General features: G+C 38.2%; 1 protein-coding gene and 1 non-coding gene across 2 annotated transcripts; both read left to right on the forward strand.

The window, feature by feature from the left end:
- The first annotated feature begins 17,544 nt into the window (after positions 1-17,544).
- ZYG11B (zyg-11 family member B, cell cycle regulator) lies at positions 17,545-94,990 on the forward strand. The gene is made up of 14 exons (XM_037158328.2): positions 17,545-17,741; positions 39,623-39,788; positions 48,619-49,373; positions 55,726-55,866; positions 58,611-58,787; positions 59,899-59,963; positions 69,735-69,834; positions 70,061-70,111; positions 74,014-74,175; positions 74,289-74,336; positions 76,674-76,871; positions 76,995-77,047; positions 78,819-78,916; positions 90,365-94,990. Exons 1-14 carry the CDS (start codon positions 17,712-17,714, stop codon positions 90,553-90,555), a joined length of 2,235 nt encoding a protein of 744 aa, XP_037014223.1. The 5' UTR covers positions 17,545-17,711; the 3' UTR covers positions 90,556-94,990.
- On the forward strand, positions 89,037-89,139 carry LOC119058866 (U6 spliceosomal RNA). The gene has a single exon (XR_005084332.1). It is a non-coding gene; the product is annotated as a U6 spliceosomal RNA (small nuclear RNA).
- Positions 94,991-105,689: the final 10,699 nt, after the last annotated feature.

The following is a 105,689-nucleotide window of genomic DNA, read 5'->3' on the forward strand; positions in this document are numbered from 1 at the left end:
AGAAGTATTCCAAGTCATGAAAACCAAAGACCTACAACCGAGATTACTCTATCCAGCAAAGCTTTCATTTAGAATGGAAGGGCAGATAAAGTGCTTCTCAGATAAGATCAAATTCAAGGAGTTCATCATCACCAAGCCCTTATTATATGAAATGTTAAAGGGACTTATCTAAGAAAAAGAAGATAAAAAAGATGAACAGTGAAAGGACAGCAAATGCACAGTTATTAACAATCACACCTAAAACAAAAGCAAACTAAGAGGACAGCTAGATCAGGAGTGAACCATAGAAATGAAGATCACATGGAGGGTTAGCAACGGGGAAGTGGGAGAAGGAGAAGGGGGAGAAGGTACAGAGAGTAAGTAGCATAGACGGTAGGTAGAAAATAGATAGGGGGGAGGGCAAGAATAGTATGGGAAATATAGAATTTAAAGAACTTGAGACACATGGGCATAAACTAAAGGGGGGAATGGTGGGGGAGGGGGTGTGCAGGGTGGAGGGGAATGAAGGGGGTAATAGAACAACTGTAATGGCATAATCAATAAAATATATTTAAATAAAATGTGTATATATATTTGGGAGGCAGTGGGAGAAAATATTTGTAAACCGTCCCTCTCACAGTGGGCTTGTATATAGAGAACTCCTACAACTCAACAATAAAAAGAAAATGTTTAAAAAATGGGCAAAACATTTGAGTAGACATTTTACTAAAGAAGATATATGAATAGGTAATAAGCTCACAAAAATACACCTAGCATGGTAAAACACAAATATGTTTCCACCACGACATACCAGTACACAGCTACTATAATGGCTATAGTCAGCAACAAATGACCCCAAGTGTTGATGAGGATGTAAAAAAACTGGAACTCATATATTTCTTGTTGGAATGCGAAATGCTGCAGCCATTTTGCATTTTTTAAAAATGATTTTATTTATTTACTTTTTAGAGAGGGGAAGGAAGAAGAAGAGTGAGAGAAACATCAATGTGTGGCCGCCCCTCGCGTACCCCCTACTGGGGATCTGGCCAGGAACCCAGGCATGTACCCTAATGTATCCTAATGGGGAATTGAACCAGTGTCCCTTTGGTTCGCAGGCCCATGCTCAATCCACTGAGCTACAAAAGGCAGGGCACCACTTGCATTTTTGTTTGTTTGATTTATTTTAGTGAGATCACTTAACATGTCTATCCTGATAACAGATTTTTAAGTGTACAATATATTATTGTTGAACATAGGTACAATGTACAGTGTTATACACTTCTAGAGTTTATTATACAGATTTCTAGAGTTTACTGAGCTTGCTTAACTGAAACTTATGCCCTTGATTGGTAACTCCCCATTTTCTCTGCTCCACCCAGGCCTAGCAACCGCCATTCCATTCTCTGAGTCTATGAATTTGGCTATTTTAGATACCTCATATAAATGGAGTTATGCAGTTTTTGTCATTCTGTGATAAGCTCATTTCATTTAGAATAATTTCATCAAGGTTCATCCAAGTTGTACCATACTGCAGAATTTGCTTCTTTTTTGAGGATGAACAGTATTCCAATGTATGCACGTATACCACATTTTCTTTATCCATTCACCTGTCAGTGGACATTTAGGTTTTTCCACATCTTGATTCCTGTGAATAGTGCTGCAGTGAACATGTGGATGCTAATATCTCTTCACAATGCTGATTTCAAGTCTTTTGGATAAATGTCTAGAGTGGGATTGGTGAACCATATGTTAACTCTATTTTTAATCTTTTGAGGAACATCCATACTGTTTTCCACAGCTATACCATTGTGCATTATTGTCAACAGGGTGTAAGGATTCCAATTTCTGCCATAGCCTCAACGACACCTGTCTTTCAGTTTTTTTTTTCAAAAGGCCAGCCTTCAATCCACTAAGCCACACCAGTTGAGGCTATCTTTATTTTTATAGTAATTATATATTACTTTTGTAAGTGTTTTTTAAAGACATGATATCAGCCCTGGCTGGTGTAGCTCAGTGGATTGAGCACGGGCCTGCGAACCAGACAGTCGAGGTTCGATTCCCAGTCAGGGCACATGCCTGGGTTGCAGACCAGTTCCCTGCAGGCCAGTTCCCAGCAGGGGACGTATGAAAGGCAACCATACATTGATGTTTCTCTCCCTCTCTCCTTCCGAAGATAAATAAGTAAAACATTAAAAAAAAAAAGACATGATATCTTCCCCAGACACATTCACTGTCTTATGGGTCATTTCAGGTATTAATATCTTCATTTTATAAACAAAGTTCAGAGAACTAAAGTGATTTCTTAAAGGTCACACAGCCCAGCAAGCCTCCAGGATTCCTCCGGTGGGGAAAAAGAAGACCAATCACATTTGCTGTGATGTCACTTTAAAGACCTGGGATTGGTACTTGTGTCTAAACTGAGCAAGGGATTCTCAGTGGCTGGTGCAGGCTGGTGCGGCTGCAGGTGGCCAAAGGCTCAGGATGCTTAGGCTTTCCCAGGGTTGCCCTGGAGGCACCAGTTCTTCATCCTTTGCAGGTACCCTGGGAACCCTCAACATTGGGTTTGTCAGTCATGGAAGTGCCCCGCCCTTCCTGCTGTGGCCAACCCCTAGCCCAAGCCTTCTTAGCCTCCAGCCCTGCCTCCCTGTATCTTTCTTCCCATGGAAACAGGGAAAGGCCATGACAGGTGCCAGCTCTGCTCAGACTCCCATTTCAGCAGCACAGTTGCACATCACGCAGTCTCCACACGACCTGCATGGCTTCCAGCCAGGGCAAAGCTATCAGAAACAGGATTCAATGCAACCTCTGCGTTCCTGCCTGTCTTTGAGGCTCCCAGGCTGTGCTTCAAGCTGGAAAGGCCCCTGCTTCACAGAGAAGAGGACCGAGGTCCAGATGGAGGAAAAGGCTTGACCCAGGGCACACAGAAAGTAAATGAGAGATCCGTGGAAGCCACGGACTCTTCCCTCAGGACGAAGTTGGATGGTAACTTTTTCAACTTTATCTTCACCTCCTTCTGACAAACACCCTCCCTCTTTTTTGTCTCTCATTTCCTCTTTGTCCCTTACCCATATATCATTAACTGAGGCAGCAAGGTTCATTCATTAAGAATAATAAGGCCTTTGGAATCACACTGACCTTGGAATCTCATACTTTCTGTGGGAGCTTCAACAAGTTGTGTTACTTTTCTGGCCTTATTGTCCTCATTCTCCATGGGATATTAATCTCTATTTACCTGATAGAAATAAGAAACTGGGAGGCAGGTTTGTATGGAGCAGTGGTTTTTGAAGTATGGTCCCTCGGCCAGCAGAATCAGAATATCTGGAAGCTCGTTAGAAATGAATGTTCTCTGCCCCCACCACAAATCACAAACTGAAGCTCTGGGGCTCAGCAATCTGTGTATAAATGAACTCTCTAGGTGACTGAGACACATGCTAAAGTTTGTGAATCACTGGTATACACTGGGTGAAGCCCACTGGGTTTGAAGTCAGACAATTCCAGGTTCTTCTAAAAGTGTCTTAGTTCTGACTTGTACTATTTGGGAAGCCTGAGGCAAAGCATTTTACCCACTTGCTCCTTAGTTTACTCATCTGTGAAATGGGGGTAGTAGTTGTACCTTCACAACAATTGTTTATTCATTCAACAATTTTTTTAGGGGCCTAGTATGTGACAGGCACTATTCTAGGTTCTAGGGACACATCAATGAACAAAAGAACAAAAACCTTTGCCATCAATTAGTATTTGCTCTAATGAGATTTTCGAGGATTCATTAAAATAATTATGATAATGATGTATAAAGCTTAGTGCAACACTGGCACATACCGAACACTCAGCAACTGGCAGCAGTTATTCATGATGGGGAAAGGACTTGTAAACAGTGAGATGCCACGTTCGATTAAGCTGTGAGCTCTCTGAGACTTGTCTGACTCATGCTTATGTCGCTCGAATCTAACACAGGGCCTGGTGCAGATTAGGGTACAGTAAATATTTGATGAATGTATGTGCAAAAGTCAGAAATTAATACTGATTGAGTTTACTTCATAATCCATCTTTAGAACTGACATCTCAAAAATAAGCCACACTCTCCAATAAGCCTTCCTCTCCCCCTGCGTTGGTCTATTTCACTCTTTCCAGCACTGAAAGGTAACTTTCTCCACATTTGTGAGTTGCCATGGGTCTGAAATGTAGTTGGTGCACGATAAATCTGTGTTTAGTGAATGGATCTCCGAAGGAGCGCAGATATATGCTGGAAACAGCAGTGGAATAGGGGTCAGAAAGCTTCCATTCTAATTCCTGTTCTGCTACTTCTATAGTATTTGGCCTTGGCTAAGTCCTTTTCTTTTCAGACCCTCAGTCTCCTAATCTGTGACACTGAACTCATAATCACTTGCCCACCACGATGCCAGGAGGAGACAGACCAAATTTAATACCTAACTTTTAAAGATGCTTCACACTACCACTGAACAATTCCTCTCAGGAAGAATTACTGAAAGCAGTAAAAAGGGATCTTGTAGGTAGACTTTTTTTGTAAATCTTCAAACACTGTGAAAGTTAAAATACTGCTTCTAAGCAAATAATTTACAACTTACAGAATTTACAGGTTGGAAACAACTCTAAATCCTTTGTACTGAAAGTGTGAGCTGCAACATCAGCATCATTTGAAATCTTGGTGGAAATGCAGACTCTAGGGCCCCACCCAGGCCTACTAAAGCAGAATATACATTTTAACAAGATCTTCCGGGGATTCAGGGGCACAACAGAGTTTGAGAAGCACTGCTTTAAATCAGACTCACAGGACACATTCACTGAAAATGTTTTAAAGATCCTCTTCAACTCCCTCATTTTACAGATGAGAACATGGAGCTCAGCAATGAAAGGGACTTGTTTTTCTAAAAGGCAGATCTAACTCTGTCGCCCCCATGTTGGAAGCCATTGGCTCTACCTTGCCCACATCCTTAGCTCAGCATTGACCCCTGCTGACCACTGCACTTGATATTGAATGCTTTCTTCACCTGTATGAGACAAGCCAATCCCTCTGACTCTCCTCTTCTCTGAACTCCTCAAGCTATTTTCTCTGTGTGGGCTGTCCTTCCCAGTTTTCTCTGACCTCAGCTCAGACTGTGACACCCTTGATACCAGCTCAGACATGACACCCCCAGTCTTTGTTTAGGATACTTGCCTAACTTTTACTGGTTGACAGTGGGCTGTGGTTAGCCAGCTGAAATTTCCTCCACCTCTTGAAGCGCTGTGATCACCTGTTTTTACAATACCTATTTTACCAGATCGTGTGCTCTTTAAGGGTGGAAATCCTGTCTCAGGTCCCTACACAGTCGAGGGCTTTGCAAGAACTCAAGTTATCCCGTGTGACTAAGGATTTCTAAGGTGTCTTCCAGGTATAACTTTCTGCATTTTGAGACTGTGAATTCCCAGAGAGCAGACACTTTATGTTCTCTCCCTTTGCTTGGGCTCAGGAGGCACTCCCACAGCACTCAGGCTGACTGGCTTAGTTGTTGTGATTGTGGTCATTCCTAAAATGTGCCCTGGCACCGCTTCAGTGCAGCATGCTCAGGGATGCCCAACTGACACAACCGGTAGCAACACCAAGGGTAATGAAGGGGTCTGGTTTCAGGGTCAGTCAGCTCAAGTCCGGGCTGAGATTTAGTGTCTTCTAAAAAGCTCACAAGATTTCAAATCGTGACCCTGAGGCTTCCAGTCCCTACATAAGAACCGATACAAGTAGGTGCTCAGTACATGTTGATAAGTGAATAAATGAATGGGTAAATTAATCTAGGCTTCTTCATAAACAAATGATGACTGTCAGTAAGAAGCAGTGGTGCAGGGAGAGAGTTGTGACCACATGTCATATAGTGTTAAGGATGAAGTATAAGTTCCTTACCTTTGCTGTGCTATAATCTGCCCCCACCTGCCTCTCCAGCTGTCTCTTCCGCTCCTCTACATACTCTTTGTGCATCATCCAAAACTATTTGTAGAGCCTGGTTTCACGCCTTCACACATATTGTTCCTTCTATCTAGAATACTCTTTCCTTCCTCTTAATTTAGGTAATTCTTATTTGTGTTTCAAAGCCCGGGTCAAGTGGTACCTCTTCTAGGAAGCTCTCTCTGAAGGCTCCACTAGGCTGGATGCCTCCTCTGTGCTCTGGTAGGTGCTATGCTTCTTTTTATAAAAGTACTGATTATCCCTGCCTGGTGTGGCTCAATGGGTTGGGCATTATCCCACAAAGGGAAAGATTGCTTCTTTGATTCCCAGTCAGGGCACATGCCTGTGCTGTGGGCCAGGTCCCCAGTTGGGGCACATGCAAGAGGCAACCAACTGATGCTTCTCTCATACATCGATGTTTCCCTCCCTCTCTTTCTCCCTTCCTTCCCCTTTCTCTATAAATAAACAAAAAAAAAATTTAAAGTACTGATCACATTGTTTTGCTGTTGTCTGTCTTTTCTCCCCCACAAGACTTGAGCACCTTGAAGGCAAAGGCTATGTCTCATTCGTTTCTGTATCCCTATAAAATCCAGCATATGGCATGACACAAAATAGAGGCACATGGTCCAGTGGGAGGATTGTTGAGTAGAAGAGTTATCATTAGTCAGGAAATTTGCCACCCATAGAGTTTCAGGTTTAAGAAGGGCTTTGTTACATCTGAAATTAACTCAAAATAATATTGAGTGTAAGCTGTAGTTTAAAAATTTTTTAAATTAAGAATAAGGGCTTTGGCCCTGGCTGGTATGGCTCAGTGGATTGAGTGCTGGCCTGCAAACCACAGGGTCACTGGTTTGATTCCTAGTCAGGGCACATGCCTGGGTTGTGGGTCAGGTCCCCAGTTGGGGGCAAGCAAGAAGCAACCAATTGATGTCTCTCTAGCACTTTGAAGTTTCTCTCCCTCTCTTTTTCCCTCCCCCTTTATTTATTTCTATCTATAAATAAAATATTAAAAAAAGAATATGGGCTTAGCCAAACCTCATTTAATATGTGCTGAAGAATAAATGATTTACAAGCATATGACTTCCTAGGAAAGGGCTGTGACACTGGAGAATAGTAGATGACAGGTAAGGATGCCTGGAGAAGTGGAATTTATACACACACACTGTCCATGGCAGATGTATCATTTCTAGCACGTGGAGAGATGACCCTCTGCAGAAAGGTACCCTGGAGACAAGGCCCCAATAGTCTGACTGGGATGACTGTTCCAAACTAGCTGCCACATCTTTCTTTCTCCAGCCCCACCCTGACAGAAAGCAACAGAAAGGTTAAAGACAAAGGAAAAAATGCACATACCAAGTATGAGATTTGGGTTAGTTACCAAACCTCATACCAAACCTGGGAGCCAAGTTAACTCTATAACCTGGAGCAAGTCACTTCTCTCCCTAAACTTCAGTTTCCTCATCTGTAAAATAGGAATAATAATACCTAGCCTGCAGGACTGGCAGGAGGATTTTGTAATAATAGTTAATACTTATATTACATTTATACCCTGCCAACTCCTATTCTAAGAGCTTTAAATATATTAGTAATTTAATTTTCACTAGAACTCTATAAGTAGAATTTTCATAGATATATTATAAATAAGGAAACTGAGACACAGAAATGTCACACAACTTTTCCAAGATCATGTAGCTAGTAAGTATGAGCTGGGAGTGAAACCCAGACAAATTGGCTTCGGTCTATGCTTTTAACAGGTACTATGTTACTCCTTTTAAAAGTGTTTTATCTTTCAACTGTTACATACTCCTGTGATTGAAAGAAGGTTTTTTGCCCTGTGTGGCTCAGTGGATTGAGTGCTGGCCTGGGAATGGAAAGGTCGCTGATTTGATTCCCAGTCAGGGCACATGCCTGGGTTGCAGACCAGGTCCCCAGTTGGAGGTGTGCAAGAGGCAGCTGATAGAATCGATGTGTCTCTTGCACATCTCTCTCGAATATCGATGCTTCTTAACCAATCTTTCTCCCTCCCTTCCCCTCTGTCTAAAAATAAGTAAGTAAATAATATCTTTTTTAAAAAACTAAAAGAAGGTTTCTATCTCTGTAGTCTGGGCTATTTTAAGATACTCTAAAGGTGATCTGGCTTTGGCTTCCCTTGAGGAACTGGGACAAGGTCTTAGCACTTCAGCCAGAGGACATTTAAGGGACATGCAGATTCTACAAAATCAATTCCTCCAGTCAGGCTATGTTCTGGTCCCTAAAGACAGCCTATTTGGGGAGACAACCCCAGTATAGTACTGCTATAGAGGGAAGCTCATAAGGGACATGTAACTTGTTTATGGAGGGATTGATCAGGAAAGGCCTTCCAAAGGAGGAGACACATAAGTAGTTAAGGCAAATGGAAGACATAACTGAAGAAAGCAAGAAGGGTTTCTTGGCAGATGGAATGCTACAAGCAAACATAAAGGGAATTCAAATGGTACTGTACATGCCAAGAATTACAACAGTTCAGTATGGCCATTGCAGAGCCAGGAGACATGAAATGGAAGTGTTGTTGCCCAGGGGGCACAGACACAAGCCAGATGGGAGGGTGCTGTAGTCATCAGATTAAAGGGTTTGAGCTTGTCCTGTAGGAGATCTAGAGCCACTGAAAAGTTCCAAACAAGAGTGTAATATAGATTAAAAAGATAATTTTTAATTTATTTTCCTTATTTATTTTTACAGAGAGGGGAAGGGAAGGAGAAAGAGTGGGAGAGAAACATCAATGTGTGGTTGCCTCTCATGTGTCCCCTACTGGGGACCTGGCCTGCAACCCAAGCATGTGCCCTGACTGGGAATCGAACCAGTGACCTTTTGCTTCACAGGCCCGTGCTCAATCCACTGAGCTACAAGAGTCAGGGTGGATTAAAAAGATAATTTTTATTTTAGTTTACATTTCCCTAATGACTAATGATGTTGAGCAACTTTCCAAGTGTTTGAAAGCTGTCTGCAGTTTTAAACCTCTAACTCAACCATCCTTTTGTTACCAAAATTATCTTTCTAATGTAAACTATGGATTATAGGTGATTGATTATGATGTATCAGTTTAGGTTCATCAATTGTAACAAATGTACCACTTTGTCATATGGTATGGGATTTCAATAATGGGAGAGGCTAGCCATGTGTGGAGGCAAGAGGTGTTTTGGAAATCTCTGTACTTCTCAATTTTGCTGTGATTCTAAAATTTCCTTTAAAAAGTTAAAAGTCTTAAAAAATGAAAACAAACTCCTGTTCCGGAGCCCCAGCTCAGTCTGGTTAAATTAGATTATTCAGGGGCCAAGGCTGTGTAATTTTGGAAGCTTCCTAGGTGATTCTGCCCTGGCTGATATAGCTCAGTGGATTGAGTGCCGGCCTGCAAACCAAAAGGTCATTGGTTCAGTTTCCAATCCAGGCACAGGCCTGGGTTGCAGGCCAGGTCCCCAATTAGGGGAGTGTGAGACAACCGATTAATGTATTTCTTGCTCACCCTCTCTTTTTCCCTCCATTCTCCTCTTTCTCTAAAGGCAAATAAACCAAATCTGTAAATGATTCTAATATGAGGTCAGTATTGAGAGCCGTTTAAACAAAGGCACTGTTGATAGGCTGTCAAGGGGGAAAATATTTGAGAAATAAATCACCCATAGAATTTCTGATCTGGTGCGGGCTTTGTAGACCTCAATATCTGTTGAAGAACAAGTTAATAACTTACACATGACCCCCCAGGAGGTAAAATTGGTAGAATTTGGGTGATTTCTTGGGTGAAGAATTTGGGTGATTTTAAAGGGTGAAGGAGAGGAAAATGTCAAAAATGACACCTGAGTCACCCTTACAAACTACGACCCTGTGTTTCTGAGATGGGGAGCACAACAAAGGGAAAAGGTTTGAGGAAAGATAGGGAGTTAATTTTTGGACGTCTTGCTATGAGATACCAGTGGGCTATCCAGATGAAGTTTGCATTTGGCATTGGATGCACAGGTCAGAAGCCTGGAAGAAAGATTTGGGAGAAAAGTTTTGGACTCATCAGGGTATAGGGCTGGCTCCTTCCTTTCTACAGGAAGTTATCAGAGAATTTACCACCATTCAAGGAAAGCACAGAGAGTACAGAGATAAAGAGACATAGGCATGTGTGTAGGATGTTTGCAAACTTCAGAGATGAATACATTTTGAGTTTGATGGGATTGGGACGTGGGAGTGGGTGGCTGAAATGGAAGGGAGAGTCATTAGAATTGAGAAGATCAAGAGTCATTAGAATTGAGAAGATCAAGGAGCAGAGAGGCCAGAATGCTAGATGGGTCACTGAGGTGAATATTGAAGTCACTCAAGTTGTAGGATTGCAGTAGCCTAATGGTTCTCCAGCCTTAGTATAGGATCAGTTGGAAGGCTTGTTACAGATTTCTGGGCCCCAGAATTTTCTCATTTTGTTGGTCTTGGTGGCTCAAGAATTTGCATTTCTACCCCCAAAGGTTTCACTATGTGTTGGGGAATGAAGAAAAGAAATGGAAGGGAATCCTAGTGCACTGTTGGTGGGAATGCAGACTGGTACAGCCACTGTGGAAAACGGTATGGAATTTCCTCAAAAAACTAAAAATGAAACTGCCTTTAACCTGGCAATTCCACTGCTGGGATTATACCCTAAGAACCCTAAAACGCCAATCCAAAAGAACCTATGCACCCCAACATTCATAGCAGCACAGTTTACAATAGCCAAGTGCTGGAAGCAACCTAAGTGCCCATCAATAAATGAATGGGTCAAAAAAGTGTGGTACATTTACATGATGGAATTCTACACAACAGAAAGAATGAAGGAACTCCTACCCTTTGCGATAGCATGGATGGAACTGTATAGCACTATGCTAAGTGAAATAAGCCAGGTGGTAAAAGACAAATACCGTATGATCTCACCTATAAGTGGAACCTAATCAGTGAAACAAACAAGCAAGCAAAATATAGCCAGAGACATTGAAATTAAGAACAAACTAACAGTAGGTAATGGGTGCGGGGTTTCAGGAACACCTGTAAAGGACACATGGACAAAACCAAGTGGGGTGGGATCAGGGGTGGGAGGTGGGGATGGCTGGGGTAAGGGGGTGTTGGGGGGGATGGAGACAATGGTACTCTTCTCCATTTCCAGCAACAACAACAAAAAAGTTTTAAAAAAAGAAAAGAAATGGAAAAGAAAACTTTAGAGAGGTCATTTATAGATTAAGCAAATAATAGCAGGCAGATTTTTCAAACTAATACTATTTCTCACAATAAATATGTTTTGTGCCTCTATGCAACTCTCTGAAAAAATTTTACAAGGTTTAGAAGTCAACCTTGTCTATTTACATTAAAAGGAAAATACAGGAAGAACTTGTAACTTATATTAAAAAGCAGAGCATGGTAGAATATAATCTTATTAGAGACCTCCACCTCAGCCTGATTAGTCATGTAAGAAGATTCATTTTATATCACTGTACTTATAGGTCCAAAGAGTTTATTTCCTTTCTGTACAAATACCTTTGTCTACTGTTCCTTTTTAATTAAGACAGGATGAGAAGATACTTAATTGATTTTTAATCTACATTTCTCCTCTCTGGAGACATAATGTCTGATTCTACAATCAGGAGTTTTCAGCAGCTCCAAAGGACATGAGGTCTTGGAGCTGTCGTATGAAGAGGATTTCCTAAACACGGTCTGATTTCTCCGAGTTCCTGTGGCCCATGTTTAATATTAGCTACTCTCTATATACCCTGGAGGCAAAGGTACCTAGAGAAATAAAGACTCTGGTTAGATGAGCACAGAGCCAGAATGTTAGAACTGGTAGAGACCTTGGAGTTTACCCCTCCTGACCACTCATCCCCTCAGACATTTTACAGATAATCAAACCCACCCTGCAGAGAGAAGAGGGATTTGCCCAAGGCCTCGGTATCTCAGGGGTCCAAGTAGCCTTAATTAAAGGCACAAATCCTGCCTCCCCTGAGTCAGAGCCAGAGAACTAGAATGCAGTCCTCTGACTCCTGGTACAGTGCTCCTCAGTCTCATCCTGAGACAGTACATTTCTGCTTTAGCAGCAGTCCAGGGAGGTATAAAACTCTTCTGTTTTGCTGCTCAAATCATCCTCACTTGTCTTCTGGCATCTGATAGAAGACACTAAGAAGGAAGAATAGAGTAGGGGAGTGGTTCTCCCAGTTCTTCCTGGACCAACATCATCAGCATCTTTTGGGAATGTGCTAGTAATGCAACATCTTGAGCCCCAATCCTGACCTAATGGATCAGAGACCCCAGAGGAAGGATCTAGAAGTGCTCCAGTTGATTCTGATAAACACTAGAAATTGATGATGAATTATAGTAGAAAATTATGCATTAGAAAGACCCTTTGTTCACCTGGTCCTTCCTATCTTAGAAATTCCAGTTCCCTCCAAGGCTGGGAGGTCATGGAATGAGATGAGCTCTGGGGTCCTATTTAACTCTTTCATAGCTGACTGGTGAGGTCTCCAATTGCTAAACTTGTGTTTTCTCATCTATCAAACATGATAATAATCCCTTCTACCCCAGGGGATTGTCCTGAAGATTAAATGTGAGGTTATCCAATAAACTGCTTTCTAAAAAACTGTGTGCTATGACCTTGTGAGGAATTGCTAGAGTCTGTATCTGGATTGCTACTTTTAGCTCCAAAAAAAATCTCTTTGATACTGTCTAGCTCTATATGGAGAGTAGTCAGCCCACCAACCAGGGTGAACTCTTAATAGATGATGCTTATTGGAAATGTCTGCCCTGAGTCAAGGATTCCGATGAATAGCTGGAATGGAACTCAGCACCTCATGCTCAGGAGTAGCCAGCTGAAATTTCACCATACTCAGTAAGTTTGTTTTCCCCTTATTCAATTGCTAAGGAGGAGCTTGTTTATTTTTAACTGGGAGTCTTTTTCATTATTCAACAAAGTACAAAAGACAGTAGAACTTTAGAATGGTTCCCTCCCTTAAAGATTCCGGGCACTGGATATTAAAAGTAACAGAAAATCCTGCCTCGGAAATAAGTGACTTGTATCGAAATTCCTTTCCTCTGCTTTTGCAATTAACTTTCTTGAACCACAGACTTTTAGAATTAGGAGGAATGTGAACAATCATTGATTCTATTTCTTTAAGTTCTGATAGAACTCCTGTCTATTGTATCAGCAACATTTTGTAAATAGGGCCCTTTTTGCCCTTCTCTGGTAACCAGGTGTTTACTATGAGTAGCCCATCCTATGTGGGACAGGTCTTGCTCCTAGAATGCTCTTCCCTTTGCTGAACTGAAATCTACCTTCCTATCTCTCCCCATCCCCTCTTTGCCTCTGGCTTTACATTCTAGAGCAAAATGGAATTGATATTCTCTTAATCATCGTCGTCATCATCATCAACATCATCAGCCATCATTAAAATTATGAAGAAAAATTTTCAATTTCTGTAAATAATTGAATTTTTGGAGAAATAAAGTATTATAAGCCCTGAAACCTCAGGTTCAGTTTGACTATAATTAGAGAACAAAGGCTCGAAGCTTTAATACCAGGAATTTTTAAAGGACACAGTGGTTTTGAGAGGGCAGAGCACTGAATTAACCATTAATTTCTGGTTACATAGATAAGAAGAAAGACTAGTGTATACTTACATACCATTTATTATTGAATTTAAGTTAAAGTTATACTTACTCTGAATCTTTGCTCATAAAGTTGAGTTTCTATGTTTATCAAAAGGAGCATAGCTTCCCAATAATATTTAAAGGTTTATTTTAGTAATTCCAAAGAATATCAATTTGTAATCTTGAAATTATAAATTGTTAGAGTGTTTGTTGCATAAAACAGTATTTGTACACATGAAGCTATAAACTCTGTTTGCCAAAGAAGGTTGATTATATTCAACAAAGTTATGATAACTACCTACTGATCTAGTTCTAATTAATTCAACAAGAATAAAATAGTGTACAGAATCTCTTAAAATTAGGAACATCAATAAAATTCTTCATTGTAAAACATTGTTTTACTTGTAAAATAAATAGATGGCTCTAAATGATTATCTTTTAAATTTTTATTTATTTACCTTTAGGATAGGTAATACATTTTCATGATTAAAAAATTGAAAGATACAAAATGTTATACTATGAAAAGTTTCCCTTCTACCTATTTCCTGCTGTACAGTTGTCCTTCCTTGCAGCAATCAGATAATCAATGATATCAGTTTCTGTTAAAATTTTCCAAGGATATTTTTGCACAGATAAAGCAATTATGAATATATTTTGCTACCATAATTTCTTACAAGAACAATAGCACATAATATACATTGTTGAGGACCTCATTTTTTTACTTAACAATAGACCTGAGAGATTCTATATCAGTATACAAAGAACTATCTCCCTTTTTTTATGGCTGCGGAGTATGCATTGTAGAATTACACTATTATTTGACAAGTTTATTGGTAACATGTTATTAATGTTTATTAATAAACATTTACATTGTTTTCAATCTTGTGCAACTACAAGGCTTGTACATATACTTGAGCATATGTATAGATTAAATTTTTAGTAGTAAAATTCTGAGTCAAAGGGAATGTCTATAAAAACTTGATAAATTGTCTTCCATAGAACATTTTACAATTTACAATCCCACCAACAAAATATGAAAGTACTTGTCAAATGTCCCCTCACCATAGAGTGTCTTATCAGTCTTTTTTAAAATTTAATTTATTGGGGTGACATGGGTTAATAAATTTTAGGTTTCAGACATACAGTTCTAAAATACACCAACCATTTATTGTATTGAGTGTTCACCGCCCCTTAATTCTTATAGATCTTTGTCAATCTGATAGGAGAAAAATAGTATTTCATAGAAATTGTAACTTGCATTTCTTATTATGAGTAAGAGCAAGCATTTAAGATCTATTTCTACTACTTTCTATGTGAACTACCAGTTCATATCTTTCATACATTTTTCACCTTGGGTTTTTGTTCCTATTCTTTTCAGTTCTATATATAAATATGAAAATTATCCATTTTCCTATGACATAAAATGCAAGCACACATAGTTATTTGTCATCTTACTCTTCTTTTTCTTAAGATTTCATTTATTTGAGAATAAGTAGCATAAATAATAAGTAGCATAGATGATAGGTAGAAAATAGACAGGGGGAAGGCAAGAATAGTATGGGAAATGTAGAAACTAAAGAACTTATGACACATGGACATGAATTAAAGGGGGGAATGTGGGTGGGAGAGGGTGTGCAGGGTGGAGGGGAGTGAAGGGGAAAATGGGATGACTGTAATAGCATAATCAATAAAATATATTTTAAAAGATTTCATTTATTTATTTTTAGAGAGAGGGAGGAAAAAGGAGAAAGGGAGAGAAAAAAATATCATTGTGTGATTGCCTCTTTGCATGCCCTCAAACAGGGTCCCAGCCTGCAAACCAGGCATGTACCCTGACTGGGAATGGAACAAGTGACCATTTGGTTTGTAGGCTGGCCCTCAATCAATCCACTGAGCCACACCAGCCAGGACCATCTTACTCTTCTAAGATAATTTTATGCCTCATAAACATCTTTCATTTTTATATAGTTGAATTCATCAGTCTTTTACAGCATCTAGGTTTTGTCTTATACCATTGCTCACTTTAACACAAAAGACATTGCTCACTTTAACACCAAAACTTTTACATTTTGGCTGGTGTGGCTCAGTGGATTGAGTGCTGGCCTGCAAACTGAAAAGTTGCATATTTGATTCCCAGTTAGGTCATGTGTCTAGGTTGCATGCCAGGTCCCCAGATGGGGGACATGTGAGAGGCAACTGATAGATGTATCTTTCACACATCAAAGTTTCTCTCTGTCCCTTTTTCTTTTCCTTCCCCTCTCTCTAAAAATAAAATAAAAATAAAGCCCTGGCTGGTGTTGCTCAGTGAATTGAGAGCCAGCCTGCGAACCAAAGGGTTGCTGGTTCAATTCCCAGTCAGGGTACATGCCTGGGTTACAGGCCAGGTCCCCAGTAGGGAGCGCATGGAAGGCAACCACACACTGATGTTTCTCCCTCTCACTTTCTCCTTCCCTTCCCCTCTCTCTAAAAATAAATAAATAAACAAATAAGTCTTTAAGCAGATACAAATAAAGTAAAACTTGTACACAAAACCTTCTATAATCCTTCAAGTATATATTCTTTACATGTAAGTCTTTGATATAATTGAGATTTATCTTGGTGAATAGTGTGAGGTGTAGATCCAAGTTAAAATTTTCTAGATAGGTATCCAGTTTTTCTAATGCCAAATATAATTCCACCTTCTTTTATACCAACTTGAAATTTTACCTTTACCATACTAAATTCCTAAGTATATTTGATTGTACTTTTGCACTTTCTATTCTTTCTCATTGATTATAGAGTAACTATGCCTCCATTCTTTCTGGGTGGCAGAACCATGTTTTGTTTTATGGTGATATCTTTTTACTACCACCAGGTCCTCAGGAAGTATGATTCCCAGATCAGACAGAGAGTAAATCATGGTTGGTCTAAGTTAATATCGGTGGTCTTATTCCATTTGCTGTTGGTTGGTTTATTCATGGCCAATAGATTTGAAACCAAAGTTTATTGGTGGCTACCAGGAATAATAGAAATCTACTCAACATACAAAGGAAGATGTTTAGTTGGCAGTTGAATATATAAATCTGAAATTCAGATGAGAGATCTGTAATGGAGGTGTCATTTAAAGTAATATGATGAGATAAGATTATCAAGGAGTGAGTATAAATGCAATGTCGCCCATTGATTGGGCAATATTGTGGAGAAAGCAATAGCAGCCAGTGAGACAGAAAAACTCGGGGAGGGGAGTATCATGTAGCCAAGGAAGAGGAAATAATCAGATGTGTCTAGGGCTCACTTCTTTTCCACTCCCCAAACACCCCTACTCCCACCCTATTTTGCTGCAGGTCCAGGATTAGAAGTTCTGTCAGGTGAGTACAAGGAAAGGAAAGCAGAACTGGAGAAAGGAAGACTAACCTGGGAATGATTTTCATGAGGGGCAGGAGAATCTAAGCTGTTCACGCATGGAAGTAAGGACATAGGGTTATGTAAGTAGTTGAAAAGGTAATAGTATCAGTGGGTTCCGAGTCTTGGTAGAGTTTTTGGACTTGAATTTTTGGACTCGGTTATTAGAGGAACAGAGCTAGGAAGGAAGGGGTTTGTAGTGGGAGAGTTGGATGGTTAAAGTTGAGATTTTAGAGTGGTTACAATTTGGTAATTGATCTAAGGTATGAGCGTGGAAATGAGAGGCTGAGGAAAGGAACGTGAGATGCCAGGGCATTGGAAGAATCATCTAAGAGAATTGAAATCCCCAAGAATTATGACACTACTAATGAATGACAACCAGAAGCACTGGGGGCCAAAGGTAACTGAAATGAGTCAGTGCTCTAGTGTCCCGTAATGATGTAATATTTAAAGTTCTTATTTTTAAGGGTAGGATAGGATTTGAGGGGATGTGAGTCCTTTAAGGCCATGGATGGGGAGAAGCCAAAAAGGGAGTACGGACTCCTCAGGCGAGTCTGCGCAACCATGGAGGGGCGGGGCCAAGTTTGAGCTCGTGAGCGAGGGCGGGGCCTCCAGGGGGCGGAGTCTGCGCCCCGGGTCTGGCTGCGGCTGGGAGTGCTGCACTTCTAGCTTCTGAGGGAGGGAGGCTGAGGCCTGGGCCGAGCCCGGAGCCGCCGCTCGCCGAAGCCTCCTGGAGCCCCCGCGCCGGCTCAACCTGGGGGCGGGCTCAGGCCCGGCCCGCCGCCGAGCCCAGGACAGAGGCTGCATGCCCGAGGACCAGGCCGGCACAGCCATGGTGAGGGAGCAAGGCCTGCCCGAATCGCAGCCGCCTTCCACCCCAGCTCCCACAGGCCTGCCCTTCCCCAGCTCTGGTGCCCTCTCTGCGCCCCGCCTTTCCGTCACCCGCTTGTTTCCGCCCCTTCGGCGGCCGGTCCTTTTTTCCCGGTGCTCCCCGGCCACCTGCTGGGGTGACATTCCCCCTTTTCTCTGCCCTTCCTGGTGACACCCTTTTTTAAAATCACTCCCAGTGACAGCGTCTTTCGCGTTCCCCTTTGCCGCCCCCTCTTCGTCCTTTAACCCGACCTTCCTTTCTTCTCTACCATTATGCCTTTATCTTTCTTTTGGGATCTCTGCTCCTTACCTCTTTTCCTCCTCATTTTTCGTTCCTGCTCTTTGATCTCTCTTCTTACCCCCTTTCACCATTTTATCTCCACTGCCCCCTCCTTTCCGAATCATTTCTCCCCTTCGACCTCTACCATCCACATTTCCTCTCCCCTTTATCTGCCATCCTCTCTCCTCCCGGCTCTCACAGCGGTCCCCATTTCCTTCTCCGGGTTTCAGGGGTCTAAGCAGGAGCAATTTGAGGGCGATTGCTTCCCGAGAGGCGCGGATGGCAATTCGTTGGCTTTCTTCTTCCTCTTGTTTTGTGGAGGGTAAAGGCGTTACTGCAGGTATTGGAGAGCCTCGGAGCCTTATCACCTAGTGTCACTGCAAAACCTGAGTGAAAGTATGTTTTGGAGTGATGGAATGAGGCCAGCATGCATACTAGGACCGTATGAGATATGTAGCCTTTTGACAGAAATAACTCAAATGTTTTGGAATGTATTTTTATCTTGAGGGCCTTTTAATGTGGATGTACAATTTGGAAATTTTTAAAATATTTATTTACAGGTTTGACTGTTACTCAGAACTAATTGTTTGTTGTTTGGAGGCAGAGGCCAGGGCTTCTAAAGACTGAAAATCAGCTTGGTAGTTAGATTGTGACATACTCTTTAGTACCTTTCATGCCTTCGTTGGTTTTGACCTTTCTGAATTTAGTTGAGTGGCCCTTACATTTGCAATTTTTCTCCTTCCTGTTTTGTAATAGGTTGAGGCTTCAGGTGGTTTTTCATTGAGTTGGGTCACTCAACACATTTCTCCATCACATGCAGCAATCTATATTTTGATCTCTGGGAGAAATAAGACATTCTAGTCAAATCTAAGTCCTGGTAATCATGTTCTCTTAGGAGGTTAGTTAATTTCTATTGTTTCCCCCATCTGTTTTTTAGGAAAGTGGTTTATAATGAAATACTTTAATTTGTGAACTTTCTCTAACTCACTGACTCTGTATCTTTGGGTTGTCATTCTCCTGCGTCTGCCTCCACAACAACCCCTCACATTCACAACCCATCACACTGTCAATTGTGTTAACCTGTTCTCCCCCTGAGACATGAGTTGTTTTAGGCAGCAACTGTGCCTTATTTATTCCTATTGTTACCAGTGCCCAGTTAAATAAAATGGGGATATGTTCTGAGAAATGCATCGGTACATGATTTTGCCATTGTTTGTACATCATAGAGTAAGTACACTTACACTAAACTAGGTGTAGCCTTCTACACACTTAGGCTTATGGTACACCACCATTGTATATGCAGTCCGTTATGGACCGAAATGTCATTATGCAATGCATGACTGCAGCTGAGATGTCTAAGACAGAGGTTCTCAGACTTTACCATGAACCAGAATCACCTGGAGAGCTTTCAGGCTGCCTCAGTCAGAGTTATTAGGTCTGGAGTAGGGCTTGAGAGTTTGTATTTCTAACCAGTAACCCATATCATGCTGATGTTCCTAGACTGAACCACACTTTGAGAATATATAATTCTTATTCTTTACTTATCTAATAATTTTTTAGTGCCATTGACTACTGTCATTGGGATATACAAATAAAACAGATATGGTCCCTGCCTTTTTGTATCTTATATGTGTGGACAATATAGACATCAAGTAGAAAGAGTGATTTTAAATGTGAAGAGTGCTAAAAATGGAAAAGTTGCAGGATCAAGGTATGGGATAATCAGGGATGGTTTCCTAGAGGATCTTACTTTGAGGAAGGAAATTGAAGTATTAAATTGTAGGAATTGTTTGTGGAACACCAGATAGAAGGAATAACACATGTGAATGACCACTGGTGCTATTCTCTCTGGCCATTTTAACTTTGCATATCCTGGAGGTTTCAGCTAAAGGAATTCATGGAAACCCCATCTGCCCTGCTTATCTCTCAAAAATAAAACAAAACAAGACAAAAAATACTAATCACATACCTGTATCATATAACCCTCTTTCATGGTATACATATCGACTCTAATTTTATCTTGATGTGATTATTTGGTTAATATCTATATCCAACCCCAGACCATATAAATCATTGATGTAGAGGTGGTTTTTTACCAGCTCTAAGTAAGGGCCATGTGATGTTCTAGATACTGGGGTTACAATGATTAAAAAAAAGACATGGTTCCTGTGGAGGGAGAAAGGTAGACAATAAATAAATAAGTAGTGAGAAATAATTATAAATGCTAAGAAGAACTAAATCAGGGAAAATTTGAGATCTTGCTTCTCAGTATACGTTGTCAGTTTAGCTCAAGTAAACTCATAAAAATCATAAATAATAAATAAATCAGGGTAAGATATAAAGTGATGTATGTGTGTATGTGGCAAAATATTTTAGATAGTATGGTTAGGCAGCAACACTAATAGCTAATGTGACTGTGTAGGCCTTGTTTTAATTGATTTACATACTTTTTCTCATTTAATCTTCATAGCAACCTAATGAAATAAGTACTAGCTCTATGAATATAGAAACCATATTTGTTTGGCTCACCATTGAATCTTTAACACCTAGTGCCTTGTGTATAAATGCTCAGTAAATATTTGTTGAATGAATGAATGCTTGGTTGAGGAGGGGACATTTGAACTGAGGGTCTTAACAAGGTGGGGGTTTATTGGGTATTTAGGAAGGGAAGCGTTTTTGTCAAAGGGACTAGCCTGAGTGTTGAAACTGAGACAGAAGCGGCTGTGATGTATTCTGGGAAATATGTGACTCTAGCATTGAGGATACAATAGAAAATGAGACTAGGTGAGCCTACAGTCAGATCGTCGAGGAACTTGAATCACAGACTTGGGAGTTTTGGTCTCACTGTAAAGACCCTGAGTACCTTGAAAGGTTTTTTTGTGTGTGAGGGGATGTCACAATTAAGAGATTTGGAGGATGCTCACTATAAATCAATATGAAACATGATTTGGAGTGGGAAGAGCTGTTGTACTAGTCTTAGTGAAAAAATAAGTACGTGAACTTTCTCCCTCACCTTGTTATGGTGGTGGTGATTTAATTGGAGAAAGGAGAATATAGGGAAATGGAATATGAAGATCTGGCATACCACTTTTGGTGAATTCTTCATAGAAACATTACTGTGGAGTTGTATAAGAAACAAAGAACCGATAACAGCTTTGCAGTTTTGCTCATAGGGCCTCAGTTTTCATATGTACTGCCTTTAGGGATGTATGAGAATATTAAAGTACATTTATTATACCAAACTCCTTTATTTACAAACAGTAGATCTCCCAAAGATCATGTATGAGGTCATGTAGAGAGAATCAGCACTTCCCAACCTTGTTTAATTTAAAAAATTTTTTTTATTAAATATTTTATTTATTTATTTTTTAGAGAAAGGGGAAAGAAGGGAGAAAAAGAGAGCGATAACATTGTATAGAAGAAAAAAATAGATTGATTGCCTCTCACATGCCCCAACTGGGGACCTAGGCTGCAACCCAGGCATGTGCCCTGATGGGAATTGAACCAGTGATCTTTCAGTTTGCAGGCCAGTGCTCAGTCAGTCCACTGAGCCATACCAGACAGTGCAAAATTTAAAAATTGTATGGTGTGATAAAGTAGTGATTTTAAGTAAAGTATATTTTATTTTAAATTACATATATAATTTATTTAATAATACTTTGAATAAAATACATTAAAACAAATTTCTTTTTCCTGTTTTACAAATTAACATGAGCTTAATCATTATCTATCATATTTGAAATGGACATATGTTACAATGTAGATTGAAGTTAATTACACTTATGGTATCAAAATAGATAAGAAATGACTTTATAAACTTAAATTTGCAATTATTGCATTTTTGTACTTAAAAAAATCAACAGGTTATTATAACTGTTCTGTTGTGTTTCTAAATGACGAAATTAAAGGATTAGTTCCAGGCTGCTGCTTGAAAGCTTATCTCCACAAATAAAACATTGGAAGTATTGGTAGTTTATTTCCAATAAATGAAAATCCTAATTGGAGATAACTATTACCACATTTCTTTTCTGTTTTCTTGTTTTTTAATGCTTAAAGATACTGCACTATCTTGATGTAGTACAATTTAAAAATCCTGATCAGCCCTGGCTGGTGTGGCTCAGTGGATTGAGCACTGGCCTGCAGAACTGAAAGGTCACTGGTTCCACTCCTGAGTTGCAGGCCAGGTCCCCAGTAGGGGGCACCTGAGAGGCAACCACGCAAAGACGTTTCTCTTCCTCTCTTTCTCCTTCCTTTTCCCTCTGTCTAAAAATAAATAAAATTTTAAAAAAGAATCCTGATCAAATAATGCATTCATTTATTTGTTTCATCATCAGTGTAGCCTATGTTTCTTGTCTTTAACCAACAGTTCATTATGAGTAAATATAATTTTAAACTACAGTGATGTTCAGTGTTCAGATGAAGTTATAATAATTGAGTGACTATAGCCCTGGCTGGTGTGGCTCTGTGAACTGAGTACTGGCCTGTGAACCAAAGGGTTGCCACTTTGATTCCCAGTCAAAGCACATGCCTGGGTTGCAGGCCAGGTACCCAGTGGGGGGCATGGAAGAGGCAACCACACGATGTTTCTCTCCCTCTCTTTCTCCTTCCCTTCCCCTCTAAAAATAAATAAAATCTTTTTTAAAAATTAAAATAATTGAGTGATTATCATGAGCCAGTCTCTTAATTTTCATTAATTGATTTATGTGCAGCAGATAAAATTTTGGATACCTTCAAACTATTCTGATTTTAAAGGGGAAAACTTTTAGTAAAATTATTTCATTAAATAGTTAAAAATATACAAATTTGAGATAGACATCAGTATTGAATTTAATGACTTGAGCAATTGGGAAATGCTGGCTAAAACACTACTTTTTTCATAGGTTCTAAAGCTAGTCCTTAAAAACACATTTAACCCATAAGTGGAAGAAATAGTCATTAGATACAATGTAATGAAAGACATTTTTAATGCAAGCAGTAGTTAAAATATAAAAATAATGTTAAAACATAATTCTTGAATACTGGGACATTATTATTTAGAGGAGAATGATCTCATACAATAGCTTTCATTTAGTGAGCACACAATGTGTCAGATGATGTACTAATTAATTTTCACAGTCCCATGAGGTTGATGATATTTTCTCACTGCACTCATAAGAATAGTGAGGCTTTGAGAAATCAAGTAATGTTCCTGAGGTTATATAGCTGATAAGTGACAGAGAAGGATTCAAGCACAGGATTGTCTGACCCCTAAGCTGGTGCTATTTCAAACACCTTTCTAGGGCTTTTATGAGGTTGTAGGAGTATTTGCATCATTGTTTCCATGATAAAACTAATTTATAGCCCTGGTTGGTATAGCTCAGTGGATTGAGCACTGGCTGCAGACCAAAGGGTTGCTGGTTCAATTCCCAATCAGGGCACATGCCTGGGTTGTGGGCCTGGTCCCCAGTGGGGGCCACATGAGAGGCAACCACACATTGATGTTTCTCTCCCTCTCTTTCTCCCTCTTCCCCTCTCTCTAAAATTAAATAAATATAATCTTTAAAAAAACTAATTTATATTTATTGAAAGAAAATTGGTCAAAGGGTATGTACAATTTTATGGTTCTTGATCCATATTGCCTTGTATAAAGCACTTGAATATCAGATGTAGATGCCATTCTGTCTTTAGTATTTAAATTTTTTTAACATCAAAAGCTTGGGAGGTATGATGGGAATACACTTTCAGAATACACTAATGGGGGGGTGAAAAAAAGGATGGTAGGAATTAAGTATCATTTTTAAATGATACTGCTCTTAATTCTAACAGCATCTATCATGCATTGAAAGCTGTATATTTCAAGATATTATTATACTGAGAGCATACTTGGTGCAAATGTGAATTTGTGGACTTTTTATGAGACTTAAGGAGCCTGCAGGTTAGGCCCGGCTAGTTTACAGTGTTCTTACAGGGCTGTTCTGACAGCAGTGGGTCTGCAAAGACCTGGCCTGGGTACTTGTCAGTGTCTAGCACATAGTGGGGCCCTTCATAGTGGGTAGGGGCTCAGCAAACAGTTGTTGAATGCAAGTGTTTTGAATAGTATATTGGGACCCTTATGACCTAATCATTCAACAACCTAATCACTTAATGATCTAATCATTTTATGAGGTAAAGTCTTTGCATTTTGTGCATTTTGTGCCTCAAGAGGCACACTGGCAAGAATTTTTAAAACGTGGAATACCTGACTATTTAGTCAGGGACACTGACCTGTTTTCCCTTAGTTTGTCAAGTTAAAAAATGACAACAGCCAACACAACAATAGCTGTCCAGTGTGAATTAATCAAAATTATTACATTTTTTGTTGTGCCACAGAATTTTATTATAATAAGTAGTTTATATGTGCCATGAAATGAAAAAGGTTGAAAATCACTGCCTTAAACGTTACCTCCTTTTTGAAGCCTTCATTACCTCCAGGTAGCCTTGTGTTGCTTTTTTACATTTGCCTTTCCGGACTTTGTATTTGTCTTGGTTACAACAGTTATTCTGTGCTGGTGGTATTGTTTGTTAACAAGGCTGTCTCTCCAGTTTGTGAGCTTCCTGAAGGCAAGGACAGTACTGTGTTTTATCAACTTCACATCTCAAGCATTTAGCATAATGCCGGAGGCATAGTAAGAAGATAGTTGTTCAGTGAAAGAATGTGTGTATTCTTTAGAGAATTGAATAAGGTGGTGTTAACTGAGATGTGAGTTACAAAAGAGGGCAAAAAAGGTGAACACTCCCCTTGGCCTATGTGGCTCAGTTGTTGGAATGTCATCCCATAACCAAAGTGTCACGGGTTAGATTCCCGGTCAGAGCACGTACTGTGGTTATGGGCTCAATCCCTGGTTGGGGCGTGTGCAGAAGGTGGCTGATCCGTGTTTCTCATATCTATGTGTCTCTCTCTTCCTCTCCCTTCCTTTCTCTATTGAATAAGAATAAAATAAACCTTAAAAAAAAAAAAAAAAAGATGAACACTCTGTACTGGTCTCCTGAAGGGGAAAAAGAGATTTTATGGGTAAGAAATGTTTGATCAGATAGTTTCTCTTACTACCCTAAATGGTGCTTTTGACCTAGGATAGATGTTTCTGTCCAGAAGAGTTGAGCTGGAGGAGTTAAGAAAGAAGCCAAGTGATTTCAAGATGAATTGCAAAACAATATCCCTTTGTATAAATACTTGTAAATTACTTGTTTATAATATGTGGAGGTATCCTTCCAGAGAATAGAATATTTAAGCACAGATAGTAAAGAATCAATTACAGGTAAATCTAGTGGTTAATCATTTAAACATTTTGTTAATTCTATATGAAGATCTTTTGTTTTTATTTTTTTCCTATCTCCACTTCTCTTCTGTAAAAACATTTTCTTAGCTCTCCAGTATCTTAATGCCTGTTCAATGTCATAGTCTCCTTTCCTAAACACATTTTTTAAATGCCTTTAGCCCTGACTGGTATGGCTCAGTGGATTGAGTACTGGCCTGCAAACCAAAAGGTTTCTGGTTTGATTCCTGGGTTGCAGGCCAGGTGTCCCTGGTGTCTCTCTCCTTTCCCCTCTCTCTAAAAATAAATAAGTAAAAATTTTAATAAAAAAATAAAAATAAAAAGCCTTTTAAAAATTTGAATGTTCTTGGCCCTGGCCTGGTAGCTCAGTTGGTTGGAGTCTTGTCCTGATACATCAAGGTTATGGGTTTGATTTCTGATCAGGGCACATAACAGAATCAACCCATGAATACATCAACAAGTGGAACAACAAATCGATATTTCTCTCTCTGTGTATCCCTCTCTCTTCCTTCTCTCTCTCTAAAAATCAGTAAAAACAATATATATTTAAAAAACAAGATATGCAAAGTGATAGAAAAACACAACTCAAAATAAGGAGAATGATCAGTCACTTGAAACTGAGAACTAACAGATCTTTTTTTTTATAAAGATTTTTAAAAAGATTTTATTTATTTATTTTTAAGGAGAGGGGAAAGGAAAAAGAGAGAGAAAAATATCAATGTGTGGTTGCCTCTTGCATGCCCACTACTGGCATGTTCTCTGACTAGGAATTGAACCCGGGATGCTTTGGTCCTCAGGCCAGCACTCAGTCTACTGAGCCACACCATCCAGGACCTGACCCAGATGTTAAAATTAGCAGAGAACAGTAAAAACAATTATTACAAATACATTTATATGTTCAAAAAGTTTAGTAGAAACACAGAAGATATATATAAAAGACCACCCCCGGCCAGGAAGCTCAGTTGGTTAGAGCATTGTCCTGATACGCCAAGATTGCAGGTTCAGACCCTGGTTGGGACACATACAGGAATCAGTCAGTGAATGCATGAATAGGTGGAGCAGCAGATCGATTTCCTTCTGTCAAAAAAAATCCATAAATTTAAAAAAATTAAAAGTTTGAATGTTCTTGGTTATGTAATACCAATTTCATTTCATGGGCTTTGTGAACTTGGGCAAATAATTTGACCTCTCTATGCTTCCATTTTTAAATCTACAAAGTGAAAAGTTATTTTATATCCTCTGTGTGATCCCTTCCACCTCTCAAAAAAGTGTAATAGTTGTCTGGGCTGGTGTGAATTGAGTGCAGGCCTGAAAACCAAAGCATCAGCAGTTCGATTCCCACTCAGGGCACATGCCTGGGTTGCAGGCCAGCCAGGTCCCTAGTAAGGGGGCGTGTGAAAGGCAACCATACATTGATGTTTCTTCCCCTCTCTCTAAAAATAAGTAAATAACATCTTTAAAAAAAGCGTAGTAAAATTTTGGTAAGTTAAAGGTAAGTATTATAGTAGAATAGGTATATCCTACTAGCTATGGTACTGTGGGATTATGGCAAGCTGCTTTTATAGCTTTAAATTTTTTGAGCTCTTACATTCTTGAATATATTACCCAAGTTTTTGTACCAGAAACTGTTCATTCAATTGTGTTAATATTTGTGTAGTACTTTAGTATTTTAAAGGCATTTTCATAGTCATCCCATTCATTCTTCACTACCATATTGTGTGGTTGTCTAGATAGAGGGTTAGCATCAATTTTACAGATAAGAAAACTGGAAGGTAATTTATTTTCCTAAGGTCACACAGCTAGTAAGTAGCAGAGCCAGGACTGACTACAAGCCCAGTGCTCTTTCCATTATTAACCTGGCTTCTCTGATTACCATATTCTATTTCAAAACTCATGCTGGTAAGTGAAGAGGAAAATGATGCTAAAATATCTCTGAGTTAGTGATTCCTTTGATATGCTCATCAGCTCAGTGGTTACTGACTTGAATTTTAGTTTTGTTTCTTGGACTAGTTATGTGGGCTAAGATAGAAGGCAAGGGGGTTTATTTACCCTTCTAGGCCTCGATCTCTCATAGGTGGAACTGTAGCCTCTTAAGCTTTAGCACATAGTGGTGTTTGCCACACTGGCTAGGCCTCGTAGTAAAGTATGCAAGAAGCTTGCCTTACTTGGATTATTTGACATCTAGGGATCTCTGAAGGTAGTTGGTAGTTTTTAAAAAAGAAAAGTACTTTATCATTGTCCATGCCAAATAGTTCATTATATCTGTACACTTGAACACGATATATCTGTGCCTTTGGTACTATCTTCTTGATCTTCCTCCTCATTTGTGAAGTGATTGTGTTTGGGGAAGGAAAAGATTAGGTATATCTAAGGTTATGTTAGTATTTATTCCTGGAAGTCTGACTTGATTGAATTAGTAGTAGAAAATATAAGGGGAAAACACCCATAAACAAAGGAGAGATTTCCCATGGGGTACTATAGAAATGAAGAGTGAAAAATTGTCAATAGCTGAAGTTTTCTATACCCATGAACTCAAATGACACTTGTCTGACATTCAGTTCCATTCTTTAGTATATGTGCTCTGAAGCAAGCACATCAATTCTATTCTTTAATTTCAGGGCTGGACTTGGGGCTTATATTTCTCTCTGTACATACAGTCTGTTTCTCTAAGAGGAAATAATTATTTTACTTTACTTTATTATTTTTTAAAAAACAATGAGTGAGATAGTTTTTATTTTATTTTATTTATTTATCTTTAAAGGGGAAGGGAAGGAGAGAGGGAGAGAAATATCAATATATGGTTGCCTCTCATGCGTCCCCTGCTGGGAATTGGCCTGTAACCCAGGCATGTGCTCTGACTGGGAATTGAACAGCAGTTGTTTGGTTTGTAGGCCCACGCTCAATCCACTGAGCTACACCAGTCAGGGCTGGGAAATAATTATTTTAAATACATCTAACAATAAAATTGTGCTTGCTTGTTCATTTATTCATTCAATAAACATTTAGTGTCCACTGTGTATAGGCATTGTTTTAGGTTCTAGCAGTAACAAAACGTAGTGTTTGTTTTATGGAGTTTATATTTTGTAATAATAGCCAACATTTCTTTAGCAGTTAATATATGCCAGTCATTGTTCTATGTGTCTTTCACTTAGAATTTCCTTAATCCTGATAACAATCTTATGATATAGTTGTTATTGTTTGAATTTTACAGATCTTGCAACTGAGGTTTGGGGAGATTAAGTACTTTGCCTAAGGTTACATAGTTTTGTAAGTGGTAGAGCTGGCATTTTAACCTAGGGGGGTCTGAATCCCAACCTCACACTTTTCACCCACAGTGTTATACAGTCTTGCTGAGAGAGGTCAATAAAAAATTTATTTCTAATCATAAAATTGTCAAGTTGTAATCTTTGTAGTCACCTGGTTTCTGGCCCAATCTTTGGAAAAAAATCATCCACAGGTACAGAAAAATAAAGCGCTATCAGAGCCATTATTTTTTTTTTCTATTGGAGGATTTGTCAGTCTTAGGAAACTTTCAGATAGGAGATGAGATTTTAAGCCTGATTCATGAGTTGGAATGAGACAGCTACATAAAATCAGGATTTTTAAATGCGTCTACCTTAGTGATGCATTTAAAAATGCATCACTAAGTGAAAGGGTACCTTTCACTACCCTTAGACTGAAAAATATCTGCCTGATGGTGGGGGGAGACAAAAAGGCTATTTTTGTCCGGATATGAACTCTGGATGGGAAAAGTCTCTCTTGAGGATTTAGAACCATGAACTTGCTGTCTTCTCTGTCTAAAACATACATTTATATTACTTGTGCAACGTCATGTCTAGTAGGTAGGAAGGGAACATTTATTGAGTAATTACTCTATCAGGCATTGCGCTGAGGGCTTTACACATATGTCTGCTTCATCTTACAATAACATCATGAGATAAGTACTAGTACCATATTATTCCCATTCTACAAAAGACAGAACTTAGGGTCAGAAAAGCTAGGTGTCTGCAGTGTAACACCAGTAGAGTTCAAATCCAGGTGTAATATTCTTGCTAACCACAATGCCTCTGGCCAAGTCTCTTCATTTTTGTACCTCAGCTTCCTTATCTATAAAATTAAAGTCATAATGTTTTTCCTTTCCCTTCATAAGGTTATTTTGAGTATCAAATGAAATAAAAGATATGAATATGCTTTGTTTACTCTAAGGCATTGTTACCAGCATCATCCATAAAGTGTGTTTTTTCTTATAATTAACCAAAAGAGAGACCTCCTTACTCAGTGATTGTAAAGTCTCCAAAGTCATGGTCTGTCTTGAGGAGTTAAGACAATTTTAATACTTTTTATATCAGATGTAATAGTGTTACAAAGAGAAGTAAAATGAGTTTTTACTATCAGAAAGTTTTATTATCTAGTTTCTATTTTTGCTGAAAATATTTAATATGTAATTTTCAGCTTATTTAGAATAGAATGTTAGAAAAGTAGGTGACATTCCCTCATGACTTCAATGATGTAATTATGGATTACTTAGAATGCTTTTGCTCCAAGTAATTGAGGACTCTGATAGCAGTTGCTTAAACAAAAAATTATTTTGCACACCAGACTGTTATAAGCACCAGAATTTGAATGATTAATTAGAAGCACCAAAAACCTTATTGAAATTTGTAGTTTTGAACTTTTATTTACTGTCATAGATTGTTCCCTACACTGTTACAAGATAATAACACTTGCCAAAGAAGTCTAAAAGCCAAAAGAAAAAACTCTATGGTATGTCCTTATAAAGTACAAAGGAAATAAAATGAGTTTTGAGGCAGGTTACCATTTGGTGACTCACTAATTCATTGAACAAATAATTTATTGGGTACATTTTATGGGACTCTGGGAATAAATGATGCCTGATTTGTGAGGATTCTTTTCATTTTTGTCATATCAACAGCAGTAGATATGTCCCCTCTAACAGTAGAATACAATTATAATATGTAGTCAATTCCCAGTGTTCCCCACCCTCCCTACTTGGTAGAAAGGAGTTGGCCGAGCTCAGAATGTTAAAATGCGTCTTCGATATGATCCTAGCAATACAGTAACAGAATGAAGTTTTTAAACATGTGAAAGAAACCAACTAACAAAATAGATATCCAAATTATGGGGAAATGACTGAGAATGCCTGTAGCTGAGTGTTGCAGATGACTAAATACTTCAAGGAAGGAGAATATATGAAAGCAAAAAAAAAAATGTCAAGGGAGATTAAAAGAAAGCCATGAGAAGGTTTAGATAGGACTAATGAATGTCGATATGAGAATCCTCAAAGACACACCCTGTGGCCTTTAGAATCTGAGCAATGAAGTCTCTCTTGGCTAATTATAAGGAAAATTAATTGATGGGTGATCCTGGTAACAGTATCTTACAGTAAACAAAACATTTTCCCACTGGCTGGTGTGGCTGAGTGGTTTGAGCTCAGGCTTCCAACCAAAGGGTCGCCGGGTCAATCCCCAGTCAGGGTGCATGCCAGGGTTTCTGGCTAGTCATTCGGCCAGTAGGGGGTGCACGATAGGCAGCCACACACTGATGTTTCTGTCCCTCTCTTTCTCCCTCTCTTCCCCTCTCTCTAAAAATAAATAAATAAAATCTTTAAAAAATGTTCATGTCCTATATTTCATGTGATACAATAACCTTAAGAAGTGAAAGGAAAAGTATTAACAAATTTCACTTTATGCATAAGGCAGCTGAGGCACAAAACAAAGCGGCTTTGCCAGAGGCGTTTTTAGTAAATGGAGGAATACTGGACCTGGATTAATAACTAACAGTAGATAAGTAGTAATCCTCTTTGTTGTCAGGGAGATAAGGAGCTGGATTCTGAAGACCTGGAAGGCCAATGGAAAGATACGGTACTGTTGTAAGTGCAAGTGCGCCATTTCCGTAGTGTGTGGGGAGGATTGATCTCTGAGTCCGACCTTTTCTTGCTCAGAAATTAGAACCTGCCACAAAAAGTAGTCAAGTGGAAAAGCTGTTTGGGGAGCTCTTCTACTGTTTTCTGGGAACCCTGTCTTTATTGCCCCAGGCCCCCAGGTATGTTGCTGTATTTTTATAAGAGGCAGTGGTTCAAAAGCAGGGAATCTGCTTATAGGTAGTTCATTTATTCACTTCTCAACAGATACTGAGCATTTGCTGTGTTTGGAGTAGGAAATACGGAAGAATGTAAGGCATGGGTCCTAACCCTAGTGGTTTTCAATGTCTGGGACACAGACTTCCTCCTGATGCATGATGAACTGTCCTAAAAATCCTTTCCTTAACTCAGGGGTGTCCTTAACTTCAAAGGGCCTAATGTAATTTTAGGACTGTATAAGTGTAACTACTCCTTAATAGTTAAGCAAGAGCTTGGCGCTGCCACCGGGTAGAAACAAGGTGCCAGGCTAGATAAAACAAGGTGGAGGGCCAGAATTGGCCCATGGGCCTTGTGTTGGCCACCTGTGCCTTAATTCCTACGGGCTGGTTAATGATGCTGTTCCCCAGACTTTTCATTTTTATCTTCTATAAGGGCTCCATCTACAGAACTACTTAGCGAGTTACTAAGAATTATTGTCACTTAGTAATCATAAAGGTAAAGTTAGCAGACTACTGGAGTTTACTGAGGAGGACTCGCCTTTTCTAAAGTCTGACATTGGGAAATGTTGTAAAGCTCCTGTTATATATGTACAAATGTAACTTGTTGGAATGTCTCTTAATTTCTTGGAAGAGAGCTTTGTAATCAGTACATCAGCCATGTTGTTTTGAGTTGGTAATTTTTTATTATTGTTAGTTTTGTATCTTAATGATGAATTATCATTAATTTAACTTTATTTGATGTCATTTGTTGTGATTTATTTGGTTTATTTAGTGTGGGTGATGTATGTTTGCCTCAATAATACTTTTGACATAAAAACATCCAAATTTAGATTTTGACAATGTATGTGTTGGTTTTCAAATAGAAAACATTCATTTTCTTGTCAGAGCAGATATCTATAAGGTTTCCTTGCAGTGGTACTTCATTGTTAACAATGTTTTCCACTATAACTTGCGAACTGAGAGGGGTGAGTAAGCTAAAAGGTTTTTTTGCCCCACTAAATGGGACCAAAAAACCCCATTTAGGAACTACTAACTTTCTTTGAACTCAGTCTAGAGGAGGGGATGGTCATCTAAACAAATAAGAGTTATACGGTGGGTAACTAATAGGACTATATACAAAGTGTAGTGTGATTATGTCTGCCTGTGTTTTGGCAGATATATAAGGGACAGTTTCCTCAAACTTGAAAAAACCATCGTGACCTAGTAGGGGAGATAGATACAGTCATAAATAACGGTGGTGTAGCATGGAATTTAAAAAAAAAACTGGCTTTGGAGTCAGACATAAAGGGCAGCTTATATAGTATTGGTAAAAGCACAGATTTAACTCAAAAGTCAGATTGCCTGGGGTCTAATCCTGACTCTGCCATTTATTAACTGTATCAATTTTGGACAAATAACTCAGCTCCTCGAAGCTTCAGTGTCCCCATCTTTGTAGAATAGGCACACTGATAGACCTTAACTTAGCAGAGTTTATAGTATATAGAACAGCATATATTAACAAAAAGTATGAGGTCAATAATGATTATGATGTTATAGTATAGTGGCTAAGAGGTTAAAAATACAGATTTTGGTCTCATTCTTGAGTCGGAGTACTAGTTTAGCAATAAGCTGGCCATGTGAGTACGGGGAAGATATTTAACCTAAACCCATTTCCTCATCTTTAAAATGCGTATTGGACTCTGACTGATGTGGTTCAATGCATTGAGTGCTGGCCTGCAACCCCAAAGATTGCTGGTTCAATTCCCAGTCAGGACACATTCCTGGTTGCAAGCCAGGTCCCTAGTCTGGCATGTGAGAGGCAACTGATTGATGTATCACACATCATTGATTTATCTTTCACACATCGATGTTTCTCTCCCTCTCTTTATCCCTTCCTTCCCTTTTCTCTAAAAATAAAAATAAATAAATAAAATGCACATTGGAACAGTTCTTAACTCACAAGATGTAGAGATTGGAAGAGTTCATGTTTCTTAAGAACTCTGAACCAAGACCAGAGACATAGTGTTTCATGAAAGATAGTAGTTGTCATTTTTATTCTTGCTCTGCTATCTGCTGGCTGTTTTTATCTTTGCTGTGTAAATTAATCTTCTGAGCCTTAGTTTACCTACTTTGTTCAAAACAAAGTTGTTTTGAAGACTGCAAGTTCACCACTGAAGAACATGGGGTTAGGGGTGCCAACCCCTCATGCAGTTGAAAATCCATATATAATTTTTGATGCCCCAAAGACTTAACAACTAACTGCCTACTGTTGACTGGAAGCCTTACCAATAAAATTAAGTCAATTAACACTTATATTATGTGTTATATGTATTATATACTGTATTCTTACAATAAAGTAAAAGAATTTGTTATTAAGAGAATTGTAAGGAAAATACATTTACAGTATTTATTTTTTTAAAAATGTGTAAGTGTAGTTCAAACCCATGTTGTTCAGGTCACCTGTATACACATATAAAGTGGCTGAATTACTCCCTGGCATCACACAGCTGTGATTCAGTATGTAATAGCTGTTTCAGTGGGCAATTTAATTTCTCAGGTGCTGAGAGTAAAATTAGGGAAGTCATGGCAGAGCTAGTGAGGTTTGACTGAATTTTGAAGGATGTGTGTGATTTTGCCACATAGAAGGACTAATTGGGAAAAAAAGGCTCAGGTGTGAAAATGCCTGTTACAGTGCTTGTGGAACAGGTTACATTAAGGAACACTCAGTGGGTATAGTAAGTAGCACATTTGCAGGGAGAATGTGGAAAATGAGGCTAGAAAGGAAGGTTGCGGCCAATTAACAAAACAGTTTGAATACCCTGCTAAAGTATTTACACTTATTCTTTAGATTCCTGGTTTTCCACTTTCTAACAGCAAAAATCTCAGATAACCTGAGTACATTTCTAGTGCTGTCATTTGCTTGATACATACCTGTCTGTTCTTTATCTTTAAATGGGAATCATTATTGTTGTTCACATCATAGACCTGCTTTGTGTATCAGGTGATATAATAATATATTCGGAGGTAGTAAAGTTGCAACGTAGTATATTGCAATGGATAAGGACACAGGCTCTGGAGCCATTTTTTCTGATTTGAATCCTGGCTCTATCCCATACAAGCCATGTGCTTCCTGTTTTATCTCATTTAATCCTCAAAACAACTTCATGAGGTAGGTATTACTATTATCTTTATCATAAAATGAGAAAATTGAGATTAGGTAACTTGGATACTGTCACACAGTTAGCAAGCGAAGTCTGGATTTACACTCTAGCTTCAAAGCCCAGGTTATTAACTATTACGAAGATGCACCTCCCAAAAGAAGAAAAGTCTTATGCTTCCTAATAGAAATCAGCAGAGATAAGGGAGAGTTTCTTTGAAAAGGAAAAGTTTGTGCAGTCCCAAAACCTGCCTTTGTTCCTTGCTGAACATACATTTTTTTAATTGTTTTTAATTTATTTTTTAAATTTTATTGATTATGCCATTATATTTGTTCTATTTCCCCCCTTCATTCCCCTCCACCCTGCACACCCCTCCCCCACCATTCCCCCCCTTTAGCTCATGAACACGTGTCTCAGGTTCTTTAGATTCTGTATTTCCCCTACTATTCTTACCCTCCCCCTATCTATTTTCTATCTACTGTCTGTGCTACTTATTTTCTGTACCTTCTCCCCCCTTCTCCTTCTCCCACTCCCCTATTGCTAACCCTCCATGTGATCTTCATTTCTATGGTTCACTCCTGATCTAGCTGTCCTCTTAGTTTGCTTTTGTTTTAGGTGTGGTTGTTAATAACTGTGCATTTGCTGTCCTTTCACTGTTCATCTTTTTTATCTTCTTTTTCTTAGATAAGTCCCTTTAACATTTCATAAAATAAGGGCTTGGTGATGATGAACTCCTTGAATTTGATCTTATCTGAGAAGTACTTAATCTGTCCTTCCATTCTAAATGAAAGCTTTGCTGGATAGAGCAATCTAGGTTGTAGGTCTTTGGTTTTCATGACTTGGAATACCTCTTTCCAGCCCCTTCTTGCCTGTAAGGTCTCTTTTGAGAAATCCACTGACAGTCTGATGGGAACTCCTTTGTAGGTGACTGTCCCCTTAGCTCTTGCTGCTTCTAGGATTCTCTCCTTCATTTTAATCTTGGCTAATGTAATGATGATGTGCCTTGGTGTGTTCCTTCTTGGGTCCAACTTCTTTGGGACTCTCTGAGCTTCCTGGATTTCCTGGAAGTCTATTTCCTTTGCCAGATTGGGGAAATTCTCCTTTATTATTTGTTGAAATAAGTTTTCCACTGGTGGCTGTTCCTCTTCCCCTTCTGGTACCCCTATAATTCAGATGTTGGAACGTTTAAAGATGTCCTGGAGGTTCCTAAGCCTCTCCTCATTTTTTTGAGTTTTTGTTTCTTCATCCTTTTCTGTTTGGTTATTTTTTTCTTCCTTCTGGTCTGCTCCCTTGATTTGAGTCCCAGTTTCTTTTCCATTACTATTGGTTTCCTGTGCATTTCCATTCATTTCAATTAGTTTAGCCTTCATATGTTCCTCTAATTTGTGACTAAAATCAACCAGTTCTGTGAGCATTCTGATCACCGGTATTTTGAACTGTGCATTTGAAAGTTTGGCAATTTCTTGGTCGCTTAGAGTTATGGGCTCTGGGGCTTTGAGTTCTTCTTGAGCCATGTTTTGATCTGTTCGTGCCTATTACGTATGAGGAGAGGCGCCTTAGGTGTTCACCAGGGCAGGGTCACCCAGGTCGCTGGTTTGTGACGCTGTATGTGGGGGCGTGGTCAGAGAGGGAGCAATGGCGGTCCTCTCCGCTTGTCCTGTCTGCCTCACCGCTTGCCCCCGCCTGTTTATCTGAGCGCAAATGTGCGAGCCCTGCGGTGGGGCCTTGGAGGTCTGTCTCAATGCACGTCTCTTCTCTGGTTTATCTTCTCACAAATGCGTGACCTCAGACAGCCAGCTGCGTTGTGCCTTCCCGTAGCTACCCTGAGCCTGGGAATCATGCCGTGGGCTGCTTGCGCACTGCCCAGGTTGGGGAAATTGTTTTTGCCCCACCCACTCCACTGCTGGCTTCGCTCCTCTCACCGGTTTAGCTGAGCGGTTCATTGTTTTCGGACTTCTTATTGTTCGATTTTCTGTGATTTGGTTGCGTTTATTGTTGTTAAAACTTTGTTGTTTTTAGATTTGGTTGTGCGAGGAAGCAAAGTGTTTCCACCTACGCCTCCATCTTGGCAGAAGTCCCCATTTTTTAAATTGTTTTTAAGATTTCACTTATTATTTATTTATAGAGAGAGGGGAAGGGAGAGAGAAAGAGAGGGAGAGAAACATAGAAGTACGAGAGAAACATCCATCGGTTGCCTCTCACACGTCCCTAGCTGAGGATCTGGTCGGCAAACCAGGTGTGTCCCCAGACCAGGAATTGAACTGGCGACCTTTTGGTTTGCAGGCCAGCACTCAGTCCATTGAGCCACACCTTCCAGGGCTTGCTGAACAAACTTAACAATTGGAAAAAAGTTTTTAGAATGATTAATTAAATATTAATTAATTATTACAGGACATAAATATTCTAAGTGTTCATATATTACTGCCTGGTTTTATTCTACTAAAATGACTTTTAAAGGTTGTGTGCTTAGAAGGCTTATACACTTTCCTTTCCTCTGATAGTTACCCAACTTTTATTTTCTACAAAATAAGTAGATTTCTTTGAAATTTGAGGTAAAAGGGCAGCTTGTTTCATCTGAGTGATACATTTTAAACATTTAGGAACATGGTACATTTTCTAGATTAAAAAAAGCAAAGTGAATTAATTGTTACAACTTAGGCAATAAGGATAGGCAAAGTTCTGTGATGCAGAAGTTGAATTTGATCATTTCCTGTGAACTTTTCTTTTTTGTCTCAGCTACATTTAGCTGTAGAGGAGACAGGTATATATAGTCTTTATTGCAGGTGGTTTTGTGCTCAGGTAAAAATAAAAGGTTTTATTAATGTGGAAGAAGAGAAGAACAGAATTAGAGCCAATAGTTAACAGTCTTTACCACACTGGGGCCAACCATTTAACTTTTATGAATTCTTTCCCCATCTATAATGTCTTTGTTACCTACCTTAGTCATTACAATATTAAGTATATCAATAAGAAAGTACTTTGTAAACTGTAAAATATGTAAATATTTTACTTTTTGATTATAGAAATAACTTGCTACATAGAAAGTGTGATTTATTCAGAGAAGAAAATTAATAGCACATTACCCCAAATTAACTATTGTTAACATTTTGTTGTATTTATTTGTCTTATATTTACAGTTTTATAAACTATTTTTATGACATTCTTATTGAACTCTAATTTGCATATCATAAAATTCCCCCCAAAGAACTCCTGTACTCATTAGTATTCACTTTCCATTTTCCTCCAACCCTCCTTTCCTCCAGCTTTAGGCATCCACTCGTATACTTTCTTCTTTTCTTTTTAAGATTTTATATATTTATTTTTAGAGGGGAAAGGAGGGAGAAATTGAGGGAGAAAAACATTAATCAGTTGCTCTTGTAGGTCCCTAACTGGGGATCTGGCCTGCAACCCAGGCAAGTGCCCTGACAGGGAATCAAACTGGAGACTTTTGGTTTGCAGGCCAGCACTCAATCCACTGAGTCACACCAGCCAGGGCCCACAAATATACTTTCTATAGATTTGCCTATTATAGACATTTCATATTAATGAAATCACATAATATGTAGTCTTTTGTGACTGGCCTCTTTCACTTGGCGTAATCTTTTCAAGACCCATCCATATTATGTGGTGTGTTGGAATTCCCTTTTTTTTTTTATGACTAACACTCCATGGTATAGATATACTATATTTGTTTATCCATTCATCAATTGATAGACATTTGGGTTGTTACTACTTTTTAGCTATCATGAATAATGCTTCTGTAAACATTCATGTAAAAGTTTTTATGTGACATGTTTTAATTTCTCTTAGGCATATACTTAGGAGTGGAATTACTTTGGGATGGGGAATAAGTGAAATAATAAATAATTCATGTAAAACACTCAACACAGTCATATTGAAAGCCCTTAATGGGCCCTGGCTCATGGGTTGAGTGTCAGCCTCCAGCTGAGGGTGAAACTCAGGGTTGCTGGTTCCATTCCCAGTCAGGGTACGTGCCTGGGTTGTGGGCCAGGTTCCTGGTAGCGGGTGTACAAGAGGCAACCACACATTGATGTTTCTGTCCCGCACTTTCTCTCTCCCTTCCCTTTTCTAAAAATAAATAAAATCTAAAAAAAGAAAACACTTAATGGATGGTAGCTACCATAATTATATTATAATTAATTGTTGTTGGGGACATTTAGAGTGTTTATAAATAAAAGTTTTATACTTACATTTTTGTGCTTATTTGATTAGGTCTTTATTTCTCAAACTGGAATAACTGGGTTAACTTTTCTCCTTTTTTAAAATTGATTTTGGAGAGAGAGAGGAAAAGAGAAAGAAACACCAATTTGTTATTTATGTTACTTAATAAATCGATTGGTTGATTCTTGTGTGTGCCCTGACCAGGGATTGAGCCTGTAACCTTGGGATATTGGGACTATGCTGTAACCAACAGAGCTACCCGGCCAGGGCCAGGTTAACTTTCTGTTTTTTTGAGAATACTAACACCTATAATGAATTTTCTTTTACCCAAATAAATTGATCATATTTGAACTATAGGTAGAGATATGGATTTTGTAGGAAATCAAGTTGGAAAGTAAATTGAAGCTAGATTTTCAAACTCAAGCATCAATCTAACAATCTAAGGGCTTTTCTTTTTGTTGCTGGTTGTTTTTTTTTTTTGGTCATCAGACCCACAGAAGGCCACTGAAGGTTTCAGCAGTGGAGAGGTCATAGGTGGTAATTTAGGAAAATCAATCTGCTGTGATCTCTGAGGTCTTTCCTGACCATCCTTGACCTATTAGGGTACTGTGCTATATGCTTACGTACTACCCAATATGCTCTAGTATTAATAGGCTTTATGTAAATATTCGTTTCTGTTTGCCTACTTCTTGAAAACATGGATCATGTGATGTATTACCTAACACAGTATCTAGCATATGGTACACACTGAATAAAAATACTTGTTGAATATGGGAATGAATATTTTGTTCTCTACTTTTCAGGAAGCTAACTGTTGGCTTTTGTGTTCCCTTTGTGTTTCTTCCTGGGCTGCAAGGAGGAGGCATCTCCCTATTCCTTACTTGATATCTGCTTGAATTTCCTGACTACGCACCTTGAGAAGTTCTGTTCAGCAAGACAAGATGGAACATTGTGTCTGCAAGAACCTGGAGTATTCCCACAGGAAGTGGCTGACCGACTGCTTCAGACCATGGCCTTTCATGGTAAAAAAGTTTGTGCTGTTAATTGATATTGGATTTTGAAGTGCTACTCTGGTCATTTGATTATTTTCTTAGCAATAACAGAAAAGGCCAGGTGAGCCTGAGTACAGGAAAAGAAATTTATTTATCTTTGCCTACCCTGCCACTTTTGTGTATTTTGAAATAAGCATTTTTTTCCCTAATCTGGGCAAATTACTTTTTTTTAAATCCTCGCTCAGTATTTTTAATGATTTTAGAAAGTGAGAGAGAAATATCTATTGGTTGGCTCCTGCATATGCCCTGACTGGGGATAGAACCTTCAATCTAGGTATGTGCCCTGACCAGGGATTAGAATCTGCAACCTTTTGGTGTACAGGATAATGCTCCTACTAACTGAGCTACGTGGCCAAGCCTCGGCAAATTATTTTTTCATTCTTCTTTTTTTTTTTTTGCTTTGAGAAGCCATTCTCATGGCAAAAATAACTTCTCTTTCAAAATATCGTTTAGAAATCAGTTGGTGTAAAAAAAATACCTTATATGTTTATTTAGCAGCAGGAAAATCAGTAATACTCTTATAGCAAAAATAGTTTCTGTTTTTAACTTCTGAAATGGGAAATCATAGCTAATTTAGTACTTCTGTTTTCAAAAACAAATTCTAAAAATATATTGGGAGTGTTTCATCGGTGAAATTCTGGTATGTACATTAAGGATTCTTTTTACTTCTGTTCAAGTTGAAAGAGATATAATACCTTTATAGATAGGGTTTATAAATTCTTTTTTTTTTAGATTTTATTCATTTATTTTTAGAGAGGGGAAGGGAGGGAGAAAGAGAGGAAGAGAAAAATCAGTGTGTGGTTGCCTATTACATGCCCCCCTACCAGGGACCTGTCCCACAACCCAGGCATGTGCCCTGACTAGGAATCGAACCAGTGACCCTTTGGTTCACAGACTGGCACTCAATTCACTGAGCCACACCAGCTAGGGCAAAGTAGGAAAACTTTTCTTACAGTAGGAAAAAATAATTTGTCTAAAACCATAAAGTAGAATGAAAATGTGGCAATAATAATATCATTTGTTGATTGCCTGTTATATTCCAGGCATTTTATATGTTTTCCTTGAATTTTCTCAAAAAGGAAGCTATTATTATTCCATTTACATTACAGATAAGAAAACTGAGGTTTCTAGTCTCAATTTAATGATTATGCTAACATATTCTATTTAAATATATATGAACATATACATTGAACATATTCAATTTATTTATTTTTAACTTTTTTTATTGATTATGCCATTACATTTGCTCTATTCTCTCCCTCCATTCCCCTCCACCCTGCACACCCCTCCCCCACCATTTCCCCCTTTAGTTCATGAACACATGTCTCAAATTCTTTTGATTCTGTATTTCCCCTGCTATTCTTACCCTCCCCCCTATCTATTTTCTATCTACTGTCTATGCTACTTATTTTCTGTACCTTCTCCCCCCTTCCCCTCCTCCCACTCCCCTGTTGCTAACCCTCCATGAGATCTTCATTTCTATGGTTCTGCTCCTGATCTAGCTGTCCTCTTAGTTTGCTTTTGTTTTAGGTATGGTTCTTAATAACTGTGAGTTTGCTGTCCTTTCACTGTTCATCTTTTTTATCTTCTTTTTCTTAGGTAAGTCCCTCTAACATTTCGTATAATAAGGGCTTGGTGATGATGAACTCCTTGAATTTGATTTTATCTGAGAAGCACTTTATCTGTCCTTCCATTCTAAATGAAAACTTTGCTGGGTAGAGCAATCTTGGTTGTAGATCTTTGGTTTTCATGACTTGAAATACCTCTTTCCAGCCCCTTCTTGCCTGTAAGGTCTCTTTTGAGAAATCAGCTGACAGTCTGATGGGAACTCCTTTGTAGGTGACTGTCCCCTTAGCTCTTGCTGCTTCTAGGATTCTCTCCTTCATTTTAATCTTGGCTAATGTAATGATGATGTGCCTTGGTGTGTTCCTTCTTGGGTCCAACTTCTTTGGGACTCTCTGAGCTTCCTGGATTTCCTGGAAGTCTATTTCCTTTGCCAGTTTGGGGAAATTCTCCTTTATTATTTGTTCAAATAAGTTTTCCACTGGTGGCTGTGCCTTTCCCCCTTCTGGTACCCCTATAATTCGGATGTTGGGACGTTTAAAGATGTCCTGGAGGTTCCTAAGCTTCTCTTCATTTTTCTGAAATCTTATTTCTTCATTCTTTTGTGTTTGATCATTTTTTTCTTCCTTCTGGTCCACTCCCTTGGTTTGAGTCCGAATTTTCTTTCCATTACTATTGGTTTCCTGTGTATTTCCCTTCATTTCAATTAGTTTAGCTTCCATATGTTTCTCTAATTTGTGACTAAAATCAACCAGTTCTGTAAGGATCCTGATAACCAGTGTTTTGAACTGTGCATCTGAAAGACTGGCTATTTCTTCATCGCTTAGATTGATCGGTTCTGGTGCTCTGAGTTGTCCTAGAGCCATTTTTGGTCTATTCGTGCTGTTAAGTAGCAGAGCGAAGCCTTAGTTGTTTACCAGGACGGGGAGACCCAGGTCGCTGGTTTGTGACGCTGTGTGTGGGGGCGTGGTCAGAGAGGGAGCAATGGCGGTCCTCTCCGCTAGCCCAGCCCGTCCAGTCACACCTCACGCCTCCGGCTTGTTTCTCTGATCGGAATTGTGCGAGCCTGCTGCCCCGAGCAGGCTTCCCTTCTCACTGGTTTCTCCGCACGCAGATGCGCCACCAACCCCAGACAGCCCTCCGCGCCTCTTCCCTGTGCACTCCCATAGCTAGCTCGCTCTCGATCAGCGCTTGCTCTCGATCAGCGCTTTCGGCTGCTTGCATGCTCACCGCGCACCACCCGGGAATTTTTTCTCGCTAACCTGTCCCGCTGCTGGCTTCACTCCTCCTACCGGTCCAGCTGAGTATCTAGTTGTCCTTTGGACTCCGTATTGTCGATTTTCCTTGTGGCTTGGTTGTGACTGCTGTTAAAAATAGTTGTTCTTAGATTTGGTTGTGCACAGAGGCAAGGTGGTTCCTCCACCTACGTCTCCATCTTGGCGGAAGTCCTGAACATATTCAATTTAAATTTAGGCCTTGGCCAGGTAGAGCTCAGTTGGTTAGTGTCATTCACATATACCTTGTGGGTGTGATCTCCAGTCAGGGCGCATATAAGAGTCAACCAGCGAATGCATAAATAAGTGGAACAACAAACCAATGTTTCTCTTCTTTTTTTCCTCTATAAAATCAATGAGTAAAATTTTTAAAAACTTAAATATATATATACATATAACTAGTCTTGTAAATCAAGAGTAAATGTTAAAGTTTTAACTGTGCGAGATGCCTTTTGAAAGACAACTATTATTAGCTAATGATAGCCACTAACCTGTATTGGATGCTTATTATTTTATAATAAAGTACAGTGGCAACTGCCTAAATGGATAAAATAATGGAAGTACAATAGTTCGTAAGTCAGTCTAACCAAGTAATTTTTCTCAAGACTAGTGTCTTAGGCTATAGGTTTGATTAAAATGTATTTTCTACTTCTTTTGAAACTACCTTCAGATAAGGAAACTGAGGGTCAGAGAAATAACGTGCCACCCCTATTCGTATTACCCCAATGTGATTACCTGCCGTATTCACCAAAAAGTGTTCCAGATTATTTAATCTCTTTGTAAAAATTATATCTGTCCTAGCCATTGTGGCTCAGTTGGAGTGTTGTCCCATAACCAAAGGATTACCAGTTCGATTCTCAGTCAGGGCACATACCTAGGTTGTGGGTACGATCTCCAGTCTGGGTACATATGATCCCTGGTCTGGGTGCATATGGAAGGCAACCAATCAATACTTCTCTCTCACATTGATGTTTCTCTCTCTCAAAGCAATAAAAAAACGTTCCCAGGTGAAGATAAAAAAATTAATTGAAAAAAATTATATTCATCTTCAAATAATCAAGAGTGGATACTACTGATTCTGTGCAAAAGAACATATTGCCACCCAGGAAGGTGTGGCTCAGTTGTTCAGAGCATCATCTGGTATACCAAAAGGTTGTGGGTTCAATTCCTGGTCAGGGAATATACCAAGGCTGCAGATTTGATCCCTGATTGGGGCAATGTTTCTCTCGCACATTGACATTTCTCTGTCTCTCAAATCAATGAACATACTTTTAAAAAAAGAACATATTGCCAATTCTTGTCACAATTTTAAAAAGTTGTTTCATAACTTTTTCTCTGTGTTTGAAAATTATCTCAACAAATGGGGAAAAAGTTCCAAGAATTCTTTTAAAATTAGTGATATTGTATTTTTCTCATAGCGTCATGATTTTAGAAAATATTATTTACACTTAAAATTTTTTACTTATTTACCCAATTCAAAGGATTACTGATATTAGTAATAGTCTTTATTAAAATAAACCTGATGTGAAAGTTTTACTTATTGGGATCTATAATTCTCATACTGTAATCTTTGGTCATTCTATCAATTCGTGCCTCAGTGCTCAAAACTTTCTAGGAACTGTGCATTTACAAGCTAGGAATCAGAATAAGGATGTTGCCATCTAATGATAATGTGTGTGTCTACCCTAAACTGATGCACCTTGACATATTCGGGTTTGAGATTAAATTGGAACATGGATTACATCCTTGTATAGCCACTTTCTAAGTGATTGAGGGTTTATGCCTCCAGTCTAGGGGGGTCACTTACCTGGAGGTCATAACATTCCTGGTCACCTCAGCTGTCTGTAGCCCAAACCAGGAAGAAATTTAAAAAATGCTTTGGGGCAAAATCCTCACATTAAGACTTCTGTACTTTACTCCTTGAAAAAAACCCTTGAGGAACCTTCATTTAGAATATTGATTCTTAAATATACACAGTTCTGATTACCTTTGTTCTTTGACCACAGCAAATTAAGAATTGGTAATCTGAAGTCTGCCTATGGCAACCCAAGTAGATCAAATGAACAGCAAAGGAAGATTTAGCTTAAATACATTGTAGCAAGTACAATGATTGGCCATAGAAAAAGATAGATGACTCTTAAGTATGTTTATTTTTGAAAGAAGGAAAAGATGTAGAAAGATTTCTTTCATGTAATATAGTTAATGACATTTGTGTAGTGCTTTCTGTTTGCAAAATGCTTTTTATGTATATCTTTATAGCATTCCCTGTGAGGAAGCTATAACTATTCACGTTTTACAGATAAGGAATCTTAGACTTGTGGACTAATTTGTCTAGTGTCAAGTAACAAATAAATATTGGAACCAGAACTCAAACACAGGTCTATTTTTGTCTTTTTTAATTTTAATTTCTTTGCTCTTTTAATTCCATTACTTTCAAATATAGACACTTAAACTTAGTTATTAGAAAAATTCACTTGATGTGGACTGACCCAAATAGACCAGGAGTAACCCATTTTATTAAATATATGTATACAATGTCAAAATTTAAGAGCAAAATTTGTAAGGCACTGCAATAGTCACTAAGATTAAAATCAATCTTTTTTTTTTTTAAGATTTTATTTATTTATCTTTAGAGGGGAAGGGAAGGAGAGAGGGAGAGAAACATCAACGTATGGTTGCCTTTCGTGCATCCCCTGCTGGGAACTGGCCTGCAGGGAACCTGCCTGCAACCCTGGCATGTGCCCTGACTGGGAATCGAACCGCGATTGTCTGGTTCGCAGGCCCGCACTCAAGCCACTGAGCTACACCAGCCAGGGCTAAAATCAATCTTAATTAACTGAAGAATCTGAAGTTTCAGCTGTAAAAAATAAAATTAGCATTTAGAAACATGGTTTAGCCCTGGCTGGTGTAGCTCAGTGGATTGAGCATGGGCCTGCAAACCAAAGGATCACGGTTCAATCCCCAGTGGGGGCACATGCCTGGGCTGTAGGCCAGTTTCCAGCAGGGGACACATGAGAGGCAACCATACATTGATGTTTCTCTCCCTCTTTCTTTACCTTCCCCTCTAAAGATAAATAAGTAAAACCTTTTAAAAATAATAAAAAAATAAAAACGTGGTTTAGCATTAAAAAATTAGCATTTAAAAGATTTATTTTGTGGCATAAACTAGGAAAACAGTGATCTTAACTTAAGGTCTATTACCATTTTTGTTTTTTTTCACAAGCATCCTTAACAGAAGATCCTTAACATGTGTGTGAAAGGAGTTACTAGTAAGTGCAGAAGAGGTTCAGTATAAGTAAAATGTATAAGAAGGAAGTTCCAGAGGAGAAGAAGATTATTGACCACTATGTCAGGTGCTGAGTGTACAGTGTTGACTACAACGTAAATGTTGCTCTCATGAAGTGTATAGTCCGGTGGGAGGCATAACTAAGAAGCAAACAAATGTGGAATTACAAATTGTGATAGACCCTCTGAGGGAGAAAGAACATAGTTCTCAGGGAAGGTAGAAAAGGAAGGCATCTACTTTAGCCTGGATGGTGAAAGAAAGTTTCTCCAAGGAGGTGGTAATTAGGCTGAGACCTGAATGATGAGAAGCAGGCAGGTGAGTAATATAGCGATAAGGCCCTTCAGCATTGCCCAGGAATTCCTGAGCATTTCTCTGACCATCATTAGTGCTCCTAACAAGTTGTTTCAGATGTTCTTTGCTCTTCTTGGACTTCCTATCATTTACTCTTAGCAAGAAAATTGAAGCCATCAGATGGAATTTCCTTAATTCCGTGTCAACGCATCTTTAAATTTTCTGTAGTGATCACTTTTTTAAAAATTAAACTTCATAGTTTAGAGACGGTTGTTGATTCACATAGAGTGGTAATAAGTCATACAGATGATGATATCCTCTTTTTTCAGGGGTAGTGTCTTGTAAAACCATTATCACAGCCAGGTTATTGAGACTGATGTGGTCAAGATTTCCATCTCCTTAAGGATCCCTCATGTTGCTCTTTTATAGCCACAGTCATTTCTCTTCTGCCCCTTCCTCCTCTGTAAGCCCTGGCAACCATTTCTGTTCTCATTTCTGTAATTTTCTCATTTCAAGAATGTTATATAAATGTGATCATTCAGTATATAACCGTTTGGGATTGGCTTTTTATACTCAGTTTAATTTGTTCTGGAGATTCCTCCAGATTATTGTGTATATCAATTCATTCCTTTTTATATCTGAGTAGTAGTCCATGTCATGAAGTACATCAGTTTGTGTAGCCATTCATCCACTGGGGTAAATACCCAGCAGTGCTCTTGCTGGTTGCATGGTAGTTGCATGTTTAGGTTTTAAGACTGCCAAACTGTTTTCAGAGTGGTAGTACCATTTTACACTCCTGCCAGCAATATGTGACTGATCCATTTTCTACACGCACTTGCCAGCCTTTGGTGTTATTACTGGTCTTTATTTGAGCTATTCTAGTAGGTTTATAGCCATTATTTATTTAAGCCCCTTTTTAGCCCTGCCCTTGCTGTCCTCCCTTCCTGGGAGTTCAGTGACACAAATAGCTCTGTTCAATTTTTTCCAGTGTATTATTTTTTTCCATTGTATAGATTCGAGTGATTTTTATTGTTTTATCTTTTAGTTTACTAATTCTTTCCTCTGTTCCTTCCCATCTAGTTGAACCCGATTATTGTATTTTTTCAGTTCTAAAATTCCATTTGGTTTATCTTTACATCTTTTATTTTTTTCTGAGTCTTTCATTTGTTTCAAGCATGTTTGTAATTGTTCACTTAAGCATTCTTATGATGGCGCTTTTGAAATATTTGTCAAATAATTTTTAAAAGATTTTATTTATTTATTTTTAGAGAGAGGGGAAGGGAGGGAGAAAGGGTGAGAAACATCAGTGTGAGAGAGAAACATCAATTGGTTGCCTTTCATATGCACCCTGACTGGGGACCAAACCTGCAACCCAGGCATATGCCCTGAATGACATCGAACTGGTGACCTTTTGCTTTGGGGGATGACACCCATCATCCAACTGAGCCACAGCAGTCAGGGCTGTCAAATAATTTTAACATTTTTGTTATCTCATGTTGACATCTGTAAATTGTCTTTTATTCAGTTTGAGACCTTACTGGTCCTTGGTATGAGTGATTTTTTTTTTAAGATGTTGCTGTGTTCACTGACAGGGAAAGAATTCATCTGACAGGAAGGTGCTATAATCTCTAGATCCTTTTAATAAGATTTTAGATCTAAATATTTATTAGCTAGTGGTTTAATAATAAACTATGGACATTTATGCTAACTATACTTGTATGTAGATATGTGTTTGTGTTGTATAATAATGTGTTACAGTGAATTTAAAGTATAGGCTAGAAAGGCATTAGTAATAAATTAACTCCCAGATCTAGTAGCATAACACAAAGTTTACACCTCACTCATGGTGCATAAACGTTGCAAGTCCATGGAGAGTTCTTCTCCATGGTCTTCCTAGAACCTAGGCTGATGAAAGCTCCACTGTCATAGAGCTACACTGTCTAGAACTTGAAGGCTCCTCATTTGCCAAACCAGGAAAAGATAGTATGGAAAATCATGCTCTCAGGTGCTTCAGCTTACAGCCTATTGGCCAGAACCAGGGACATGACCCCATCTGACTCGTAGGGTAGACTGGGAAATGTAGTTGTCTATGTGTTCTGGGAGACAAGAAGAACCAGATGTTAGTATCAGTAATGTCTACCTCAGTCCTGATTCGGCCACTTGCTAGCTCTGTGGTCTTGAAGGCCACTTTTCCCAGCCCCAGTTTACTCATCTATAAATTGTTGATAATATTTTTACCTAAGTCAATTGTTATATATATTAAATGAGATATTGTTACATGGGAGTGCTTTGGAAATGTAAAGTATGCTGGAAAGTTTAGCTTTTCTTTAACCTTTTTTTTTTTTTAGAAGTTAAGGTGCTGCTTGTTTTCTTTTGTTTTTTTCAGGTCTACTGAATGATGGAACTGTAGGTATTTTTAGGGGCAACCAGATGCGCTTAAAGAGAGCTTGCATTCGCAAAGCCAAGATCTCTGCTGTTGCTTTTCGGAAAGCATTCTGCCACCACAAGTTAGTGGAACTTGATGCAACAGGTGTGAATGCTGACATCACAATTACCGACATCATCAGCGGGCTTGGCAGTAATAAATGGATCCAGCAGAATCTGCAGTGCCTGGTGCTGAACTCATTAACTCTGTCCCTTGAAGATCCTTATGAGCGGTGTTTCAGCCGGCTTTCTGGCCTTCGAGCATTAAGCATCACTAATGTTCTCTTTTACAATGAAGACCTGGCCGAAGTTGCCTCATTGCCAAGATTAGAGAGCCTGGATATTTCTAACACCTCGATCACAGACATCACAGCTCTGCTTGCCTGCAAAGACCGACTCAAGTCTCTTACCATGCACCACTTGAAATGTTTAAAAATGACAACTACCCAGATACTGGATGTTGTTCGAGAACTAAAACATCTGAACCATCTTGATATTTCAGATGATAAACAGTTTACATCAGACATAGCTCTTCGTTTACTTGAACAAAAGGACATCCTTCCTAACCTCGTCTCCCTGGATGTTTCCGGGAGAAAGCACGTGACAGATAAAGCTGTTGAAGCTTTTATACAACAACGGCCCAGCATGCAGTTTGTAGGTTTGCTGGCCACTGATGCTGGTTACTCTGAATTCCTCACAGGCGGAGGGCATTTGAAGGTTAGATTTTAAAAATGTGTTATTTTGTCAGGCTGGCCAGTGTCTTGTGTAAGACTACATTAAGGTGAATGTGTAATGATAATTGGAACATATTCATGAAACAGAGCATTGTGTAGAGAAAAGATCTTGCTTTAGAGTCAAAATCCTAATTATAAGTCCTAAGGACTTGTTTACTTTATGACACAGAGCAAGCTATGATGTAACTTTTTGAGTTTCCATTTCTTTATTTATAAGTAGGTATCATTCTTTTTTTTCTTTTAAGATTTTATTTATTTATCTTTAGAGGGGAAGGGAGGGAGAGAAACATCAATGTATGGTTGCCTTTCGTGCGTCCCCTGCTGGGAACTGGCCTGCAGGGAACTGGGCTGCAACCCAGGCATGTGCCCTGACTGGGAATCGAACCTCGATTGTCTGATTCGCAGGCCCGCACTCAATCCACTGAGCCACACCAGCCAGGGCATAAGTAGGTATCGTTCTTATTTGCAGAATTCTTCTGAAGATTAATAGTTATACATGTAAAGTGCAAGTCACATAGTAAGCCCTGGATAAATGATGGTTTTCATGATGATGTTTAGATATTTTGAACCACTTAAACCTACCATTCCTAATGAATCACTTAAAAAAAAACTAGGGATACTCCTTGTTGATTTGAACATCTGGTGGGAGACCAAGTTCTCCAAGGAGATCTCTATTGCAGAAATGGTCAGTTTTTGCTTTGTTAGGTTTCCTATGCCTACTGTTTTAATTCAGTTTAGCAAACATCTGTTGAGCTGTGATACCATTGGGCATTCAAAGATGTAAGAGATGCAGGATCTGCCTCCTAGGAGCTTGGTCTAATAGGAGTGGTAATGATATGATCACCAAAACAAAGAATAGAAACAGTAAAAAAACTGTAAAGCTAAGAATAGGTACAATTGCTGTAGTAGAGCAGGAGAAATTTCTTCCAGCTGGAGAATTTGGAGTTTCATGGAGAAGATGGTATCTGAGTCAGACCTGAAGGGTAGAATGTGGCGAATTTAAGGAATACAAATATTTTCTAACATATATTATATCCCCTAGATGCTTTATATTCATAGGTATTAACCCCATATTATAGATGCTGAACATAGGCTCAGAAATTATATGATTCACTGTTAGTTAGAACTAACATTTGGATCTACATCTCTAGTTCCAGAGCCCCATTTCCCCCCCTTGTTACCTACACAACTTAAACAGAAGTGTTCTTTGATTTTACCCGGAGCAGAGTCAGGGATGGCCTAGAAGTGAATGTTGTGGCTAAATGGCAAGGTGGCAAGACACCTTTTTTGAGCAACTATCATTGACCTCAATAAAGGAGAAGGAAGGTTAATTATAAATGTCTTATAAACATTCAACTCCTAGGTTATTTGTAAATTTAGATTTTAAAAAACAGAATGTAGAAAATGGTTTTGAGTTACTCTTTTTTATTCACTCAATAAAGTTTTGTCAGATGCCTCTGTACACTTATTACTGTGCTAGACATGAGGATTTGATAGTGAGGCCAGAGAGACAAGATCTTGCTCTCGTGGAGCTTGTAATTTAGCAAGGGAGTCAATCAAATATCATATGTGTGTGTGCACTTGAAACGTGTACATTATATGCAAATATATTTATATGTTATATATACACACACATATATACCTTAAACTGTTTGGGGGTGCTAAGAATCTGGAAGATACACAATACTGTATATGAGAATGTTTAAGAGAGAGACTACTTAATTTAAGCCTTCTCTGAGTAACTAATAAATGAGTGAAGACCTTAAGGGTGAGAAGCTTGGTAGGAAACTTATTCTCTTTTCACAGAGAGAATAATATATGCAATAGATGTGTGGTAGGAAGGAACATAGTACATCCAAGGGACTGAAGGAAGGCGACTGGCTAGAGCTCAACGGTAAAAAGTCAGAGAGTGAAGTAGGTGCCAGGGCCAGGCTTGGAAGCAGCACATCAGCAAGGTGCAGGGCAATAAGAAGTAGGAGGAACTTGAAAACTTGTTACGGAACAAGCTGAATTTCTAGTGTATGGCTTGTTGATGAAAGAATCACAAAAATGTAAATTACTACTTTAATATTGTACTTAACTGCCTAACAGTAGGTCAGATAGTTAAGAATTGTACAAATTAAAGGGATGAAGTCCCTGGATCAAATAATAAAGAACTGTAAAACATTAAAGGGGAAGAAAGCCCTGGCTGCTGGGAATTGAGGAAGGATTTCACCTAAGAGATAAGCCAGACCTGCATCCTGAAGGATGAAAGGAATGTGTCCCTGGTACATTAAGCTAAATAATCTCAAGATAAAGATCCTAAAAAGATGTTATCCAAGAGCAGTGAATTAGCCTAAATTTTAAAATTGAGGCTATTAGGACATCTATATTCCATGATGCCGATGTGAAATAAGTTTGATTTCACAAGTACAACTGAAATTACTTTGAAATCTTGAACCTAGCAAACTTTGTTATCATTATCTAATTTCCTCCTCTGTACATTTTGAAGCAGTGATCCTCAACCTTGACTACAATTAAAATTAGCTGGAGTGTAATTATGTGAGATGATGGCTGTGTTAACTAACCTTACAATTGTAATCATTTCATAGTATATACGTGCATCAAACCATGTGGTACAGCTTAAACTTACACAGTGTTGTATTTCAGTCATCCTTACTAAAGCTGGAAAAAAGTTTTTAATTAAAAAGAAATAACCTGGGAAGCTTGAAAAAATTAAACCAGAATCACAGAGAGCAAGAACTTAGGCTTCAGTATTTTTTAAAGCTGCGTAGGTGTTGTAATATGCAGCTGGAAGTGAGAATCATTGTTTTAAAATATTAAAAAAAATAAAGATCATTGGATCTTTGCCCTTTATTCAACCATGTACAAAAATTGATGTTCCTTTTAAATTATTTGACTACTGAAAAATGAAAGGTCATGTCAAGAGAGGAGAGCTGAGATTGCCATGTTACCTTTTTTAGAATTGTCCAACTGAGCAAAGTTGAAAAACTTGTCTGAAGTGATTATCATAGTATTGTGATGCTTTAAATTAGTTCATATTGGCTTTTTTGTCTTTACATTCCTGAGTTTTGTAGGCCACACTAAAAGATGCAAGAAATAGACAGTGTGACTCCCTAATGTACATATATGATACTCTGAGTGGAGTAGTTATAAGAATTTTCTGCATTTATGTGTGTGTGTATTATATATATATATATGTATTATATATATATAATATATATATATTATATATACATTTATGTGTGTATATATGTGTACATATATATATATATATAAACATATATACACACATAAATGTATATATAATATATATTATATATTACTTATTTACTTACATATATATATATATATATATTATGTATTTTTATCTCTTGGCTCAATGAGAAGGAATGGTTTTGTTAAGGGTCACTACCAGGTAACAGTAGAGCCTGCTCTGTACCCTGGGACTATTTGATTCCAGAGTGTGTGTCCTTTCTGCTACATCTCATTGCTTCTAATTGAGTATTTTTGTTTTTTCCTTTTTTCTCAGTTTCTAGTTCCAGCACCGAGGGCTTTCTTACCATAGAATTTTCAACTCTGTCATCACTGTTTCCCCACCAAGTTTGCTCTTTTGTCACCATCTGGTTCCTGAACCTTCTACTTGTCTACAACTAGGACTCCTAGGTTTGTGGGCCACCTCATTCCCAGACTCTGGGGTTGTCTACCAAGCCGTGGTTCCCGTGAGAATCACTGGAAGTGTGTTAAACCCAGTATCAATTCTCAGTCTTCATCTTATTTTACCTAAAATGGTGTTTGACACAGTTGATCTTGTCTTCCCTCCTTAAAATCCTTTTTTGACTGAGCTTCCAGGATATCATACTCGTCTTATTTTTTTTCCCTACCTTTCTGACTACTCAGTCTCAATTTTCTCTGCTGGTTCCTCCTCATGTGTCAGGCCTCTAAATATTGGAGGCCTTGTCCTTAACCTGTCTGCTAATGACTCCCAAATGTAATCTCTAGCCTAGACTTCTCTCTTGAACTAATACTCCTATATCAAGTTGGAGTAATTAACATCAAGTGAAGTTGAGCCATTCTAAGACAACACCTGCCAAGTACTTTTTAATGATGTCTGAATTAGCCCTGGCTGGTGTGGCTCAGTGGATTGAGCACTGGCCTGCAAATTGAAAGGCCTCCAGTTCGATTCCCAGTCAGGTCACATGCCTGGGTTGTAGACCAGGTCCCCACTTAGGGGAGTGTGAGAGGCAATCATTTGATGTATCTTTCACATATCCATGTTTCTCTCCCTCTCTTTCTCCTTCCCTTCCCCCTCTCTAAAAATAAATAAATTAAAATTTAAAAACCCCAACAAATAACATTGTTATTTGTACAGTCTTACAAATGCTCAATATGTGCCCATGTGTCACTTGGCACACATTTGTACTCCAGTTCATATGAGACCTTGTAGCTTATATCAGTGGTTGAAATGTCAGTCATGGTGCAGCCCTTCATTTCCTGAAAGCTGCGTATTCCCACCTGAATAATGTATGTTCATATAAAACCTAGTTGCTGAGTGTTATTTTTTAAATATTTGTTTTTGTGTCACTCAGTACAATGGTTCTGCCAAAAAAGACTCAGTCTTCCAACTTAATGAGATTATATCTCTCCAAATGACAGTTTTTTACATGTTTTTAAACCTTATAATAAAATAACACATGGCCCTGGCTGGTGTAGCTCAGTGGGGTTGAGCACTGGCCTACGAACCAAAATTGAACCACTGGTTTGATTTCCAATTAGGGCACATTCCTGGGTTGCAGGACAAGAGGCAACGCATTGATGTTTCTCTCATATATCAATGTTTCTCTATCTCTCTTTCTCCCTCCCACTTTTTCTAAAAATAAATAAATATATCTTTAAAAATTTTTTTTTAAAGATAATAAATAACAAATATATAGCTTAGTGAGTGAAAATAAGGTGAACACATTTGAGACCATCACTCAGATTAGTAGAACTTTGTCAGCTACCCCGAACAGGATCGGACACGACTACCACATGTCCCATCCTGATTACAGCTCTCTTCTTCCCCACAAAAGTAACCTTGATCCTGGCTCTGATAATAATCACGTCCTTGCTTTTCTGTATAGTTTTATGACCCACCTATTTATCTCTAGGCAATTATCTTACCCATTTTACAAAACTATTATCTTTTGAGTATCTTTATTTGTAGGTTCCCTCTCTATTTCTTCCTTTTCCTTATGTTTTATCTATTAAAGAATCTAGCCGTTTTGACTTGTAGAGTTTCCCTCAATCTGGATTTTCTGGATTGTTTTCTCTTGGTGCATATTTTTCAGTCGTTGAATTTTCCGCAAATTGGTAGCTGGATTTGAAGGCTTAATCACACTCATGTTTGATATCTTTGGCAGGACTCTTCATTAGGGAAATACATAATGTCTGGTTGTTTTCTTTCTGTAATGGTACAGTTGTTGATACTTAATAGCTAGTTCCATTAATTAGTTGGAGATCATGGTGCTATTCTAATAATTTCTTTTCATTTACTGGATTACTTTTATAAAGAGCTAGTTCTTGTTATATGCATTTGAGTACCCAGTGGTACATGCACTGTAGTTTAAGTGTATTGCCTTGTAAAAGTGGGAAATTCCTAGATGGACTTAATTTTGATGCTGAATGGGAGCTTGATAGGTCTGGGGAAATTAATTAATACATTTATGTGATGAGTATTTACTGAATGCTTATTGTGGGGCACACATAGTGCTAGTTGTTGGGATAATGGCTTTGAAGGAGATGTTTCAGAGGGTCCTGATTTAGATTGGTGGTTCAGAGAAAACCTCTCTAAAGAGGTATTATTTTTACTTGAATTGGGAAAGGTCCGTGGAAATTAGTCAAAGAAAGAGAGTAAGAGTTTAGTCAGAAGATATTATATATAAAATGGCCTTTTGCTGGGAAAGAGCTTGGCTTATTGAAAAATCAGGGAAAAAAACCAATGTGGCTATTACATTGTATCTTGTGGGGGTGGGTTACCTTAAGAAGCAGGTAAAAGCCTGATCTTAAGGCAAGACCTTATAGATAGTGTTAGGTAACTTGAGGTTTATTCTAGGTGGAGTGTAGAAAATTTTACCCATAGGCTTAGAGTGGGTTCTGAGCCTATCTGAAATATATCTTTTTAACATATGTACACATCTGTAGGATGACTATTCTGGGTAGGTTGGAAAGTTATCCTTCTTGGTTTAAGCCTTACCTAGCTGTTCTGGATGCCATTTATACAAATGATGTTTGGATAGAGAAAGTTAGAGGGTTGCAAGGAATCCTGAAAGCTAATTTTCTGGGTATGTTCAAAGGTGTCTGGAGAAGCCAATGAAACTCAGATTGCAGAAGCATTGAAGCGGTACAGTGAACGGGCATTCTTTGTCCGAGAAGCTCTGTTTCACCTTTTTAGCTTGACACATGTGATGGAAAAAACAAAGCCAGAAATTTTAAAGGTAAGAATAAGAAACTGGATATGAAAATTTTGAAATTATCTGCCTGATGGTTTTGTAAAGAAAACTGGTGAAAGTTTGCCTTTAGTCTTTGACTTTTTTTGGTAATAGGATTGATGATGTGTAATTTCAGTTATTAGCAGTAAATGACAAAGAAGATACTTGTGTAATGTTACTGAAGTTTTATAGTGGTCTCATTAAACAATATAAATGCCTTCCAGATTATATTGAACTACCTAAAACCAGTGGCCAGTGTAATATTTTTTTTATCAGTTGTAGTAAAAAATGGAAGTATGTGACTGGAATCAGGACTCTGCAATTTGTATCAGTCCTGCATTGCTTCCATAAAGGCTCTTTTAAGAAGTACGGTATTGAATTCTGTAAGGCACTTTACCATGCCATTTACCTGTGCTTTCATAACTAATCCATATTATTTTAACCAAGATAGCTTTTAAAGGGCAAGAAAGGAAGATTCTTAATTTTGTTGATTGCTTAGGGTAGTGTGTCAGAATGTGGTCTTTGTCCACCAGAAGTCTGGAATATTGCTTATTTTAATAAGCATATTTGTGAACCCCACCCCAAGAAATGTAGATTCAATAAGACTAGATTAGATATAGGAATCTGCATTAATAACCCCCCAAGATAATCTTTATGTACATTTATATTTGAAGCCAGTGAGCATAGGACTATATCATATTTGGTACCTCATTTAGTGGGCACAACAATCCCAACTGCTGTATCTTCTATTTTATAAATTTTGTAACTGAGAGTCTATGAGATTAAGTAATGATAAATTAGTGGCACAACCAGAAATGACTTAACTTTTAGGTATCTTAAATTTTGAGAATGGAGTGCTTGGATAGGAATAAGTACACTTCAGTCCCTAGGATGTTAACCCCAACACCTGTCACCCCTCCATATACACCAGAGGATGTTGGCACTTAGCAAGTATATGCATTATCTTTTCTTTTTTCTTTTTTTTTGTTTGTTTTCTGGAGCAACAAAGGACTAGATCTTTAGTCCTGATCTGAAATATTTAGTCACTCATTCATTCAGAGAATGATACACAGATAAATGTAATAATATAAGTAATTATTTTAAGGAGAAATTTGTTGCAAAGGGAAGGAAAAAGGTAATATTTGGCTGAGGAAGTGGGTTTGTTTGTTTGTTTTTAAGATGGGAGACAAAATAGCTTGTTTTGGGAAAAGATAGGGCCATCTGCAATAGTGTCAACAATAAAAATAACAAAATTCTCATACATACACATGAAAGATAAATTTAAAAAGTAGTTTGTTTATATGGTGATATGAGCAACCTAGTACAGAATTTTGAAGTGATGTAAAAGTGAGAGAGGGGAATAGCTGAAACAACATTAAATTGACAGGAAAGGTAGGATCTATCACATACTAGAGGGATTACTTTTAGCAGGAACCCACAAAAATCATTTATGTTAACAGGCAGGAAGGTAGCATGTGTATGTGCTGGTAAGAGGGTGCATGTGGCAGTGAGAATCTGGTTCTTTTCTGATTGCTTCAGTTTTAGTTGCAAGCAAGGTTTTCAGCTGATAGTGAGGAATGGGGAAGATTTGTTGGGGGTTAGATTAGAGTGCAAAAGGTGAAAAATAATTATCTAGGCTAGAGTGAAGTGAATGGATTTTATCGTACTCTACCTGTAGCAGTGTTCTCAAGGAACTGAATATTGGGATTTGAAAGTAAAGTTTAACTCTTCCCCTGAGTGGTTTGAAGTGACTTCTGAAAATGTTTGCTATCACTTGACCCAGAGAGCCCCACAAAATGATGCAAATCAAGAAATTCAAATCCTTGAGTTCACTTTAAGGACACTGGTGAAATTGCCCAGGCTATCAAGGGTATGCGTATCTGAAAAGCCACCAAGTATCTGAAGGATGTCACTTTACAGAAGCAATGTGTGCCATTCTGTCATTAGAGTGGTGGAGTTGGCAAGTTTGCTCATGCCAGACAGTGGGAGAAAACAGGACACTGGGTCAGTCACCCAAAAAGAGTGCTGAATGTTTGCTGCACATGCTTAAAACTGCAGAATAGCATTGAACTTAAGGGTTTAGATGTAGATTCTCTGGTCATTGAGCACATCCAGGTAAACAGAGCTCTGAAGATGTGGTGCAGAATTTATGGAGCTCATGGGTGGATTAACCTATGCAAAAGCTCACCCTGCCACATTGAGATGATCCTATTGAAAAAGAGCAGATTTTTCCTAAGCCAGAAAAGGAAGTTGCACAGAAGAAAAATACATCCCAGGAGAAAGTGAAGAAAAAAACAAGCTATGGCTCAGGAGTAAGTTTGGCATAAAATAAATGCTAATAAATGTAAAAGTAGAAAAAAAAAGTGTAGTTTAGTCTACTGCCATATCAGATGAATGTGCCCAATCTTGTCTGAAAGTGAAGTTTGCATCTGTTTTACTCTATTCAAGTCAGTAAGAATTTATCTAGTGTTAAGCATATGACAGGCACTGTATTAGGTCTTGGAAATGACCTGACTGGAAAAGATTCATTAGCCTTACAGAAAAATCTCTGGATATGAACAGCTTGATGCCTACCTCCAGCAGGAACTAAGCATTAGCCAGTAACTGCTATGTCCTAGGCTCTTTGCACATGTAGTTAAAAAAGATACTTAAGATATATTAGAAATTATTATACATCAACAAAATAATGCCATTGCATGAAGAGGGCCTGGCTTTATAAGGTGGATTAAGAGAACTAATTTTTTTTCCAGCTTGTGGTCACTGGGATGAGAAACCACCCCATGAATTTGCCAGTGCAACTTGCTGCAAGCGCCTGTGTATTTAACTTAACTAAGCAGGATCTTGCTGCAGGAATGCCTGTCCGACTCCTGGCTGATGTGACTCATTTACTGCTCAAAGCCATGGAACATTTTCCTAATCATCAGCAGGTAAGCATATGGAAATCTCCATTCAAATTGTCCTTTTACTGTCTGCTATCCATCTCCTTCCTCCACATAATTTAATTTAGTAGACCAAGGCTGGAAATTCAAATGACTTTGGAAGCTGTAAAGTAATAAGTTTGTGGCATGACTGAGTATAGGGCAATAGAGAAGTAGGAAACAGGATTTAAATCCAAACATTGAGGGAAATAGTGCAAGCCATATAAAACTCATCTTCAGTCTAGATCTTGAGTTTGTGATAATTTCAATAAACAGGCATTGAGAATCTGTTCTGGACCAGACACTATCAAGTACCAGGATACAGAAATGAAGAAGACATGGGTTTTGTCTTTCTAGCATATGATAGGCTATATAACCTAGCCCACAGGTGGCAAACAGAAGGCCCATGGGCCAACTCTGACCCTCCACCTTGTTTTATCCGGTTGGCACCTTGTTTCCACCTAGCAACAGCGCTGAGTTCTCGCTTAACTGTTAAGGAGTAGTTACATTTATACAGCTCTAAAATTACATTTGGCTCTTAGAAGGCAACCGCGAGGCCAGTGTGGCCCCTGGTGAAAATGAGTTTGACACCCTTAGGTCCTAGCCTATCCTCTGGATAAAAACTCAAAATACTGCTTAAATGATGTTTTTAACTTTTAAAATTTAGCAGTGAGTTGACAAGTTTATAAGAAATACTTGCAAGGTCCAAAACCAAGTAAAAATGTCCAACTTGGATTTGTGAATAGATTATTAAAGCCAGCTTCTCTCAAACTAGATGAACCTCCAACTTTCTTTTTTATGGCCTCTGGAAGCAAGGTGGATGGACAGAAGACAAAGCAGGACCTGCCCAAAGTCTACCAGAACAGAGGAAATTACCTGGAATTATTCTATTACCCTATTTCTCACCTAATAGAAATAAAAATATTAAAAATAGGTGCCAGTAAACTTAAATGGGTTTGGTGGAAGTAGGTGTATTCTTACAACCAGAATAAAGGTTGTAAGAAATAAGTGGCATTTCCTCAGTCTTTCTCCTTTTTTTTTTTAATAGAGACTACCCCTGTTTAAAAAAATAACAAAGTAATATTTTATTCAGTATTTTTTTCTCCCTTTCATTCTTTAGTTACAGAAGAATTGCCTCCTTTCACTTTGCAGTGACCGGATCCTTCAAGATGTCCCATTTAACAGGCAAGTAATAGTCCTATAACTTAAAGTGAGACTAAAAAGAATTTATAGAAATTTGTCTTGGGTCATTTCTTACCAGTTAGGATATCCCTGGTGTATGATTAATACAGTGGATGGTATTATGTGTTGCCGTATAGAATGCCAAATCTACTTTCTCTGTGTTAGCACCTTGACATTCATGATAGCAGAATGGCTCCTGTTTTCATAGCTTTTTGCTTAAGAATTTTATTGATTATAGTTTTTAAAATATCCACACAATAATGTGGGCTAAAAGCCTGAAGCATACAGAGAGTCAGTGTCTTGCCCATGGTCTTGTGACTAGTGACTGCCAGGCTAGAAGTCTCCTAGTTCTAGGTCCAGTGTTCTTTTCTTTGTATTGTACCTCTTTTTGATACTGAATTATAGAAGAAATTTTTAAGGAGAAACTTTTAAGCAGAGGTTAAAGGAAGACTGGATTTCAGTAAGTATAAAGGGTTCTTTTGCTTTCTATGATGTTATAATTTGGGAGCTAAAAAGGTGATTTTTTAATTTTACTGTTTTAAAATATAATTTTTTTATGATGCTATTTTAAAACAGAAATTTATACTCTATTATTTAATGAAAAGTATATTTCTCAGCAGAAATTTTACTGTGATTTATTTTTATTTTGTTAACAGTAGACTGTTGTCTGGCCTGGCTGAGAAATGAGGTGTCCCATTTACCATTTTAAATAAATAGTTTGGATAAACTATAACTGTATATATCTCATGTAGATTACTAATTTTATTTTATAGCCAATGCACTCTACTAGAAGTGAGTCTCTTCGTGGTCAGAGATTGTGATTGCTTAATCTCTTTGTTTCTAGTGATTAAGTGAGTGTTTAAAGGATGGAAGGATGATTGAGTGAATGACTATAATAGAAGACAGAATTTTTCCTAGAAGAGAATGACGGAACACACTGGGCCCCCCAAATAAGGAGAGAAAGAAATCTTTAGTGGTGATCACTAAAGATTTCATATTGGTGATGGCATTTCAGATAATAAAGAGAACTAACATGTATGAAACTGAAACACTAATATCTCCAAGGCATTGTGCTGTGTTTTACATATGCTTATTCATTCCTTCCAACAGTCTTGTGAAATTGTTTCTCTCATAATTTTCTCTTTTTTTTCCAAGATTTTATTTATTTATTTATTTATTTATTTATTTATTTATTTATTTATTTATTTATTTATTTATCTTTAGAGGGGAAGGAGAAAGGGAGAGAAACATCAGTGTACGGTTACCTTTTGTGCGTCCCCTGCTAGGAACTGGCCTGCAGGGAAGCAGCCTGCAACCCAGGCATGTGCCCTGGCTGGGAATTGAATTGTGATCCTCTGGTTCGAAGGCCTGTGCTCAATCCACTGAGCTACACCAGCCAGGTGCCATAATTTTCATTTTATAGATGAGCAAACAGAAGCACAAAGAGGTTTAGTAACTTGCTCAAGATGATAAGGTAGTAAGTAGCAGAATTTAGATTTAAATCCAGAGTGACTCAGAGCCTCTACCTTTTATACCATGCTGTACTGCTTTAAAAGTGAAGCTGGTTGAGTTGACTGTTTTATGTTTTGAAAACTGCACAAATAAAGGCACAGAGGAAGTTAATAGTAATGTTAGTAAAAAATAGCCTTTATCAAAAGCTTTGGGTGTACCAACTTCTTAAGTCTTAATCATGATATGTGGTATTATTTAATCCTCACAACAATCCTATGGAGATCTTAGTATTTTACAGATGAGAATATTGAAATTCAGAGAGATTAAGGAATTTGCCTAGGGTCTCAAAGTTAGTAAGTAGTAGAAGGTGATATTTGAATTCAGTCTGACTCCAAAGTTTATGATGTTTTGATTTTTTTTAAAGATTTTATTTATTTATTTTTAGAGAGAGGGGAAGGGAAGGAGAAAGAGAGGTTGAGAAACATCAGTGTGTGGTTGCCTTTTACACACCCCCTGCTGGGGACCTGGCCCACAACCCAGGCATGTGACCTGACTAGGAATTGAACCGGTGACCCCTTGGTCCACACTCAGTCCACTGAGCCACACCAGTCAGAGCAAGTTTATGTTTTTAATGACTTGACTACATTGCCTCACATGATAAAATAATTTATTTTATTATTATCATTGATGCTGGGTATAACTAGAATTTAAACCCCAAAATCCAAATAACTTCAGAATCTGTGTTCTTAAATACCAGCCATATTACCTCATAGTTGTGGGTATATCTGGGGACTAATGAGCACTCCACTTTGCAGTAAGCATAGGATACGCAGGAAAAAAGATTTGAGTGTATGGGCCCATTGCTAGAGTCCTAAAATAATGTTAGTATATGGAGTGACATCATTCCTAAATCCACTGACAGATTTCTTGCCAATGTGTAGGCACAAATTGAAGGGAAAGCAATGGATGCAGAGACCCATTAGGAATCTACTATAGGAGAATGCCAGTTTATATGAAGAAAACAAAAACACTAATTCAAAAAGATATACACACCTCTGTGTTTATTGCAACATTACTAGTAAAGCCAAGATGTGGAAGCAACCACATGTCTGTGAATAGATGAATAGACAAAGAAGATGTGGTCCATCTATGTATCTATATCATGAAATAGTATTCAGAAATAAAAGGGATGAAGCCTTGCAATTTGTGACGACATGGATGGACCTAGGGGATATTATACTAAGTGAGACAGAGAAAGGCAAATACCATATGATTTCACTTATATGTGGAATCAAAGAACAAAATAAATGAACAAACACAACAGAAATTTACTCTAGATACAGAAAACAAACTGAGGGTTGTCAGGTGGGAGGGTGGTTGGGGGGCTAGGTGAAAAAGGTGAAGGGATTAAGAAATACAAATTGGGCCCTGGCTGGCATAGCTCAGTGGATTGAGCGTGGGCCTGCGAATCCCACGATCACAGTTCAATTCCCAGTCGGGGCACATGCCTGGGTTGCAGGCCAGTTCCTGGCAGGGGACTCATGAGAGGCAGCCACACATTGATGTTTCTCTCCTTCTCTCCTTCCTTTCCCCTCTAAAAGATAAATAAATAATAAAAATCTTAAAAAAAAAAAAGAAATACAAATTGGTAGTTACAGAATAAACACTGGGATGTAAAGTGCAGCATAATGAATACAGTCAATAATATTGTAAATAACTATGTATGATACCAGGTGGGTACTAGAATTATCCGAGGGATCACTTTGTAAATTATATAAATGTTTAATCACTATGCTGTACACCTGAAACTAATATAAAATAATATTGAATCAACTGTCATTGAAAACTAAAATAATTTTTTTAAAAGGAAGTAATTTTATTTTTTAATTTTATAGAATTTTTTATTTTTATTTTTCTATTTTTTATTTTTAATATATTTTATTGACTATGCCATTACAGTTCTATTTCCCCCCTTCATTCCCCTCCACCCTGCACACCCCTCCCCCACCATTCCCCCCCTTTAGTTTATGACCACGTGTCTCAAGTTCTTTAGATTCTATATTTCCCCTACTATTCTTACCCTCCCCCCATCTATTTTCTATCTACAGTCTATGCTACTTATTTTCTGTACCTTCTCCCCCCTTCTCCTTCTCCCACTCCCCTGTTGCTAACGCTTCATGTGATCTTCATTTCTATGGTTCTGCTCCTGATCTAGCTGTCCTCTTAGTTTGCTTTTAAGGTGTGGTTCTTAATAACTGTGAGTTTGCTGTCCTTTCACTATTCATCTTTTTTATCTTGTTTTTCTTAGATAAGTCCCTTTAACATTTCATAAAATAAGGGCTTGGTGATGATGAACTCCTTGAATTTGATCTTATCTGAGAAGCACTTTATCTGTCCTTCCATTCTAAATGAAAGCTTTGCTGGATAGAGCAATCTTGGTTGTAGGTCTTTGGTTTTCATGACTTGGAATACTTCTTTCCAGCCCCTTCTTGCCTGTAAGGTCTCTTTTGAGAAATCCACTGACAGTCTGATGGGCACTCCTTTGTAGGTGACTGTCTTCTTATCTCTTGTTGCTTCTCCTTCATTTTAATCTTGGCTAATGTAATGATGATGTGCCTTGGTGTGTTCCTTCTTGGGTTCAACTTCTTTGGGACTCTCTGAGCTTCCTGGATTTCCTGGAAGTCTATTTCCTTTGCCAGCTTGGGGAAGTCCTCCTTTATTATTTGTTCAAATAAGGTTTCCACTGGTGGCTGTTCCTCTTCCCCTTCCGGTACCCCTATAATTCAGATGTTGGAGCGTTTAAAGATGTCCCGGAGGTTCCTTAGCCTCTCCTCATTTTTTTTGAATTCTTGTTTCTTCATATTTTTCTGTTTGGTCATTTTTTCCTTCCTTCTGGTCTGCTCCCTTGATTTGAGTCCCAGTTTCCTTTCCATCACTATTGGTTTCCTGTGCATTTCCCCTCATTTCAGTTAGTTTAGCCTTCATATGTTCCTCTAACTTGTGACTAAAATCAACCAGTTCTGTGAGCATCCTGATCATCAGTGTTTTGAACTGTTCCTCTGATAGGTTGGCAATTTCTTGGTCGCTTAGAGTTATGGGCTCTGGGGCTTTGAGTTCTTCTTGAGCCATATTTTGATCTGTTCGTGCCTATTATGTATGAGGAGAGGCGCCTTAGGTGTTCACCAGGGCGGGGCCACCCAAGTCGCTGGTTTGTGGCGCTGTATGTGGGGGCAGGGTCAGAGAGGGAGCAATAGTGGTCCCCTCTGCTCCTTCCAGTCGCTGGGGCCTGCTTGGTCTGTCTCACTGCTCGCTCCTTCGCTGGTTTATCTGCACACAAATGTATGACCTTGGTCAGCCAGCCACCTTGTGCCTTCACTGGGTTCGCCCGTCGGTACCCCACACCTGGGATTCGCCCTTGGCTGCCTGCGCACCTGGGTCAGGGGATCTTTCTTGCCCCACCCACTCCGCTGCTGGCTCCGCCCCTCTTATCGGGCTAGCTGAGTGGTTTGTTGTTGTCGGACTCCATATTGTTCAATTTTCTGTGATTTGGCTGCGTTTATTGTTGCTAAAACTTTGTTGTTTTTAGATTTCGTTGTGCAAGAAGGTAAAGTCCACCTATGCCTCCATCTTGGCGGAAGTCCTAAAAGAAAATAATTTTATTTTTAAAAAAGAATGAACCCTGGCTGGTGTGGCTCTGTGGAGTGAGTGCTGGCCTGTGAACCAAAGGGTTGTTTTGATTCCCAGGCAGGGCACATGCCTATGGGGGATGCGTGAGAGGCAACAACACACTGATGTTTCTCTCTCTCTCTCTTCCTCCCTTCCCCTCTCTCTAAAAATAAATAAATAAAATCTTTAAAAATAAAAAATAAAAAAAGAATGAAATCTTGCCATTGTGACAACATGGATGGACCTAGAGGATATTATGCTTATAAGTCAGCCATTGAAAGACAATGTCATGTAATCTCACTTATGTGTGAAATCTAAAAAACACAATATAAATTAATAAACAAAAAAATAGAGAAACAGACCCATAGAATAAGCTGATGGTTGCCAAAGGAGAGGGAGCAAGGAGTGGGAATTAAAATAATTGTTTTTGAAATGTTGGTGGACTGATTCTATCAAGGTCTACCTCATTTTCTGCCTCTGCAGCTGCCTTTCCCCATAGCTGGGGTTCTGAAAGCTTAGCCCTATGGTGTTCCGCAGCACCAACCCTAATCATAGTAAAGTACAGGTATTTAAGGAGTCCTAGGTATTTAAGCAGCTTTCTGGGATGCCTCAGTTTGAAATTCCCTGGCATAAGCTATACAAAACCCCAAAACACCCACAACAATTGGTCATCATTAAAGGATTATAGTAAACCACTCATTATTTTGAAAACTGGCAAATAAAGGGAAAGAATCAAACATTTATCCTCTTTCCTATATGAACTCTGTTATTAGATAATCAAATAGTAGATGTATTCAATTATTTATATTTTAACTAATAGATGAAGAAAGAATGGTAGGATAAGAACATCACTATTTTATAATTCCTAATCAACTAGTGGATATAAGTAATAAATACCAATGACTGCTAAAACCACAAAAAGAGAGATAATTTAGACATTATGTGCCTTCTGACAAGAGAGCACAACACAATCTATGAAGTAGTTTTGCCTCCCAAAATCAAGCATAAATCTGATTAAATGTCTAAATTCAACTACCAATTTATAGGAAATACTGATGGTAGAAGAACACATTAAGTAACTCCATAGAAATTACTTGGACAATAATTTTTTTAAATGGCATTAAAAAATAACAAACAGCACTGGCTGGTGTAGCTCAGTGGATTGAGCGTGGACCTGTGAACCAAACAACTGCAGTTCTATTCCTGGTCAGGGCACATGCCTGGGTTGCAGGCCAGTTCCCAGCAGGGGATGCATGAGAGGTAACCATACATTGATATTTCTCTCCCTCTCTCCTTCCCTTCCCCTCTAAAGATAAATAAATAAAATATTTTTAAAAAATAACAAAGCAAAAAATAGTTCCACAGGGCTACAAGCTGTAAAATCCAGACTAGGAATTTCTATAAGGCAAAGAACCCAATTTCTTTATCAAATAATTGGCAAAGAGATGGAGGGGAGGAGGGAGTTGTAAAAGAAACCTGTTGATTAAAAGGCACTTGTAAGACATGTCAATGTACTGTGATGTTGGCCAGGGCAGGGTAGGGAAAGAATGCCAGTAATGGGCTTGATCAGAGACGGCCTTGAAAGTAGAAACAGGTAACAGGAAATTGGAAGAAGTTACAGAGGAGTTATTTACTCACTCTAACCATTCAGCCAAAATGTATTAATGTTTATGTGTAAAGCTCTGTATTGGATTCTTGGTATAAAGGGATAAATAGGATATGGTCCTTTCAGTCTCATGCAGCAGTCCTGGCCGATTTGGCTCAGTTGGTTAGAGTGTCAGCCCATGGGATATGGGTTGGAGTGCACCCAAAAGATTGTGGGTTTGATTCCCGGTCAGGTCATATACCTAGGTTGCCAGTTCAATCCCTGGTGCCAGCATGTATAGGAGGCAACCAATTGATGCCTTTCTCTTGCATCAGTGTTTCTCTCCTTTCCTCTCTCCTTTCTTCTCTCTCTAAAAGTCCTCGGGTAGGGGATTAAAAAAATTGTTTTTAAAGAATTCACATGCTAATGGGGGATTCACGTGAATCTACAGATAATCACAACTACCTGACAGAGTTATGAATAAGTGCTAAGGAGTAGTGAGAAGACAATGATAAACCTTCTCAAAGAAGGTTTCTCAAAGGATGTGACACTATTTGACCTGAGTCTTGAAAGATAAAATTATGGGTATGATAATCAGATATATTACTTGTCGTCATCCTTGATTTCTCTTCTTATTTGACACCCTACATCCAGTCCTTTGACAAAACCAGCTCTATCTTCAAAATATATTCAAAATCTGGCCATTTGTCTTCACTTCCATTTCTATCACTTGAATTAAATTGAAAGTGACTTTTCTCCTGAATTACTGTAGTCACCTCCAAACTGATATCCATGTTTCTGTCCTTGCCCTTGTGAAGTGTTCTAAATATTACCAATAGAATAATCTCATTAAAAACATAAGTGAGTTCCTATCATATCTCTCCTCAGAATTCTGCCATGGCTTTTCATCTCATTCAAAGTAAAAGTTAATTTGGTCTATATGATCTGGCCTGGCTGGGGGATTCAGTTGCTTGGAGCGTCATTCTATGCACCAAAAAACTTGTGGGTTCAATCCCTGGTTGGGACGCATATAGGAGACAGTGGATCAGTGTTTCTCTCTCACATGGATGTTTTTATCTCTCTCTCTCAAATCAATAAACATATCCTCAGGTGAGGATTTGAAAAAAAATACTGTATGATATGGTCCATTATCTCTGACTTCATTTCTTTTTTCTTCTTTTTTAAATTACCATATTTAAAAGTGTAATGTGCGCTTTTTGCCCAGATTTTTGAGGGAAAAATAACAATGCACTTTATACAAATACATTGTGTTTGTTCTTCTGTTTTGTAATTGTTAAATAAAATTCTTTGTACTATAATATGTTAAAAAATAAATGCTAAATTTCTTTATAATACAAAAAACAAGTATCTCAAGATAAATAAATAATTCAATTAAAAAATTGAAACGAAAGACTTTTTTTCTGAAAGTTTGGGCCAGAAACACGGGTACACACTATTGACAGGGGTGCGTTATACATGGCAAAATACGGTACATTTTATCAATTATTCTATTCTATTGTCCCAATTTTTCCCCCTTTGCCACCCTCTACCCAGCACCCTCCACTCCCTTAGACAGTGGTTTCTTTAATTCTATGGTTGTCAGACTTCCACTCAACTCTATTTCTGTCAGCTCTGAATGATGGTTCTGCTATATTTTTTATGTAATTTTGATGTGGTTGTGTGAGGAGGTGAGCCATGTTACCTATGTTGCCATCTTGACCAGAAGTTTCTGACTTAATCTCTTAGTACTGCTCTGTCCTTTGTTCTATTTGTCCTGGCCTCACTGGCCTCCATACTATTTCTCAAAACCTCCAGGCATACTCTCACTGCGGGTTTATTGAGTTTCTTGGTTTCTCTGCCTGGAATACTTTTCCCTTAGATTTCTACATGTCTAGCTCTTTGTTGAAAGTTTCAGTGAGACCTTCCCTAGCCACCCTATTTAAAATTCCAACATTTCATGTCTTCTCTTTCCCTGCTTTTTTCCCTCTGCAGCATGTCGGAACTTAATCATACCACATACTTTACTTATTATCTGATTTATTATCTATTTTCACATCTAGAGTTTAAGCCCTGAGAGTAGAGATATTTTTATTTTATTCACTATCTCTAACACCAAGAACAACGTCTGGCATAAAGCAGGAGCTCAGTAAATGTTTATGAATGAATGAATTCCCACTGTGCTAAGTACTGTGGGGAACCCAGAAAATACTTAACTTACTACTATAGTGTGGGGGACCCAGTCCCGCAGTGTTCCTCAAAGTCATGGATGAAATGAGACTACCAACACAAGAATTGCTTGGGGAGAAAAGGCTGGCTAGTCTCTCAGAGGAGAAGAGCCCCAAAGTCCTTTCTCCTGGGGCTTTTATTGAGAATGATATATGCAGGGGTATACAGCATGCATGCAAAGCGCATCAATCAATGTCTAAAGGCCATAGTTACAGAAAACAGATATTATCTATAGATAACAGTTGAGGAAACACAGAGATCTGCCTCTAGTCCAAGTTCTGTTAGATATGCTGACAGTAGAGGGTCCTTCCAGCATGGATCGTGAGATTAGGAGTTCATCCTTCTGTTTCGGATTTAGATAATAGATTCTCAGCAACTGGACTATTCAAAGCAAAGCGAGCCTCAAGGAGTGTAATGCATTCTTTAGGCCTGATTTCCAGAGGGAACTGTAGTCATTCCTGCCTCCCAGCATTCCTAGTGTTCTAGTCGAGACTTACAGGCCCTTCCTTATTCCAGGCCTGGCTTGCTCGGGGCTACAATTCCGGATGCCACACAAAGTGGTCCCCAACACTATCGTATGGAAATCACTATATAATAGAAATATGTTATAATTTTAGAAGATGAATGCCAAATAGTTTTGACACTTGTTTCTTTACCAAGTGTTGTCAGTTAATAATGATGTACCATCTCCAGAACTCTAATTATAATTATTATTCTCTATTATTTAACAGTAATTTTTTTTTCCCTCTCACCCACTTAAATTGTAGTGTCAGTTTCCAGTCTGGGCTCTGAAACTGTGCTTGGGCCTCTAGGATTAATTCATGAACCCCTCTGTGTATTTTCAGGTTTGAAGCAGCCAAGCTTGTCATGCAGTGGCTCTGCAACCATGAGGATCAAAACATGCAAAGGATGGCAGTTGCTATCATTTCCATCCTGGCTGCCAAGGTACCTGAATTCATGTGTCCCCTTATAGTTACTATTTTCCCAAAATCTGTGAGCCACAAAGATTAGTAAGTCTCTCTGTCATCCTGCTTATTTAAGCTGCATTCAGTATTGCAGAATTCCAGGTTGATCAGAGATTTTAGTACTACCTTTGGAGTCTGTTACAGTGAATGACAGTAAAATCACACTTGTAGGTTCTTAGACATTTACCGTCTCTGCTTGTTTGCAGCTTTCTACAGAACAAACCGCACAACTTGGTGCTGAGCTCTTCATTGTCAGGGTAAGTGTTATCTCCTCTATGAAGACCACTAACAGTTTTCATTTTCATTGTTTTCAGGCAGTGTTGTGTATCTTCTGATGTTTTATATTTAAAAAATGTTTTGTTACTTCTGAGTGAGTGTATTCATTTCTTTTCATAGAGGCAGATATACTCCTAAACAGAGATGCAAAAAAGCCCTAAACTAGGAGACGGATGACCTAGGATTTAATTTGTATATCATTTTGTAAATTTAGACAAATTACCTGAACTTTTGGGGTGAACATAAGCCTTAAGATTCTGTTTAATTCTAAAATTTTGTGATTTTTGTTAAATTTATGGAAAAAATGGAAAGACTATTATTAGGTATAAGATTGTGCTAGATGCTTTGGGAAAGAAGATAATTTAAATAGTTTGATATATTATTTTGCTTGCCTACACAGTTGAGGAAATAACATAGTAAACAATGAAAAGTCAGAAAGTTTTAAAGAGAATAAACATGAACAGTGTCTTAGGGAGGATTGGAGGCAAAAAGTCCACATAGGGACTTCCTGTTATAATCCTGGCATGAAGTGTTTGAACAACCATAATAGATAGAAAAGTCAAGTGAGATGCCTTGAATGTGTGGCTCAGATGGCTGGGCATTGTCCCGCAAAGCAAAAGGTCACCAGTTTGATTCCTGGTCAGGCCACATGCCCGGGTCCCTGGCCAGGCTCCCTGCAAGAAGCAGTTGATCAGTGTTTCTCTCTCAATCGATGTTTCTCTCCCTTTCTCTCTCTCTCTGTTCCCCTCTCTAGAAATAAATAACATTCTTTAAAATGATCAAAACTATTCTGAAGTCTTTAGAAAAATAGATGTTAAAAAAAAGTCAAGTAAGAGGCTCCCTTTTTCTCTGACTTACAAATTATGTATGTAATGACAAAGTAAGTCATTATTTGATAATTATATAATACTCACCACTTACCACCTTAAAATGTTAGGGATTCACACTGAATTATGTCTTTAATAACCTCCCATAAGAAACACATAGTACAGTAAACAGCTATGTAGACATAGTTGTAATATAATATAATAAGTATGATAATAAAGATATGAATGCAAAAAATAATATAAAGAGAAGGCTGTAAGTGGAAAGAGCTGAATTTCTGTTTCAATTTGTTGATTTTCAAGAGAGAGAGAGAGAGAGAAACATAAATTTGTTGTTCCACTTATTTATATATTCATTAGTTGATTCTTATATCCTGACCAGGAATCAAACCTGCAACCCTGGCATCTCAAGATGCCAACTGAGCTATCCAGCCAGGGCTAGGGTTGGAATTTGTAAGTTGACATATTTAGGTTTATTCCTAATTAATTATGTTACTAGTGGTGAGATTTAGGACAAGTCACATAAATTTTCTTAAGAGTGATAAGAAATACTTTATGTAGTTACTATGAAAATTAAATGAGAAGGGGCTGGAAAGAAGTATTTAAAGTCATGGAAGGCAAGAACCTACATCCAAGATTATTCTATCCAGCAAAGCTTTCATTTAGAATGGAAGGGCAGATAAAGTGCTTCTCAGATAAGGTCAAGTTAAAGGAGTTCATCATCACCAAGCCATTATTATATGAAATGTTATATGAGATCGGGTACATTCAGGGTGGTATGGCCATAAACTATTATATGAAATGTTAAAGGGACTTACCTAAGAAAAAGATAAAAAATATGAACAGTAAAAATACAACAAACTCATAACTATCAGCAAATGAACGTAAAAGAAAAGAAAAATAATGAAAATAAAAACTAAGTAAACAACCAGAACATGAACAGAACAGAATCAGAGAAATGGATATCACATGGAGGGGTTTCGGTGGGGAGAGGGGAGGAGGGAATAGGGGGGAAAAGTTACAGGGAAGAAGAAGCATGGTTGGTAGGCATACGGTAGACAGGGAAAGATAAAAATGGTATGGGAAACAGAGGACTCTAAGAACTTAAATGTACAACCCATGGACATGAACTAAGTGGGGGAATGCAGGAGGGTTGTGGGGCCAGGGTGGAGGGAAATAGAGGGGGAAAAGTTGGGAAAACTGTAATAGCATAATCAATAACAGTATTTAAGAAAAAGAAAATTAAATGAAAAGGAAAAAAGTAATTGAAGGAATATATATGCTAAGTGTCTAGCATAAAATGCAGTATATATTAGATGAATAGAATAGAATAGTGATTTTATTTATTTTCACTATTCTCATGGATGACATTGAGTTGTATTTTTTTTTATTGCTATATGTGTGTTTCAGTAATTTTGGCCAGAGATATATTCAAAGATTTTGAGGAAATAGTCCTCTCATATGCTTTGGAGAAAATTAGGCTTAGTTTAAGCTGGAATTAACAGAAATAGTAGTAGTAGTAGCTAGTAGTAATCATGATGGTAGATAGTTTTTTTTTTAGCTTTTAATTATCACCTGTAATTTACAGTTGAGGAAACAAACTAGTGAACAAGTTTACACAATAAATCCGATGCAGAGATTATATTTAAGTTCAGGTAACCTGATTTTAATGCCACACTCTTAGCCATTTTGCTATTAAGTTAAATAATTGTGCCTCAGTGTTTGTGTTTCTTTTTTTAAATCACCTATTACTTTCATATTTATTTATTTTATCTTATTTTTAAAAATATTTTGTTTATTTATTTTTAGAGAGGGGGAAGGGAGACAGAAAGAGAGGGAGAGAAGCATCAGTGAGCAAGAGAAAGATATATCGACCTGTTACCTCTTACATTTCTCCCCAGCCCCCTCACCCCCAAGGACCTGGCCTGCAACCCAGGCATGTGCCCTGACTGGGAATCAAACTAGTGATCTTTTGATTGGCAGACTGGTATTCAGTCCACTGAGCCACACCAGCCAGGGCAGTGTTTGTATTTCTTAAAAAAGTTTTTTTGAATTGTATGTAACTTTAAATGTTCATTAATGTTTTCTCATATCTATTTTAGCAGAACTCCCTCTTACCCCCCAAACTATAACCTAAAAATGGAATTGTGGATGCATTATGTAGGTTTTAAAACATTTATTTTTCAGACTTTAAATTTCTTAGGTTAAAGCTCTAATGGAGATCATTTACAAATGGAATTTCAAAGATATCTTATTTGAATCCAATATAAATTTTAATTCTCTTACTGTTATATTTTGTTCATTCTTTTTTTCTTAAGGAAAACTTGAAGTTAGAATTAGATTTTCTAATTCTTAAATTCTCTCAGTAAGGTGACTATGATCAAATTACTTAATATGCCCTGGCTGGTGTAGCTCCGGTGATTGAGCTCGAGCTGCAAACCAAAGGGGTACCAGTTCGATTCCCAATTGGGGCACATGCCTGGGTTGCAGGCCCGGTCCCCAGTGGGGGCCACATGAGAGGCAACCACACACTGATATTTCTCTCTTTTTCTCCCTCCCTTCCCCTCTCTCTAAAAATAAATAAATAAAATCTTTTTAAAAAATTACTTAATACTTTTCAAGTCAACTCTTCTAAAAAATGAGGGTAGCACCACTGCAATTTAGGATATAATTTGCTGCTGCTAAGTAACTGTTTGCTTTGTTTTCCCTTTCTCCCCCTTCACCTTTTTATTCCAGAATTTGAAATGAGTATATGTTGGATCAATTGGTAAGGTAGTTGATTCTAAGCTTTAATCATTTTGCTTTTCATTTTATTTACAGGTGATTAGACCATAGGTACCATCAAAATAATATAGAAGTATTTATGAAGTCCCTGTGCTTTTTTCTTCTTGAAGGAAAAGTCTGATCCAGGAGGTTGTTTGTTGTACTTACAAAAACTTAATAGGAAATGTTTTAAGCCATGAGACGACACCTCATAGACTTGTGGTTATTACCGCTAATAATTGCAATAGCAATAACAATTCACTCATGAGAAATTAATTCACTTTTTCTTCTTTCAGCAACTTCTTCAAATAGTGAAGCAGAAAACCAATCAAAATTCGGTGGACACTACTTTGAAATTTACCTTGAGTGCACTTTGGAACCTCACAGATGAATCTCCAACCACTTGCAGACACTTTATTGAAAACCAAGGGTTAGAACTCTTCATGAGGGTTCTAGAGGTTAGAATGGGAATTTAACCTACAGTTTTGACATTGATTGATTGATTGATTGATTTAAGAACTTATTTATTTTATTTGGTTCTTTGCTTACAGTTTTCTCTTTCTTTTTACAGTCTTTTCCAACTGAGTCATCCATTCAACAGAAAGTCCTAGGACTTTTGGTAAGATATAAGCATTTCTGGCTACATTTAAAGCTGTAATTGTTCTCAGTCTGAGTAATGCAGTGAAGTTGCTACTCTATTTATATACAATGACATTAGAAAATACATACATTATAATTGAGTGAAAAAAGCAATATACTTTTTGTACATATGTATACTTTTGTACAAACTATATGTACATACCAAGATTTTTACCACATTAAAAGGAAAATATGAGTTACATACTTTATAATTTTTGGTGTAATATAAAGCATCCCCATGAGCATGTTTTACTTTTATAATCAGAACAATCTCATTAAAAAATGTCATTAACCAGAAAACTGTACTTGAAAAATAACTAAATAAAATTAAAAAAAAACAAAAAATGTCATTAACCTAAAAGTATTCTTAGATGCTATGTTTGGTAATTAATAATTGCTACTTAAAAAAAGACTGCTTAACAAATCACATATTCTTTAAATATATTGGATGTAGGTAAAACTGAACCCTCTAGCATTTTGAGGCAAGGATGAAGGATCAAATGTTTTAATCATTGAAACAGGCAAAGTGCATGTGGTAAAAGCCATTTTGGAGCCAATTTCTGTTCTTGAGGAATTAGGTTGTAAGAGGCATAGATTAGTGAGTTAAAAAAAAATGTAGGTTTGATTGTTTTATTCGAGGTTCATAGGATTGTTAGGTACAGAAATTGACTTAAGTCATTATGAGAGGAAAAGCGGATCTCAGAGGGCTTAAAAATGCTTTCTAAAAAAATTTGTGAAGAATACATGCTTATTATAACTGGTGAACCAGTGAAAAAATGTACGTAGAAGTTTAAGACTCTGTCCCAACCTTCTATTATTTTTTAATTTGACCTACTTTGTTTGATTTGAGTTCTTTTAAATTTATTGAGACTTGTGTATGGCCTAGAACATGCTCTATCTTGGTAAATGTCCCGTGGGTGCTTGAGAATAATGTGTGTGCTGCTGCTGTTGCTGGATAGAACATTCTATAAATGTCAGTCAGGTCTTGTTAGCTGATATTACTCAAGCCTACCACATTTCCACCTGTTTTAGCAATTATTGACAGGAGTGTCAGAAGCTTCAACTGATCGTGGATTTGTCTATTTTTTTCTTATAGTTGTATCAATTTTTGCATCATGCATTTTGAAACTCCATTGTTACGCTCATAAACTGTTACCCTCGTTTGATTACATTGGTCCCTTTGTCATATAAAATAACCTCCTTTAACTCTGGTAATATATATTTTTCTTTATTGTACTTTTTTCATCACCATTTAGTCCCTTTATGTACCGCTCCCCCCCAGCAATCACCACACTGTTGTCCATGTCCATGATTCCTTTTTCCTTTTTGTTCAATCCCTCTACCCCTGCCCCCCACAACTAGCTATAATCCTGTTCTCCATCTATGAGTCTATCCCCATTTTTCTTGTTAGTTCAGTTTACTCATTAGATTCCACATATAAGTGAGATCATACGGTACTTGTCTTTCTCTGACTGGCTTATTTCACTTAACATAATGTTCTCCAGGTCCATCCATTCTGTTGCCAAGGGTAAAAATTCTTTTTCACTGCCAGGTAGTATTCCGTTGTATAAATGTCCCATAGTCGTTTTATCCACTCATCTACTGATGGACACTTGGGCTACTTCCATATCCTGGGTGACTGTAAATAACACTGTAGTGAACATAGGGATGCTTATGTTCTTTCCTTTGAAATGTCCTTTGTCTCATATTAATATAGCCATTCCAGCTTTCTTTTGACTTAACATTGTTTATTTTTTCCATTCATTTACTTTTAACCTATATGTGTCTTTTTTAGGGTTTTTTTCTCATGTATCTATGTCATTCTAATCTTTTATTGAGGTGTAACACCTAGAAAGTTCTTCCTTTGTATGTGAAGTCTTAGTTCTAATTTTTAGCCCTTACCTTCTGCACTTTCATGGCTATTAAAACCCAGTCCTCTGCTCCTGCAGGTTGGTGATGGGCTGTTCTCCGTGTGCTTTTTTACCCCAACAAGTGAAGTTACATATTTAAAGGTTGTCAGCTATTTTTTACCCAGCATTTCTAGATATTTTATGTTAGGAAAATTTTAGGTTATCTAATTTGCCATTTTGCCTGAAAAGGAACTCTCTACTGTTTATTTATTATTTTGTTTGGAGAGGAGAGAAAAAAAATCACCTATAATCCCACAGTGCTAAGAGAGCAACAGTCTTCACTTACTGTCCATATGTAGATGCATGTTTAAATCATTGCAATCTCTGTTCTTTCTTAGGACATAAAGGGTCATTAGGCATTTACTATACATATTACTTTAAGTTTTTTTGTTTCTTTTTTCTTCCAGAACAATATAGCTGAAGTACAAGAATTGCATTCTGAATTAATGTGGAAGGATTTTATAGACCACATCAGTAGCCTCCTACATAGTGTTGAAGTGGAAGTCAGTTACTTTGCAGCAGGAATTATTGCCCATTTAATATCTAGAGGTGAACAAGCTTGGACATTGAGCCGTAGCCAGAGGAATTCTCTTCTGGATGATCTGGTAGGATCGTTTGGTGTTTTCTGGAAGTATACAAAAAATATTCAGAGTAGTTAAATTGTCAAAGCCTTATAATGCCATACTGCAATGCTAATAAATACTGTAATCCTTTCTTGTGTCTTACAGCATTCAGCTATTTTGAAATGGCCAACCCCAGAGTGTGAGATGGTAGCATACAGGTAATTAGCAAGATAATATAAGACAGTAACGTAGTCATTTTGCTTGCTTAGAAAGGTCATTTCTACTAGATTTATAATTTTTCACTCAGGCATCTCTCTTTATCCTGGCTTTAAATGAAGAAAAGTGTTTATACTTTTGTTACCCCTCATTCATCAGTCCTTCCCGCATTCCACATTTATTGAAGATGAGCGCCAGGGATTTGTTCTATGCTGCTGAAATACACAGAGAAATAAGGTGTGGTGCTTGCACACAAGAACCTTACAGCCCAGTGAGGGAGACTAAATATGAATCAGATATAATTCACTGTTATTCCAGTTTGTTCATAGAATGCTATAAAATTAAAGATGAGAGTACATAAATATGCAGTGGAAAATGGTTAAAAGCTTCCAGAGAAAGAAAATAGTGAGCTGAGTTTTGAGAGATAATTTAGTCATGATGGAAGATTTTAGGAACAGGAAACAACATATTAATGCAAGGACATCCAAAACAAGATGACACATTAAGAGAACTACAAATAGCACCAGATTAGTTTAGGGAAAGCTTGTAATAATTTATTAAAGTGCATACTGGATGCCTAACTCTGTTTATATGAGAATTAGGTGACTTGATAGCTAATTACTGATTACCTGAAGTATTTCAGATTGTTGCATAAATAATATTACAACTTAATTTTGTCGTCTGCTTCATAAATGCTGATGCTGCCAACATTTTTGATTCCCCAAATTATGTTCTAGCCATTTTGGGACAAAAGACCAATAGAAATAGAAAGGCTAATTCTAGTTTTCCTTCATGGTGTTCTATCAGTTAGTTATCAACTAATTTCTAAGTTTTCCAACCAAGATCTGCTATTCTTTAAATGTGTATCTTCAAGACAAAAAATTTTTTTCTAAGCCCTGGCTGGTGTAGCTCAGTGGATTGAGCACGGGCCTGCGAACCAGACCGTCGTGGTTCGATTCCCGGTCAGGGCACATTCCTGGGTTGCAGGCCAGTTCCCTGCAGGCCAATTCCCAGCAGGGGACGCACAAAAGGCCACCATACATTGATGTTTCTCTCCCTCTCTCCTTCCCTTTCCCTCTAAAGATAAATAAATAAAATCTTTAAAAAAATTTTTTTTCTAAGGTTTTGTGTATCTATTTTTAGAGAGGAGTGAGGGAGAAAAAGAGGGAGATAGACATTGACTGGTTGCCTCTTGTAGGGCCCTAGCTGGCTACTTGGCCCACAACCCAGGCATGTGCCCTGTCCAGGAATTGAAGCAGCGACCTTTTGGTTCATAGGCCAACACTCAATCCACTGAGCCACACCTGCCAGGGCCAAAATAATACTTTTGAAAAAAATTAATTTCTATGTTAGTATCTTGTCCTAGTCACCTTCCATCTTCTCAACCAATACTTGTCAGAATATGGTCCTTTTTCAAATGGCTAAGACAAAGAAAAGATATACTATAACTCATTCATAGTAGTTTAAAAATAGCTGGATGAAATTTCTAAAATTAAAAGCTCAGGAATCATTGCTTTAGAAAATGACACTAAGGCCCTGGCTGGAGTGGCTCAGTGGACTGAATGAGGGCCTGCAAAACAAAGGGTCACCAGTTCAGTTCCCAGTCAGGGCACATGCCTGGGTTGTGGGCCAGATCCCCATTGTGGGGGGTTGTGAGAGGCAACCACACATTGATGTTTTCTCCCTCTCTCTAAATATAAATAAAATCTTGAAGAAAAGAAGATGACGCTAAGGGTAGGGTGTAACTTTTATTATTTTCTTTTGAACTTTTAGGTCCTTCAATCCGTTTTTCCCACTGCTTGGCTGTTTCACAACACCAGGAGTGCAGCTGTGGGCAGTTTGGGCCATGCAGCATGTCTGCAGCAAGAATCGTATGTACCAGAAAGAAACTGTGGTTTTCTTTTTCATGGGATATTCTCCTTACAGAGGGAAGCCATTTCTAAATTGTGTATTAAAGTGATTTTTAAGGATACAGACTTTAAAAAATATAATGTAAGAGAATCTGAGGTTATAAACTAAATTTATTCTTTCAGAATGAGCTTGTAATAGTACATACTGAATGACACTGGTGAATGAGACTTATATTCTTCTAATATCATGGACTATAAAGGTTAGGAGCCTACAGTGAGTTCATTTGTTGAGCAAAAGGTCTTAAGGTAATCCACTGTTCATGGTACATTCTAGTACCCAATCCTCACTACATAAAACTGTCTTGTTCAAGATGTTGCTGTCTGTACCCATGGGCTGTGGAGAAGTGAAACATTTAGATCAGGTTCTATATCACTCTTTTTTGAAGGTTGTGATGCAACTCTTTGTCAGTTATTTATTAATATAAGCTCCTTCATAAATGATTTGAAACATTGCACAAGAAACACATAGAACCACTCATAATGAAGTATAAATTAAAGGTTTTAAAATTAAAAATTAGGACCAAGGAAAAATAATTTGGAAAAGAAAATAAAGGATAGAATGGAGGGAAAATAGAATATAGATACATATGTAGTGTTTCCTATAGTTTTTGTGGCTGGGCTGCAGATAATCAGCTACATGGTTCTTTTCTCATGTTAGAGGAAAAAAACATTCTGTATCCTGAGAATGAAATAAAGCTTTTCTAAGCAATTAGCTACAGATTAAATTTCTTTCATAGGACATTAATAGTGGCCGTATTATAAATAGCCTTATACAGGAAATGTGGGAGTTGCTTTCAACAGTAATCTTACAGCAGATAGCAGTAACGTTTTGTCAGAGTCTTTCTCTTTGCATTCAGTAGTGAAAACTCAGCGTGTACCACAGAAAGGCAACTCAGTGAAAACTCTTCTGTGTTAGATGGACAGAGGAGGGCGGTTTAGGAAATGGGATGGGACAGAGAGAAACTGCTTTGTGTCCACCTAAACATCCACCAGGAGCTTTTCTTACCGCTCCTGCTACATTCCCTAGAATCAGACTTGTTCATTCATAAACATAAGACTGTCTTTTTTTTTTTTTTAGAGGGAGGGGAAGGAAAGGGAAGAGAAGGAGAAAGAGTGGGAGAGAAACATCAATGTGTGGTTGCCTCTCATGGGGCCCTAGACCGCAACCGAGGCATGTGCCCTGACTTGGAATCGAACCGGCAACCCTTTGCTTCACAGGCCCGCACTCAATCCACTGAGCTACACCAGCCAGGGCAAGACTGTCTTATTGGCTCTATTAAACAGCCTCTGCTGTAAACATTTTCTTCTCTTAACTGTACACACAGGCTCTGAGAACTCCCTAGCTTCTGAACAGTCTATCCCATCTTATACTCAGCCTCTAACCTCTAGACTGCTTTCCTTATTATTCAAGAAATGCAATTTTCAAAGTTCCATAGGAGCAAATAAAACCTAATAAGTAAATAATAGTTCATTTTCCTATAAGTGTTTGTTTTTGTGACTACTTTTAGATGTCAGTTTTTTTTTAAGTTCATGCTATGGAATGACAACTCTGAAGAATTTATTTTAAAATGAACAGTAATTTGGGGAATGTTAGAGTATTTTATTTCCAACTCAGGTAGTTTAGGTACCCACCTTCTTGCTTTCCTGGCGTATTTTGTTTATATTTAAGTAGAATTTACAAAAAGTTTTAATGCTGCTTATAGCTTTTAACAGTTAAGAGATAGTATAGCATATTGGTTATGAGCACACAGGAATCTACCCGGATCAAATCATGTTTTACCATTTCTCTGTATGCCATCTTGAGCAAATTAAATTATTAAGGCTGGGCCTCAGTGTCAAGATTTATTAAATGGCAATAATAATACTACCTATTTCATACATTGTAATGAACATTTTCTATATTTAAAAATATTTTATTATTTTTTAAAGATTTTATTTACTTATTTTTAGACACAGGGGAAAGAAGGGACAGAGAGGGAGAGAAACATCAGTGTGTGGTTGCCTCTTGCGTGCCCCTCACCAGGGACCTGGCCTGCAATCCAGGAATGTGCCCCAACTGGGAATCAAACCAGTGACCCTTTGGTTTGCAGGTCGGCACTCAATCCACTGAGCTATACTAGCCAGAGCTTATATATTTATTTTTAAACAGAGTAGAAGCTGGGGAGAAAGAATGGGGCAGAAATGATGTGAGAGAGAAATAGATCTGTTGCCTCTCATACATGTAAACCTGCAACCCAGGCATGTGATGTTCCCTGACCACGAATCCACATGGCAACCTTTCCCTTTGCAGGATGAAACCCAACCAACTGAGCCACACCAGTCAGGGCTGCATTGTTTCATATTTTAGAAAGTTTTTGACAACATGATTTATAATAATCACATAATCTCTCTTATATAATACATCAGTTTCCTAGGGCTACCATAACAAAGAACCACAAATGGGTTGTTCAAAACACAGGACTATTTTGTCTCTCAGTAGTAAGTATCTTCCAAGAACTTAAAGGAACAACCCTGGCTGGTGAGGCTCAGTGGATTGAGTGCAGGCTGCGAACCAAAGGATCGCTGGTTCAATTCCCAGTCAGGGCACATGCCTGGGTTGCAGGCTAGGTCCCCAGTTGGTACACAAGAGGCAACCACACATTGATGTTTCTCTCCCTCTCTTTTTCCCTCCCTTTTCCTTTCTCTAAAAATAAATAAATAAAACCTTTTTTAAAAAAAAAAGAAAGAAATCTCATCATCTCAATAAATGCAGAAAAAGCATTTTGACAAAATTCAAGATACAGTCCATAAAAAGGGCATCTAAGGGATTCTTGTAGCTCGATTAAGTAAAAAATTAAATGGGAATGTTTTCTCCCTAAGATCAGGAACAAGGCAAGAATGTCCAGTCTTACCATTATTAAACATTGCAGTGGAGGTTCTGTCCAGTGTGATCAAAAAAGGAACAAAAGGCATCAGAATGCAAAGAATGAAGTAAAACTTTCCATTCACAGATGATATGGTTATCTATGTAGAAAACTCCCATGAAATCTAAAGGGGCAATAGATCTAATAAGTGAGTTTAGCAAGGTTCCAGGATATACAAGATTAATATATGTATTAATCATTCTGTGTATTAGCAACTACCATTATACACAGAAAAAAATGACATTTACAAGTGCATCAAAAACTCTGAAATACTTAGGGATATATCTGACCAAGTCGTGCAAGACTGTGCATGGAAAAAAACAACAGGAAAGCTTTACTCAGAGACATTAATTATATTTCATTGTCACAGGTGGTAAGAATGGTGTAGTATAAACAGTATCTCTGGTTTCCCACAAGAATATGAGACTCATATGTCACAGAACTGCTTATTTTTGACACTAGACAGGTACTGTTGGAATGGGAATTTTTTAGCACCAGTGAGATAGCAAGGGTTGCCCTGGCTGGTGTGGCTCAGTTGGTTGGAACATTGTCCCATATACCAAAAGCTTGTGGATTTGATTCTCAATCAGGGCACATACCTAGGTTGTGGGTTTGATTCCCAGTCAAGATGTACACCAGAGGCAAATGATCAATGTTTCTCTCTCACATTGATGTTTTTCTCTCCCTTTCCCTCTCTCTAAATAAAAAGATTAATAACCATGTCCTCTGATGAATTTTTTTTTTAAAAAAAGAGAGCGAGTGGAGCTTGAGACAACAAAGGCTCCTCATGGCCCAGGACCCCTTACAACAAACTCCCTTGAGACCTGGCACATTCAGTCAAAGGGCTTATTGGAGCCACAGCCTATTATTTGTCCATCAAGTATACACTGGTATCTATCTGATTAGCAGAGACCAGAGAGAATATTTTCATAAAAGGTCATAAAGCCAAGTTCTCATGACACAGAACAAGACAGAGACAAAAGCAAACAATGTCCATGCCCTGGCTAGGTAGCTCAGTTGGTTAGAATGTCATCCTGATATGCCAAGCTTGTGGGCTTGATCCGCCCCCCCTCCCCCGGTCAGGGTCAGTTCTTATGCAAGAATCACCCAATGAGTGCATAAATAAGTGGAACAATGAATTGATGTTTCCCTCTCTCTCCCTCTTTCTCCCTCTAAAAAATAAAAATCAGCCCTGGCTGGTGTAGACCAGAAGATTGCAGTTCAATTCCAGGTGGGGGCACATGCCTGGGTTGCAGGCCAGTTCCCAGCAAGAGGACTCATGAGAGGCAACCATACATTGATGTTTCTCTCCCTCTCTCCTTTCCTTCCCCTCTAAAGATAAATAAGTAAAATATTTTTAAGAAAAATCAAAATCAGCACTGGGTGCTGTAGATAAATGGATTGAGCGCAGGCCTGTGAAGTGAAAGGTCACCATTTCGATTCTGGGTCAGGGGACATGCCTAGGTGGTGGTCCGGGTGCCCAGTTGGTGGGCATGCGAGAAGCAACTAACCAACTGAGTGTCGTTTCTCTCACACATTGATGTTTCTCTCCCTCTCTTCCTCCTGTCCCCTCTCTAAAAATAAATAAATAAAATATTTAAAAAATAAAAATCAATTTTTAAAAGAATGAACATTTCTGGGAGGAAAGGGATCAGTAGATAACAAAAGTACTCATAACTAATTTTTACCAAAGTCATTGTACTCAAGGAACACAAATATTTATTACACAGTTCACACAAATGTTTTCTTCTAATCTAAATTTTGTAAAAGAAAAGAACTCTCACCAGCCAGATTCCATCAGATCCTGCAAGCAGAGGCCTGGCAGACTGACGGGGTGAGAATTCTTACTGTATGCAGTCTTCTCTCGGAGTTCCCAGGATCTCTCAATTTCAGCAGCCCTGGAGTGAACAGTGTCTGGTTAGAGAGGGTTCTTTGTAGTTGCCAAAACTGTTGCAGGGAAAAAATTTTTCTTCTACCATTACAGGTTCTTTAGCTGGTATAATAATCAAATTGATATAATACAGATTAACAGGAGAAAAATATATTTAATTTCTTACATACCAGAGCCCCATAAAAATATGAGACTCAAGGCCAAGTTTTGCATGAGGCTTATATGCTGTTCTAAGCTAAGGAATAGGAAGGGGCCTGGGCTTCAAAGGAGAGGAGAGTGTTCAGGAGGTTTGTTATTAAGATGTTTGCCCTTTTCAGATACGTTGTTTGGATAAAAGTTGTCTCTGGTAATAGTTTCTCCTCTTTCTGGGCCAGACCCCCTATCTAACCTCCTTCTGGTAGTTATAGGACAGGTAAAAGTTTTTCTTTTCTTTTTTTAAAATATTTTATTTCTTTATTTTTAGAGAGAGGGAAAGGGAAGGAGAAAGAGTGGGAGAGAAATATCAATGTGTGGTTGCCTCTCATGTGTCCCCTTCTGGGGACCTGGCCTGCAACCCAGGCATGTGCCCTGACTGGGAAGTGAACCAGTAACCCTTTGCTTCACAGGCCCCCATGCTCAATCCACTGAGCTACACCAGCCAGGGTAAAGTTTTTCTTGATTGGATCTTGATTACCTTCAGCTCAAAATAATCCACATGCCAAAATGGCACATTTTGGAGTGGTCTGTTCTGCTCTTCTTCAGTATCATCACTGTTTTCAGCATTTGTAGTTGCAACTCTGGTCCTGTGACCACTGCATCAGGTAGGGGGATTTTCCAAAATTGAAGTGATACGGTGATAAGGAAGAAAACAAAAAAGTCATTACCAATATTCTCCCATGGCAAGAATTACATAGTAATACCCACATCCTTTCCCACTCCCTCTTCACCACATCTACCATAAAAACAGAAAAATATTTAGTGGGGCCACTCCTTGGTCCTGCTCATACTGAGTTGTGAGCATATGCTCAGGATGGTGTATAAGCCAGCCTTTCAGGTGTATATCTCCCCCCTACCTGCCCCCTCCCATTTTTATTTACTGAATTTGTTTTTAGAGTGTGGGAGAGAGAAAGAGAAACGTCAGCCTGTCCTTCTACTCATTTATACATTCATTGATTGACTCATGTGTGCCCTGACTGGGGATTAAACCCATATTCTTGGCAAATCAGGTCATCACGCTAAGCAACTAAGCTACTCAGCTAGGTGTCCACTCCCCTTTTAGACAACCAATATTTCAGTTACCAATTCCAGTTCTTTATCAAACTGTTACTCTTACAAGAATACCACCTTACCCGTTATAAGGGAGGAAAAAGTTCTCCTTGACTCTCTAGCACTTTGTGCCTCAGAGGGTGCAAGGGGAGTAAGTCCAGATCTAGTCTCTCTCCAGTGGTGCAGCATCCCCTTATCCACTTATTTTATGGACCCAGGTGGCCATCTCAAGTGAATACACAGGTCTGAAAATGAAACTAACAAACGTGGATTTATAAGAGAAAATCACACAAATTTTATTGAATGTTTACAAGTCCATGGGAACTTGCTCAAGAGGATGAAGACCTCAAAAAGTGGCCAAAGCAGGAATCTTTTATACCTTTTAGATGAAGAAACACTAAATTTGTAAAGAATTGAAGAGACGAAAGTGTAGCTAGAGGTAGTAAATGGTGCAGAAAAAAATTGCTAAATTGTTCTTCATCAAACTTAAGGACTTCTACTTTTTACTTTTTTATTTTTTTACTTTTTAAAAATATATTTTATTGGTTATACTATTACAGTTGTCCCAGTTTTCCCCCCTTTGTCTTTTTTAACCCAGTACACCCCTTCCCTCCTGCAATCCCCCCTCCTTAGTTGTGTCCATGGGTCATGCATGTAAGTTCTTTGACTTCTTCATTTTTTATGCTATTCTTAACACCCCCCTGTCTAATTTATACCTACCAATTAATGCTTCGTAATCCCTGCAACTTTCCCCCATCCCCCCTTACCCCACCCAGCCGATAACCCCCCAAATAATCTCCATATCTATGATTCTGTTCCTATTCTGGTTGTTTGCTTAGTTTGTTTTTTCAGGCTCAGTTGTTGATAGCTGTGAATTTGTTGCCCTTTTAATGGTTATAGTTTTGATCATCATCTTTTCCTTAAATAAGTCCCTTTAACATTTCCTGTATTAACAGCTTGGCAATGTTGAACCACTTTAGCTATACCTCATCTGGTAAGCACTTTATCTGCCTTTCCATTCTGAATGATACCTTTGCTGGATAGAATAATCTTGGTTGTAGGTCCATGCTTTTCATGACTTTGAATACTTCTTTCCACTCCCTTGCCTGCAAGGTTTCTTTTGAGAAATCAGTTGGTAGTGTAATGGAAACTTCTTTGTAGGTAACTCTCTTCCTTACTCTTGCTGCTTTTAAGATTCTCTATCTTTAATCTTTGGCATTTTAATTATGATGTGTCTTGGTGTGGCCTTCTTTGGGTCCAACTTGTTTGGGACTCTCTTTGCTTCCTAGACTTACATGTCTACTTCCTTCACCAAATTAGGGATGTTTTCTTTCATTATTTTTTCAAATAAGTTTTCAATTTCTTTCTCTTCCTCTTCTCCTGGTATCCCTATGATTCGGATGTTGGTATGTTTGGAGATGTCCCAGAAGCTCCTTATTCTATCTTTGGGGTTTTTTTTGTTTGTTTTTTTGTTTTGTTTTTTAATTCTTTTCTCTTCTTGCTATTCTGGTTGAATGCTTATTTGTTCCTTAGGATCCAAATTATTAATTTGAATCCTGGCTTCCTCTCCTCCACTGATGGTTCCCTGTACATTTTTCTTTATTTTACTTAGTGTTGCTTTCATTTCTTCCTTTATGTTGTCATACTCAGTGAGTTCTTTGAGCTTACTGATAACCAGTGTTTTGAACTCTGCATCTAATAGGTTGGTTATCTCCATTTTGTTTAGGTTTTTTTTCCTGAGATTTTGTTCTTTCATTTGGGCCATATTTCTTTGTCTTCTCAATTTGGCAGTTTCCTTGTGTTTGTTTCTGTGTATTAGGTAGAGCTTCTTTGACTCCCTGTCTCAGTAGCATGGCCTGTTGTAGAAAAGGCACCTGTAAATTGTGTGGGGTGGAGCCTTAGGTCCACCAGGGCAGGGCAACCTGCTTCACCACTTTGTGGCTCTCTGTGGGACGAGGGCTTGGAGAGGGGACAGTGCCAGTGCCTAGCATCTCAAGGTTTTCCCACACTCACCCTGTTTCCAATCATTTCATCCACTTCCCATATGCAACTGGCACACTTCCATCTGTTGCCCTGGTGATGAGTCCCAGAGTGGGTGGGTTTGTGTATGTGTGTTCTAAGTCTGTGCAGACCTTTTAAATGGAGTCCCTTGAAAATCTAGCAGTTTCTTCCATTGCCCAAACCCCCTCTGTGTTTTATAACCAAGAGTTAAGGGATTTATCTCCCCTGTGCAGGAGCCATGGGCTGTGTGGTCTGGCCTGGAGCTGAGATCCCTCGCTCCGAGGTATCCCTCCTGATTTGCATCCACCATACGTGAATGTGGCACTGTGTGTGCTGCCACCACCAGCTGTGCACCCATTGCATCTCCACGCCTCTCCAACCATCTCTCTGACTCCACCCGTCCAACCCATCTGGATGAATGTGGCTTTTTTAAATTCTTGGTTGTCAGACTTCCATGCAGCTTGCTTTTCTGGGCGCTTTTTGTTCTGAGAACTAGTTAGAATTCTTTCTATGGTTGCTCAAGGAGGTGAAGCCTGTCTACCTATTCCTCCATCTTGACTGGAAATCCAAGGCTTGGGGTTTCTGCTTTTTAAGAGACATTGTTAAGAGAATGAAAAGCCAATATACTCACTGGGTCAAAATATTGGTGAATTACATTTCTGATTAAGCACTTGTATTCAAAATATATAGACAACTCCCAAAGCTTAGTAATAAGAAAGCAATAGAAGTTTATAAAAATGGGTAAAAGAGTTGAACAGATCCTTCATGGATGGTGAATAAGCACATGAAAAGTGTTCAGCATCATTAGAGTAAATATATAGATTAATGCATTAGAATTGAGAATACAGTCATGGCCTGGTAGCTCAGTTGGTTAGAGCATTGTCCTGATATGCCAAGGTTGCAGGTTCAATCCTCAGTCAAGGCACATTCAAGAAGCAAGCAATGAATGTATAAGTAAGTAAAACAACAAATCAATGTCTGTCTCCCTTCTCTTTCTAAAAATCAATAAATAAAAAAACCTTTTTAAATAATTGGGAATGCAGAGATAAATTCATATATCTATGGTCAGTTGATTTCTGACAGGGTGCCAACACAATTCAGTGAGGAAAGAATATGTTTTTCAAAATGGTGCTGGGAAAACTGAATAGACACATGTAAAAGAAGTAACTGGAACCCCTACCTCATACCATACATAAAAATCAAAATGGGTTATAGGCCTAAAAGTAAGAGCTACTTTTATATAAACGTGAACATATAAAACTTTTAGAAGTAAACAGGTATAAATTGTTATGACCTTGAATTAAGCAGTTGTTTCTTAGAAAAAAACCAAAAGAGTGACAAAAAAAGTAATTTAATTGGATGTAATAAAAAGATTTTTAAACTTTTGTACTTCAAAGGACACCATCAAGAAAGTGAAAAAAACTTAAAAAAAAAAAAGCAGCCCTGACCAGTGTAGTAGGTCAGTTGGTTGGCCATCATTCTGCAAAGTGAAAGGTTGCCAGTTTGATTCCTAGTCAGGCACATGCCTGGGTTGCCAGTTTGGTCCCCTGTCGGGGAGCATGCAAGAGGCAACCAATTAATGTTTCTCTCTTACACCAATGTTTCTCTCCCTCTCTTTCTTCTTCCCTCCCCCTCTTTCTAAAAAATAAATAAATAAACACTTTTTAAAACAGAAGAAAGTAAAAGAAATCCCACAAAATGATTGAAATATTTGCAAATTATATATTTGATGGGGGACTTGTTTTTAAAATATACTCATGTAAAGAGCTTTTACAAGTTGCCCTGGAAGGTGTAGCTCAGTGGATTGAGTGCAGGCTGTGAATGAATCAAAGGGTCACCAGTTTGATTCCCAATCAGAGCATATGTCTGGGTTGCAGGCCAGGTCCCCAGTGGGGTCCACATGAGAGGCAACCACACACTGACATTTCTCTCCTTCTCTGTCTCTGTCCCTTCCCCTCTCTCTAAAAATAAATAAATAAAAGAGTCCTTACAACTTAATAATAAAAAGAAAAATAATCCTGTTTAAAAATGGGTAAAGTGCTTGTTTCGGCAACATATATATAAAAATTGCAAGGATACAGAGAAGATTAATGTGGCCTCTGCACAAGGATGACATGCACATTTGTGAAGCGTTCTGTATACAATAAATAAGTAAATTTTTAAAAAGTTGGCAAAGGATCTCAATAAACATTTTTCTAAAGAAAATATACAAATAGCCAATAAGCATATGAAAAGAAGCTCAACATTATCAGTTTTTAGAGAAAAATAAATTAAAACAACAAGAGCACTTGCCAGTGTGGCTCTCTGTTTGATCATCATCCCTTAACCCAAAAGTCACATATGGGAGGCAACGGATCAATGTTTGTTTTTCACCTCGATGTTTCTCTCTGTCTCTTTCTTGCTCTCTCTCTCCCTCCCTCCTGCTCCCCCTCTCTTCCTCCCCTCCTGCTCCCCCTCTCTCCCCTCACTCCCACCCCTCTTCCTCTCTGTGTCTGGAGTAAAGAAGAAAAGTAAAAAGAGAAAAGCAATGAGGTACCACCTCACACTTACTAGGAAGGCTATCTGTAATCAACACGATGGACAAGGACAGGTGTTGGCAAGGGTGCAAACAACTTATATAAGCATTGGTCATGGGGTGGGAAAATTACATAATCACTTTAGAATATAGTTTGATGATTTCTTATAAAGTTAAACATGTATTTAGCATTTGCTCAGCATTCCAGGTATTTCCTCAAGATATATAAATAAAAAGGCCACCAAAAAACTTGAACAAGTATGATTACAGCATTTTAGTCACTATGACAAAACATTGGGGGAAAATAATCCAACGAATTCCATCAGTATGATAACATTAAAAATATGTGGGTTATTAAATGCAGTGGACTACTTCCTAGTTTAAAACAAAAAAACTAGCCCTGGCTGGTATAGCTCAGTGGTTTGAGTGCTGGCCTGCAAACCAAGGGTCACTGGTTTGATTCCTAGTCAGGGCACATGCCTGGGTTGCGGGCCAGGTCCCCAGTTGCAGATGCAGGGGAGGCAACCACACACTGATGTTTCTCTCCCCCTCTGTCTCCTTCCCTTCCCCTCTCTCTAAAAATAAATAAAATCTTTAAAAACATTTTTTCCAGATTATCTATGTCTTAAGGTTATGATTAAAATACAAATGTAAATATATACATGGTATGTATGTTAGTTACCTATGGAACCTTGCAGTGTAGACATAACATCATTGCAGAGGTATTTACCAAGCTGTAGCATATGTTAGTAGTCTATAACAAAACAGCTAAAGTTTAAGTGAAAAAAGAACTCTTTTTTGTGGAATAATATTTAAGTAATTTAAGAAAAGTTTTTTTTCTCAATTTCTTTCAGCCTCAAGGTATTGCAGCATGCTGATTGAGGAAGGAGGATTGCAGCATTTATACAACATCAAAGAACATGAACAGACTGATCCCCACGTCCAACAGATTGCTGTGGCCATTCTGGACAGCTTAGAAAAACACATTGTACGCCATGGGAGACCCCCTCCCTGTAAAAAGCAGCCCCAGGCCAGACTAAATTGATAGCCATAGGCAATTGGATAATTGAACCACAAGAATCCTTTTTGTGATAGGTTCATTTGGAATCTCTTTACCCTCTGGTGTTTTAGGGTTTCTATGACAAGAATCTTAGATCAGTTTGAGACTGATGATGTACAGTACTGCCCATGTGAACAGTCTCTAATTTGTTTTGTGATTTTTAACTTATGAGGTAAGAAGGGTCTTTTCCTTCATCATTGCTTTTTAGGAGAATTTCCACATCTTTCAGTGTTTGCACTTACCTGTGCTTGAAATTCTACAGTTTTATGATAAAATTTGCACGAACCCTTAGGCCAGAAACTCCTGATCTTAAAGACCCTTCCAATCAGTTTGCAGCTTCAGATAAGCTGTTGACCTGATTTCTGGCATTGCTTCAGTTGTAAATTTTTTATTGCTTCTGTATAAAATGCCTTTCTTCTCTATCTGTGTATGTTTTATAAGATGCCCTTCTTAGTGTGAAAGAATGGAAATCTGAATCCTCTCCTTGGGGAAGCTACTCACTGGCTGGAGCCTGGATGGCTGGAAGAAAAATTTATTAAAAAGAAAAACTATTAAGGGAGACCAGAGTTTAAGAATTGGGAAAAGGTCTGATCTTATGGTATAGTTTTTAAACTGGAGCAGGCTGTCCTTCTGGAGTTCACCTGTCCTAGGGTGTGAACAGTAGCTGCTTCTTCATATTTATTCCTGGAAGCATGGGCTTCTGCTTCCTACACAGACTGCTGGTTACTCTCTGGAACTATTTCCCTGATCATCACAGTGTAAAATATTACAGCATTCTGTGTTAAAGATTGACTGTCTGAATCTATCTGTCACATTGTTGTGAAAATGTGAATCTTTAAACTATCTCGTTAAAACTGACCATTCTTGTCTCTCTATTTCAAAGTCATTTTGTTCAGTGGAATAGAGACTACACATGATGTTACCTGCTCAGTTAAACACAATTAACAGCAGTACATTTTGCCACAAGAAGTTATGTGTATCTTAATATTTTCATGCTGGGAAAAGGTGTCCACATCTCACTGCCAAAAATTATTAATGAGAATTAGACTGTTGTTAAATGTAGTGATTCCAGGTGCAGTGCATGAAAGAAAACACTTTTTGATGGTTTTATTTTTTAGACAGTTGCCTTTCCATTAATATACCTATTACAGTATAGTAAAGAGTCAGCTATCATTGTATCAATAATGGCAATTAGGAGGCAGCAAGTCACCAAGAAACTTAATTCCTATTTCAAATTCTAGTTTGTGAATAAGATTAATCACAGTCTCATATGACTGCATTTCTTTTCATAGTGACCAAAATTTTTTCAATAGGGATTTTAAATGGTATGTTTAAATTATTATGGTAATTCAGAGACAATTTAGAAAGGAGCTGGTTTATTAGTATGTTGAAAACATTTTTGGTGTACACATTTTATACTACTATTGCAATAATCACACTTGAATTATTTGCTACTCCTCCACAGGGATGAAAACTTAAACTATAAAAAGTATTGAATAGCTTTTTAGAACCATCAAAAGTCAAATTAAATTGTGGGTTAATTTTGACTTAATTGGTTTAAGAAAATGTTACAGGTCCAGCATAAATTTTTACAGATTAAGTCTGTTTCAGAGGAAATGGAAAATTCTTTAAAATTTCCTTCCCCCCTTTTATTTTGAATTTTAATGTTTAAGGCAAAATGTAGAAAGTGACAGCCTACAGTAGCTTGGAAGTTGCTAGTAGCTGTGTTGACCATTCCCAGGCCTCCTAGCTTATGTGATTAAAGGAAAGCCTATTTGAAAAGTTTGGCTTCAAGCTTTTCTTATATCCTGTTCAAGACTAAAGTGCATGTTTCTTATGGGCTAATCCTAGATTTTTGTCCTAACAAATTGTTTTTAGAAATGGCTACAAATGTACAGAAAATAATAAATCTCTTCATTATGCAGACTAGCTTGTTGATACATGAAGATTCAAAAATATTTTAATTTACTACTTTGAACACTGGTGATGGCCAGATAGCTCTGATTCTTAAAAGCAAGATAATTGATCACATCCCAAATATATAAAAATTGTAGTGCCTTTATTGTTGGGATGGTTCTTTAAATTGTATAGCTAATTAAGGCTCAGAATTGTTTCTAAGGTCTTGAATCTGGCTAAAATATAATAGATGTGTATATCAAAATCAGGCATAACTGGCCTGTCTCTACAGTTAGCATCTATTAGGCCTCCCTTTTACATCTAGATAATAGAATTTAACAGTACTTGGTGCCTTCAAGGGTTACCTCTTCAATGGCTTAAAGGTACTGTTTCAAGCACAATTTAGACTAGGGTTGAACCACTCATTGCTCAAATTGTAGGTGCACTCAGATATTGTAAAATACCACTACATCAGTCCACAGTAACAGCAAGAGTTAGAGCTAAAGGAAATTGAATTAGGGTTTTTAGAGTATAATGATGCATGTTGATGTCAGTGAGCAAAACAAGAACATTCTGAAATTAAAGCAAAAATATTTAAGCCATTTTATTGTTTCCATCAAGTTTTGCTGTGATCTTTGTACTCTAAAAAACCACTTTTCTTCCTTTTGCATTTGAAAAGAAACATAAACCAAGTAGTGATAAGGGATCAGTTTACCCTCTGGCCAAGAACTCAGTGGCTACTGATCTTAATTGAAGATTTAAAAAATCATATCAGACCCACAATTCCAGGAATTGACTTTAATATTGCTGCTCCTCCTGGGTAGAAATGCTGTTCAGTGGCACCAGTCAATTAAAGTGAATTACCCAAGGTGGTGGTGAATCACCATAGGCTGCTGTGAGAATTTAATTTTATCTTTTGATGGTGAACATCCAAAAAAAGACCTATATTAAAAAACATTAATCTTACATATCCAGCCTAGGAAGTTGCTTTCACTAGTGGGATCATTGGAGTTGGTCCTTTTTCTCCCCACTCACTTGCATTTGGCTGACTTTTTTATTATGCCATGCGTTAAGATAGCATTGGGTCGTCTTCTAGCCCTTTGAACCACATTTTAATGAAAACATGTTTTATGTGCTAAACGGGGGTAGTAGGTTAGATGAATGGATCGTGGTTTTGGCTTAATGTTTCAAAAGGCATGGATGACATCCATCCACCACCATCCCCCACCCCTTCCCTGCCATGGAACGGTCCTGATGTGCAGCAGGACGACCAGATTTGAAAAGAGGTCTTGAGTAGCAGGGAAAACAAACTTATTTTTTGGTTATTGTGCAACTTTTATTTTGGGATAAGCAGTATTATTAAACTAAAGGTGTAAATTCAAGGCACTATCACATTGTCAGCTGCTGTGGGCAGTTTCATCTGTATGTTTTTGAATACTTATTTGGGGACTTTGTGGCTAGGGCTTCAGAGCAGTATTCTAAGCTTACAGAGAGATTTGCAAACTTATGGTTTCTCTCTCGAATTCATTGTAGCAGTTTCAAATGATTGTGTGGATATTGGATGTTTAATCTTGACTGTTTGCTTTGTATTGACACATTTTTAATTTTCAGTGTTAACTCATGAACTGTTTATTTTAGCAATAACACATATCCAGCCTTCATCCAGTGATGAGAGTAGCAGTATGATAAGAAAATTTGCTGAGTGTGCTTTAAATGAGTAATCGCTTTATCTATTTTAGTATTACATAGTCTTTGCATGACATGGTACACTCCTAATTATGCATTCTTTAGTTTCTGAATCTTAACGTAAGACATTCTATGTTAACTGATCGGTAGCCTAAGAAAGAGCTTTTCTTTGCCTGTTTCTTCCATTCCCCAGTTTTTTGGGGTAATCTCTGAGAAAATCGATGCTGTTTCTTATTTCTCTGGATGAAGCAGCGCTCTTTTGGACAGCACAATCTAACTTTATAGCTAGACAGAGTGACTATTAAGAATATCTAGAAAATCCAAATTTATCAAAATTATTTTGTGGGAAATTGTAAATCTAGTTCATTAATAGTGTGTGCTCAGTTTGGGACTCACTTTTGGAAAAACTGTTCAAATTGGGTTCAGAGTGGTTTCTTCCTTTAACAATGAGAAGCTGTTATATCAAGATTAGTATTCTCAGATAACCTGCAAGAATAAAATTTTTAAAATCCCTTACTTTTGTAGAAACCCCACTGTCAAATTCTGACTTGTTTGTGCGAGAAAAGCTATCTTTAGCTTGAATTCTAATGGAAGGGTTTAGTTTAACTCCTTTCAAAGGATTTGAAAAATTTATTGGAAAGTATAATGTGTATACATTTCAAAGGTTCTTAGTTATCTGGACTGCTGGCACTGTTCTCACAGTGGCCAGATGAATGGCAGTGTTCTGTACATGAATCATGCTATATTTTAAATCAGGACATCACTTAGGTTTTAATGTTGTGTGTACAGATTTTTGTTTTGGGAATTTTTTTTGCCTAAATAAATGTTATAAATTTTATGTTAAGTATGTCCTGTCTACTTTGATTTGAGACATTTACTTTAAAATGTAATACTAATGAAAGATTGTGATTTCTTAGTTATCCTTTTATAATAATTACTTTCTGAAAAAGACCAGTGATTTTGTTACTGGCATTGTCAACTCTTGGTTCTTGAGTTCATCAAAGAAAGACTTCAGAGCCAAAAAGTCTAACGTAAGAGGAAGTATATTTAACACGCAAAGCAGAAGTACACTTGAAGAGAAGCCTCGAGCAGGCTGCTCAGAGAGCTGCCAGAGAGCTGCCTTGGCCTTTTAGAAAGAAAGTCAGAGGCAGAGGAAGTAAAGCACCTGTTCTGCATGGACTCAGGAAACAAGTTACAGAGGCAAAAAAAAAAGGGACCTTTGGAGACAGACAGGTTCAAGAGGTCAGCCCAGGAAAGTTGCTGCTGCCTCCTGCTCCCCTGGTTGCAAGTCTCATGGGGCCCCTTAGAGCTTGGGAGAAAGAAAAGCAAATATACATGCCTGAAGAAAGAAGGAAGGGTCTCGCTTTAGACACAGGGGTGTCCAACATTTTGATGTTTCTGGGCCACACATTAAATACACAAACATGAAAATTGATGAAGGAAAAAAAAGGTTTTAAGTAAATTCATGATCTTGTGTTGGGCTGCAGGTTGGACATCCCTGAGAGAGAGAGAGAGAGTGAGTGAGCAAGTGCACTTGATTGTGAACACATTGGGTCTTAAAGGTTTTTATCTGTTTTCTAAAGGCAGGAATTTTAGGGGAGGATCTCAACACAATATTTTTTAGCTTTTCAGGTACGTATGTAGTCAGGGTCATGGTCTCTACTCATTGGTCATAGAGATTTATTGGTCATTGCATCTGGTCCTGATGCAGTCATGGCATTGTTTCCTCTGGTTTTGCTGCTTTTCTGAGCCTGGAGCTGAAACACAAATGAAACCTAGATGTTATCTCTAGTTTGACCAAAACTATCTCTATGGTAAATAGACCCCAGGTTTTGTTCCTAAAGATTATTTGATGCTGATCATTGTCCCGAGGGCTTAATGCTTAAGAGAGTGGTCTTGCAAGAAGGAAGGAGGTGAGCCAGTCAGGGGGTTGGATATGAGGCCTGATGGATGAATCAGCTCTCTGTCTCAGTTTCCCCATTCCACTTGCCAAGGAACTTTCCTGGCTGCTGCTTATTCTGCTTCAGTTTTTTAAGATGATTTATTTTCCTTTTATAAAATAAAAATTATTTACTGATTTGAGAGAGAGGGTGGGGAGAGAAAGAGAAGCAACAATTTGTTGCTCTACCTATCTATGCACTCATTGGTTGACTTGCATGTGCCCTGACCAGGAACAAACCCACAACCTTGATGTATCAGGGAAACCCTCTAAGCAACTGAGCCAGTAGGCCAGTAGGCTAGGGCTTGCCTCAGTTTTATTGCAAAAGGTTTCCAGCACTGGAGCTCCATTTATTCATTTCATTAAATACCTATGCTAGGTACTATTTCAGTGTTGGAACTTATATCATTTATAAATCCCTCAGGGAAATTAAAGATTTGTGAAGAAGAAATGTTAAATAAGTAGATAAATATTATTTAACATCGTATTACAAACCAGTCCACAGTGCTTGTTACAGAGGCACAGAGACTACACCTACATGAAATGGGACGGCCGTTACACAGCCCTAGAAGACTTACTAGAAAACATAATGTCTGGATTGACATTAATTCACAAAACTATTGAGATAATTAACTGATATAATGTATGTCTTTAAAGTACATTTAGTCAGTGAGATTACTGAAAAACAAAGTATAGTATTATAGAAGAACCCCATGACCTAGAAGAATTCTTAGTGATTTTAGTTTCAGAAACTTCATTTTACATTTGAAGAAACTAAGTCTTAGGTAAAATGAACTTGTCCAAGTCTCACAGCAAGTCAGTGACAAACTCCACCACAATTCTTATTTCCCAACCTCCAATACAAAGGATTCCACCCCCATACACCATACTGTTGCATAATAGCTTGAGATTTCTTAGATTTAGGCAGTACAGTTGACCCCTGGAATGGCAGGTTCTGCCTCTGTGGATTCAACCAATACTGGGTGGAAAATATTTGGAAAAAAATGACTGTTGATGTTGTGTACTGTGTAATCAGGCCTATGATGATCTTGTCTGTACCGAGCATGTACAGATTTATTTTTCCTGTTATTACTCCCTAAGCAATAGAGTATAACAACTATTTACATAGGTAGCATTGGTACAGAAAAGAACGTGCACCACATTGTCAGAGATGAACTTTCCTTTGAGGATGGTGTTATTGGGCAGCATTTAGATGCTATAGAATTGTCAACGAATGGCCAGTACAAGTACTACTACTTTACAACAGAAACGTCGGATTAAATGTATTGGAGTAATAGTGGTTTTAAAAAGAGTTTATTGGTTTTTCTTAACTGTACATTGTCCAATAATTCACTCAAAAGTTACATAATATTATACGGATCATACATACCAACGAAGACAACAAATATCTTTGGTTAATATTTAAACCAACCAGTTGTTGAGCTGTGTTGTTGATAGCCAACATTTCAAAAATTAAAAAAGTAAAAGCCTTCCTCCATTCTTTACCCTTCCCCACCCTTCCTCCTATTTTTATTGTATAGATAGACCCACTCTGTCTTGGCTAATTTTTTCTTTCCTTCTGCTTAACCTGCCCTCTCCAATTCCCCATTCTTAATCTGCATCATGATATTCTAATAAACTAGTCTAACTAACTGCATAGCTCCTCAAATTGAGAGGAGGAGGTGAAAAGGCAGTAATCTTGAGGACTCACATTAGTCATTTTTGTCTCATAAACTTTTTAAAAAATACTTGAGAAAATGTTCATTGACTTTTAAAGAGAAGGAGGGCTAAGAGAAACATCAATTGGTTGCCTCAGACATGCACCCCTGGGGATCAAAACTGCAACCCAAGCATGTGTCTGGACTGGGGATCAAACCTGCAACCTCTCGATGTACAGAAGATGCTCCATCCAACTGAGCCATCTGGCCAGGGCTATGATTTTATTATAATGCAGTCTCAAAATTCAGCCTTTATGGAGGCTCCAATCTATGAAAGAGTAAGTCATAGAGTGGGAGTACCCACACTGAGCTCTCGGCTTCCAGAAGCCAGCCTTTGGAGCAGGTTTGGGGAAACAGCCCCAGTGACTAGAAGTTGCAGATAAATGGCTTTCTTCCATGCATTGAATAAGACAGTTGTTTAAAATCATCTTGCAATGACTCAGTCAAAGACTATCTCTAATAAGTGTTTCTCTTAGAATGGGATGCAAGTATAAGAACTAAAAAAAACCTCTGCTTTCCTATCAGCTTACATTAATACACACAAAAGGAACCGTTTTTCAGAGAAATCAAATTGACAGTTGTCAGATGGGAGGGGGTTTGGGAGATTGAGTGAAAAAGATGAAAGGATTAAGAAGTACAAATTGCCAGTTATAAAATAATCACAGGGATCTAAGTACAGGATAGGGAATAGAGTCGATTATATTGTAATAACTATGTATGGTATCAGATGAGGTACTAAACTTATGGGGGTGATCACTTTGTAAGTTATATAAATGTCTAATAACTGCCCTGGCTGGTGTAGCTCAGTGGATTAAGCACAGGTCTGTGAACCATAGGATAGCAGTTCGATTCCCAGTCAGGGCACATGCCTGGGTTGCAGGCTGGTTCCCTGCAGGGGATGCATGAAAGGGAACCATACATTGATGTTTCTCTCCCTCTCTCCTCCTCTAAAGATAAATAAGTAAAATCTTAAAAAAAAACTTTAAAAAAAGTCTAATAACTATCTTGTATACTTAAAACTAATATTATATTGTATATCAACTGTAATAAAAAAAATCCTCATGCCAGAATATTTTTTTCATTGCCGAGAGGAAAAACATCTATTGGCTCTCTGTATGTACCCCAACCAAGGACTGAACCTGCAACCTAGGTATGTGCCCTGACTGAGGATCAAACTTGCAACCTTTTGGTTTACGGGATGATGCTCCACCAAATTGAGCCACACAGGCCAGGGTGAAATTTTTTAAAATTTTTAAAGGTTTTATTTATTTATTTTTAGATGGAGGGGAAGGGAAGGAAGAAGAGAGGGAGAGAAACATTAATGGGTGGCTGCCTCTTGTGTACCCCCTACTGGGAACCTGGCCTGCAACCTAGACATGTGCCCTGACTGGGAATCGAACTGGTGACTCTTTGGTTCACAGGCCAGTACTCAATCCATTGAGCTACACCAGCCAGGGCAATTAAAAAAAAATTTTTTTAAAGGAACCATTTCAAACACATATTTAGAATGTGATTATCATATGTGAATACGGAGATTGAGTTACCAAATAAATTTTCTACCTAATTCTTGATCTCATCGATTCAAAACTGCAAATATGAATAATGAACCAAGTACTGCATTCAGTCTAACCCTCCATATCTTATAAGGGGAAATAATTACCTTCTATTTTACAGATAAGGGGAAGCCTATTGTCAAATGACTTGCAACAATTCACATACTTATTAAGTAGAGGAGCCCGTATGTTAAAACCTAGACACTGTTTTAATACCAGAATCCCCGCTCTTTGTAGAACCTTTCACTGCTTTTTATAATCTCAGTAATGATGTCTTTGTATGTGAAGACAAAAGTGTAATCAAGAGCCCTCTGAAACTGGTTCATGAAACAATCACATTATTGACTGTTGATTTAAAGAGTCTTCCCCTTTAAAAACCTATGGGGCCCTGACTGATATGGTTCAGTGGGTTGGGCATCCTCCCCCAAACCAAAAGCCACAAGAGCCCTCGTCACAGAAAAGGGCCCTGACTGATATGGTTCAGTGGGTTGGGCATCCTCCCCCAAACCAAAAGGCCATCGATTTCATTCCACGTTAGGGCACACGACTGGGTTGCAGCCCCGCCCCGTTTGGGAGTGTGCAAGAGGAAATCTATACGTTTCTCTTCCTCTCTTCCTCCCTCCCTTTCCCTCTCTGTAAAAAGAAATATTTTTAAAAATCTTTTAAAAAAACTTATAGGAATAGATCAATGATAGTTTAGAATTAAGGGTGGTTAAAGAACAAAATTCAACAGAGTAAATTTGAAAATCTAATTGGCTTTATTCAGTGATTTGTGAATCAGGCAGTATCCTATCTAACAATTAGAAGGACACTCCATGAGGGTTGTGCAAAATGTAAAGGTTTTATGGGAAGAAGGGTGAAGCAAGGGAGTTATTAACAAAGCTAAGAAAGGATTATATATATTTAGACCTGGTCACATTCTTTTGGGTTTTTATCATGCATATTATCTTGTCTTCCTTTGGGGAGGGTCAGGAAATGGAGAGGGTCTACCTGACAGATTACCTCATTGGTGTTGACCAGAAAACTCCAGACTGGTTGATTAGGATTATGCTTCTGGGAGAAGCTGAAACAGCAGTTAGGTCAGATATTAAATCTGTTTGGTATCAGGAGTTTTAACACAAGTGATCTTGTGCCTCTGGATTTTCTTTAACAGGATCAATCAGTTAGCACTATGAACCAGGTACTATTGCAAAGAGTCTATAAATTCAGATACCACTAGATAGTAAGTCAATTCTAATAGCTGATTTGGAGTTCCAATGTAGCCAAAAAGTGTAATATATCAAGGTAAGCACTAGGCTAAGCCTTTTTAATGTGCACAGGTGTATATTTTCTTACTTAAGCCTTGCAACAGCCCTGTAAAGAAGATAATTATTCTCTTTTGTGGATAAGGAAATTGTGAGTTATTAAATAACTTTGCCACAGTTATAAGCTAGGAGGTGTCAAGAGTCACACAGAAGACTCAGGTCTGTCACACTCTGAAGTCTACCCTCTTTTTGAAAAAAAACCTCTTTTATTTATTGATTTGAGAGAGAGAAACATCAATTTGTTGTTCCACTTATTTATGCACTTGTTGATTCTTTTTTAAAAAAGATTTTATAGAAATCTCAATGTTTGGTTGCCTCTCGTGCATTCCCTGCTGGGAACTGGCCTGCAACCCAGGCATGTGCCCTGACTGGGAATTGAACAAGGATCCTTTGGTTCACAGGCCTGTGCTCAATCCACTGAGTTACACCAGCCAGGGCACACTTGTTGATTCTTGTATGTGCACCGACTGGGATGGGATCTGCAACCTCATTGTATTGGGGTGGTGCTCTAATCAAGATACCAGGCCAGGAGCCAAGTCTGAAATCTATACTCTTAAACCTGAGCTATAAAGGGGAAAAATCCAATGTAACTATTAAGGCTATTTCTACGCACTTTTTTTGCCTATCTCAAAGAACTGACCCCATTGACAGCTTTCCAAGTTTACGATTTTTTTGCCTCACTGGCCCTACAAAAAAAAGTACCATTTTACATATTGGGGGAGAAAATTTCTTGGGTGGGGCTAAAGAGATCAATAACCCATGAAACTGAAACTCCTTATAGAAAACATCTCAGTGTGAAAAGATCTAAGCTACAGAAATTACAGAAAGAAATCTTATTTGACATCCCTTATCTAACTAGAACCGATCTGTATGTAAATCAGCTGCCACAAATCCCATGTACCTTCAGGGAGATCTTCAGTCAGGAAGGCACTGACTGCAGGCACCAGGACATTCCAAAATGTTGGAATGTGTAAACAACACTCATCCGACCCTTCAATCCTTTGAAACTCTAAACTACTCTCCTTCTCGGTGGTACCAGCATATAAACCTTTGCCTCTAGGTGTTCTTGGAGCTAGTTTCTATAGGGTATTGCTAGAAATAAATTTTTCTCCCGTTTATTTATTATCAGTTAATTCAAGATCCACCAATTGGACCTAAATTGGCAGAGGGGTTTTTCCTCCCAACAGGGCTCACAGTAAGTTCATTTTGTAAAAGATTTTATTTATTTACTTATTTTTAGACACAGGAGAAGGAAAGGAGAGAGACATGTGCCCTGACTGGGAATTGAACCAGCGACCTTTTGGTTTGCAGGCCTGTGCTCAATCCACTGAGCTACACCAGCCAGGGCCAGTAAGTTCATTTTTAAAAATTGTTAACACCAAGAAATAGGAGGACATCATGTCAGAATAAAGGACAATCCTTTATTTAATTAATTAATGTATTTAATTTCTTGATTTTAGAGGAAGGAAGGAAGAGAAACATCAGTAAGTTGCCTCCCCATATAGGCCCTGACTGGGTAGGGGACCACGCTCCCACCAACGGAGTCACACCGGGCGAGGTCAGGAAAATCCCTTAAATACCTGCATATGCATTTAGTTTTATATGTATCACTTGTCCTTATTTTACTCATTTCTGCCTACAGGTGATGCTTTAAGTAAGGACAGCAAGAATCTGTGAAATAGTCCCAGGGGACCATTTCCCTAGTTAATTTGGTTCCCCAGGAGCCCTTTCTCGACAAATTCATTACTTTATTGTATTACCTTTACCAATAATCCTCCAGGAAGACCTCCTAACCCTTTCCTGTGTTAGGGCTGCTGACACCCCTGTAAGGTTCCAGTGCCTTCATTTCCCGGGCAGGCCCTTTCTACAATAACGGTTTTACTGCTGATCAGTGGGAGAAACAAACCAAAGATAACACAAGTCACAAATCTTCACAGCTAATGTTTTGTGTTTTTGATGCCCAGAAAGAGACAAAAACAGAACCCGCTCTCTTAGAAAGCATCCCATCTGAGAAGACAAAAATAAAACATCAGGCAGTAGACAGTCTCTTAGTTTTTGAAATTCTGCAAGTTTGATGTTATTTATCTCATTTTCCAGAAGAGGAAACTGGAGCTTTAAGTAATTACCTAAAGGAGAGGTGGAGATAAAATTTGAATTCAGGATTTTTGACATCAAAGCTCACGATCTTTCCCTGTACTTCATGGCAACACAGCTTTAAAAACTTTACAAAGTTCATCTCTTGGCCAGATAGCTCAGTTCATTAGTGTCATCCTGCTACACCAAGGTTGTGGTTCAGTTCCTGGTCAGGCACGTATAAGAACCATCCAATGAATATATCAATAAGTGGAACAACAAACTGATGTTTCCCTCCCTCTCTTCCTTTCTCTGTAAAATTAATAAAGAACAATTTTTATACAAAGTTCTTAAAGAACTGTAACCATGATTTAAAGAGATCTTAACTATTGTTTTCTAACTTCATTTCAGAAGTTTAATTTCCTTAAACTTCCCAATTTATCTGTATCTGCACTATACTTACCCTATCTATTCTATCGAGTTGGCTGGAAGAGAGTGGGTTATGCATGTGAAGGCTTTCTAGGGAAAGTGACATCTAAATGAGACCCGAAGGATTAATAGGAAATACCTATTAGCGGACAACAATAAATATACAAAAGTACATTTCTAGAACTGAAACAATCTCAGTACATAATGACCAAAAGAAAGGTTATAACGAGAATATTGATGGTTTAAGTTTGAGAGGTAACCAGGAGTCAAGACCATGAAGGCCCATCTGAAACCATGCTAAGACATTTACTTCTCATTTCTGAGGTTTATGGGGAGTCATGCAAGTGTTTTAAACTGGGAAGAACGGACCAGATTTATGTTTTAGGTAGAAGATTGGAAGGAATGAGTCTGGTAACAGGCCAACTAAGAGTATGAACTAAATCCTCAGAAATGATTTGTTAGATTGATGGAGAAAACTGGAGAATAGGTATGAGATAGATACAGAGGAGATTATGGATGGAAAGGGTAGAGGAACAGGTTATTCCAAAATTTGCCTCTCTACATAGACACAACCATGTCTGATTTCAGAGAGAAATTTCCCCCAACAGCTATAATTCATTTGTTCCAGTTAACAATTGTATGTATTTTTTAAACTAATATTATTGATCACCTTGCATAAATTAGGCTCTGTTTTAGGCCTGGAGATACAAGAAAACAAAGTCCTTGATTTCCTGTGGTTTACAGTTTTTTCCTAGGGGGAAGAGGAAGAAAATAAACAAATTAAATATATAGCATGACAAACAGTGTTAAGTATGCAGGCAGGATAAAAGGGATAAGAAATACAGGGAGGGTGTGCTGATGGTGGTGAGGATTTCCATTTAATACATCATAGTGAGAGAAGTCCATAGTGAGAGAAGTCCTTAGGCAACATTTGAACAAAACTTGAAGTAACTTACCCCTGACTGGTGTGGCTCAGTGGATTGAGCACTGACCTGTGAAACAAAAGGCTGCTGGTTCGATTCCCTGTCAGGGAACATGCCTGGGTTGTGGGCCAGATCTCCAATTTTTTTTTGGGGGGGGGGGGGCGCATGCATGAGGCAACCAATTGACGTTTCTCTTACACATCAGTGTTTCTCTCCCTCTCTTTCTCCCTTCCTTATTCTCTCTCTGAAAAATAAATAACATCTTTGAAAAAAAAAACACCTTGAAGGAAACAAGAGCCTTCCATAAAGGATAGCAAGGAATCCAATAGTGCTGGAGTAGAATAAGCGAAGGAAAGAGTGACAGAAGGTGAGGTGATAGAAGGGCATGGAGAAGACAGATTATATAGAATCTTGTAGAGCATTACTGTGTTTTGTTTTGTTTTTTTTTTTTAAATCTGTATGAGATGGGAAGCTATTAGAGAGTTCGGGGCAGAAGAGTGACATGATCATTTAAATTGATCACTCCAGTTCCTATATTGAGAGTGGCTGTTAATGGAGCAAGAGTTGAAGCAGGGAAACCAGACAGGAGAATACTGTAAAAAGTGGGTAATGACAGAAGCTTGGACCTGAATAGCAGTGATGGAAGAGGTAAGACACAGACAGTCTCTGAATATATTTTGAAGACAGAGCCAACCAGCCTGGTTGGATAGCTCAGTTGGTTAGAGCATCATCCAAATAAGCCAAGGTTGTAGGTTCCATCCCCAGTTGGGGCACATACAAGAAGCAACCAATGAATGCATAAATGAGTGGAACAATAAATTGATGTTTCTCTCTTCCCTTTCCTCTTTCTCTCTAAAATCAATTTAAAAAAGTGAAGATAGAGCCAACAAGATTTTTTAAAAGGATATGGGATATAAGAATAATAGAAGAGTTGAAAATGATTTCCAAGGTTTTTGTCATAAATCACTGAAAGGAAGGGGTCACCATAACCAAATTGGGAAAGACTGGTAGGAAAAGCAGGTCGAGGGGAAACCATTGAGAGTCTGCTTTTGATACATTAAGGCTATTTAGATAAGAAGGTGGACATGTTGAATAGACAGCAGGATATAGGACTCTGAAGTTTAAAAGTGAGCTTTAGGCTAGACATATAAAATAAGAATATTTGAGAACACAGATTGACTTTAAAGTTATGAAACTAGATAAAATCACCACAAGTAAAAGAGAATGGATAGATTCCTGGGCTACACAAATATTTAAAATCTGGGTGGTAAAGGATCTGGAAGATTAGAAGGAGCAGCCCATGAGGCAGGAGGAGAAGGGAAAGAAAGAAGAAAGAGGAAGCAACAGGGAGGAGGAGGTCAAGATGTGTCCTGGAAACTAAATAGAGAACTTTAGGGAAAAAAAGTAGCCATTTGCGTCAAATGCTGCTAAACAGTCAAATTAAGATGAGGAATGGCAGTTCTTGGCAAGAATGGTTTAATGGAATGGTGGGGATGAAAGAAATTGGTAGGAGAAAAATTGGAGACAGCAAGGTAGTAGAGGTATGGAGATAATACCTGAACAGGGAAATTAGAGAAAAAGAAGCATTCTTTTCTTAT

The sequence above is a fragment of the Artibeus jamaicensis genome, unplaced genomic scaffold (assembly GCF_021234435.1).
Source record: "Artibeus jamaicensis isolate MK-2021 breed Jamaican fruit bat unplaced genomic scaffold, CSHL_Jam_final scaffold_1019, whole genome shotgun sequence".
In the NCBI taxonomy this organism is placed as follows: Eukaryota; Metazoa; Chordata; class Mammalia; order Chiroptera; family Phyllostomidae; genus Artibeus; species Artibeus jamaicensis.

What these genes read in the sequence shown, in the direction of transcription:
- ZYG11B (XM_037158328.2), top strand. Translation starts at nt 17,712, where the DNA reads ATGCCCGAGGACCAGGCCGGCACAGCCATG. An exon ending in ATTTTCCTAATCATCAGCAG is followed by an intron (nt 58,788 to 59,898) that starts GTAAGCATATGG and finishes TTCATTCTTTAG; the next exon opens with TTACAGAAGAATTGCCTCCT. An exon ending in ATTCTCTTCTGGATGATCTG is followed by an intron (nt 76,872 to 76,994) that starts GTAGGATCGTTT and finishes TGTGTCTTACAG; the next exon opens with CATTCAGCTATTTTGAAATG.